This window comes from Mobula hypostoma, chromosome 7 (assembly GCF_963921235.1).
Source record: "Mobula hypostoma chromosome 7, sMobHyp1.1, whole genome shotgun sequence".
NCBI classification, from domain to species: domain Eukaryota; kingdom Metazoa; phylum Chordata; class Chondrichthyes; order Myliobatiformes; family Myliobatidae; genus Mobula; species Mobula hypostoma.
In genome coordinates, this window is record NC_086103.1 from 116,651,530 (window position 1) to 116,773,425 (window position 121,896).

A 121,896-nucleotide genomic window follows, 5' to 3' on the forward strand; every position below is an offset into this window, starting at 1 on the left:
TCCCCAAATAGCTGAAGTTTCGTAGAAACAGTTAAAAAGGTATAAAAAAAGACAAACTACCTACCATTTAACTGATTAATAAAATATATAAGACCATAAGACCAGAAGACCAAGGAGCAGAAGTCAGCCATTCTGCCCATCGAGTCTGCTCCACCATTTTATCATGAGCTGATCCATTCTCCCATTTAGTCCCACTCCCCTGCCTTCTCACCATAACCTTTGATGCCCTGGCTACTCAGATACCTATCAATCTCTGCCTTAAATATACCTAATGACTTGGCCTTCACTGCTGCCCGTGGCAACAAATTCCATAGATTCACCACCCTCTGACTAAAAAGAATTCTTCACATTTCCGTTCTGAATGGGCGCCCTTCAATCCTTAAGTCATTCCCTCTCGTACTAGACTCCCCCATCATGGGAAACAACTTCGCCATATCCACTCTGTCCATGCCTTTCAACATTCGAAATGTTTCTATGAGGTCTCTCCTCATCCTTCTAAACTCCAAGGAATACAGTCCAAGAGCGGACAAACATTCCTCATATGTTAACCCTCTCATTCCCGGAATCATTCTAGTGAATCTTCTCTGTACCCTGTCCAAGGTCAGCACATCCTTTCTTAAATAAGGAGACCAAACCTGCCCACAGTACTCCAAGTGAGGTCTCACCAGCGCCTTATAGAGCCTCAACATCACATCCATGCTCCTCTACTCTATTCCTCTAGAAATGAATGCCAACATTGCATTCACCTTCTTCACTACTGACTCAACCTGGAGGTTAACCTTAAGGGTATCCTGTACGAGGACTCCCAAGTCCCGTTGCATCTCCGAACCTTGAATTCTGTCCCCATTTAAATAATAGTCTGCCCTTTTATTACTTCTGCCAAAGTGCATAACCATACACTTTCCAACATTGTATTTCATTTTCCACTTCTCTGCCCATTCTTCCAATCTATCCAAGTCTCTCTTCAGACTCTCTGTTTCCTCAGCACTACCGACCCCTCCACCTATCTTTGTATCGTCAGCAAACTTAGCCACAAAGCCATCTATTCCATAATCCAAATCGTTGATGTACAATGTAAAAAGAGGTGGCCCCAACATGGACCCCTGTGGAACACCACTGGTAACCAGCAGCCAACCAGAACAGGATCCCTTTATTCCCACTCTCTGTTTCCTGCCAATCAGCCAACGCTCTATCCACGTATGTAACTTTCCTGTAATTCCATGGGCTCTTATCTTGTTAAGTAGCCTCATGTGTGGCACCTTGTCAAATGCCTTCTGAAAATCCAAATGTACAACATCCACTGCAGCTCCCTTGTCTAGCCTACTGGTAATTTCCTCAAACAATTGTAATAGGTTTGTCAGGCAGGATTTTCCTTTAAGGAATCCATGCTGAGTTCTGCCTATCTTGTCATATGCCTCCAGGTACTCTGTAACCTCATCCTTGACAATCGACTCCAACAACTTCCCAACCACCAATGTCAAGCTAACAGGTCTATAATTTCCTTTTTGCTTCCTTGCCCCCTTTTTAAATAGCAGAGTGACATTTGCAATCTTCCAGTCCTCCAGAACCATGCCAGAATCTATCGACCTTTGAAAGATCATCGCTAATGCCTCCGCAATCTCCACAGCTACTTCCTTCACAACACGAGGGTGCATTCCATCTGGTCCAGCAGATTTATCTATCTTTAGACTATTCAGCTTCCTGAGTACCTTCTCTTTCGTAATTGTGACCGCGCACACTTCTCTTCCATGCCACCCTTGAGTGTCCAGTATACTGCTGATGTCTTCCTCAGTGAAGACTGATGCAAAATACTCATTCAGTTCCTCCGCCATCTCCTTATCTCCCATTACAATTTCTCCAGCATCATTTTCTATCGGTCCTATATCTACTCTCACCTGTCTTTTACTCGTTATATACTTGAAAAAGCTTTTAGTATCCTCTTTGATATTATTTGCTAGCTTCCTTTCATAGTTAATCTTTTCCCTCTTAATGACCTCTTGGTTTCCTTTTGTATGGTTTTAAAAACTTCCCAATCCTCTGTCTTCCCACTAATTTTTGCTTCCTTGTATGCCCTCTCCTTTGCTTTAACTTTGGCTTTGACTTCTCTTGTCAACCACGGTTGCATCCTTTTTCCATTCGAAATTTCTTCTTTTTTGGAATATACTTATCTTGCACCTTCCTCACTTCTTGCATAAACTCCAGCCACTGCTGCTCAGCCGTCTTTCCTGCTAGTGTCCCTTTCCAGTCAACTTTCGCCAGTTCCTCTCTCATGTCACTGTAATTTCCTTTACTCCACTGAAATACTGACACATCAGATTTCGGCTTCTCTTTTTCAAATTTCACAGTGAATTCAATCATGTTATGATCACTGCCTCCTAAGGGTTCCTTCACCTCAATCTCTCTAATCACCTCCGGTTCATTACACAACACCCAATCCAGTACAGCCGATCCCCTAGTGGACTCATCAACAAGCTGTTCTAAAAAGCCATCTCGCAGATATTCTACAAATTCTCTCTCTGGAGATCCAGTGCCGACCTGATTTTCCCAATCCACTCGCATGTTAAAATCCCCCACAATTATCATAACACTGCCCTTCTGACAAGCCTTTTCTATTTCCAGTTGTAATTTGTAGTCCACATCCCTGCAGCTGTTTGGAGGCCTATAAATAACTGCCATCAGGGTCCTTTTACTCCTGAGATTTCTTAGCTCAACCCATAAAGATTCTGCACCTTCCGATCCTATATCACCTCTTTCTAATGATTTAATATCATTTCTTACCAATAAGCCTCCCCCTCTGCCTACCTGCCTATCCTTTGGATACACCGTGTATCCTTGGACGTTTAGCTCCCAGAGACAGGCATCCTTTTGCCAGGTCTCAGTGATGGCCACAATATCATACCTGCCAATCTGTAGCTGTACAACAAGATCATCCACCTTATTCTTTATGCTGCATGCATTTAAGTATAACACCTTAAGACCAGTATTTGATACTTTTCGCTTTGATTTCACAGCAACTTTATTGCACTGCAACTCATCAATATATATTTAAATAAAAAACAGAGCAAATTAGAACACTATCAATATTACTACAGTACTATAAATTTGTACTAGTACAGTACTAGTTCCTAATAGTTATTGATGGTAGAATTCATCCAGTGCATGCTGTTCTTTTGAATACTGTAAATGAACAAAATCAGTGCAGGCACCTACTGTAGGTAATGGGTTTCCTTCATACTATGCTCCCGATGATTGCAGTCTTCAAACTTTCCTTTTCATTGCAACATTTGAGATGATTGTTGATACCTTCATATTCTTCATAGTTCCAACCTGCTGAAAAAGTGAAGTTGTTTCATTTTCACACCCAATGTTTCTGGCATCTCCAATCCAGAATGCTTGAAACCGCAATAAACAGTTCTGAGCATATCTTGCTGCTTATATCGCGCCAGCTATCAGTGACAAAAATCACTACTTTCTGAGCACAAGCATGCACAACTGACACTATTTAAAAACTGTTTGCTCCAAGCATGGTGTTAGCTAAAGGCCACACAAGTGCACACAACGGATGTTAATTAGAAATTAATCGGCAACAGTCTCCTGTCCCAATTAAGCCGCATATTGTCCTAAATAAATGAAGGGAACCCCAGTGATTTTCTTGATTAGAGTTTCTTAAAGAGTTGTCCCAAATAAATGGTGCCCCAATTGACTGATGGTCCAATTAACCAGAATCTATTGTAATAATTTCTTCATGATTGCCACACCATTGTGTACATTGTCATGTAAATAATTAATTTCTGAGTTAAAGGAATAGTTTGAAGGAAATTCCAAACAAATTATGTGAAGAGGCTTTGAATTAACTATGTACACAGTACTGTGCAAAAGTCTTAGGCACATAGTGAAGGTACCTAAGACTTTTGCACAGTACTGCATTTGTCACGTGGAGCGGAGAGAGGGTCTGTAAATCTAGCGGGAGCAGAGGATGTTGGGAATGGTGAAGGTGGAGAGTCGCAGGAGGGTTGTGGGACAGGTGGCAGAGGAGATCCAGAGGTGGGGGTCGGGCGGGTGCAGACTCACCCAGCCCTGAGACACCAGGCGAGGCCATTTGGGTCCACATAATTGGTTTATTGATGATTACAGAATATCTCTTTGGCGCTTCACGTTCTCTCCCCTCTCCCTTCCCCTTTTCCCAACCATGATTCCCCAATCCTGCCCCCTTCCCAATCTCAGTCTACAATAGAGATCCAAATCAGAATTAGGTTTATCATCACTCACATATGCCATGACTAGATTTTTTTTGTGGCAGTAGTACAGTGCAATACATAAAATTACTACAGTATAATGCAAGAGTCTTAGGCACCCCAGTTACTGCCTAAGACATTTGCACAGTACTGTACACTGAACTCCTCCTGCATTGAACATTCTGCAATGGACACCATTGGAGATTAAGAAGCCATCGAACACACATACTTTACTTTGAGGCTGATGAATCACAGCCATTATTAAGGATGGCTTTTTTGAAGATGGCTGTGCAGGTGAAGTGAACTCTGAAGCTTATGATAAACCATGACACGTCTAAGGCATGGTCTCCTCCACAAGAAAAAAAAACAGCCCATGCAGAACTGAGGGCAGACAAAAAAGTCAAGCCAAGTAGTCATTGATGTAACAGTCAAGGCAGATGAAATGAATGTGTGGATTGCCTCTAGGGACAGGGAATTATGGCTGAGAGAAGAGTAAGACTAGCTGTTCAGTGTTCTGAGACACCAATGTTTTAGGCATGACAAAAGAACAAATAGGAGTGGAGGCTCTGGCTACAATTAATTAGTATTAAATAGTTATGGAAGAAGATAGAACAAGTTCTGAACTGGTACAGGGCCAACTTTGAGGGCATTAGGCAGGATCTAGTTGGGGCAATTAATGAACTCTAATTAAAGGCAAAAGGACAATTGTCATGTGACAGGTTTTTAAAAGGTCCTATCAAGGATCCAGGACCACATCTTCCTGTTAGGGTGAAAGGTAGACATGCCACGCTCAGGGAACCCTGGTTGACAGGAAATATTAAGGCTCTGGTCAGAAAAAAGAAACAAGCGTACATCACTTTTAGGCAGTTGGGTACAAATGAATCCCTTGTTGAGTATAAACCATTTAAGAACAGGTGTAAAAGGGAAATCAGGAAGTCAAAGAAAGGATATGAGACAAACTTGGCAGGCAGGACTAAAGGAAATCCTAAGAGGTTTTTCACTTATACTAACAGTAAGAGGATAACCAGGGAGGGACTAGGTCCTATTACAAACCGTCAGAGCTGCCTGTATGTGGAGCCACAGGTGATCGCTATGATCTTTAATATCTATTTCTCTTCAGTGTTTACTACGGAGAACGTCATAGATGCTAAAGAAACTAGGGTAGTCATGGATCATATGCATATTATGAGGAAGGAGATATTTGCATCGTTGATGAGCAAATCCCCAGGGCCTGACGAAGTACACACTGGACCTTACGGGAAACCAGGGAACAAATCACAGAGGCCCTTGGTGAGATTTGCTTTGACATTGCCCAGTTTCCTGGAACTTCATTTGCTTTGAAGTTCCAGAAAACTGGAAGGTGACTAATATTGCTTGATCATTCAAGAAAGGTAACAAGGACGGGTTGGGGGACAACAGGGCAGTGAGCTTGACTTCATTTGTAGGAAGTTACTTGAGGGAATTCTGAGCGACAAGTTCTGCCATCAGTTGGATAGTCAAGGCTTAATCAGGAGTAGCCAGAATGGCTTTGTGCATGGGAGTGCAGGTCTGACCAATCTTTTGAGGTTTTTCAGAGAGGTAACTAAGGGGATAAATAAAGGTAGAACAGTGGGCTTTGTTATGGAATTTAGTAAGGCCTTTGACGAGGTCCCATGATCTGGAAGGTTTGGTCACATGGGATTCAGGGGAGCTAGTGAGGTGGATTCAGAATTGGTTCTATGATGGGAAGCAGAGGGTGAGGGTTGTTGGTTGATTTTCCATTGTCAGCATTGAGACCTTTGTTGTTCGTTATTTTTGTAAGTGATTTGGGTATGAATATATATCACACCATTAGCAAGTGTGCTGATGATACTAAATTAGGATATCTTATTGAGAGTGAAGCAGATTACAATGAATTACAATTTGATCAGTTAAGGAGATGGGCTGAGGAATGGCAAACTGTTTTCAGCTTAGATGAGTGTGAGGTGATGCATTTTGGACATTCAAATCAGTGTAGGACTTATACAGCACATAGCAGGGTGCTGACAAGTGTTGTGGAACAGTCACCTGAAAGTAAAAGTGCACAGTTCACTGAATGTGGCCATGCAAGTAGACAGGACAGTGAAGGAGGTGTTTGTCATGAGCTGGCCTTCATCAGTCAGAGAATCACATTTAGGAGTAGGGACATTATGTTGTAGTCATTTAAATCGTTAGTGGAACTGCACTTGGAATATTGTGTACAGCTTCAGTCACTGTGTGAAGAGTCACGAGTCCAGCAGGTCCGGAGGAGGTTCATGAGAATGATCAGGAGAATGAAGTGGTTAACGTATGAGGAGTATTTGATGGCTTGGGACTTTACTCACTGGAGTCTAGAAAATGAAAGGGGATTTCATTGAAACCTATCAAATATTGAAAGGCCTAGATAGAGTGGGTGTGGAGAGGATATTTCCTATAGTCAGGGAGTCTAGGATTAGAGGGAACAACCTCAGAGTAGAAAAGCATCCCATTAGAACAGAGATGAGGAGGAATTTCTTTAGCCAGAGGGTGGTGAATCTGTGGAATTTATTGCTTCAGACAGCTGTGGAGACCAAGTTATTGGACATATTTAAAGAGGAGTTTGATAGGTTCCTGATTAGTAAGAGAGCCAAAGGTCTAGGAGAGAAGTGCTGGAGAATGGAACTGAGAAGGATAATAGATCAGCCATGATTGAAAGGTGGAGACTCGATGGGCCAAATGGTCTAATTCTGTTCCTATGCTTATGGTTTAAGCTGGTGAGGGTGCAGTAGAGAACACTTTGCCTGGAATAGTGGGCCTGAGTTATAGCGTGAGGTTGTCCACGCTGAGTTTTTATTCCTTAGATTGTAGGAGAATGAGGTTCTCCATAGAAGTTTATAAAGTCATCAAGGGGATGAGATTGATAGTCAGAGTTTCTTCCCCAGTGTTGGGGAGTCCAAAACGAGAGGGCACAGACACAAGGTAACAGAGGAGAGATTTAAAAGGGAGCTAAGAGGTAAATGCTTAAAACAGAGGGTGAAGAGTACTTGGAATGAGCTGCCAGATGAAGTGGTCAAAGTGAGTATGGTTGCAACATTTAAGGGGCATTTGGAGGGGACAGACTTGGATGGTTACGGGCCAAACATGGGTACCTGGACTAGCAAGGAAAATGCTGTGTTGGGTATGGACAGTTTGTTTGAAAGGCCTCCTTCTGTGCTGTAACACTCTAGCACTCGCTGACTCTTTGTGGTAGACTATTCAAACTTCAGGCCATTCACAGACCTTGATAGCTCTGATAATGTACGGACACCTTAGCGTGAGTGACAAGGTATGGAAGTATAGGAATGTCTTTATGGGGAAATAACATTATTGAAACTGAGAACAAGAGTGAATTGTGAGAAAGAAGCCATATGTAGCGACACGTACACTCTTGCTTGTAGAAACTGTGTAGGGTATTTAGGTGATGTTACTGTAGAAGTTGCAGTATGTAAGGGTTAAGGACAACATTCAGGCAAGAATAGCCTGGAGCAGTCGTAGTCAAGTGAGTCCTTTGAAGTGAGATTGCCAGAGACACCTCTGCTTACTACAAATGGGATAGATAGGCAGGGGTGACTGCGACAGTATTTGCTCAAGCCAGATGAGTGATGCCTCTGTAGTGAGACTTTTCTAAAAAGGTCTTCCTAACCATAATGTCCCACTACAGAATAGGAGATGGTGGAGAGAGACGAAATAGGAATAACGGAAGAATGTGAAATGCACCCAACAACTGAGGGACAATTGCTTTACTGACTTCAAAATATCATCAGTTGTCAGCTTGAAGTTTGACTTGACTTTTAACACCTCTGTTGTGAATGGCAATTGACCTTGCAAGTATAGTCAATATCTGTAAAACAGCCATTTTTTGGTCAGACTTGAGAACAGCGTGGGTGACAGGGGGCCATGCTGTTCTCCTTGTACACAAGTAAAATAAAAGTATGTTTGAGTTGTAAAAATGTGTGTGTTCTGGGCCCAGTTATTTTCATTATTTTATTTTACTGTTGCTGACAAAATAGCAACTTATTCAATCCTATGGGCTTTAAAGACTATGGAATCTTACTGGTTTGGAACCTGTGACTGTTGTTCTAAAGAGACATTAGTAGTTACATTACTGCAGTGCAAGGCATACACTGCATTGTAGCTTCATTAAGCTTTTCAAAGTTCTAAGTAAAATTTATTATCGGAGTATATACATATCTTTTTCGGCGGGCATACTTAACAAATCTATAGATCAGTAACTGTAAGCATCAGGAACTATAACCTGTAAACAAACTGCAAATGGAGATATAAATAAATAACAATAAACAATGAGCATGAAACAACGTTATAACAGAGTCCTTAAATGAGAGTAGCTGTCCCCTTTTGTTTAAGAGCCTGATGGTTGAGGGGTAGTAACTGTTCTTGAAGCTGGTGGTGCAAGTACTGCCACAGAATTGTGCTTTCCTTATATGAATATCTCACACTGTTCCCTTTACAGAGCCCTGAGCAGCATTTCCTTTGATGTTGGACATGGAAAGCAATTTAGTCAATGAGCTGGATTGCACTGGCAGCTAGCTGCTAGGTCCACTGAGAATGATTAGCTTCTTGCAAAGTTCACATCATTACATTCCAGACTTAAGAGCCTGTGCATGACAATGTGCTGGACCTCATAAGAAGATATGACAAATAATTTCAGTGCCACCTATATATTTCTTGACATCCAAATGAGTCAAGACTTGGGAGTTGCTGGCTTTCATTTGTGAAAGATTTTGTTCTTTTGATCTACACTATTTCCTCCATTCATGTCTCCTATTATTCAGTACTAATTAACCTTAATACAGGTGTTTCCAATTATTAGTTCAAATCTTAGCCGAATAAAATTGGCAATTTGTAAAGATAAAATATTTACACCTGCATGATCTTTGTCCTTTTCCATAATATTAAAAATCTAACTGAATTATGATAAGTGCCTTCAGAATGTCCTCTCACTATCACCATTTCCACTTGTCTAATTTATTCCCTAAACCAAGCACGACTAACCCTTGCTTTACCGGGCTTGTGGTACAATGACAGAAGTACATCATCCATTTCACTGAGTTTGTTATCCAGAATTTACCTCTGTGTATTTATGTTTCCCTCTGTTTTATTGGCAATAAGGAGAGAATGAAAAGATGAAAGGAAAATTAGTATCGCAGCTTGTGCAATTCTGAGTAGTGTACTCTCACAGCCCCTAAATTTATATTTTAAAAGTGTATGCTTGTGGATAATCTGTTTTTTTTAGGTTAACAGCACTGCAAAGTATACAAAATCAGTTACTTCTTGACCTCCAAAGAAGTCTGTTATTAAATTCCTCCTTTATACTCGCAAGGCCTGAGAGGTTCAAAGTAGCTGTCGTTTGCTAAAGGGATTTTTACAGATTATCTCTTGAAGTTTCTGAAAAAACATGTCTGTGACCCAGAGAGGAATCAGTCACACAACAATGTCTTTAATGGGATGGCAGCCTTCAACTGGCAAACAGATTTACATTCTCAGAGCTTTTAAACATTTATCTCATTACCAGCTGGAGCTGGAGAAATCTGTGAAATATCTTGAGGCATTGATCGTGTGGAGAGTCAGAGGCTTTTTCCCGGGGCTGAAATGGCTAGCACGAGAGGACAGTTTTAAGGTGCTTGGAAGTAGGTAAGGAGGAGATGTCAGGGGTAAGTTTTTTATGCAGAGAGTGGTGAGTGCGTGGAATGGGCTGCCAGCGATGGTGGTGGAGGCAGATGCGATAGGGTCTTTTAAAAGACTCCTGGATAGGTTCATTGAGCTTAGAAAAATAGAGGGCTATGTGTAACTCCATGTAATTTTTAAGGTAAGGACATGTTTGGCACAGCTTTGTGGGCCGAAGGGCCTATATTGTGCTGTAGGTTTTCTATGTTTCTATCTCATTCATCTGAAAGGCCGCAGAGGGCCAAATACTTTCCATCTTCCAAAGCAGAAGGGCACCAAGTAAAATGCTTCGGAGCTGTGGGCATCTCAGCAATGTGAAGTGCCATGACAACACTCACACTGTGTTGCAAATGTCAAATATAACTTTAAAGATATGTAACGGGAAGAGATTTCGCTTCTGCACGCCCAATGGTAAATGACCCTATGTTAGGTGTCTTGCTGGCCAGAGCCCAGTGTCCAGACAACAGCCATTCTTTCTTTTATATATTCATTATTTTAGTCATCTCCTACGCCACTGATTTTTCAGCATCCCCTAACATCATGTGTTTCTACCAGAAGCAGTGTGTGCACGTGAGGGTAATGTACTGTAACTCCAGCAAATATAATCTGATGGAGCAGGCTGCATACATGCTGAGGTAATTATCCCTCTGGTTTTACTGCTCTTGTATTCAACAGAGCAGGTCTCATGATTGTGGTCATTGTCACCCGGAAATTAGAACCTGGGTTATTCCTATTCCAATCATTCCAGCTGATCCATGCCTAGATTGCTGCATGCTGCACCATGACTGAAGTTCTGTGCTAAGGGAAACATGCAGTGTGTCCTCTTGCCCAAGCAGAGACCCTTAAGGTGACTAAACACACTGATGTTCAAGGACTGTGGGCTTCACGGAAATTCAGGGAGCGACAAAATTGCATTCCTCTGATGCTTCTGTTTCCTTAACAAAAAATTGATGAATTGCCATTTTTTATTAATTCCTTACTCTCAGTTTGACACCACCAATCCATGTGTCTGGGGGGGGGGGGGGGTACCTATTTCTTTTGAACTAAGGTTATCTATATTGCTTTCCGCTCTGCACAGAAAGCTTGACCAGATGAAATGTGTGGGCTATAGACAAAACACTGAAAGTTAACATGCAGATACAGAAATTAATTTGGAAAACAATAGCATGTTGGTCTTTATTGGAAGAGAATTTGAACACAAGAGTAAAGACATTCAAAGTTCAAAGTAAATTTATTATAAAAGTACATATATGTCAGCATATACAACTCTGAGATTCATTTTCTTGCAGGCATACTCAATAATCCATGTTAGAATAATAGTCATAATAAAATTAATGAAAGGCCACACCAACTTAGCGTTCAACCAGTATGCAAAAGGCATCATACTATGCAAATATCAAAATAAATAAATAAGCAAGAAATATTGAGAACATGAGATGAAGAGCCCTTCAAAGTGATTCAGCTGGTTGTGGGAATATTTCAATGATGGGACAAGTGAGGTTGAGTGAAGTGACCCTTTGGTTCAAGAACCTAATGGTTGAGGAGTAATAACTGTTCCTAAACCTGCTGGTGTGAGTCCAGAGGCTCCTGTACCTTCTTCCTGATGGCAACGTTTTAGACGTCATGCCATATCTTCACAAATGCCTAAGGAAGTTGGGGTGCTGCCATGCTTTCTTTGTAATTGCACTTCAGTGCTGGGCCCAGGACAGGTCCTCTGAAAGAATAACACTGAGGAATTTAAATTAGCTGACCCTCTCCACCTCTGATCCCCAGATGAGCACTGGCTCATGGACCTCTGGTTTCCTTCTCCTGAAGTCAATGATCAGCTCCTTGGTCTTGCTGACATTGAGTAAGAGGTTGTTGTTATGGCACCACTCAGCTAGATTTTCACTCTCCCCCTTATATGTTGATTCATCACCACTTGTAATTTGGCTTATGACAGTGGTGTCATCAACAAGTTTGCATAGGCATAGGAGCTCTGCTTAGCCACACAGTCATAAGTGTAAAGTAAGTAGAGCAGGGGCTAAGCATACAGCCTTGTGGTCCACCTGCACTGATGGAGATTGTGGTGGAGAGGTTGTTGCCAATCCCAACTGACTGGTGTCTGCAAGTGGGGAAACAGAGGATCCAATTGCACGAGGAGGTATTGAGGCCAAGGTTCTGAAACTTAATGATTAGCTTTGAGGGGATTATGGTTTTGAATCTTTCTCTAATAAGTTTTGGCCCTAATGGTATTATATCTGGAAGGTATCTATTTACAATGGAGGGAGAAAATCATATGCTCCCTAGGTTGATTCGTCAATTAATAGGCACTTATTTTAGAAAAAAACACACAAGAGAGATTAACCAAACTTAGTCTTACTCTCAAGTTTAGAAGAATAAATTATTTCATTGAAATGTGCAAAATGTTTTGAGGCAGGCAGGACAGACGTGGGAATGATGTTTTTGCAGGCAAGTTTGCCTGACTTCTCAAAAATGCTGCTCAGAACAGAGATGACAACAAGAATCTTTGGAATTCTCTACCCAAGAGTATTGTAGAAGTCCTGTGAATTGAGTAATAGATCTATAACCGCTTAGATATTAAGAATATCAAGAAATATGGTATTAACAGGTAAATGACTGAAGTGTGAATGGAGAAATGCATAAAAAGGGTTAAGTGGTCTGTTCCTGTGTCGAATGCTTCTGTCACCTGTCCATACTCCAGCTAATGCAACAGAGTGCCATTATAATCATCATCAAATGGACACTCGGAACCTAGTGCAAGTATACCATCACTGTCTCCAAGATGAGGTTTAAGTGTCTATATTGCATGGATACTCTACACCCTATAGTACTCAGCAGAAAACTTTGGAACTTTCACCATCTGGTGCATCCTCTTTAACATCACTAATATGTGTCCATGGCATGAAGGCCATGCTCCTCCTACTGACTTTTTGGAAGCTGCTCAGCAGAAACTGTCACATCAAAACTTTTCCCATAGAGTTCTTTAAAGGCTGGAATCCTCCACATACATCAGTGGGCATATCCCTATGGTGCAGATGCCTGTCATGGAACTTGTTCATCATAAATTGCACATTAGTAAGGAAAACAACCATGTTCAAAGCACATTTAGAAGACCATAAGACCAGAAGACAATGGAGCAGAAGTCGGCCATTCGGCCCATCGAGTCTGCTCCACCATTTTATCATGAGCTGATCCATTCTCCCATTTAGTCCCACTCCCCCGCCTTCTCACCATAACCTTTGATGCCCTGGCTACTCAGATACCTATCAATCTCTGCCTTAAATACACCCAATGACTTGGCCTCCACTGCTGCCCGTGGCAACAAATTCCATAGATTCACCACCCTCTGACTAAAAAAATTTCTTCGTATTTCTGTTCTGAATGGGCGCCCTTCAATCCTTAGGTCATGCCCTCTCGTCCTAGATTCCCCCATCATGGGAAACAACTTTGCCACATCCAATCTGTCCATGCCTTTCAACAATCAAAATGTTTCTACGAGGTCTCCCCTCATTCTTCTAAACTCCAAGGAATACAGTCCAAGAGCGGACAAACGTTCCTCATATGTTAACCCTCTCATTCCCGGAATCATTCTAGTGAACCTTCTCTGTACCCTCTCCAACATCAGCACATTCTTTCTTAAATAAGGAGACCAGAACTGCCCACAGTACTCCAAGTGAGGTCTCACCAGCGCCTTATAGAGCCTCAACATCACATCCCTGCTCCTGTACTCTATTCCTCTAGAAATGAATGCCAACATTGCATTCGCTTTCTTCACCGCTGACTCAACCTGGAGGTTAACCTTAAGGGTATCCTGTACGAGGACTCACAAGTCCCATTGCATCTCCAAACTTTGAGTTCTGTCCCCATTTAAATAATAGGCTGCCTGTTTATTACTTCTCTCGAAATGCATAACCATACACTTTCCAACATTGTACTTCATTTGCCACTTCTCTGCCCATTCTTCCAATCTATCCAAGTCTCTCTACAGACTCTCTGTTTCCTCAGCACTACCGGCCCCTCCACCTACCTTCGTATCGTCAGCAAACTTAGCCACAAAGCCATCTATTCCATAATCCAAATCGTTGATGTACAATGTAAAAAGAAGTAGCCCCAACACGGACCCCTGTGGAACACCACTGGTAACCAGCAGCCAACCAGAATAGGATCCCTTTATTCCCACTCTCTGTTTCCTGCCAATCAGCCAACGCTCTATCCACGTATGTAACTTTCCTGTAATTCCATAGGCTCTTATCTTGTTAAGTAGCCTTGTGTGTGGCACCTTGTCAAAGGCCTTCTGGAAATTCAAATATACAACATCCACTGTATCTCCCTTGTCTAGCCTACTGTTAATTTCCTCAAAAAATTGTAATAGGTTTGTCAGGCAGGATTTTCCTTTAAGGAATCCATGCTGAGTTCTGCCTATCTTGTCATATGCCTCCAGGTACTCTGTAACCTCATCCTTGACAATTGACTCCAACAACTTCCCAACCACCAATGTCAAAGCTAACAGGTCTATAATTTCCTTTTTGCTTCCTTGTCCCCTTCTTAAATAGTGGAGTGACATTTGCAATCTTCCAGTCCTCCAGAACCATGCCAGAATCTATCGACTTTTGAAAGATCATCGCTAATGCCTCCGCAATCTCCACAGCTACTTCCTTCAGAACACGCGGGTGCATTCCATCTGGTCCAGGAGATTTATCTATCTTTAGACTATTCAGCTTCCTGAGTACCTTCTCTGTCGTAATTGTGACCGCACACACTTCTCTTCCATGCCACCCTTGAGTGTCCGGTATACTGCTGATGTCTTCCTCAGTGAAGACTGATGCAAAATACCCGTTCAGTTCCTCCTCCATCTCCTTATCTCCCATTACAATTTCTCCTGCATCATTTTCTATCGGGACTATATCTACTCTCACCTGTCTTTTACTCTTTATATACTTGAAAAAGCTTTCAGTATCCTCTTTGATATTATTTGCTAGCTTCCTTTCATAGTTAATCTTTTCCCTCTTAATGACCTTCTTGGTTTCCTTTTGTAAGGTTTTAAAAACTTCCCAATCCTCTGTCTTCCTACTAATTTTTGTTTCTTTGTATGCCCTCTCCTTTGCTTTAACTTTGGCTTTGACTTCTCTTGTCAACCACGGTTTCATCCTTTTTCCATTCGAAAATTTCTTCTTTTTTGGAATATACCTGTTCTTGCACCTTCCTCACTTCTTGCACAAACTCCAGCCACTGCTGCCCTGCTGTCTTTCCCACCAGTGTCCCTTTCCAGTCAACTTTGGCCAGTTCCTCTCTCATGCCACTGTAATTTCCTTTACTCCACTGAAATACCGACACATCAGATTTCAGCTTCTCTTCCTCAAATTTCACAGTGAACTCAATCATGTTATGATCACTGCCTCCTAAGGGTTCCTTCACCTCAATCTCTCTAATCACCTCCCGTTCATTACACAATACCCAATCCAGTACAGCCGATCCCCTAGTGGGCTCAACAACAAGCTGTTCTAAAAAGCCATCTCGCAGACATTCTACAAATTCTCTCTCTTGAGATCCAGTGCCGACCTGATTTTCCCAATCCACTCGCATGTTAGAATCCCCCACAATTATCATAACACTGCCCTTCTGACAAGCCTTTTCTATTTCCAGTTGTAATTTGTAGTCCACATCCCTGCAGCTGTTTGGAGGCCTATAAATAACTGCCATCAGGGTCCTTTTACCCCTGCAATTTCTTAGCTCAACCCATAAAGATTCTGCACCTTCCAATCCTATATCACCTCTTTCTAATGATTTAATATCATTTCTTACCAATAAGCCTCCCCCTCTGCCTACCTGCCTATCCTTTGGATACACTGTGTATCCTTGGACGTTCAGCTCCCAGAGACATGCACCCTTTAGCCAGGTCTCAGTGATGGCCACAATATCATACCTGCCAATCTGTAGCTGTACGACAAGATCATCCACTTTATTCCTTATGCTGCGTGCATTTAAGTATAACACTTTAAGACCAGTATTTGGTACTTCTCGTTTTGATTTCACTGCAACTCATCCCAATGGCTACAAATTTGCCCCAGCACCTGCCTGTCCTTCCTGACATCTTTACTGCTCACTATCTTAGATTTATTTCTGTTTTCCCCTTCCTCCGCTCTGTCATCGATCTGTCATCGACCCTGGTCCTATATAGAAACCTGCACATCGATCATAATTAACTATCACATCATAAGACCGTAAGATATAGGAGTAGAATTAGGCCATTTGGCCCATCAAGTGTGCTCCACCGTTTCATCATGGCTGATCCAATTTTTCTCTCAGCCCCAATCTCCTGTCTTCTCCCCGTATCCCTTGGTGCCCTGAGCAATCAAGAACCTATCAACCTGAAGATGTGACTAAACACATTGATGAAGGTAGAGTAGAAGATGTAGTGTATATGGATTTCAGCAAGGCATTTGATAAGGTACCCCATGCAAGGCTTATCGAGAAAGTAAGGAGGCATGGGATCCAAGGGGACATTATTTTGTGGATCCAGAACTGGCTTGCCCACAGAAGGCAAAGAGTGGTTGTAGATGGGTCATATTCTGCATGGAGGTCGGTGACCAGTGGTGTGCCTCAGAGATCTGTTCTGGGACCCGTACTCTTCATGATTTTTATAAATGAACTGGATGAGGAAGTGGAGGGATGGATTAGTAAGTTTGCTGATGACACAAAGGTTGGGGGTGTTGTGGACAGTGTGCAGGGCTGTCAGAGATTACAATGGGACAGTGATGGCTGAGAAGTGGCAGATGGGAGTTCAACCCAGATAAGTATGAAGTGGTTCATTTTGGTACGTCAAATATGATGGCAGAATATCGCATTAATGGTAAGACTCTTGGCAGTGTGGAGGATCAGAGGGATCTTGGGGTCCAAGTCCATAGGACGTTCAAAGCAGCTGTGTAGGTTAACTCTGTGGTTAAGAAGGTATACGGTGTATTGACGTTCATCAATAATGGAATTGAATTTAGGAGCCGAGAGGTAATGTTGCAGCTATATAGGACCCTGGTCAGACCCCACTTGGAGTACTGTGCTCAGTTCTGGTCGCCTCACTACAGGAACGATGTGGAATCCATAGAAGGGTTGCAGAGGAGATTTACAAGGATGTTGCCTGGACTGGGGGGAGCATGCCTTATGAAGACAGGTTGAGTGAATTCAGCCTTTTCTCCTTGGAGCGACGGAGTATGAGAGGTGACCTAATAGAGGTGTATAAGATGGTGAGAGGCATTGACTGTGTGGATAGTCAGAGGCTTTTTCCCAGGGCTGAAATGGCTGCCACAAGAGGGCACAGGTTTAAGGTGCTTGGGAGAAGGTACAGAGGAGATGCCAGGAGTAAGCTTTTTCATGCAGAGAGTGGTGAGTGCATGGAATGGGCTGCTGGCTATGGTGGTGGAGGCAGATATAGAACATAGAACATAGAATAGTACAGCACATTACAGGCCCTTCAGCCCACAATGTTGTGCCGACCCTCAAACTCTTCCTCTCATATAACCCCCCGCCTTAAATTCCTCCATTTACCTGTCTAGTGGTCTCTTAAACTTCGCGAGTGTTTCTGCCTTCACCACTGACTCAGGCAGTGCATTCCACGCACCAACCACTCTCTGAGTAAAAAACCTTCCTCTAATATCCCCCTTGAACTTCCCACCCCTTACCTTAAAGCTGTGTCCTCTTGTATTGAGCAATGGTGCCCAGGGGAAGAAGCGCTGTCTAGCCACTCTATCTATTCCTCTTATTATCTTGTACACCTCTATCATGTCTCCTCTCATCCTCCTTCTCTCCAAAGAGTAAAGCCCCAGCTCCCTTAATCTCTGATCATAATGCATACTCTCTAAACCAGGCAGCATCCTGGTAAATCTCCTCTGTACCCTTTCCAATGTTTCCACATCCTTCCTATAGTGAGGCGACCAGAACTGGACACAGTACTCCAAGTGTGGCCTAACCAGAGTTTTATAGAGCTGCATCATTACATCGTGACTCTTAAACTCTATCCCTCAACTTATGAAAGCTAACACCCCATAAGCTTTCTTAACTACCCTATCTACCTGTGAGGCAACTTTCAGGGATCTGTGGACATGTACCCCAAGATCTCTCTGCTCCTCCACACTACCAAGTATCCTGCCATTTACTTTGTACTCTGCCTTGGAGTTTGTCCTTCCAAAGTGTACCACCTCACGCTTCTCTGGGTTGAACTCCATCTGCCACTTCTCAGCCCACTTCTGCATCCTATCAATGTCTCTCTGTAATCTTCAACAATCCTCTACACTATCTACAACACCATCAACCTTTGTGTCATCTGCAAACTTGCCAACTCACCCTTCTACCCCCACATCCAGGTCATTAATAAAAATCACGAAAAGTAGAGGTCCCAGAACAGATCCTTGTGGGACACCACTAGTCACAATCCTCCAATCTGAGTGTACTCCCTCCACCACGACCCTTTGCCTTCTGCAGGCAAGCCAATTCTGAAACCACCTGGCCAAACTTCCCTGGATCCCATGCCTTCTGACTTTCTGAATAAGCCTACCGTATGGAACCTTGTCAAATGCCTTACTAAAATCCATATAGATCACATCCACTGCACTACCCTCATCTATATGCCTGGTCACCTTCTCGAAGAACTCTATCAGGCTTGCTAGACACGATCTGCCCTTCACAAAGCCATGCTAACTGTCCCTGATCAGACCATGATTCTCTAAATGCCCATAGATCCTATCTCTCAGAATCTTTTCCAACAGCTTTCCCACCACAGACATAAGGCTCACTGGTCTATAATTACCTGGACTATCCCTACTACCTTTTTCGAACAAGGGGACAACATTCGCCTCCCTCCAATCCTCCGGTACCATGCCTGTGGACAACAAGGACATAAAGATCCTAGCCAGAGGCTCAGCAATCTCTTCCCTCGCCTCATGGAGCAGTCTGGGGAATATTCCGTCAGACCCTGGGACTTATCCGTCCTAATGTATTTTAACAACTCCAACACCTCCTCTCCCTTAATATCAACGTGCTCCAGAACGTCAACCTCACTCATATTGTCCTCACCATCATCAGTTTCCATCTCTTGTGAATACCGAAGAGAAGTATTCATTGAGGACCTCGCTCACTTACACAGCCTCCAGGCACATCTTCCCACCATTATCTCTAATAGGTCCTACCTTCACTGCTGTTATCCTTTTGTTCTTCACATAATTGAAGAATGCCTTGGGGTTTTCCTTTACCCTACTCGCCAAGACCTTCTCATGCCCCCTTCTTACTCTTCTCAGCCCCTTCTTAAGCTCCTTTCTTGCTTCTCTATATTTCTCAATAGACCCATCTGATCCTTGCTTCCTAAACCTCATGTATGCTGCCTTCTTCCACCTGACTAGATTTTCCACCTCACTTGTCACCCATGGTTCCTTCACCCTACCATTCTTTATCTTCCTCACCAGGACAAATTTATCCCTAACATCCTGCAAGAGATCTCTAAACATCGACCACATGTCCATAGTGCGTTTCCCTGTAAAAACATCATCCCAATTCGCACCCACAAGTTCTAGCCTTATAGCCTCATAATTTGCCCTTCCCCAATTAAAAATTTTCCTGTCCTCTCTGATTCTATCCTTTTCCATGATAAGGCCAGGGAGCGGTGGTCACTGTCCCCCAGATGCTCACCCACTGAGAGATCTGTGACCTGACCTGGTTCATTACCTGATACTCGATCTAGTATGGCATTCCCCCGGTTGGCCTGTTCAAATACTGCGACAGGAATCCATCCTGGACACACTTAACAAACTATGCCCCATCTAAACCCTTGGAACTAATCAGGTGCCAATCAATATTAGGGAAGTTAAAGTCACCCATGAGAACAACCCTGTTATTTTTGCACCTTTCCAAAATCTGCCTCTGAATCTGTTCCTCTGTATCTCTGCTGCTACTAGGGGGCCTACAGAATACCCTCAGTAGAGTAACTGCTCCCTTCCTGTTCCTGACTTCACCCATACTGACTCAAAAGAGGATCCTGCTACATTACCCACCCTTTCTGTAGCTGTAATAGTACTCCTGACCATATCCCTGATCCTATCCCTACTATATGATAGGATCTTTTAAGAGACTTTTGGATGGCTACATGGAGCTTAGAAAAATAGAGGGCTATGGGTAACCCTAGTAATTTCTGAGGTAGGGACATGTTCGACACAACTTTGTGGGCTGAAGGCCCTATATTGTGCTGTAGGTTTTCTATATTTCTAACCTCTGCCTTTAATACACATACAGACTTGGCCTCCATGGCTGCCTGTGGTACAGAATTCCACAGATTCAGCTCTCTTGCTAAAGAGATTCCTCCTCATCTCCATTGTAAAACGATGCACCTGTATTCTGATGCTGTGTCCTCTGGTCCTGGACTCTCCCACCATTGGAAACTTCCTCTCCACACCCACTCTGTCAAGGCCTTTCACCATTCAATGGGTTTCAATTAGGTCACCCCTCATTCTTCTGAATTCTAGTGAATACAGTCCCAGCGCCGTCAAACACTCTTCATATGACAAGCAATTCAATCCGGGAATCATTTTCGTGAACCTCCTTTGAACCTTCTCCAGTTTCAGCACATCCTTTCTAAGAGGAGGGGCTCAAAACACTCACCAGTGCTTTATATTACATCCTTGCTTTTATATTCCAGTACTCTTGAAATGAATGCTAACATAGCATTTTCATTCCTCGAAACAGACTCAACCTGCAAATTAATCTTTAGGGAATCCTGCTCAAGGACACCCAGGTCCCTTTGTGCCTCAGTTATTTTGTATTTTCTGTCCATTTAGAAAATAGTCAACCCTTTCATTTCTTCTACCAATGTGCATAACCATACACTTACTAACACTGTATTTCATCTGCCACTTCCTTACGCATAATTGCAATTGGTTGAAGTCCTTCTGTAGCCTCTCTACTTCCTGAAAACTACCAGCCCCTCCACCTATCTTCATATCATCTGCAAACTTTCCAACAAGACCATCAATTCCATCATTCGAATCATTGACAAATAATGTGAAAAGGATTGGTTCCAACACAGACCCCTGTGGCACATCACTAGTCACTGGCAGCTAGCCGGAAAAAGGTCACTTTATTCTCACTTTTTGCCTCCTGCCAGTTAACCATTGCTTTATCCATGCTACAATCTTTCCTGTCATACTATGGGCTCGTAGCTTGTTAAGCAGCTTCATGTGTGGCTCCTTGTCAAAGGCCTTCTGAAAATTCAAGTACACAACATCAGCCAATTCTCCTTTGTCCATCCTGCTTGTTATTTCATCAAAGAATTCCAACAGATTTGTCAGGCAAGGTTTTCCCTTGAAGAAACCATGCTGACAATGACCTATTTTATCATGTACCTCCAAGGCACTTAATCACACATTGCTCTGCGACGACACTGGTGCCAAGCTGTATGGGTCCCATTGCCCTTCCCTTGGACAACATTGGTGTCGTGGAGAGGGGAGACTTGCAGCATGGGCAACTGCTGGTCTTCCATACAACCTTGCCCAGGTCTGCGCCCTGGACAGTGAAGACTTTCCAGGCGCAGGTCCATGGTCTCGCAAGACCAACGGATGCCAAGTATCTAGAGACCTCATCTTTAATAATCAATTCCAACATCTTCCCAACCATTGAGGTCAGACTAACCGTCCTAGTAAAGTGTAGAGTGATATTTGCGATATCCAGTCTTCTAGAACCATTCCAGAATCTAGTGATTCTTGACTGATGTTTACTAATGCCTCCACAATCTCTTCAGCCACCTCTTTCAGAACCCTAAGGTGTACATCATCTGGTCCATGTAATTTATCTACCTTCAGACCTTTCAGATTCCCAAGAATCTTCACACTAGTCATGGTAACTTCACACATTTCATGACCCCGACACCTTGAACTTCCACCACACTTCTCCGGTCGTCCACATTGAAGGCTGATTCAAAATATTTATTCAGTCCGTCTGCCATTTCCTTGTCCCCAAATTCCTACTTCTCCAGCACCATTTTCTGGCAGTCCGATATCCACTCTCATCTCTATTTTACACTTCATGAATTTGAAGAAACTTTTGGTATCCTCCAATATTATTGGCTATCTTACTTTCATATTCCATCTTTAACTTCTTAATGACTTTTTTAGTTGCCTTCTGTTGGTATTTACAAACATCCCACTCCTCTAACTTCCCACTAATTTTTGCTCCATTATGCGCCCTCTCTTTGGCTTTTATGTTGGCTTTGACTTCTCTTGTTAGTCACGGTTGTGTCAACTTGCCTTTAAAATACTTCTTCCTCTTTGGGATGTATATATCCTATGCCTTCCGAATTGCTTCCAGAGATTCCAGCCATTGCTTCTCTGCTCTCATCCCTGCCAGTGTTCTTTTCCAATCAATTCTGCCCAACTCATCTCTCATGCCTCTGTAATTCCTCTTACTCCACTACAATACTGATATATCTGACTTTAGCTTCTCAAATTTCATGGCAATTTCAATCATATTATGATCAATTCTCCGAAGGGCTCTTTTACCTTAAGCTCTCTAATCAATTCTAGTTCATTGCACAGCACTAATTCCAGAATAGCTGATCCCCTAGTGGGTTCTACCACGAGCCACTCTAAAAATCAATCTCATAGGCATTCATAGAAATTCCCCCCTCCTGTAATCCAGCACCAATCTGATTTTCCCAATCTACCTGCTTATTGAAGTCCCCAATGACTATTGTAACATTGCCTTTCAGCATGCATTTTCTATCTCCCATTGTTTTTTGTAGCCCGCATCCTTACTACTGTTTTGGGAGTCTGTATATAACTCCCATCAGGGTCTTCTTACCCTTGTAGTTCCTTAGCTCTATCCACAATGACTCAACTCCTTCCAACCCTATGTCACCTAGTTTTAATTATTTGATTTCATTTTTTACCAACAGTGCAATGCCACCCCCTCTGCCTTTATGCCTGTCCTTTTGATACAATGTGTATCCTTGGACATTAAACTCCCAGCTATAATCTTCTTTCAGCCATGACTCAGTGATGCCTACAATATCATACCTGCCAATCTGCTACAAGTGCTACAAGTTCAACAACCTTATTCTGTATACTGCGCACATTCAGTTACAACACCTTGTCCTGTATTCACCCTTTTTCGATTTTGTCCACCTTTTACTTTGCAACTCATCCTGTTCACTGCATTTTTGCCCTATTAGATTAGATTAGATTAGATTATGAGGACACGCAGTCCTCTTTTATTGTCATTTAGTAATGCATGCATTAAGAAATGATACAATGTTCCTCCAGTGTGATATCACAGAAACACAAGACAGACCAAGACTGAAAAACTGACAAAGACTACATAATTATAACATATAGTTACAACAATGCAAGCAATATCGTAATTTGATAGAAGAACAGACCATGGGCACGGTAAAAACAAGTCTCAAATTCTCTCAAAAGTCCCAACATCTCACGCAGACAGTAGAAGGAAGAAAAATCTCCCTGCCATGAGCTTCCAGCGCCGCAAACTTGCCAATGCAGCATCCTGGAAGCACCCGACCACAGTCTGACTCTCAGTCCGTCTGAAAACTTCGAGCCTCCGGCCAGCCTTCCAAAACTGAGCACCGAGCACCATCTCTGCCAAGCGCTTCGACCCCAGCCCCGGCCGCCAGCAACAGGCAAAGCCGAGGATTTGGGGCTTTCTCTTCCGGAGATTCTCGATCGCACAGTAGCAGCGGCAGCGAACCGAGCATTTCAGAAGTTTCTCCAGATGTTCCTCCGTGCTTCTCACATCCGTCTCCATCAAATCAGGATTGTGCACGGCCCCTATTTAACAAATACAATATCACTTCACCGGAGAGGCCGCGCGCGCTGGGTCGCTCTGCCACCTTCTCCTCCCTCCCTTTTCAACTGCCTCTCACTACCACACATTGATGTGCATTGACGTGAACAGGTGCATATTTAGAGCTTCAGTTTATGAGCCCTGAAATTTCTAGATAACTACTTGATTTCCCATTTCTTCAGAGCTGCAATAATCTCAAGAGTAAACCCTTCCCCCACGATGATTCAAGAAGGCAGCCCAATAATTTGGGATAGACAATAAATACTGGGTTTGCTACTTAACACTATAATTCTGAAAACCATAGAAAGAAGTGCTAATTGTCACTTGCAGATCTCAACACCCTGCTGTTGTGATAAAGCTACCAACTATGTGATAGCAACTGCTGGATGCCAGAATCATTAAATTAAGCAGACCACATGATTCTTGTAAAGTATTCAATTTAGAACGTAGTCACTGAATTTCTTCCAGTACTGTTCCCATGTGCAGCAAGACATGTTGAAGATACTCATCGAGTCTGGTACAGTCTTTAGAGAGAGAGAAACAGAATAAATGTTTGCTTGGGTTGCGCTAGTATGATACTGGATCATGGACAATCTAGGCGTACGTAACATTTCAATATGAAGGACCAGCACTGCAGAGGAGTAACCCACTTGACTGTGTAAGTAGTGCAGTCAGGTATGTTTCCTTAAATACTAATGAGTCCTAATCAGGATTGGGATTCTGACCATTTTCCTTCTTGTGGCTTCTATGCTAATAGTAAAGCGCAGTTGTGTTTTGCATAAGAACAGCCCACATGCAAATTGGACTGGAGTTTCTATTCATTGTCTGGCTCAGCACCAATCTGAATATGCATTGAGCCATTAGCTGGGATCCAATCATTCTCAACTTGTAAATTAAAAATTAAAAATGAATAGTATTTGTAAAACATTCCTGATGGCTTTTGACGAGCTACTTTTTGAATTATGATTGTATTTTCTTTCAGATATAATTTACATAGCATCCAGTAATCTTATCTGAGCTTTGCATCTGAATTGACCCCTGCTTCATTGTATATGGTTCACCAGTGGGATTAATAAAACATACATCGAGAAATATAGAATCATAAAGAGCTGTAGAAGTTCAAAGGAAAATTTTATTACCTGAGTACATATGTGTCACCACATACAACCCTGAGATTCTTGTTTTCTGTGGGCATACATAGTAAATCTATAGAACAGTAACTGTAACCAGGATCTATAAATGTCAGGAACTGCAAACTGTGCACATGCAGATAATAAATAGCAATAAATAACAAGTACTAAATATAAGATCCCTTAAATGAGTGTAGCTATCCCCTTTTATTAAGAGCCTGGTGGATGAAGGATAGTAACTGCTCTTGAACCTAGTGTTGTAAATCCTGAGGCACCTGTACCTCCTACCTGATGGCGGCAGCGAGAAGAGAGCATGAACTGGGTGGTAAGGATCTTTGATGATGGCCACTGGTTTTCTACAGCAACGTTTCATGTAGATGTGCTCAATGGTTGGGAGGATATTACCCATAACGTACTGGGCCGAATCCACTACATTTTGTAGGATTTTGCAATCAAAGACATTGGTGTTTCCATACCAGGCTGTAATGCACCCAGTCAGCACACTTCCCACCACACATCTATAGAAGTTTGCCAAGGTTTTTGATGACATGCTGAATCTCTGCAGAATCCTGAGGAAATAAAGGCACTGTCGTGCTTTCTTTGCAATTATATTTATATGATGGATCTTCTGAGATTGTGACACCCAGAAATTTTAAGTTACTGATCCTCTCCACCTTTGATCTTCCAATGAGTACTGGCTCATGGATCTCTGGTGTCTTTCTCCTGAAGGCTACAATCAGTTCCTTGGTTTTATTGATATTGAGTGAGAGGTTGTTATGACACCACTCAGCCACTGTGGATGTAAGTGCCACTGGCCGATTGTCATTCAGAACCACACATCAAGAAAACTTGCCTTATTGATGGTACATGCTCATCAATAATTCTATTTGCTGCTGTTTGGCCCATATTCTTCTGACAGTTTTTTTATGCCATGGATTCTCCATGGACCCCAGGTTGGGAAACCCCATCTCTATGTAGTTTCTTTCCAAGTGCCTTTTAAATGCTGTTGATGTACCTGCCTTAATACTTCCTCTGGTAGCTTATTGCATATACTAACTACTCTCTGGGCAAAAATGTTGTCCTTCTGGTTCCTATTAAATCTCTCCCCTCTCACCTTAAACATATGCCCTCTAGAATTAATTCCCCAACCCTGGGAAAAAGACTGTGTATCTTCACCACATCTGTGCCTCTCATAATTATATACTCCTCCATGAGATTGACTGTCATTATCATAATTATATGCACCTCCATAGGTTCAACCCTCTTTATCATAATTATGTCTCCATAAGATCGACCCTTATTATTACAATTACATATGCTTCCAAAAGATCTCTGGGAAAGAGAAATTCTCTGTCTACACTATTTATGCCTCTCACAGTCTTATAAACCTCTATCAGACCTCCCCTCAGCATCCACTGCTCCAGGGCATGCTCAAGGGGATGAATGACCTACTCCTGTACTCAAACAGAATAAGAGAGTTGAAGTGGAATACTAACAGAAACAGGGATAGATGCTAAGACAGTCCGTACCAAAGATAGGAGGAGGGAAGGCCCTCTGTAATTGCCAGTCAGTGTAAGCTGGAATGGCAATTACAGAGGTGTTTTCATTACAGATTTCAGTAATTTGTAGTATTGTGCTTTCAGATAGGAATATAGTCCGCAGTTCAAGAAGGACTGGCTGTAACAGTCTGGTGGCTGTGCAACCCAGAATAGGCCAGAGGCCTGGTTGTAAGGCTTAAAAGTTGAAGTCGGATATGGACATTGAAGAATATGAAGAAAGCAGGAAAGTGCAAACAAAGAATTAGGAGGGTCCAAAGGAGCTATGAAATGTTATTGACAAGTTGGTTTAAGGAGAATTCCAAAGTATTTAATTTGTTTAATAAAAGTAAAAGGGCTTGCCATTCTTTACTACCTGACCTACTCATACTATATTGCTATCTTTAGGGAGATAGGGAGATGCACACAAAGATCCCTCTGTACATCAATGCTTATAGAAGTCCAACCATTTACTGTATACTTTCCTGTTGCATATAATCTCTCAAAATGCATCATTTCACACTCGTCCAGACTGAAGTAGGCATTATGTACACTTCCAGTCATCAGTTCAGGTATTGAATAGAAAAGTTGTGAAGCTGTTGCAGCTGTATAAAACTTTAGTTTGAACAAACTTGCAGCATCATGTGTAGTTCTAGTCACCACATTAGAAGAAGGATGTAAAGGCCTCAGAGAGAGTGAAGAAAAGGTTCACTGGAATGACGAGTATGAGCTCTAAGGAGAGGCTGAACAAACTAGGATAGTTTTCTCTGCAGCCTTGGAGGTTGAAGGCCAATCTGTCAGGAGTAGAGGCCGTAAATTTAGAGAAAAATAGATTGGGTGGAGAGACAGTCTTTTTTCTGAGGAAATGTCAAAAATTAGAAAGCATAGATTTAAAATGAGAGGGGGAAAGTTAAGAGGACATGTGCTAGTCAAGAATTGAAATGCAAGTAGTGATAGGTGCTTGGAACATGCTGTCAGAGGATGTGATAGAAAAGTTTAAGAGGCATTTTGACAGATGTGAACAGGTAGAGAAAGAAAGGATACACACCAATGCTGGCAGGTTATTTCATTTGGCATTATTGTTGGCAAAGGCATGGTGGTAAAGGGCCTGCCCCTGTGCTATACTGTTCTACGTTGTAGTACAAAGAACTTGTCAAATCCATCCAAAACTATTCAGTGATTATAAATTCAGTTTTTTAAAAAATCTGAGAATATAAATAATTATATCAATTTGAGTGAAGCTACTAAATTGCGGTGATAAACCAGCAATTTTGCTGAAATGTAGAAATAAGTCAGAATATTTACAGCTTCAGTAACACTAACTTGGTTAATCTTAACTGCACACTAAAGTGGCGTAGAACCCCTCAATTTTAGTAGGCTGGTTTCCCGGTGACATGTACACACTGAATATACTGTAGATGCTGTTTAAGAGCCAGTGGAAATTGGGTTGAAAACAACAGCTGGAATTAGCCAGCAAATGCAGACAGAGAACCCACAGATGCTGAAGCAGAATTGTTTTTCACTGATTATTGTGAACTCTCTTAACACTTTTGAACGTATCTGCTGAGATTGGGATTCAGGTCAAGCAGGTGTATTGATTGGTGGCCAAGATAGTGATACACTTGCTTTCTTTCCTAACACAGTATGGTCACAATGAAGCTCCATTTCTGTCAGTCTACTGTGCTATAACAATTTGAAAAAATGCATACCTCCATGCTTTGCCTACAGTGGAAGATCTAAATTGTTTGATATAATATCCATGGGAGAACAGTGATCCCGGAGGCGGGGAATGGATGGACTGTTGAGGAATGTAATGGAAGTGGAGTTGAGAATAAAATAAAAAACAAATCACCAGTTTTACTCTCATCCACCCAGTGAGAAAAAAGATGGTTGCGTCTTCCAGCCGACCATCATTTTCATTGACATCTACAACAGGAAAATGGGTAGAGTTTGATGTTGTGTATCAATAATGCTTTAACCACCTCAAATGCAGCCTAATACTACACAACCAATCCTAAGAGGGCTGTTGATGCAGGGCTCACAAAGCAAAATGGAAGTGAACTGTCAACTTTAACTATGGATCACAGCACCTTCTGCTCAGGTGTGAGGATTCCCAGTTTATAGATCACAACCTAAATGTTAGTGCCTCGCATTCCTTTCTTTTTTACAGAACCTTTCTTCATTCTAGCCCAGACAGGAAGACACACCTTTATAAGATGCCTTTCATGGCTCAGGCTATCCCAATGTACTTTACAGACCGTGAAGCTATTTTGAAATGTAAACAGTAATTGCTTTCTCAGAGTTGTGTCTGAAAGTGAGCTTATTTAAATTTGTTTATTATTGTCACATGTACTGAGATGCAATGGAAAACTTTTGTTGTGCCGTCCAATCAGATCAAGCAATAAGTTGTCAAACCTGCACAAGGAGGCACCTCTCAGCTAACAGGAGTCACCTGTGTTTGTTTCCAACTCATAACCTGCTCACATCCACAGTCCTTGTTCACCATCGAACCAGCCAGCCTCAACCAGTTACTCCTAGCCTTCAGTTCTCTTGCTGCCTGTTGGGTTAAGTATCTGTCCTCTGTTGTTTGGTGGCCCCTCATGGCTTGCTACTTTGCAGTTTCTCAACAAAGTATTGTTTACTGCTAAATTGTATCTGCTGCTCTGCCTCCTGTACGTTTCCTGACAGGATGAGTGAAACCGTGATGAGCCAGTAGAGTTTGCTTGACTACAAGAATTCTTTCTTTCTTTTTAAATCTTTTTATTGAATAAGTATACAAAAAGGTAAGCCATATAGGCACTAATACACTGTTAGAATATAATAAAATTACAGAAGATATTAATTCAAAAAAAATACTACAAACAATGTAATTTAAACATAACGTACCAAGGTAACATAATAGTATACTAATTTTTATATATATATCAATAGAGAAAAGGAAAAAAAAAACCCCAAAAAAAACCCACCGTGCAACTAACTAAAAGCAAAGCAAAGCAATGGGCTAACTTGAAACCAAACAGAGTTAAAAAACTTAAAATCACATCCTCAATCCCGACCTCCAATAAAAACAGTAAAAAAAACAAGAAGGGTATATATTACATTAAATGAAAATATTGAATAAAAGATCTCCAGGTCTGTTCAAATTTAAATGAGGAGTCATAAAGATTGCTTCTAATTTTCTCCAAATTCAAGCATAATATCGTCTGAGAAAACCAAAAAAAGGTAGATGGAGCATTGAGCTCTTTCCAATGTTGTAAGATACATCTTTTCGCCATTAAAGTAAGAAATGCAATCATTCTACGGGCTGAAGGGGAAAGATTACTGGAAATTTTAGGTAGTCCAAAGATAGCAGTAATAGGGTGAGCAGAGATATCTATATTCAATACCTTGGAGATAATATTAAAAATGTCTCTCCAAAAAGTTTCCAGAGTAGGACAAGACCAAAACATACGAGTTAAAGAGGCTATCTGCCCCGGACATCTATCACAAAAAGGATTAATATGAGAATAGAAGCGCGCTAATTTATCTTTGGACTTATGTGCTCTATGAACAACTTTAAATTGAATTAGGGAATGTTTAGCACAGATAGAGGAAGTATTGACTAATTGTAAAATCTACAAGAACTCATTGGTTGACAATTGCATATGATCCAGAAGTAGGATGAAACCATTGACTATCTCCCTTCCACTCTCCATCTCGTTACTGCAACCCTGTGCCAGTCAACCTCTTGCCCCGGATTCTGGTGCCTGAATGCTTTGACCGATCTCCAACCCATTGCTGCAACTTCCTGTCCCAATGCATCTTCCATTTGGAGCTCCAGCCATTTCTGCATTCTACAGACCAAGCCAAGATTGCCTCTGTCATCTCTCTCTCTTGAATGGGTGAGCTCTGACCTGGGCATGAGCATCAGTGGAAAAACTTGGGTGCTTACTGGGGAGCAGCTGATCATCCACGTCCAGGAAATGGCATCACAGATAGAGACAAGGGGGCTTCTATTGGGTAAGCCCCCCACCGCCCTGCCCAGCCCTGTTCCAGCACCGTACCCCGACTCACTCTGTCTGTCCTCCTCCACACACTGACAGCTCTACGTGCACAGGAGGTTCTGATGGATTCCAATGCAGCAGACAACTTTCTAGATCAGACTCTGTGTGTGCACTTGGACTCACTACCAAACCTACCTCTCATCCTTTTTGCATCACAGCCATTGATGGATGTCCATTGGGGTCTGGGAAGATCAGAGTGTGCATACCACCTGTACGCATGAGCATCAGGGAGCACTACGGGTCCATCCAATTCTTCCTTATTGACTCACCCCACACTTAGCTCTGTCACTGCATTGACTCATTAAGAACCATTACCCTCTCCCCTTGATGGATAGCACACTGCTCCCATTCGCTGCCATCTGAACCCCTCGTGGTAGAGTTGGACGCATCTGACGTGGGCACTGGGTACCATCCTCTCCCAGCTAGGACTGGATGGGAAAATGCACCTTTGTGCCTTCTTCTCATGCACGTTCATCTCTACATAGTGCTGTTATGGAGTACAGACAAGGATCTACTTGCCATTAAATGGGGCTTGGAGGAATGGAGATCTTGGCTAATGGGAAACTCCTGATCTGGACAGAGTACCAGAGGCTCATGCCATACAACAGACCCGCCAACTCAACCCATGTCAGGTTCTCTGGACCCTCTTTGAGCAACACAACTTCATCTTCAATAAGTTCTTCAGTTTTAAGAACACTAAGGCAGACACCCTGTCTTGACCGTTTGACCCAGCTGAAATGGATATCGACCCTCAACCCATCATCCTAGTCTTGCAGATCCTTGACCTGATTGTCTAGGATCCTGAGAATCAGATATGCCAATCCTATACCATGGGCCTTCTCTGGCTGACAAACCTGAGAACTGTATTTACATGCCAGTGGTCTTGTGCACTGAGGCACTCCACTGGACCCACTTCTCACCCCTCTCTGCTCATCCAGGTGCACAAGGGACTCTAGTTCTGAAGGCCCACCTGATGGCAGATGTATGTCAGTTCATTGCTGTCTGCCATCATTGTACCCAGTCCAGTTCCTCCAGCCAGAGGTCTTGTGGACTCCTACGGCCTCTACCAGTGCCCTGATACATAGCGGCCCACTTTACTGTCCTCCCCTAACTTCCATCAGCCGCTGAGACGGAAGACCTGCTTCTCCAACATGCAGTCCACCTCCACAGTTTCCCTCAGGACATCATGTCAGAGTGGTGCCCAAAATTCATCCCCTGCTTCTGGCAAGCCTTCTGTTCTCTCCTCCGCAGCTCAGTGAGTTTGTACTCTGGCTATCACCCGCAGGCCAACGGTCAGTCGGAAAGAGCCAGTCTGCACGAGGAGAAGAAACTGTGATGCTCCCCACGTGGGCAGGAGAGTCTGCCCTGGTCGGAACTGTCCCGCAGTCTACTCAGCCCCTCTGCCGCAGGTACAGTAGATATCCCTTTGAAGAGCTTCATGGCTACCAACCCCCATTGTTCCCCGTGGAGGAGTCAACAGTTGAGATCCTCTTCACCCGGGCCTTGGTTTGCCACTGAGGGAATGCTTGGAAGCAGGCACAGAGGGCCATCTTTGCTGCCAACCATGCCTACTGCTGCCAGGCCAAATGCCAGTCATAACACTCCAGCCTGGGGTACTCTCTGTTCTCTTCTCTCTTGTTTTGTGGCCCCTTGTGGCTTGTTATTTTGCAGTTTATTGGTAACATATCATTTACTGCTAAATCATCTCTGCTGCTCTGTTTTTGGGTCAAGCCTCCTCTACGTTTTCCCGACAAAAGGAAGTTTTGAGATAGTTTGCAGAATGGACATTCTACAATGCAGGTAGAATGAGAAATGAAGAGTTCCGCTTTAACATATGAGAGATCTGTTCAACAGTCTGGTAAGAGAGACACAGAAACTGTCCTCCAGTCCTCTCACACTTTTGTATCATTTGCACATTGGGAAAGTGGAGAAGAGAGGGAGAAAGATCCTTGATTTAGTTAGTTGCTTTTCTGAGGCTGTGACAAGAATAGACAGCTTGCATGACAGACTGGGCTGCATTCACAATACTCAGAAGGACTCTCTGACAAGTCAGGCCTTTCGGTGCCTTTTATGCCAACTTTGCATCTTCTGTCTGCTATAGTTGTGCATTTCGCCACTTATTCTGTTCCATGCTGAAAATGAGAATAATATAAATAGGAGCTGAAGTGGGCAAAACAGGCGCTAAAAACAATGGATGATTTGATTTGTACTTTCTTGCCTGTACCCTATAATACTTGACTCCGATTGGATCAGGTCCATATCATTTTAAAGGGCTCACTGCAGCCAGGACTCTTGGTACATATTGGCACCAATGACATAAGTAGGAAAAGGGAGGAGGTCCTGAAGAGCAAATTTAGGGAGCTAGGTAGAAAGCTGAGAAACTGGACCTCGAGGGTAATAATCTCTGGATTGCTGCCCGTGCCATGTGCCAGTGAGAGTAAGAATAGGACGATTTGGCAGATGAATGTGTGGCTGAGGAACTGATGCAGGGGACAGGGTTTCAGATTTCTGGATCATTGGGATCTTTTCTGGGGAAAGTATGACCTGTACCAAAGGGACGGGTTACACCTGAACCCAAGGGGGACAAATATTCTTGTAGGCAAGATTGTTAGAGCTGTTGAGGAGGGCTTAAACTAATTCGGCAGGGAAATGGGAACCAGAGTGATAGGGCTAAGGATGGGGCATTTCGTAACTAATAGATGCAGTGTGCAGTGAGATGGTCAGAAAGGACGAGCCGATGACAGGGCAAAAATGGCAGAGGAGGTTGGGGTAGCTCTGTTGTTTTTTTTAAAAAAAGAAATCAAATCCTTAGAAAGACAAGACATAGGACAGGAAAATGTAGAATCCTTGTGAGTAAAGTTAAGAAACTGCAAGGATAAAAAGACCCTGATAGGAGTTATATATAAGCCTCTGAACAGCAGCCAGGGTATAGGCTACAAGTTACAATGGGAGATAGAAAACACATGTCAAAAGGGCAATGTTACAATATCCATGAGGAATTTCAATATGCAGGTAGATTGGAAGAATCAGGTGGGTGCTGGATCCCAAGAGAGAATTTCTAGCATGCTTGTAAGTTGGCTTTCTAGAGCAGGTTGTGGGTGAGCCCATTAGGGGAAAGGCTATTCTGGATTGGGTGTTGCATGATGAACCGGGTTTGATTAAGGAGCTTAAGGCAAAGGAACCTTGAGGAGACAGTGATCATAATATGTTAGACTTCACCTGATAACTTAAGAGGGAGAAGCTAAAGTCAGCTGTATGAGTATATCAGTGGAGTAAAGGGAATTACAGAGGTATGAGAGCGGAATTGGACAAAGTTGACGAGAAGGAAATACTAGCAGGGATGATGGCAGAGCAGCAATGGTTGGAGTTTCTGGGAGGAATTTGGAAGGTGCAGGATAGATGCACCCCAAAGAAGAACTATTCTAAAGGCAGGATGATGCAATTGCGGCTGACAAAAGAAGTCAAAAGCAAAGCAAAAGAGAGGGCATATAACAGAGCAAAAATTAATGGGAAGGTAGCAGATTGGGAAGCTTTTAAAAACCAACAGAAGGCAACCAAACATGAGAAAATTCAAGCAACATGCACAAAATGCTGGTGGAACGCAGCAGGCCAGAGAGCATCCATAGGAAGAAGCACAGTCAACGTTTTGGGCCGAGACCTTTCGTCAGAACTAACTGAAGTAAGAGATAGTAAGAGATTTAAAAGTGGGACAGGGAGGGGGAGATCTGAAATGATAGGAGAAGACAGGAGGGCAACCAAAAATGCCTTTAGGAGGGAAAAGATAAAATATGAATGTAAGCTACCTAATAATATCAAAGAGGATACCAAAAGTTGTTTTTTTCCCAGATATATAAAGAGTAAAAGAGTAAAAGAGATGAGAGTAGATATCAGACCACTGGAAAATAACATTGGAGAGATAGTAATGGGGGGTGTGCAAATAAATGGAAGGCACTAACAGAATGCCGCAAGTTCGAATGTGTCAGGGCGTAGAAGTGAGCGCAGTTGCTATTACTAGGGAGAAGGTGATTTGGTTGTTGAAAGATGTGAAGGTAGATAAGTCACCTAGATTAGATGAACTACACTCCGGTTTCTGAAAGAGGTAGGTGAGAGATAGTGGAGGCATTAGGAATGATTTTTCAATAATCACTACATTCTGACATGGTTCCAGAGGACTGGAAAATTGCAAATGTCACTCTATTCTTCAAGAAGGAAGGAAAGCAGAAGAAAGTAAATTGTAGGCCAGTTAGCCGGACCTCAGTGGTTGGGAAGATATTGGAAACGATTGTTAAGAGTGGTATCAGGGGTACTTGGGGGCTCACAATAAAATAGGCCAAAGTCAGCATTAATTCCTTAATCTTGCTTCAGGAAATAACAAGCAGGATAGACAAAGGAGAATTGGTGGATGTTGTGAATTTTGATTTTCAGAAGATCTTTGACAAGGTGTCACATGTGAAGCTGCTTAACAAGATAAAAACCCATGGTATTACAGGAAAGATACTAGCATGGTTAGAAGATTGGCTGACTGGCAGGAGGCAAGGTGTGAGAATAAAGGGAGCCTTTTCTGATTGGCTGCTGAGGACTAGTGGTATTCCGTAGGTGTTGGGGCCACTTCTTTTTACGTTATATGTCAATGATTTGGATGACGAACTTGATGGCTTTGTAGCCAAGTTTGTGGGTGAGATGAAGATTGGAGGAAAGGGAAGGTAGTGTTGAGGAAGTAGCAAGGCTGCAGAAGGAAGACTCTGAGAATGGGCAAAGAAGTAGCATATGGAACACAGTGCCGGAAAGGGTATGGTCATGTACTTGGGTAGAAGGAACAAAACCGTAGCTTATTTTCTAAATGGGAAGAAAACTCAAAAATATGAGATGCAAAGGGACTTGGGAGTCCTCACGCAGCATTCCTTAAAGGTTAACGTGCAGGTAGATTCAGTGGTGAGGAAGGAAAATGCAATGTTAGCATTCATTTTGCAAGGACTAGAATGTACAAGCAAGGGTGTAATGCTGAGGCTGTATAAGGCATGGTGAGGTCTCAGTTGGATTATTATGAGCAGGTTCGGGCCCCTTATCTAAGAAAGGATGTGCTGACATTGGAGGGGGTTCAGAAGAGGTTCATAAGAATGATTCTGGGAATGAAAGGGTTATCATATGAACATTTGATGGCTCTGGGCCCATACACACTGGAGTTTAGAAGAATGAGGGGTGGGAGGGGGAAGATTCTCATTGACACCTGTCAAATGTTGAAGGGCCAAGATAGAGCAGATCTGGAGACTGTTTCTATAGTGAGGGAGTCAAGGACCAGAGGACACAGCCTCAGAATAGAGGGAAGTCAATTTAGAACAGAGATGAGGAGATATTTCTTTAACCAGAGCATGGTGAGTCTGTGGAATTAACTGCCACAGACAGTTGTTGAAGCCAGCTCATTGGGTGTATTTAAGGCAGAGGTTGATATGATCTTGATTAGTTAGGGTGTGAAACGTTGCAGGGAGAAGATAGGAGATTGGGGTTGAGGGAGAAAATGGATCAGTCATGATGATATAGTGGAACAGACTTGATTGGCCTAATTCTGCTCCTACCTCTTATGGTATAACAGACTCCCCAATTTTCTCAGAATGTCTATTTCTGATCTGGTGCTCCTCCATGTTCTTCAGAATTTTCTCGGACATTCAGTCCATTGTACAACAGAGAGTAGTAGGAGATTCTAGATTTCAGATGGAGCACTGACTTAATCTGCTAGGCTGGTAGCAAAGACACTAAGTTGAATGAAAGTTTATGTGATATTTTCTTTTTTTTAAAAAAATCCTTGGTGGGATTTAGGCCCTGCAAGCAAGCTCACCATTGATTAGTTAGTTCAAATTGCTCTTGAGAGGGTGGCAGTGAGTCACATTCTTCAACCTTGGTGAGGTTCATTTTCAAGATGCGTATCAATGATTTTGACCGAAGTATATAGGGTATGATTTAGAAGACTGGAGCTGATACAAAAAAAATGTGTTTTACATAGAGAAAGAAAGCTGAAGTGTAGGAGTTTGTCAATAAAATGATCAAGTGGGTAGAAGAATTCTATACAGTGGCATGTGAAAATCATTATCTAGCAAAAATATTTACTTAATAAATAAGTACAGAGAAACGAGAAAGAGTGTCTATCAAAATTCCCTGTCGTTTAGTATGGTTGTGAAGCCAACACGCAGATACTCTTCTTTATCAGGTGAACAAAGATTAGACTCATGAGAAATGTGCAGTGTTGGAAAACTTCAGCTCTGGGCAAGAATTGGGTTGATTGATATTGACTGGAGCTGACGAGGGTCATGGGAGACTTAAGTGAAATACATAAAACTTAACAATGCCTAGGTGGGCTGAAGGGAAAAAAACTATTTCCCGAATGACAGAAAAAAAACAAAGTGCATAGCTTTGAGGATTTGGTAGAAGAAATTAAGAAGAGCTGAGAACATTTTCACCCCAGAAGGTGTTGAGATTTGAAATTCACTAGTTAAGGGGGCAGTGGTGGCAGAAGGAAGGCAGAATACATGTTCACAACCAAGAAGTGGAAAACAGCAACAGATTGGATTGCTCTTTGTCCATTATTGGTTTCATGAATTCCCAATAGCAAAGAATTTAAATTTCACATTGATTTTTCTTAAACAAACACTTAACAGAGGAGAGCATTCAGCCCACTACATCCATCAGGACTGCCAGGGTGTCAATCTCATTATCTCCTTTATCCTTGCAAACTCACACATGCTTACCTACGCTCTTTTTACCATTAACTGGTGACAAGGTAATTTACAGCAACCAATTAATCAATCATCACATCTCTGGGATGTGAGAGGGAACAAGGGGAAACCCACATCTCACAGAGACCATGCAAATTTCACGCAGACAACCCTCGAAGTTAGAATCAAACCCAGGTCCCCTGAACTGTGAGGTACATGGCAGCACTTTGCACTGTTCCACCTCGTCCCAATTCCATTCGTCATCAGGAATTTATCAAAATAATTTTGGGAACATGACCATCTCTGACACAGAGTCAGGAGCACAACACAGTGGTGGAAACATTTCTGATGTGTCATTATTGACTCTAATTCCTCAACCTGTTATGAAAATTCATGTAACAAGCACTGCAGTACAAAGAAAAATCAATGATAAAGAAACTAAATGGGACAACTTTCCAGCCAGAAAAGGACTGCATGCAACATGAATTTCATAGCTTTTGTAGAACATGAAGTAACAATGCAGACAATAATTGTTTTTGCACATGATCAGAATCTCAGCTCCAAACCGTCGCTAACGCATACATGAGGGTGGACCTTACAAGTAAAATCCAGAAGACAGAGACCTCTACCAACTTGCCCGTGCTGCACCACACTGCCCACTGACCGTGAAGGTTCATGGTGGGTCACTGTAAAATGTGGACCATTTCCATATCCTGGGGGCCGTTCTCTGGTGAAGGCAAGCATGGATAATGAAATTCAGCACTGGTCAAATGGAATTTAATTCAGAAAAAAAGTGAGGTAATATATTTGGGACAATGCTACAAAGCAAGGGAATAAACAGAAGAACAGCGAGGAAAGGGATGGTTGAAAATGAAGATGTCAGACTCGCAGTCTACTGAGAAGCAATGATTCCTGGCATCCTATATGCTTCTGAAACCTGGGCTATCTACAGCAGACATCTCAAGTCACTTGAAAAATATTACCAATGAACCTCGGCAAATAACATCCGCACCCCCACCCCCTGAGCCTGTTCGCCAGATACTTCCTACTCCACCTACCGACGAGCTTGTAGCTCACATACTGATCCCAGCAGACTGCCCATGAAACTGTACTGTCAGCCTGCTGATGTCTTAATGTTTTTCAAATCATATTAAACTTAGAAGTGCCTGGTGCAATGCAGGTGTTGAAGTCTAGTGCTGGAACACTCAGTTTGTAAGGAACATGATTAACTTCCAGTCTAAATTATCCCAACTCCCTGGAAAGCCTCAGGGCAGGACCTCTATGCTCACAGAAGTGTAGACATGGTGTTAATTTAATTTAGATTTATGACATAATGAAAACATTTGATCCTATTTTCATGAATCAATTATTTCAACTGGCTAATTTATGCAAGGGCAAAACTATTTTCAATGACTCTGTTCTGAGAAACATTAGTCAGTACAACAGCACCACCTTCTGTAGGAACCACTGATTTGCTGCATCCCTCAACAGCAAGCCAACCATTTCCTACTGAGGTGCCATGGAACAGATGGATACATGTGATGTGATCTACAGGAATAATTTTTGATCATGTAGAGAAGTTTAGCATTTCCCCCTCCTTACTGATCAGCCTTCTATTATACAAAATCTATGACATAGTACACCACTCAGCCCATTGTGCCTATGCCAGATGAAGTATTTATTTAAATACTATGTAAACAAGACAAGAGTTTTTGTTTCTACTATCCTATCTAGGTACTCCACTCTTCTTGGTCCTCACTCTTCCAAAGAGAACATTTCATTCAGCTTATCCAACTTTTCCAAATAGCTTTCATTTTCCTGTTGCAACAGCATCATTGACTGCAATCTGTCCACACAAAATTATCTCCTCTGTAACATGACCCAATCTACATGCTGCATTCAAGATGTGTTCTGGGTTTGTACATTTTCCAGCATAATTTATTTCCTTGTGCACTTTGTCTTTACTAATAAAGAATTGTACCTTTTGTGTCATTTTATGTACTTTATTGATTTTCTACCTGTTGTTCTTTCGCACCATCTAACATGGTCTTTATTATTTATTCCCTTGCCTTGGTGCATTGTTTCAGATACATTACCTTACATTTCTCTAGATTAAATTGCATTTGCCATTATTTTTTCTGCCAAGCCATCATGATATCTCCATTATGTTTTGCTGCAGATCAAAATTATGCTTCCTTGCCATTAAACATGGAGCCAATTCTTCTGTTATCCACAAAACTCTTGATTAAGTCTCCTACATTAAATTATTAATATGTACTAGAAAAAGCAAGGGCTCAGAACTCATACCCTGGGGAACTCAACTGGCAACAGCTTCGAAATCACAAAAACACCCATCATCCATTACCCCCTTGCTTCCTGCCACTGAACACATTTTAGATCCAAGATGCTATTCATACTTGAATCCCATGAGTTCCTACTTTTCGACAAAGCTGTCAAAAGCCTTTTCTGAAATCCACACAGACTACATCAAACACACTACCCTCATTCTTGCAGCTTCAAAAATTTCAATCAAAATCCATTCTGCCTCTTACTAATCAGTGCCTTTCTAAATGCAGGCTTATAATATTCCTTAAAATGGATTCCATTGATTTTCCCATCACAGAAGTTAAACTAGCTGGCCTGTAATTACTTGGCATGGCCCTACTTATTTCTTCAGCGAAAGTTCAATGTCAGAGGTCCTTCCATCCTCTGCCAGAGCTCTTGTAGCTAGACTGAACATTTTAATCAGAGGCTATGCAACTTCTTTCCTTTGACAACCTGGGATACATGTTTTCAAGCCTGGAGAATTATCCATCTGCCAAGAGGGCAATAGTGCATTCCTGTCATTCACCTGATATGTTCTGTAGTTCAATTTATATAGCTTCATTTAATGATCCATCAGTTACATCAATTGTTGACATCACTGTAATATTTTACAATATTACCACTTTCTTTATAACCCTCTACAACTCATCTGAAAGCTACCAATCCTGCCCACTAAGCCAAGTTTCAATAGTATATCCATAGATCCATCTGCCTACAAGTACCCTCAACTCAACCACCTCAGTCACTAGATTCCTTACAGTTATGTATTTATCATAAGCACAGCAGACACTTTCGAGGTCAGAGGAGGCAAGGCAGGTGAAGCTAATTACTGCAATTATCAGCTAATATAAGCAAGACTCGCTCTAGGGGAGCGGCCTTGTCGAGGGAAGTGCCTTGTGAGATAAGTGCGAGTCTTTGGCTCAGGAGTCTTCGGCGAGGAGGCTGAGGGAAGAGACTACACCACAGTCGGAGAGGGTGAGAAGTGGAGAAGAGATGACCGCTAGGCTGATTCAGTGTGCTGCGTGCATGATGTGGGAGGTCAGGGACACTGATGGTGCCTCTGGCTCCTACACCTGTGGAAAATATGTCCAGATTCAGTTTCTGAAGGACCGTGTTGCAGCACTGGAGAGGCAACTGGATGACGTTAGGTTAATCCAGGAGAATGAGAGTTTTCTGGACAGGACCTACAGTGATGTCATTACACCCAGGATACAGGAAGAGAGTAGGAGTGCGACGATGAGCAAGGAAAGGATGCTTGAAGTACAGGAGACCCCGGGAGATGTGCCTCTCGTAAACAGGTTCTCCCTCTTGGAAGCTGTCGGGACAGAAGACAGTGCCAGTCTGAGAGGCGGACGGGTCTGCGAGTCAACAATTGGTGCTGAGGCAAAGTCGAGGAGACAGACGTCAGACAGAGCCGTGGTAGTAGGGGACTCCATAGTGAGAGGTACAGAAAGGGGTTTCTGTGGCAACAGGTGAGATTTAAGGATGGTGTGTTGCCTCCCTGGTGCCGGGATCCAGGATGTCACGGACCGATTGCAGGGAATCCTCAAGAGTGAAGGTGAACATCCAGAAGTGGTGGTGCATGTCGGCACAAATGACGTGGGGAGGAAGAGGAAAGACATTCTACAGCGTGACTTCAGAGAACTCGGAAGAAGGCTGAAAAGCAGGACTTCCAGGGTGGTTATCTCCGGTTTGCTTCCAGTTCCCCGTGCTGGAGTGGTCAAGAACAGGGAGATAATGGATCTGAATGTGTGGCTGAGGAACTGGTGCAGGGAGCAAGGATTTACATTCTTGGACCACTGGGGTATGTTTCGGGGTCAGGATGAATTGTACAAAAGGGACGGGTTGCACCTTAATGAGCGGGGCACCAGCATTCTGGCAGGCAGGTTTGCCTCTGCAACACGGGTGTGTTTAAACTAAGTTGTGGGGGGTAGGGGACGAACTGGAAACATAAGGATGGAGATAAAGGGAAAGTGAGAATAAGAAAAGTTAAGAATGACAGCAGAATCAACAGAGCAGGAAGCTCAAGAAGGGATCATACAGTATGGCCAAGTGAAATAGGAATTGATATGAAAGGTGAGGGGAGTAATGAATTAAATTATATATGAATGCACGAAGTATAAGAAATAAAGTGGATGAGCTTGAGGCACAGTTGGAAATTGGTAAGTATGATGTTGTGGGAATAACAGAGACATGGCTTCAAGTGGACAGGGCCTGGGAAATGAATATTCAAGGTATACATCCTATCGAAAGGACAGACTGATGGGCAGAGGGGGTGGGGTGGCTCTGTTGGTGAGGAATGATATTCAGTCCCTTGCGAGGGGGGACATAGAATCAGGAGACGTGGAGTCAGTATGGATAGAACTGAGAAATTCTAAGGGTAGAACGACCCTAATGGGAGTTATCTACAGGCCCCCAATCAGTAGTCTGGATGTAGGGTGTAAGTTGAATCAAGAGTTAAAATTTGCATGTCGCAAAGGTAATGCTACAGTTGTTATGGGGGACTTCAACATGCAGGTAGACTGGAGGAATCAGGTTGGCGCTGGACCCCAAGAAAGGGAGTTTGTGGAGTCCCTCCGAGATGGATTCTTGGAACAGGTACTGGAGCCTATCAGAGAGAACGCGATTCTAGATTTAGTGTTGTGCAATGAACCGGATTTGATCAGGGACCTCGAGGTAAAGGAGCCATTAGGAGGTAGTGACCATAATGTGATAAGTTTTAATCTACAATTTGAGGGGGAGAAGGGAAACTCAGAAGTGTCAGTATTACAGTTGAACAAAGGGAACTATGGTGCTATGAGGGAGGAGCTGGCCAAAGTTCAATGGAACAATACCCTAACAGGGATGACAGTGGAACAGCAATGGCAAGCGTTTCTGGGAATAATGTGGAAGGTGCAGGATCAGATCATTCCAAAGAGGAAGAAAGATCCTAAGGGGAGTAAGGGGAGGCCGTGGCTGACAAGGGAAGTAATGGACAGCATAAAAATAAAAGAGAAGTATAACATAGCAAAGACGAGTGGGAAGCCGGAGGATTGGGAATCTTTTAAAGAGCAACAGAAGGTAACTAAAAAGGCAATACACGGAGAAAAAATGAGGTATGAAGGTAAACCAGCCAAGAATATAAAGGAGGATAGTAAAAGTTTCTTTAGGTATGTGAAAAGGAAAAAAATTGTTAAGACCAAAATTGGGCCTTTGAAGACAGAAGCGGGTGAATTTATTATGGGGAACAAGGAAATGGCAGACGAGTTGAACAGGTACTTTGGATCTGTCTTCACTAGGGAAGACACAAACAATCTCCCAGATGTAATAGTGGCCAAAAGACCTAGGGTAATGGATGAATTGAAGGAAACTTATTAGGCAGGAAATGGTGTTGGATAGGCTGTTGGGTCTGAAGGCTGATAAGTCCCCGGGACCTGATGGTTTGCATCCCAGGGTTCTTAAGGAGGTGGCTTTTGAAATCGTAGACACATTGGTAATCATTTTCCAATGCTCTATAGATTCAGGATCAGTTCCTGTGGATTGGAGGGTGGCTAACGTTATCCCTCTCTTCAAGAAGGGAGGAAGAGAGAAACAGGGAATTATAGACCGGTTAGCCTGACGTCGGTGGTGGGAAAGATGCTGGCGTCAATTATAAAAGATGAAATTATGACACATCTGGATAGTAGTAACAGGATTGGTCCGAGTCAGCATGGGTTTACGAAGGGGAAATCGTGCTTGACTAATCTTCTGGAATTTTTTGAGGATGTAACTATGAAAATGGACAAGGGAGAGCCAGTGGATGTAGTGTACCTGGACTTTCAGAAAGCCTTTGATAAAGTCCCACAGAGGAGATTAGTGGGCAAAATTAGGGCACATGGTATTGGGGGCAGAGTACTGACATGGACTGAAAATTGGCTGGCTGACGGAAAACAAAGAGTAGCGATTAACGGGTCCCTTTCGGAATGGCAGGAGGTGACCAGTGGGGTACCACAGGGTTCAGTACTGGGACCGCAGCTGTTTACAATATATATTAATGATTTAGATGAGGGAATTAAAAGTAACATTAGGAAATTTGCCAATGACACAAAGCTGGGAGGCAGTGTGAAATGTGAGGAGGATGTTATGAGAATGCAGGGTGAATTGGACAGGTTGGGTGAGTGGGCAGATGCATGGCAGATGCAGTTTAATGTGGATAAATGTGAGGTTATCCACTTTGATTGTAAGAACGGGAAGGCAGATTATTACCTAAATGGAGTCAAGTTCGGAAAAGGGGAAGCTCAACAAGATCTAGGTGTTCTTGTACATCAGTCATTGAAAGCAAGCATGCAAGTAGAGCAGGCAGTGAAGAAAGCTAATGGCATGCTGGCCTTCATAACAAGGGGAATTGAGAATAAGAGCAAAGAGGTCCTTCTGCAACTGTACAGAGCCCTGGTGAGACCAGACCTGGAGTACTGTGTGCAGTTTTGGTCTCCAAATTTGAGGAAGGACATTCTTGCTATTGAGGGAGTGCAGCGTAGGTTCACAAGATTAATTCCCGGGATGGCGGGACTGTCATATGTCGAAAGATTGGAGCGACTGGGCTTGTATACTCTGGAATTTAGAAGGCTGAGAGGGGATCTTATTGAAACATATAAGATTATTAAGGGATTGGACACGCTGCAGGCAGGAAGCAGGTTCCCGCTGATGGGTGAGTGCAGAACCAGAGGCCACAGTTTAAGAATTAGGGGTAGGCCATTTAGAACGGAGTTGAGGAAAAACTTTTTCACCCAGAGAGTGGCGGATATATGGAATGCTCTGCCCCAGAAGGCTGTGGAGGCCAAGTCTCTGGATGCTTTCAAGAAAGATGGATAGAGTTCTTAAAGATAGCGGAATCAAAGGTTATGGGGATAAGGCAGGAACTGGATACTGATAGTGGATGATCAGCCATGATCACAGTGAATAGTGGTGCTGGCTCAAAGGGCCGAATGGCCTACTCCTGCACCTATTGTCTATTGACACCTTTAACCATAACGTCCCTGCCTTTGAAACTATCATCATTGTCTCATCTTCTAATTCCACTTCGGAATTTCCTTCCTTTTGGATAGTTGCTCAGCTTCCCATTCCTTGGCCACGTTGGTTCAAATCCCCAACGCTATGAGTATCACCAAGAACAATGCTTCCAGACCTATTGAGGTGACCAGTTTGTCTCATCTTCTCCAGAAGATATCTCAGTAATACGCGTGCACCATCTCCCAAGCTGCATATTCTAGAAACATAGAAAATCTACAGCACAATATAGGCCCTTCGGCCCACAATGCTGTGCCGAACATGTACTTTAGAAATTACCTAGGGTTACCCATAGCCCTCTATTTTTCTAAGCTCCATGTACCTATCCAAGAGTCTCTTAAGCGATTCTATTGCACTGTAATTCTCTATATACTGTATACTTCCATAATTAGTGATTTTCCCCATTACTTCAATGCATTTCGGCTTGTTAGGAACAGCAGTTTGGAAATGTGTGGCCTGTTTTTAAAAAAAGAAGACAAAAAAAAGTATAAACCCCATTTTTACCATGTGTCTCTGGAAATGCGGCTGGTTAGACCCTTGCTAACAGCCACTGGACTCAGCAGCGTGGAACCCACCTTCCTCAGGGTTCCTCATACATCTAGGATGCACAGTATACAACTCTGGCCCCGCCAAATCTGTGAGGTTGGGATGTCTCGCCCACCCAAACCTTGGTTTGTGTGAATGCCGTGTGATTTACTTCCCCCGGCAAGAAATAACAGCAGTTATAAAGAAAGTAGATTTAAGAATGTTAACTTAACCAAACAATTATTGAAGAAGAGAAAGGGGGGAAAAAACACGAGGGACACTCATAACTGAACAGTCAAATGTGCACATATGTTGGTGGTCATCTTGCAGTTTTCGTTAATTTACACGCTGGACCCTTGGTCTGCGTGAAAGCACACATCAGCTTCTGAACAACGCTCGAAATCCATCTCGAACAAACAGGTTCTCCCAAGGGCGTATTGGTCCTTCCTCCCAGAAGCCATTCATCTGCACAAAGCATTTTGTGCAACAGGGACGGCATCCTCAGCCATCTTTCCTCCTGTCTCCTCCCCACTCCCACCAAAAAGACCTCAACCCACACCAGTGTCCATCACAAAGAAAACCTCTCCGCCCAGCATTCTCTAGGACCTTCTCCCAATTCCACCATCCTGATTGGCTGACACTACTTTCTTAAATTGAATAACAAAGCCTCTTATCTTTAGCTCAAACCCACACAGGCTGAAAGCAGAACCCACTGCTCTGGTCGAACTGCTAAGATGAAATACCTGTAGACCAGCAGTAAAAATCTTAATCAGGGTGTTACATGTACAGTGGCATGCAAAAGTTTGGGCACCCCGGTCAAAATTTCTGTTACTGTGAACAGCAAAGTGGGTAAAAGATGACCTGATTTCCAAAGGGCATAAAGTTAAAGATGACACATTTCTTTAATATTTTAAGCAAGATTACATTTTTATTTCCATCTTTTACAGTTTCAAAATAATAAAAAAAGAAAAGGGCCCGAAGCAAAAGTTTGGGCACCCTGCATGGTCAGTACTTAGTAACATCCCCTTTGGCAAGTATCACAGCTTGTAAACGCTTTCTGTAGCCAGCTAAGAGTCTTAATTCTTGTTTGGGGGATTTTCACCCATTCTTCCTTGCAAAAGCCTTCTAGTTCTGCGAGATTCTTGGGCCATCTTGCATGCACTGCTCTTTTGAGGTCTATCTACAGATTTTCGATGATGTTTAGGTTGGGGGACTGTGAGGGCCATGGCAAAACCTTCAGCTTGTGCCTCTTGAGGTAGTCTATTGTGGATATTGAGGTGTGTTTAGGATCAATATCCTGTTGTAGAAGCCATCCCCCTTTCACCTTCAGCTTTTTGACAGACGGTGTGATGTTGCTTCCAGAATTTGCTGGTATTTAATTGAATTCATTCTTCCCTCTACCAGTGAAATGTTCCCTGTGCCACTGGCTGCAACACAAGCCCAAAGCAAGATCGATCCACCCACATGCTTAACAGTTGGAGAGGTGTTTTTTTCATGAAATTCTGCACCCTTTTTTTCTCCAAATATACCTTTGCTCATTGCGGCCAAAAAGTTCTATCTTAACTTCATCAGTCCACAGGACTCGCTTCCAAAATGTATCAGGTTTGTTTATCATAAATTACCTTCAAAGTCAAACTCTAAAGATGGCTTGTTTAGAAACATAGAAAATAGGAGCAGGAGTAGGTCATTCGGCCCTATGAGCCTGCACTGCCATTCAGTATGATCATGGCTGATCATCCAACTCAGAACCCTGTACCTGTCTTCTCTCCATACCCCCTGATCCCTTTAGCCACAAGGGCCATATCTAACTCCCTCTTAAGTATAGCCAATGAACTGGCCTCAACTGTTTCCTGTGGCAGAGAATTCCACAGATTCACCACTCTCTGTGTGAAGAAGTCTTTCCTCATCTCGGTCCTAAAAGGCTTCCCCTTTATCCTCAAACTGTGACCCCTTGTTCTGGACTTCCCCAACATCGAGAACAATTTTCCTACATCTAGCCTGTCCAATCACTTTAGAATTTTATACGTTTCATAGAAACATAGAAAATAGGTGCAGGAGTAGGCCATTCGGCCCTTTGAGCCTGCACCGCCATTTATTATGATCATGGCTGATCATCCAACTCAGAACCCCGCCCCAGCCTTCCCTCCATACCCCCTGACCCCTGTAGCCACAAGGGCCATATCTAACTCCCTCTTAAACATAGCCAATGAACTGGCCTCAACAGTTTGCTGTGGCAGAGAATTCCACAGATTCACCACTCTCTGTGTGAAGAAGTTTTTCCTAATCTCGGTCCTAAAAGGCTTCCCCTCTATCCTCAAACTGTGACCCCTCGTTCTGGACTTCCCCAACATTGGGAACAATCTTCCTGCATCTAGCCTGTCCAATCCTTTTAGGATTTTATACGTTTCAAAAAGATCCCCCCTCAATCTTCTAAATTCCGGAGAGTATAAGCCTAGTCGATCCAGTCTTTCATCATATGAAAGTCCTGCCATCCCAGGAATCAATCTGGTGAACCTTCTTTGTACTCCCTCTATGGCAAGAATGTCTTTCCTCAGATTAGGGGACCAAAGCTGCACACAATACTCCAGGTGTGGTCTCACCAAGGCCTTGTACAACTGCAGTAGTACCTCCCTGCGCCTGTACTCGAATCCTCTTGCAATGAATGCCAGCATACCACTCGCCTTTTTCACCGCCTGCTGTACCTGCATGCCAACTTTCAATGACTGGTGTACAACGACACCCAGGTCTCGTTGCACCTCCCCTTTTCCTAATCGGCTACGATTCAGATAATAAACTGTTTTCCTGTTCTTGCCACCAAAGTGGATAACCTCACATTGATCCACATTAAATTGCATCTGCCATGAACTTGCCCACTCACCTAACCTATCCAAGTCACCCTGCATCCTCTTAGCATCCTCCTCACAGCTAACACTGCGCCCAGCTTCGTGTCATCTGCAAACTTGGGAGATGCTGCATTGAATTCCCTCGTCTAAGTCATTAATATATATTGTAAACAACTGGGGTTCCAACACTGAGCCTTGCGGTACCCCACTAGTCACCGCCTGTCATTCTGAAAAGGTCCCATTTATTCCCACTCTTTGCTTCCTGTCTGCTAACCAATTCTCTATCCACAGCGATACCATACCCCCAATACCGTGTGCTTTAAGTTTACACACTAATCTCCTGTGTGGGACCTTGTCAAAAGCCTTTTGAAAATCCAAATATACCACATCCACTGGTTCTCCACTATCCACTCTACTAGTTACATCCTCAAAAAATTCTATGAGATTCGTCAAGTATGATTTTCCTTTCACAAATCCATGCTGACTTTGTCCGATGATTTCACTGCTTTCCAAATGTGTTGTTATCACATCTTTGATAACTGACTCTAGCATTTTCCCCACCACTGCTGTCAGGCTTACTGGCCTATAATTCCCTGGTTTCTCTCTCCCTCCTTTTTTTAAAAAGCGGGGTTACATTAGCTATCCTCCAATCCTCAGGAACTAATCCAGAATCTAAAGAGTTTTGAAAAATTACCACTAATGCATCCACTATTTCTTGAGATACTTCCTTAAGCACTCGGGGATGCAGACCATCTGGCCCTGGAGATTTATCTGCCTTTAATCCCTTCAATTTACCTAACACTACTTCCCTATCAACATGTATTTCCCTCAGTTCCTCCATCTCACTAGACCCTCGGTCCCCTACTATTTCCAGAAGATTATTTATGTCCTCCTTAGTGAAGACAGAACCAAAGTAGTTATTCAATTGGTCTACCATGTCCTTGTTCCCCATGATCAATTCACCTGTTTCTGACTGTAAGGGACCTACATTTTAACCAATCTTTTTCTTTTCACATATCTATAAAAACTTCTAGTTGGTTTTTATGTTCCCTGCCAGCTTTCTCTCATAATCTTTTTTCCCTTTCCTAATTAAGCCCTTTGTACTCCTCTGCTGGACTCTGAATTTCTCCCAGTCCTCAGGTGTGCCGCTTTTTCTGGCTAGTTTCTTCTTTGGAATTGATACTATCCCTAATTCTCTTGTCAGCCACGGGTCCACTACCTTCCCTGGTTTATTCTTTTGCCAAACTGGGATGAACAATTGTTGTAGTTCATCCATGTGATCTTTAAATGCTTGCCATTGCATATCCACCGTCAATCCTTTAAGTATCATTCACCAGTCTATCTTAGCTAATTCACGTCTCATACCTTGAAAGTTACCCTTCTTTAAGTTCAGAACCTTTGTTACTGAATTAACTATATCACTCTCCAACTTAATGAAGAATTCCACCATATTATGGTCACTCTTACCCAAGGGGCCTCGCACGACAAGATTGCTAACTAACCCTTCCTCATTGCTCAATACCCAGTCTAGAATGGCCTGCTTTCTAGTTGGTTCCTCGACATGCTGGTTCAGAAAACTATCCCGCACACATTCCAGGAAATCCTCTTCCTCAGCACCCTTACCAATTTGGTTCACCCAATCTATATGCAGATTGAAGTCACCCATTATAACTGCTGTTCCTTTATTGCATGCATTTCTAATTTCCTGTTGAATGCTATCCCCAGCCTCACTACTACTGTTAGGTGGCCTGTACACAACTCCCACTAGCGTTTTCTGCCCCTTAGTGTTATGCAGCTCTACCCATATCGATTCTACATCCTCCCGGTTACCGTCCTTCCTTTCTATTGTGTTAATCTCCTCTCTAACCAGCAATGCCACCCCACCTCTTTTTTCATGTCTATCCCTCCTGAATATTGAATATCCCTGAATGTTGAGCTCCCATCCTTGGTCATCCTGGAGCCATGTCTCTGTGATCCCAACTATATCATATTCATTAATAATTATCTGCACATTCAAATCATCCACCTTGTTAGGAATGCTCCTTGCATGACACACAAAGCCTTCAGGCTTGCTTTTACAACACTCTTAGCCCTTATACAATTAGGTTGAAGAGTGACCCTTTTTGATTTTTGCCTTAGGTTTGCCGGTCTGCCACTTTCACTTTTCACCTTACTACTTTTTGCTTCTACCCTCATTTTACACCCCTCTGTCCCTCTGCAATTGTTCCCATCCCCCGCCACATTAGTTTAAATCCTCCTGAACAACAGTAGAAAATGCTCACCCTAGGACATTGGTTCCAGTCCAGCCCAGACCGTCCTGTTTGTACTGGTCCCACCTCCTCCAGAACTGGTTCCAATGCCCCAGAAATTTGAATCCTTCCCCCTTGCACCATTTTTCAAGCCACATATTCATCTGAAATATCATCCTATTTCTACTCTAACTAGCACGTGGCACTAGATGTCCCTTTGCAGACTTCTGACGCTGAATTTTGTGGTGAGGACGCAGGAAAGGTTTTCTTCTGATGACTCTTCCATGAAGGTCATATTTGTGCAGGTGTCACTGCACAGTGGAACAGTGCACCACCACTCCAGAGTCTGCTAAATCATTCTGAAGGTCTTTTGCAGTCAAACAGGGGTTTTGATTTGCCTTTCTCGCAATCCTACGAGCAGTTCTCTCCAAAAGTTTCTTGGTCTTCCAGACCTCAACTTGGCCTCCAGCATTCCTGTTAACTGCTATTTCTTAATTATATTACGAACTGAGGAAACGGCTACCTGAAAATGCTTTGCTATCTTCTTAACGCCTTCTGCTCCTTTGTGGGCATCATTTATTTTAATTTTCAGAGTGCTAGGCAGCTGCTTCGAAGAGCCCATTGCTGCTGATTGTTGGGACAAGGTTTGAGGAGTCAGGGTATTTATAAAGCTTTGAAATATGCATCACCTGGCCTTTCCTAACAATGACTGTGAACAAGCCATAGCTCTAACAAGCTATTTAAGGTCTGAGACCTTGGTAAAAGTTATCTGAGAGCTCAAATCTCTTGGAGTGCCCAAACCTTTGCATGGTGCTCTTTTCCTTTTTTCACTCTAAAATTGTACAAAACAAAAATAATACACTAATCTTGCTTAAAATGTTGAAAAGAATGTTTCATCTTTAACTTTATGATGTTTGGAGATCAGTTCATCTTCTACTCACTTAACTATTCACAATAACAGAAAATATGTCCAGAGGTACCCAAACTTTTGCATGCCATTGTATGAAATTCTCCTGCCCAGATTTACATCAGAAGGCAATGATGAATGTGAAAATCCCACTTACCACAAAAAGTAAAACACCAAATGAATGACAATTTTAATAATTAACACTGTTATACAATGCAAGTTTTCAAGATTCATTGTTGTGTTAGCAGTTCCACTGTAAAAAATTTACTGTGATTCAATCACCTGAAGTTTAAAATCATTCACTTTGTACTTTAGTATACAGATGGCCAACACATTGCCCTTGTAGTGCTGGTTGTAATGGACATATATTTTCAAAAAAGGTTATAACACCTACTGGAAATAAAAGGTTTTAAATGTAATCATTTTACTTAATAATTCAAAGTCCAGCAATATTTTTAAAAACCTGATTTCAGTTGAGATGGTCTATAAAAATTACAAAATACTTGTGATGTGATTCTACCCATCATTTGAAAGGCTGAGTGTGCATAATGGGCCAGTTGCCCTAAAACCCCACAAGCTTGATCATTATCGGAAACAACTATGATTACGCATGCTAATTACTGGCAGAGGTATAGATGAATCTAATGAGATCATCACACAAATGCACAGCCCCAGGGATATTACCAGACAGTCACAAATTCACTGCCAGAGGTCTACATTAACCAACACAGATAATTGTATTTAATTTGTGTCATGGTACAACAGACAAATCCATAAAAAAGCATCAGTGGTGCATTTTTTGAGAATGTTAAAAAAAAATTGTACTGACCTCCTGTAGGACATATACAATGAACAAAAAATGTAAAATTCATATTCATCAAAATTATTTGCATAAACAGAGTTCTTGTGCCGATTATTAGAATATGTTCAAAAATGTGCGTTTGTGATGCTGGCACGTAAATTACTACATCTTACTTGTAGCAGCAGACTTCAGCCAAGCAGGATGAAATGTACACTGAAAAAACAAAAAGGCCTGGGAAAACTAAATGATCCCACACTGCAATATGAGCAATATTCTTCCAAAATATCATCACATGTTGTAAAAGTCTGACACAAGAACATTACAATAATTTTATCAATTTTGATTGCAAAACAGAATTAACTATTACAGCAGAAGTGCTCCACAGCAAACTACATTCACTATTTATTCAATTGAAATTAATTACAACGTACAAATGTTTATCGCAGCAGCACACACAAAATGCTGGAGGAACTCGGCAGGTCAGGCAGCGTCTATGGAAACGAATAAGCAGTCGACATTTTGGGCCGACACCCTTCTTCAGGACTGAGAAGGGGGAAGATGCCAGAATAAAGGGGGGGGGGGCAGGGGAAGTGGATAGCTGTAAGGTGATAGGTGAAGCCAGGGGTGGGAAAAGTCAAGGGCTGCAGAAGGAGGAATCTGATAGGAAAGGAGAGTGGACAATAGGTGAAAGGGAAGGGGGGGGTTAGGGGGATGCAATAGATAGGTGAGAAGAGGTAAAAGATCAGAGTGGGGAATAAAGGAAGGGGAGGGGAAATGTTTTACCAAAAGGAGAAATCGATATTCATGCCATCAGGTTGGAAAACAACCAACATTTTCTGGCATGGGGGAGTGAAGAGTTGGGTTAAATAATGAGGGAAGAGGAGGGTTAAAGGTCATTACTATTCTAATGTAAGAAATGATCCAGGCATGATTTGTAAGATTCAGGAGTCTCTTCACTGAAATCCCTCAACCAAGCACCATTAGGAATTCACCTTGGTCTCCCATGAAGGATGCATATTGTGGACCAGGCATGCTTGCACCTTTCCATGGGCAGAAGCCACCAGTGTTCCCTTCACTGCCTTTGCAAGACAAATTAAATGAATAAACTGTTTTCTCATCACATTAGCTCTTCACACTCCAGGCTTTCTCTCCCAAGAAAATGGACCACCAAATCTCATCTAGTGCTGCAAAATCTGTAATTCACCTATTGATCAAACGGAATATGATAACTCCCAAAAAAAAAAGTCCCTGAATTGCTAGCTCCTCAAATGCTGATGGTCCGACGAGTTAGAGTAACAGATTATCTTTATTATTGTAGTCCCACATCCACGGTACCAGGAATGCAGTAGCAGAGCCAGACATTTCTACAGAACACTTTGGGTATAGGACCCAACTGCACCACAAATTTTAGTTGCAAGTGAAATCAGGAACTAATTTTCAATAAGTGAAAGGGAAGTGGGGAATTTCTACCTTTCACCCACCTCAAAAATTTGGCCCATGTGTAGGAATAAAAATATATGCAATAAAGGCAGGGAAGTGAAAAGTGGTACAGCCAAGCCGTGGTTTATTTGTACAAGAAAACAGAAATGACAGGCTGAATAGAACACTAATGTTGTTGCAAAATAAGAATTTGGGTATATTTGCTTTAAGCAGATTGGTGCATTTTTAAATAGTTAAAATGCCTATATTTGCTTCGGAATTAAACAATAAATTAGAGAAACTGTGCGTGTTTTGTCATGTGAGGCGTTGTTACAATTGGAAGTCACAATCTTATGGAAATGAATAAATACAAAGCTAGAAAATATGCTGGCAGAATTTGAAATGATTTTAATAGAAAACCACTGGCACATTTTTCCTCAATTCTGCAGTAAGTATCATGAAAATTCACTATAATAATCCCTAATGTTTGAAAAATAAAGGAAAAAACTGCAAATCTGTATTTATAAAAGACAGGAACACTGGTGAAACAGATCTGTGGTGTATAATGGCCCTAAAATTTCAGAACAACCTTTCTTCAAATGCTGATTTCCTAAATTAATTGAGCATTTTTAAAAAGTTTTTTATTATCTCAATCTGTGCAAGTCTGTCAGTGGGAAAGGCCCTATTTAGCCAGCTACTTTGTAAATTATTCAATTGGCTCCAAACACTGATTATAAACCTTATCCACAAAAAAAAAGACATTATATGAAATAGAAATTTCATGGAAAAAATATCCATGGGGAAATTCCAATCCAACCAGAATTTACTGACAAGACGGTGTTTCATTCTGTAGTAACCGTCAGATATTTTCCTGTTATTCACAATAATCAATAAATGAATCATAGTCGAGCAAACATTAGAGTGGGAATAAAATTCTGGGGAATGTGCGCATGTGAAATTTCAAAAATAACAATTATTTGTTCAGGAAAAGTGGCAAATGAACTGTATGAATTTGTATAGATCTTGCAGTGTTACAATAAAGTTTTACTTCATGTCTAGACATGTAAGTTTTCAAATATCCCTGTAACTGAGAGATATGTTGTCAAAATTCTCCCAGTATGCAAGTTATATTTGGCTTATAAAGTTTGTTTTTCTACATTATTAACAATGTAGTTCCTTTATTGTTGCCTTTCCTAGGAAGATCACAACTTAAATGTTTTATGGGAGAGATCCTTTAGCCATTTACAACAAAAGAGTTCAAATTCCATATGGTTTCATCTTCTAGTAATATTCAATTGTTCTCCTTTACTTGTGGTAAGTGCTCTACTTCTAAACCAAAAGCTCACCATCTATCAAGTATTCTCAGAAATTAGAGATGACATAATTTCATTCATGTCAGTAAACTTTTAAAAAATCAAAACGTTTTTAAATGTTACATTGCGTGAATTAAGTTCTCGATTTCCTGGCAAACTTGAACCAGTTTGTGGCAATGTGCTTTCTCTTTTCAGCTTCCTCAATATTCTTACTGTAACACTGACATTACATACTTATAAAAATGTCAGAAATACAAAAACAACAAAACATCTATTTTGAGAATGAACACACTCCCAGGTAAACAATTAAATTAAGAAATAATAGAATGAAATTACAGCATATTAACCCTCCAATAAATACTCAGTTTGCTAATACTGTCACAAACAAATGAGGTGAGTATGTTTTTTTGCAAAAGAATAAACACAGTCAAATCCCATACATCTTAACAATTTGAACTGTAGGTCTGAGATTCCAGAAGTCTTTGCCTTACAGCCGAGAGCTCATCCCTTTCTTCATCAGCAGATCTGGTGCCATCATCCATAGAATCCGGCTTGGTAATAACTGGAAATATGTGGGGAAAAAAGTTCTTTTTAGCTGTCTGTATAACAATTTTTTTAAAAACTCCTCAAAAGATAAACATGGTTCAATTTTAGACACTTCATTGGCACTTTTCACTTTCAACGTTAATAGTTTCTGCTCCTCCAGCAACCCTTGGATGTATCACTTAAGTCCCCATTCATCAGACAGTTTTTACTTGACATGACACCTGGGTCAATTAATATGCATCCAGGAAACTAGGAGTTTAGTCTATTTTAGACTTAAATAATTGTTTGCAATTCTTTAAATCCATAATTCAAAGTAAAATTGTAAGTAATTAAAAATGTGTGTTAATTAAGGAAAGATGCCTTGTAATTACTTAAGACAAGGTGTGCTACACAAATTTAGGAGTCCTTTGAAAAAGCTACTGGCCACTATAAGATTAGATCCATTGCACATAAAATCTAAACACATTATAAAAAGGCATAAGCATTTAGAAAAAAAATCAAACAAATTTGGCTAGAAATGAATGAATTTGTTGGATGGTTAGGAAGCAAATAGTTAGAAAAGTAAAGAAAATGAAGTCTTTTGATAATCTAAAATTAAAAGAAAACAACTAAAAAACATTCAAGTCAGGAAACCTCCGTGGAGAGAGAAAGAAAAAAAAACTTCATGTCCAGTCTTTCATCAGAACAAGGTGAAGGACAAAGAGAGATCTATGATTCTATCTTGGGGGCAGAAGCTGTGCTTCAATATGGGCACCCCTGGAACATGAGCTGTTTCTCCCTCCACCACAATGTACATTGTACAATTCCTGCAGTTTCTGATTTTATTTCAGATTTTCATCATTGGCAGTTTTTTTTTACTTTGTACAATCAAATTTGTTGACATTTCTCTTCTTGGAAATTCACTCTTGGAAAACTTCCACTCCTTTCTCTTGAGGATGTTGACTGCCTCTTAGCTCAAGTTCTGATGTAGCATTATCGATGCGAAATATCAACTGTTTCTCATCACGGTTGAGCCTGACCCTACAGAGAATTCGCAGCAAAACACGGATATGTTGTGAAATGAATAATATACTCCAGATCAGTGTGTGGCAGAGTACAGCCAAGGATGAGGGAAAAGCAACTGGTGTTTGTATCTGGGAGAGTGGGAGAGGGCAGTGGAATAGATTCCATCAGAACCATTAGAACAGTAAATAGGTTAGTGGCACAAGTAAAGACTTAATGGCATGTTCCCAAATTGTCTCTCAGACAAAAACACCTAAAATTAACAGCACTTCCAATGAAAGAAGTTGATAATCCACAATGGAGAGAAAAAAAAAATTCTACTCTGGTATGCTGGACTGTGCCTGGCCTATCAAATACTTCTCAGCAGTACCTTTAGTGAGATTGGAAGATCCTGTCCAGACTCTGCCAAAATTTCATTCATTAAATCGGCAAATCCTGGCAAAGTAAAATGTTGCTGCAGGGCCATCAAGTGGCTAATGTGTAGACTTCAGGTCAATTTATAAAAATATATATGTAAATATATATTTACATATATATGAAGTAGGTACAGAGGAGATGTCAGGGGTAAGTTGTGTTTTTGTTTTTACGCAGAGAGTGGTGAGTGTGTGGAATGGGCTGCCAGCGACGGTGGTGGAGGTGGATACAATAGGGTCTTTTAAGAGACTCCAGGATAGGTACATGGAGCTCAGAAAAATAGAGGGCTACGGGTAACCCTAGGTAGTTTCTCAGGTAAGGGCATGTTCGACACAGCCCTGTGGGCCGAAGGGCCTGTATTGTGCTGTAGGTTTTCTATGTTTTTATGTAATTGAAAACCTATTCCTATTAATGACGTGATCATTTAAAATGCCAAATACATAAAGGCATAAATGATCCTGCAATACACATTTATATTTTTATAATGTTATCTGGCATAGATTTTAATACATTTTAAACTGAATTGTGAAACAGTTATGTTTCAATAGCCCTCATCAACATTTTCTGCTACAAAGGATCTTTTCCTTTAATTCAGAGTATATTAATTAATATTACCCAGCAATAAACTCTTAATATTGCATCACTTGTCACAACTTAACTGTAATGCAAAATGTCTAAGTTATTTGGGATAGTCCCTGGTGATGATAGGACAGTGTTAGAATGAAGCAGGTGGCCTACTTTTACCATGTCCCATGACCACAATTTCCCTCTCTGAATCATTCACAGGAAAACAGAGAAGAAGAAAGGTTCTGGAAATGACTTCATGCTCCAGCCCTACCAGGAAGGCTCTGGCTTGCCCCAGACTGAGTTGCAGATCTCAAAAGCACTGCAAGTCTACCAAAAGCCATGGTGCCTTCTATTTCTGGGACCTCTGTCCTACTATTCCTATTAAGTAGATAACAGAGAAATGAGGTGAGGAGCCCAGATCACCCCTCCTATCTCATTAAATTGTCTCAAAGTGGCCTGCCGTCATTGGAAACATCAGCTGAGCTCCACCCACCTCTGTAAGAAATCCAATAGCATATAAGACCAAAAGATAAAGGAGCAGAAGTAGGCCATTTGACCCGTCCCATCTTCTCTGCCATTCAATCATGGACTAATCCAATTCTTCCAGTCATCCCCACTCCCCTGCTTTCACCCCATACCCTTTGATGCCCTGGCTAATCAAGAACCTATCTACGTTTGTATCTCTGCCTTAAATACACCCAATAACTTGGTCTCCACAGCGGCTCGTGGCAACAAATTCCACAGATTTACCACCCTCTGACTAAAGTAATTGCTCCACATCTCAGTTCTAAAAGGACGTCCTTCAATCCTGAAGTCCTGCCCTCTTGTCCTAGAATCCCCTACCATGGGAATTAAGTTTGCCATATCTAATCTGTTCAGACCTTTTAACATTCGTAATGTTTCTACGAGATCCCCTAACTTTAAGTATCTGAGGGGCAAACATCTGTCAGTCCAGAGTCTGCCTGTACCCCTGATCTGAGGCTACAGATTGGCCTCTGGGGTTAATACTCCAAAAGAAAACCTTCATGTCCATAGAGGACAGTTTAAATGTTATCCTAGATAGTCTTCTCCTTTGTACATACTAATATAAACTCTTACAGAGTGATTTTATTTCTATGCAATTACTTCTACAGGCATCTTTGTCAGCATCTGAAAGCCTGCTTCTGTGCTCTATAACTCTAAGTACTGGACATAGTTGGCACGTGGCCAAGTGGTTAAGGCATTGGTCTAGTGGTCGCTAGTTCAAGCCTCAGCTGAGGCAGCGTGTTGTGTCCTTGAACAAGGCACTTAACCACACATTGCTCTGCGACAACACTGGTGCCAAGCTGTATCGGCCCTAGTGTTCTTCCCTTGGACAACATCGGTAGCGTGGAGAGGGGAGACTTGCAACATGGGCAACTGCCAGTCTTCCATACAACCTTGCCCAGGCCTGTGCTCTGGAAAACTTACAAGGCGCAAATCCATGGTCTTATGAGACTAACGGATGCCTATTATTAGACAGAGATAGCCTATTCAATGTTATACCTTTCACTGTAGGTCTCTAATCAACAACAACCAACTCCCAACTCATTCATGTACAGTTCTTGTTTAGATTTACGACCCTGCTTTAGCATTGAATTACAACATTTTCAATCTAATTTTTTCCCCATATTGTGGTCACAAAAATGGTCACTCTATTTCTATTACCATCAGTGTTACAGAAGGAGCTGGCACATGGGAACACAAGTCACACACTTTCCCAAGTTAGAAATATACTGTCATCCCTACACCATCACTAAAACAAAACGCAGGAACTCCCTATTCACCTGCTGGTACGGTAGGAGTTCTTCACCACACAGACTGCAATGGTTCCAAGTTGTGGCTCATTGGCAACTTCTTTTGGGCAATTAGATTTGGCAATAAAAGCACATCCCACATACGAATAATGAAGGAACTTGAGATGCTCCTCAACAAATAAAAATCCAAAGCAACACACACAAATTACTGGAGGAACTCTGCAGGTCAGGCAGCATCTATGGAAATTAACAGATAGTCGACGTTTCAGGCCAAAACTCTTCTTCAGGACTGAGCTGGAAGGGGAAGAATGCCAGAATAAAAATTTTGGGGTGGAAGGGGGAGGGAAGAAAGCTGGCTGGAAGGTGATGAGTGAAGTCAGGAGGATGGGAAAGGTCAAGGGCTGGAGAAGAAAGAATCTGTTAGGAGGGAAAAATGGAGAAAGGGGAAGAATGGAGAAAGGGAAAGAGGAGGGGACCCGGGGGGGGGGGGGGGAAGGAATGTCAGGTAAGAAGAGGTAAAAGATCAGAGTGGAAAATAAAAACATATTCCTGCATGAATGATTAATGTATTGTTATTAGATTACTCTATCATTTTAATCCAGACAATCTATGAGGGAGAATAAAGAGAACATAAACTTACCTTTCAGTTGTGTTGCATTCAGATCTGCATCAGACTCCGATTTCCGCTCAGCTTTCTTGGTTTTGATCAAGCCATCTATCATATCTGACTTGACTTGTCCCAGGGCTATTAAACGCAACATTGCATCCATCACTGATGGAGTCTCCAGCAATTCCTTCGTTTTTATGAGTTCCAATACTTTAAGACACTTATGAGATTTCACTTCACTAATGTTTTCTTCCAAAAATAGAAGGTAGAGGTTTAAGTCATTCCAACAACTTTTAGTAACCATGATCACCTCAAACTGTGGTAGAAGTTCGTAGACCTTAAGAAAAGTGAGGTTGTTTCTTAGAGGAAAAGACATACTGTACATTGTAACTGGAATGAGAATGATATACACAGCAATGTTAACAATACTCAGAAGTTGAAATATTCCAACTGAAATAAGCTTACACTGAAAAAATTCTGGTACACTTGTTTCATTTCCCAAAATGCCTGTTTTGATTGAACATTTGAATTCATCCGTAAGGAAGGTCAGAGAGATGTAATATCCCAAGTAGATACAAGTAAAGACAAGAAAAGTGAGAGCGAGGCCTTTGCGTATAAGGTACATCATCAACATGCTGCAGGAATCTTCTTTCGATTTCAAATAACGCTCCACAACTGGAAACTGAAAAAAGTTCTCTCTCTTCTCCTTGGAACTATTTAAAAAAAAAAATCACTTAAAATAAAGTACAGTGCTCTTCACATTTGCAAGATACTAGACTTTTACTATTTCCTTTGGCAAGCAATGTACCAATACAGGATAAGGTATTACTCAGGTGCGACGGTATAAACATTATTTCCATCAAGATAAATAATGCCCTGCAAACGTCAAGAACTCCCCCCATTGAAATGAGATAGAAAACTGCAAACACAAGGCACCAATGACCACCTTGGAAAAAATGTGCCATGCAGGCTCCCTATCCTACAGGTGGTTTGGGGATTTGTTAGCCACAGGAATGAGCAGAACTATTCTGAAGGGGAGTTATGCCAAAGGGTAGGTTTGTACCCAGGCTGCATGCTGCAGAAGTGGGGGTTAATGATGACCATCAGAGTGCTATGGGAGAGGTCACCAGTGCATTAGAGAAGTCAGGACAACGACCGGTGGTGATGAGAAATATTCAACTCCCATTTAGTATTGGTGAAAGACCATTGTTGTGCCAGGGCCACTGGGTATACAGTACACACATCAGAACAATGTGGTCCAGGATCCACAGGAAATGATGTCATCCTGCTCGAAATTTCAAAGTGATGTAAAGGGATCTGAAATGGTCATTATTGGGTTTCATGGTAGAAGAAAATAGCAATTTCCAAAAGACTCGTGCTGAAAAATATTACTACCCAATTAAGAGCTGTTAAGGCAGCACTTACCCAGACAAGCGGAGAGCATTCCAACACAGAACTGAACTGTACCTTAGTCGGAATGTTTTGGTCAACTGTAGTCAAACATAGAATACAGAACAGGAATAGACCCTTTGGCACACAATATTGTGCCGAACTAATTAAATGCCTAACTAAACTAATTCCTGACGCAAACAACAGGAATTCTGCAGATGCTGGAAATTCAAGCAACACACATCAAAGTTGCTGGTGAACGCAGCAGGCCAGACAGCATCTCTAGGAAGAGGTACAGTCGACGTTTCAGGACGAGACCCTTCGTCAGGACTAACCGAAGGAAGAGTTAGAAAGAGATTTGAAAGTGGAAGGGGGAGGGGGAGATCCAAAATGATAGGAGAAGACAGGAGGGGGGAGGGATGGAGCCAAGAGCTGGACAGGTGATTGGCAAAGGGGATATGAGAGGATCATGGGACAGGAGGTCCGGGGAGAAAGACGGTGGGGGGGTGGGGGAGAACCAGAGGATGGGCAAGGGGTATAGTCAGAGGGACAGAGGGAGAAAAAGGAGAGTGAGAGAAAGAATGTGTGTATAAAAATAAATAACGGATGGGGTACGAGGGGGAGGTGGGGCCTTAGCGGAAGTTAGAGAAGTCGATGTTCATGCCATCAGGTTGGAGGCTACCCAGACAGAATAAAAGGTGTTGTTCCTCCAACTTGAGTGTGGCTTCATCTTTATAGTAGAGGAGGCCGTGGATAGACATGTCAGAATGGGAATGGGACGTGGAATTAAAATGTGTGGCCACTGGGAGATCCTGCTTTCTCTGGCGGACAGAGCGTAGGTGATCAGCAAAGCGGTCTCCCAGTCTGCGTCGGGTCTCGCCAATATATAGAAGGCCACATCGGGAGCACCGGACGCAATATATCACCCCAGCTGACTCACAGGTAAAGTGTCGCCTCACCTGGAAGGACCGTTTGGGGCCCTGAATGGTGGTGAGGGAGGAAGTGTAAGGGCATGTGTAGCACTTGTTCCGCTTACAAGGATAAGTGCCAGGAGGGAGATCGGTGGAGAGGGATGGGGGGATGAATGGACAAGGGAGTCACATAGGGAGCAATCCCTGTGGAAAGCAGGGGGGGGAGGGAAAGATGTGCTTAGTGGTGGGATCCCATTGGAGGTGGCGGAAGTTACAGAGAATTATATGTTGGACCCGGAGGCTGGTGGGGTCGTAGGTGAGGACAAGGGGAACCCTATTCCTAGTGGGATGGAGGGAGGATGGAGTGAGAGCAGATGTGTGTGAAATGGGAGAGATGCGTTTGAGAGCAGAGTTGATGGTGGAGGAAGGGAAGCCCCTTTCTTTAAAAAAGGACATCTCCCTTGTTCTGGAATGAAAAGCCTCATCCTGAGAGCAGATGTGGCGGAGACAGAGGAATTGCGAGAAGGGGATGGCATTTTTGCAAGAGACAGGGTGAGAAGAGGAATAGTCCAGATAGCTGTGAGAGTCCGTAGGCTTATAGTAGACATCAGTGGATAAGCTGTCTCCAGAGATAGAGACAGAAAGATCTAGAAAGGGGAGGGAGATGTCGGAAATGGACCAGGTAAACTTGAGGGGAGGGTGAAAGTTGGAGGCAGATGAAGTGTATTGAAACCTTTTAATCAAAACACAGCATCGTAGGTGGATACTGAAAGCCTGCCGTTTGTTGTGGTTTATCAGCTGATTCAGGTATTCCCCCGATTCCTTTCTGCCGCTTTTGTTACCCTGCACACATTATATTTTCATTACCTTAATGGTATGTAATAACTTTTACCGTAGGGTATATATGTGTGATGAACAAGTGTAAGACAAAAACTGTTCACTGGTACCACAGAAATTCAGAGTCTGAAATGAGATCCCAAGCCATCTCATTATATATTCCAAAATCCAAAACACTTCCAGCCCCAAGGATTTCGGACAAAGGTGCTCAGCCTGTACTTGCCCTGCATATCTCCTTTAGACTTCCCCTTCTCGCTTTAAACGCATGCCTGTGAAAAAGATACCGACTCTCTATTCTATCCAAGCCTCTTACAATCAGATCTCCTCTCAGTCTCTGCCTCTCTAGCTTATCCAAACTCTCCTTATAGTTCAAGAGGTGGCCCAACCAGTCTTATAACGCCGCAACATAACCTCCCGACTCCTAAACTCATTGCCTCCAATAATAAAGGCAAGCATGCCATACACCTTCTTTACCATCTTATCAACCTATGCAATCACTTTCAGGGAGCTATGGACTGGCATCCCAAGATTCCGCTCCACATCTACACTGTTAAGGGTCTTTCCAATTTGTCCCTTCAAAGTGATCTTCCAAAGCGTAACACTTCACATTTTGCCAAGTTAAATGGCATCACCCATTTCTCCACTCACATGTGCAACTGATCTATATCCTACTGTGTCCTTTTACGATCTCCTACACCATCCACACCACCACCTATCTTTGTATTATCCATGAACCTACTAACCCACCTATCTAGAGTTTTGTCCAGGTCATTCATATTGATCACAAACAGAATACCCAGACGCATCACTGCAAAACACCGCTAGACATGGACCTCCAGTTAGAATAAGCTCCATCCACCTCTACCCTGAGCAGGATATAGAGTCATCAAGTGATTATGGTCCCATACAATCACCAAAAAACTGTATTAAACAAATCACTGATTGGCTGTGCCAAAATTTCTCCAGTTAAACAAAGAGAAAACTGAAATAATTGTTTTTGTTGCCAAAAAGAACAATTAATAGTCAGTGCTCACTTAGAATCCCTGTTGTCACCAACCACAATCATGCCAGAAAACTTGGTGTTATGATGGACTCCAACTCAAATTTTAACTGCCCCGTTAAGACAATTACAAAGTCAGCCTACAACCATCTAAAAAATATAACATGAGTTAAAGGGTCTATGTCTCAGTAAGATCTAGAAGAACTCATCCATGCATTTATTTTTAGTAGGCTTGATTACTGTAATGGTGTTTTCACAGGTCTCTGTAAAATATCCCTCAGACCGCGACAGCTCATTCAGAACGCTGCTGCTAGAGTCCTCACTAAGACCAAGAAAGTAGAGCACATCACTCCAGTTCTCAGGTCACTACACTGGCTTCCTGTCCATCAGAGGATTGGCTTTAAAATATTACTTCTGGTTCATAAAGTCCTGAATGATCAAGGGCCAAAATACATCTCCGATCTCTTGCTGCACTGTGAACCTTCCCGAGCTCTCAGGTTGTCTGGGGCAGGTCTGCTTACTGTCTCCACGGTCAAAACTAAACATGGTGAAGCAGCTTTAGTTACTATGCTTCACATACCTGGAATAACCTTCCAGAGGATCTGGTCTGCCCCAACTTCAAGCTCTTTTAAATCAAAGCTTAAAACTTTCCTTTTTGCTGTAGCTTTTAATTAGAATTTCCTGCACTGTAACTTTTATTTCTTTGTTTTTATGTGCGATTTCATTCTCTTCATGTTGTTTGAAATGTAATGTTTGATTTGTATATCTTGTTCTATGTAAAGCACTTTGAATTGCCTTGTGTCTGAAAAATGCTATACAAATAAACTTGCCTTGCCTCAGTCATCGATGGGCAAGCTAATTCTGCATCCAAATGGCTACGTCACCATGGATGGTAGTCTTCTGGATGAGCCTACCTTCAGGTACCTTGTCACACTCCTTATAGCAATCCATGTGAACAACATCCACAACTCTACCTTCTATCCTACCTTCACCAATCAGCGTCTTGGTGTTTTTGTGAAACCAACAGGGACTGGAGTTCTGTTAGTAAGTTTGAGACCACCTCAGCATCAGTGACTTGATGGAAATAATTCTTCGTTAAACAATTCACCAAATTACAATAGAAAACCAGATCGATTCTCTAATGGGCTAATGATCCGGTTGGCACTAATGCAGTGAAGAACAAGATTTATAATATCATTTCAATAGCTTCAGAGCTCTTATCGCCAAGTTACATATTTGACAACTTGAATCACCTCATGCTTTCTTTTTTAATTAAAAATATTTCGAGCAAACAGATTACATGTGACCTGTAATGTGATTTATAAATTCAAATGTCTATTATTGGGGTAGAGGAAGCTTTAAATGGAATAATTTGAACTTCTAATATATTTTCTGCATGTGAAAGTCAAGGCTGTCAACCAAGAGACATTCTGAAATGTTTCAATACCTTCACCCCCACTGCAATTGTAAAAAAAATTGTTACCACTGCGTGGGGGGGGGGGGGAAGAAAAACCGGGTGAGGCCACCTACACTTCACTAACCTTAATTTGCCTCCAGAAACTTCAGCCAGGTTTTCAAGGTTCTGGACTACTTTAACTCTGGCTGCCTCTTCTAACAAAACATGTTATTTACTTCTTTGGTGATGCGAGGCTCCAGATTAGTGTTGGGAACAAAGGCTACCATGCTTCCCAAAAGCCTGACCCAGGGCTACACCACCATCCCACCTATCAAGCCTGCTGACATTGGGCTTGATTTTTATTTTTAAAAAAAACGTGGTGCTCTTCAACCAAATTATTTGCTGCTGCTCACATTTATTCTTGTTAAAGGTTGCATTAAGGGTATCAGCTGATCATTATTAAGATTGTATCAGTTGGTTACTTCTTTTCTGTCCCTGACAATAAAATTACGTGTTTCAAGACTTCTACAAATCTGCAGCGAGATGTGAGCAAGTATTAACAGGACAGAGCCACAGGGGGAAAAATAAATGTTGGGATTTATTTTGTCTCTTGCATGCAATTCAATATGAAATAGGTATAATTAATGTAATTATTCATAAAATATATACTACAGAAAAAGCTTCTGGTAGACAATCCACAGGCATTGGATAACTGTAACATTTACAACCATATAAACGTTGGTATACTTACCCACTTTGTTCTCCAAAGGATTCAAAGTAGCTGAGGGTGTCTGATCCACTGGTGTGGACAATGTGCTGTGCTAACCTGATTCCACGGTTGTAGGCCTTGTCAAGCTCCTCTATGATAAAGGTCAAGTCACCATACAGCTGAGGTGCCGCAGTAAACCTCCAGAACAAGGCTGGAACATACATGAGAATAGCCACCAGCAGGAGTATATATGGAAAAACCTACAACCAGAGCAAGAAAAAACTTCGTGAGTATGAGGACAATTCAAAAGCAAACTACAAATGGTGGAAGTTTGCAAATAAAAGCAGATAATGATGGAAATACTCAGGAGGTTAGGGAGCACAACAGGAGTGAACACCAGATTAATGGTGGTCTGCTAGTAGTAGTCCAATCTGCATTCGTCAGCTGCCTCACACTTACTAAAAATTCTCCAGTTTTGTAAGAACAAAGTAGTGAAAATGAGGGGGGAAAAAGCACTTCAGAGGCTCTGAAAACCTTCTCCATCGGGAATTCTAATTCACCAAGTTTACAATTTATAAAATGAAAGTAAATACTGAGTTAAAGGATTGAGCAGAAAAAGAAATCAAAACTTTGACAGGATCACAGAGAGATTACCACCTGGATAGTCACCATTCAGCAGACTGAATCTGTGCTAGCTCTATACCAAGGACAATCCTACTAGTCATGCTCTAGTCACATGCACTCTTCACAGTTACTTTCCTTACCAAACTCTCCTTTGAATTCAATGATTAAACGATTGAATCCGCCTCTGTCTCTTGCCATGTCATGCATTCTGGACCCTAACCATTTGCTTTGTGAAAAAAATTATTTTCTTGTCACTTTCTTTTGCCATTCAACTTCATCCTGTGGACTCTAGTTTTTGACCCTGCCACCAATTAGAACAGTTCTTTGCTGTAACACACATCAAAGTTGCTGGTGAACGCAGCAGGCCAAGCAGCATCTATAGGAAGAGGCGCAGTCGACGTTTCAGGCCGAGACCCTTCGTCAGGACTAACTGAAGGAAGAGTGAGTAAGGGATTTGAAAGCTGGAGGGGGAGGGGGAGATGCAAAATGATAGGAGAAGACAGGAGGGGGAGGGATAGAGCCGAGAGCTGGACAGATGATAGGCAAAAGGGGATACGAGAGGATCATGGGACAGGAGGTCCGGGAAGAAAGACAGGGGGGGGTGACCCAGAGGATGGGCAAGAGGTATATTCAGAGGGACAGAGGGAGAAAAAGGAGAGTGAGAGAAAGAATGTGTGCATAAAAATGAGTAACAGATGGGGTACGAGGGGGAGGTGGGGCCTAGCGGAAGTTAGAGAAGTCAATGTTCATGCCATCAGGTTGGAGGCTACCCAGACAGAATATAAGGCGTTGTTCCTCCAACCTGAGTGTGGCTTCATCTTTACAGTAGAGGAGGCCGTGGATAGACATGTCAGAATGGGAATGGGATGTGGAATTAAAATGTGTGGCTCTGTCCGCCAGAGAAAGCAGGATCTCCCAGTGGCCACACATTTTAATTCCACATCCCATTCCCATTCTGACATGTCTATCCACAGCCTCCTCTACTATAAAGATGAAGCCACACTCAGGTTGGAGGAACAACACCTTATATTCCGTCTGGGTAGCCTCCAACCTGATGGCATGAACATTGACTTCTCTAACTTCCGCTAGGCCCCACCTCCCCCTCGTACCCCATCTGTTACTCATTTTTATGCACACATTCTTTCTCTCACTCTCCTTTTTCTCCCTCTGTCCCTCTGAATATACCTCTTGCCCATCCTCTGGGTCACCCCCCCCCCGTCTTTCTTCCCGGACCTCCTGTCCCATGATCCTCTCGTATCCCCTTTTGCCTATCACCTGTCCAGCTCTCAGCTCTATCCCTCCCCCTCCTGTCTTCTCCTATCATTTTGCATCTCCCCCTCCCCCTCCAGCTTTCAAATCCCTTACTCACTCTTCCTTCAGTTAGTCCTGACGAAGGGTCTCGGCCTGAAACGTCGACTGCGCCTCTTCCTATAGATGCTGCTTGGCCTGCTGCGTTCACCAGCAACTTTGATGTGTGTTGCTTGAATTTCCAGCATCTGCAGAATTCCTGTTGTTTGAGTTCTTTGCTGTAAATGCTTCACAACTGTAATTGTATCGATCAGATTCGCCTTTTGCCTCTCTTGGTCCAACAGCAACAACCAGTTTCTTCAGTCTATCAACCTAACACAACTCCTTCATTCCTGCAAACCAGTAAAACTTTTCTGCACTTCATATCTTTTTCAAAAGGATAGTTCCCAGAAATGGGCGTGATACCCCAGTTCTTGCCTTCCATACTTTATTTTGTAAAGACCAGAATCCCATGTTTTTTAATCATTTCTTAAACTGCTCCACCAATTTCAATGCACTATATAAATTTACCCACTCTCTCTGTTCTTGTGCTCCCTTTAGAATTGTGTCCTGTTCTTTACATGGGAGATAAAGCATACAACAGTACAGTACAGGAACAGCCCTTTGGTCATGATGTTGTCCAGGTCAAACTAATTAAATCAGGATTAAATGTCTAATTAATCTAATTCCTTCTACCTACACAATGTTCAAATGCCCCCATTTTCTACACATTCATGACTGTAAGAAACTCTTAAACACCTCCATCATGTTTATGGACAGGAATAAACAGTTGATATTTCAGGCCAAGACCCTCCATCAAGACTGGAAAGGAAGGAGGCAGAAACCAGAAGGTGGTGGTGAGGGGGAAGGGGAAACTAGTACAAGCTACCTTAGAGAATCGGTGTTATCGCTTTCTAGGTGATCCTTTCTCATTCTTCTGTTCTCGGGGTAATATAAATCCAATTTCTCCTCACGTCAGTCCTACCATCCCAAGAACTGATCTTATAAACCTTGGTTGCACGAGAACATCCTTCTTCAACTAATGAGATGAAAAATACAAAGAAACCTCCAGATGGAATTTCACAAAGGCCCTGGGGAGCTGCAGCAAAGACCTGTAATGAAGGCTAACATGCAATTTGCATTCCTAACGAGCTGCTGCACCTGAATGTGTGCGTCTTTCTGAATTCAGAACCAAACTGGATAACTGCACGTTTATACACATTATAGTAAATCCACTCTATAACTATATTAAAAAAATCTCTTTTCAGATTCTTTCCCTACTTTAAATTTAGTCCTTTACTGTGGATTCTAGGTCCTTTTACCTGGCCTGAATTAAACAGCATATCAACTCACTATTTAGGATAATCATCAAAATGGGACTTGTAACCAGGAAAGATACAGTACTTCATCAGTGAAAGCAGAAATAAGTATTATTTTATCATATGCTCAGTCAATTAAATTGTGACTTTACTAGTGAATCCATGAAGTACAGTGTTCAGACTCATCCCAAACCACAGAAATTCTTTGATGGAAATTGAGTACTAGTAGAAAAGGATAAACTTTGCTGGATGTAGATTTATTTATAAAAATGTGTGGTTTGCGTGGTCGATGGTTGGTTTGGATTGTTCTCCCATCTTGGCAATTTACTTGCAAAAGTTTTGTCACCATACAAAGAAACATCATCAGTGCTCATGGTGTGTCCTCCAAATGCTCGGCCATTATATACTTATCAATCAGCCGACTGGTCATCATTGCTGAATCATAATTGTGCTGTAGGGAGGAGATTTCATTGCTGATTGGTTGTGTGGTGAACTTTGAGCGTTGTGCTCAGGAATTTTGCCCGCATTGGCTCATAAATAGGATAGCGGTTTACATGTCTGTTTACAGATTTGTTCACGGAAAACCATACTTCTAAGAATTCTGTTGCATGCCACGTATTTGCTTGCCCATGACCTTCACTGATGCCCAGTTGAACTTGTGCCCCTCTCGATCTCCACGGGTAGAGACTAGGGAGAGTTGTTCATGCCACTTGACAGCCAGTTGATGTTCATGGGTCCTTGTGGGTAGTTTTCTCCCAGTTTGGCCAATGTAATATTTGTTGCAGTCCCCGCAATGGATGTTGTAGACCACACTTGTCCAATGGCTAGGTTCATCTTTTGGTCTGCAAAGTACTCTCCTCAAAGTTGCTGTTGGCTTACGCATAACCGAAATTCTATGTCCTTGGATCAATCGGGCCATCATCTCCAAGATATTTCGAATGTATGGAAGGCCAACTCATTTGGTTACTGCATTGTCAACTTTGCAGGCCTCTTCGTATGAGGGACTGCGGGTATCCATTTTGTGCAAATATTACAAAGAGATGTTTCTCCTCTTTATCCTTTAGCTCTGCCGTGCTGCAGTGTGTCTCTGCTCTTCCTGTGTTCATTTGGGTGGCTGCTGTGATAGTTTAGGATCTGATCTGTCTGTGTTCCTTTGCAAAGTGCCGTCTGTGTTCCTACTGACAAGCACATCCAAGAATGCTCGCTGGATGCTCTGTGCTCGGTAGGATGTATTAATAGGAACAAGTCTCCAATCCAAAGGCAGCAATGGGAATTCTACTAAACAGGTGCTCAGCTGGCTTTAAAAGTATTACCCGTACACATTTCTGGGAGAAGTAGAATGGCAGTGCTGAACGAGGAACCCATAGTAATTAATATCTCAGCATTTTTCTACCACACCCACACAAGTGACAGAACGAGATAGATCTTCAACCATTCCAGGAGAAGAGAGAATGTCTGGGGTGGGTAGGGACTTTGATTATGCTGGCTGCTTTACTGTGGCAGTGAGAAGTGTAGAGGGAGGGCTTATTCTATGATGGGCTAAGCTGCATCCACAACTTTCTGCAATTTCCTGTGATCTTGGACAGAGCAATTGCCATACCCAGCTGTGATGTAGTCAGACAGGATGCTTTCTATAAAAATTGGTGAGGGTCAATGGAAATAGGCCAAATTTCCTTAGCCTTCTGAGAAGTAGAAACCCTGGTGCAGTTCCTCGACCATGGCATTTACATGGTTGGAGCAGGAAAAGTTATCGGTGATGCTTACACCTTGGATCCTGAAACTTCTATCGATCTCCACCTCAGCACCACTGATATAAACAGGGTTGTGTGGTCCAGCCAGCTTCCTGAAGTGAGGAAGGAATTGAGTAAGGACTTTCACTTGCTTCCTGCGAGTATTCTGCTCATCTGCTCAGGAGGATAAATAACATCAAGGTATAGTGGTCGAAGAATCAGAGCAGATGAAGAGCCTTCCCTCACTTGAGAAATCAAGTATTATAATGTGAAGCACGGTAGAGGTAAAATTGCCCATATGTACAGCAAGAGTTCAAATAAGACCACAGCAGTCCGGTCATAGAGCAAAAAAAAGTTACCAAGCAAGAGTAATATTACTTGATATTTTGCCGTATGAATATACATTTGCTTCATTTAACAAAATTAAATAGATTTGGAATGGTAGTGCAACTGAACAAAGATTTTCTGAATCCTACATGGACAACAATGCCACAAGACAAAACATTTAATTAAGGCTTTTTCTTCCTCAATATAGAGGTTGTATCCAGGTTTACTCATATCTTATAGTGAGAGCCTCCATCGGTCAGAGTTGACCATGGGTATTGCGCCCGAGCTTTCTAGATACACAAACCTGGGCAGTACAATATGGAGAGCAAGCTGCTGCCCATGTAGCAAGCTTCCCCTCTCCACGCATCTGATGAACCCAAAGGAACGGCAGAGACCGATACTGTTTAGTACCAGCAGCGTCGCAGGAGTTGCCAGTCAGCGTTGAACCCAATGTAGGACTGCCCTGGGACTCCAGCTCTGGATTTTTCCCTTGGGGTTTACTCTCGAAGCCTTCCCCATGAGTGGGTATAGCCACAAGGCAGCGGAGGTTTGAGATCAGAGTTTTCCTTCTCCTAGCTGAGCTGCCAGCCACAGCTGATGAGCCCCATCTGCCTGAAGTGACCGGTTTTAAGGCCAGTAACCCACCTTTGCTCCTTCTCCTGTCAGCAGGAATGGTTCCGCCGGGCTCAGGAGCTAAGCCACACGTGAAGGCCAGGAGCTGGACTTGGGTGTCAGAGGCTATTTGAGGTGCACGCCATTGGGAGTATTTGATAGGTAGTGGGACCTTGTCCCCATTACTACCCCCGACTATATCTTATAGTAGAAGATCTTATAATCTTACAGTAAAAGATCTCGTATCTTATAGTAGAAGCTAAGGCATAAAATTGGATTTTAGCAGTGATACACATCACTGATCCATTACGCAAGCTTCCAAATGATTACATTCTACTAAGTCAAAAATGAAGGTGTTGCAGCACGTAAAACTGATGCATACTGTAGACAAGCAGCAAGATTCCAAACATTCCCAAAACTATCACTGCCGCATTTAAAGATCATGCAAACTCGAATCATCTAGGAAATGTGGAGTCCATTTGACATATCTGACAAAAAGAAAATGATTCATCCATGCTTAAAACATTGTTTACCTGGGCAACAATTGCTAGCAATTTTATGCTTTTCTTAGTCATATTACAAGAAGTGACAGCAGCTGGTTGCTAATCCAGATATGAATTAAGAAAACAACTCTGGGCAAGTTTGTTTTTTTCGACAGTCAAGTCCACAGTTCCATAATTAAAGGGCAAAGAACAGAAAGAAAAAGTGGGACAGTCTACATCTGAGATTCCAAGCTTAATAAGACCATTAGATATAGGAGCAGAATTAGAGTCACCATGGCTGTTCCTCTCAGCCCTAATCTCCTGCTTTCCCTCCATATCCTTCCATGCCCTGACTATTCAAGAATCTATCAACCTCTGCCTTAAATATACATAAAGATTTGGCCTCCACAGCTGCCTGTGGCCATGAATTCCACAGATTCACCACCCTCTGGCTAAAAAAATTCCTCTTCATCGCTGTTTTAAAAGAACGCCCCTCTATCCTGAGAGTATGTCCTCTGGTCTTAGACTCCCCCACTACAGGAAACATCTCTCCACATCCACTCTACCAAGGCTTTCCAACGTTCGATAGGGTTCAATCAGGTCACCCCTCATTCTTCTGACCCAGAGCCTTCAAATGACAAACCGTTTAATCCTGGAATCATTTTTGTGAATCCTCTCCAGTTTCAGCACATCCCTTCTAAAATATAGGACCCACAACTGCTCACAATACTCAAAGTGAGGCCTCACCAGTGCTTTTTAAAATCCCAACATTACATCCTTGCTTTTAATCAGCATCACTCAGACATCATCAAAATGTTATTCCAAATACTGCAGCGTTTTATAGTGGAATTGGTTCATGTTGACCCCATTATGCGAGGAGCTTGCTCGCATTATTCCTCAGTTACAGCACACAAAAAATGCCAGTATGAAATAATTATCAACCTGATAATCAAATTAGTGGAAGATGCAATGCAGGTGAATGGAGATCAAGAGGGAAATGATCCACACATTTAAAATAAACTCTGGAACATTTATGGTGCATGGAATTAACCTTTGAGATAGGGAAAGTCCTTTGATTCCAATCGTACTATGAAAGACACCGTTAAAAAATTAGCACAACAGCAATACACCAGAAGGTACAAGCAGAGTGTGCAGTTTCTGCAAACACTGCTGGGTTAAAATTCTCTAGGATATAAACCATAGTGTGCTCTCAATAACAAATTGCACAGCTCAACCTTCCTGGTGTAAGAACCCAATGTTACTCACAGTTATATTAATTGTGATACCAACCTATGGAGTTTAAACAAGTCATTGCCTTGGTTAACGGCAAAGTGGGAGGAATTTAAAACAATTGCATAGACTGTTTTTCCATGCAGAATAGTGTAACTGCAAAACCTTGGCTCTGAAACGACACAGGCACACTGTATAATCTCACAAACACTGCATTCAATGCATTGCTGCTGCAGTGAGTAATTGGGAAATGTCGATGGCAAGAGTGATCATTCAGATTTAAGGCTTAAGGCACAAGATGATCTGTCAGAAGGCAAGTAAGGAATTAATTAATCAGAAGTGTATAGAATGGCCTAGCATGAATTGAAAATGGTTAAGATCAAAACTGTACTGCTAGTAAAGCAGAATAATGATTGCACTTCCATTAGAAAGGTCAGATTAGAATGTTTAGTTTGCTCCAAAGTCCAGAGAAGTTTTCTTTCGCTCAAGAAGAGACAGATTGACTCTGTTCAAAAAAAAATATTGTTTACCTGGGCAACAGTTGCCAGCAATTTTGTGTTTATCTTAGTCATACTAAAAGAAGTGACAGCAGCTGGTTGCTAATCCAGATATGAATTTTTTAAAAAAACTCTGGGGTGGCTTGTTCTTCAGCTGTCAAGTCCACAGTTCGACAATTAAAATGCAAGGAAAAGAGGGACAGTCTACATCTAAAATTCCAATTTAAAAAGAAACAAGTACATCATCTTAACACAAGGAAATCTGCAGATGCTGGAATTTCAAGCAGCACACATAAAAGTTGCTGGCGAACGCAGCAGGCCAGGCAGCATCTCTAGGAAGAGGTACAGTCGACGTTTCGGGCCAAGACCCTTCATCAGGACTAACTGAAGAAGAGCTAGTAAGAGATTTGAAAGTGGGAGGCGGAGGGGGAGATCCGAAATGATAGGAGAAGACAGGACGGGGAGGGATGGAGCCAAGAGCTGGACAGGTGATTGGCAAAAGGGATATGAGAGGATCCTGGGACAGGAGGCCTAGGGAGAAAGAAAGGGGGAGGGGTGAAGCCTAGAGAATGGGCAAGCAGTATAGTGAAAGGGACGGAGGGAGAAAAAGGAGAGAGAAAAAGTATATATATATATACAAACACACACATACATATACACACACACACACATATATATATATATATAAAATAAATAACGGATGGGGTAAGAAGGGAAGGAGGGGTATTAATGGAAGTTAGAGAAGTCAATGTTCATGCCATCAGGTTGGAGGCTACCCAGACGGAATACAAGGTGTTGTTCCTCCAACCTGAGTGTGGCTTCATCTTTACAGTAGAGGAGGCCGTGGATGGACATGTCAGAATGGGAATGGGATGTGGAATTAAAATGTGTGGCCACTGGGAGATCCTGCTTTAAGGCTGTCCTGCTACCAAATGATACAACGGCCCTTATCTGACAAATCCATGCCCATCTCTTTCTCTAACTAAGGCAGATAGAAGCCAAGTATAACGAGTAAGACTGGCTAGTCAAATAATATTTGGACTTCTCATCAAGAGAACTTATACATTGAGTAAAGTCTGTCCCCCAAAGCCATTCCAAAAAAACTGCAGTTTTATGAAAAGACAAAGCTTTGAAATAAACGTTGTACCTTATGAAGCCACAGTGGTAAATGCTCCGAATCATTCTTATGGGAAGGCCGATGCAGTGAGGCCCAGCAATAAGCATCAACATAAGCTGCTTGTCGCCAAGAGAATGAACTTGGAGAGAAGCAACTGATTTGGGTACCTATCACAAAAGAAGAAAAATATGTGAACATATATTCATTTGATACAGAAAATGAAACCATAGGCAGATTACTTGTGGCAGATCCACTCTGTCACGTTACCCTCCCCTCTCTTCTGGTTTACCCAAGTCGGGAGTGATAGTCCACAGTGACATTCAAGCTGCCCGCTGTGTGACGAGTGTAAAGTAGGAGGGCTGCAGGGCTAGATACCATAAGGTAATGCAAACATTTTTATCCTTCATGGTCGGGATCCAGGTCAAGGCGTGGTGGTCTGTCTCCAAAATGAACTCCTGGCCAATAATGTATTGTCTAGGGCCCAGTTGATAGCCAGTGCCTCTTCCTCAACAGTCGAATACCAAGTTTCCCAGGGTAGCAGCTTCCTACTCAGGTATAAGACAGGCCTCTTGTTACCCTCGTCTCTTGGGGCCAAGACAGGTCCCTGTTCCAGAAGTGTCCACTTGCACCAGGAAGGACTTATTCAAATCAGGACTAACGTGTACCGGTTCTTCACAGAGTGCCCCCTTTAAAGTTGCAAAAGCTCGTTCACACTCCTCTGTCCAATGTAGAGGATTCTTTGCGGACTTTAAGGTGAAATTGGTCAGAGGAGTTGCCACTCTAGTAAACTGTGGTCTGAAACACCAAAACCATCCAACCAGTCCAAGGCCTGACTTGGTTCTCTGTGCAAGGGCGGGTGCTGTCTCGAATTGCGCGTACGTTTACTCACAGCTGCTGTCCTCTGCTGCCATGGCTGGGTCGAAACTGGCCAGAACCCACCCTCGCATTCAGGTAATGACGAGCCAGCTAGGTCGCAGCTAAGCAACCCAGTCAGATGTCCGTACATGGGTACAGGAACATGAACCTGCAGAGGGCTCAGATGTAGCCCAGCTGGCTCCAGAGTACCCGAATGCCCGGCGAGGGGTGGTCTGGCTGGAATGTCACTGCTGGTTATTACTCCCGTTTACCCTCCTTGGGTAAACCAGAAGAGAGAGGAGGGTAACGTGACAGAGTGGGTCTGCCACAAGCAATTCCTTCTCTCTGACCGCCCCCACCCCCCCTCCAGTGGCCCCTTAATTCTCATTCTCCCTGTCTGGCAGTGCTGACGTTATTCTTATCAGGTGTCGTGTGGGCACTTGTGTTTGCACAATCCAGGACAGTGTATACTTTGGCACGCCCTGTATGCTGTTGCTTCCAGTTTCAGGGAGAGGAACCTGAGTGATGGGTGGGGTGTCTTAAAAAGTCCCTGTCTGTGGCGGCACACACACGGCACTGGCTCGGTGGAGGAGTTTATTTTGTGGGATGAGGAGAGTGCCGGCTCCTGGGAAATGGTCAGTTGTTGATTGCTTTTGTTGCACAATGTCACTGTGACGAATGTATCTGTGGACAACTGTGGCGTGGCCTGTTTCTTCAGACTGACATTTGGAGCTATAGTCCTAAAGATTTGATGGTGTATCTCCGTATTTTCTTTCTTGTCATTTTGCCATTTGTTTTCACTGTAAATGCTTCACTTTTGTCTAATTTTTTTCCTTTTACCTCTGGCACACAATAAACACCTTTGCACTGAATGAACACTTGTGGCCTGCCATCTAATCTTTAAAATCCATACCTTCATAGGGGCGTGTCACCCTCACCAAAACCCACAGTGTGACAATGACATATGTGAACGATGATAAACCTGATTCTGATATGGGTCTCTATTGTGGACTGAGAGTGGGAAGGGAGCAGGGAGAGGGGAATCATTATTGGGGAAAGGGGAAGGGAGAGGGGAGAGAGCAGGAAGCACCAGAGAATCAAATGACCTTGCTTGGTGTGTCAGCACCCACGCCACCCCTTGCCCCTGGCACTCCTTCTCTGCCACACCCCTCCCATGGCGTTCCACCCTCACCATCCCCAACATCCTTTGTTCCCGCCAGACTTACAAACTCGCTCTCTGTTCCACATTGGCAAGCACTGTGCAAAGGTCTTAAGAACCCCAGCTACATCTGTGCCTTGAGACTTTTGCACAGTAGTGTAGGAGATGAGGTTGCACTTGCAGTACTGTGTACAGTATGTTAGAGAAAAGATGTGGTTAAACTGGAGTGCAGAGAAGATTTACAATGATGGTTTGAAGCCCAGGGGCTGAGTTATAGGGAGTGATTGGCCAGGCAAGGTCTTCGTTCCTTGGAATGTGGAAGAATGAGAAGAATAGGCCGATGGTAATAGTCCTTTGCCCAGTATCGGAGACTCCAAAACTAGGGAGCATTGGTTTAGGTAAGAGCAATAGAAAAGGAACATGACAGGCAACTCTTTTCATGCAGAAAGTAGTGAGTATAGGGAACGAGCTGCCAGAGGAAGTGGTTGAGGCGGGCACAGTGGTATCATTGATGAAACACGTGGATAGCTACCATGGTTGGCAGGGCAGGGCTTAGATGGTTAATCAGCCAAATACAGGAAACTGGGACTAGCTGTGGGCACCGGGGTACGGTCGATGGCTCTGTCTCCATGGTGTGCTGCTCAATGTCTATACTTAATCCCATTTAACTGCTATTCAATCTCTCCGCACATTTCTCTCTGTCAAATATTTAATTCCCTTTAAAGCTACTATTAGATCAATATTACATTCTGATCAGAATACAATCCAAACCCTTTTTTTGGTTTAAAAAAAAGCATTCCTTGCAAACTGCCTTAAATTTCTAACCTCTAATTATCAACCCTTCAGACATCTTTTCTAACTCTGTCTAAATTACTTGTGATTTTAAACACCACTCCTTATAGCCTTCTTTACTAGAAAGAAAATTGTTCACTTCTTCAGTCTTTCCACAAAACTTACTCCCTCTGCCATCTCCAAATCCTCATGTCATGTGATTCAGAAACAGACAAAATGCTCCATGGGTAGGAGGGGGACAGGGTGAGCAGTTTATGCATTCATAGTGTAATATTTTAGCTTTTCTTACAGCGCAGTAACAGGCTCTCCTGGTCTAACGAGTCCAATTACACTCATGTGACTGATCAACCTACTAACCTGCACATCTTTGGAACTGTTGCCAAAAATCAGCTGGGGTACTATAGTACTTAGAACTACTACGTTCTAAGGAGATATGCTATATACCAGAGACACAACTGAGAGCATCCTGATTGGCTGCATCACTGCCTGGTATGGGAACTGTACTTCGCTCAATCGCAGGGCTCTGCAGAGAGTGGTGCGGACAGCCCAGCACATCTGTAGATGGGAACTTCCCATGATTCAAGACATTTACAGAAACAGATGTGTGAAAAGGGCCCGAAAGATCATTGGGGACGTGAGTCACCCCAACCACAGACTGTTCCAGCTGCTGCCATCTGGGAAATGGTACCGCAGTATAAAAGCCAGGACCCACAGGCTCCAGGACAGCTTCTTCCATGAGGCCATCAGACTGATTAATTCATGCTGATACAATTGTATTTTTATGTTATATTGACTGTCCTGTGCACATACTATTTATTATAAATTACTATGAATTGCACATTTAGACGGAGACGTACCGTACATGGAGGATGTAAGTAATGAAGTCAAATCAATTCAATACTATACCACGGTAGTGTAGTGGTTAGTGTGATGCTATTACAGCTCGGGGCATTCCGGAGTTCTGAGTTCAGTTCTGGTGCAGTCTGTGGGATGCATGGGTTTTTCCCAGGTGCTCTGGTCTCCTCCCACGGTCCAAAAACTGGGTAAGTTAATTGGTCATTGTAAATTAATCCGTGATTAGGTTAGAATTAATCGTGTTTGTCGAAGTTTGCTGAGGCAGTGTGGCTTGAAGGGCCAGAAGGGTCTACTCCGTGCTACATTGCTAAATTTTAAACAAAACGGATATACCTTCAGGAATCGCATTCTATATCTTGCACCACATGCCAAGTGGTTAAGGCGTTGGTCTAGTGATTTGAAGGTCGCTAGTTCGAGCCTTGGCTGAGGCAGTGTGTGTGTCCTTGAGCAAGGCACTTAACCACACATTGCTTTGCAACAATACTGGTGCCAAGCTGTATGGGTCCTAATGCCCTTCCCTTGGACAACATCGGTGGCGTGGAGAGGGGAGACTTGCAGCATGGGCAACTGCTGGTGTTCCATACAACCTTGCCCTGGAAACCTTCCAATGCACAAATCCATGGTCTCATGAGACTAACAGATGCCTATATAAATCTTGCTCCAGTCTAGAAAACAACCATTCACCACTGGTCTCTGGCTGTCAGATTTTTTTAAAAAAATACAGTTTTTATCCATAAATGTACTACCTCTTCATAAGACCAAGGTATTTTATTAAACACTAGTTCATATCCATAATATCAACAGCACTCGCCATGTCCATACCAAATGTTTGAGGAGCATTGCTGTAAGAAAGCTGAGCTGAATCTCCTTCATTAGCCCACGCTGGCTTAACTGAATGCTAATATTCTTTCATAAGTTGTTCTTGAACCTTTCCCACTATCAACATTGAATTCTACCTTTCTTGCTTTTTTCAACAAGGGTGTAACATACTTTGGCATAAACCTTGCCTCCATGGAGAAGGAACTGAAGATTGTGGTCAGAATTGTGGTCAGGATCGAAACAATTTCTAATCTTAGTTCCCCAAGTAACTTTAGAAAATGTGACTTGGCTACTCAATGAATTACTGGGTTTTCAGACATCTCTTGCCCATCCAATATCTCAACTACAGGTGCCCCCCGCTTTTCGAACGTTCGCTTTATGAAACCTCACTGTTACGAAAGACCTACATTAGTACCCTGCTTTTGCTTTCAGAAGATGTTTTCACTGTTACGAAAAAAAGCAGCGCGCGATAAAAGGCAGCGCGCGCCCCAAGCAGCCGCTCTTCCCCGGATTCGAAACTGCATTCTCGCCGGCATTGCTTAAACACGTGCCTGTGAGCAGCTGTTAGCAAGATGAGTTCTATGGTATTGGAAAAGCCTAAAAGAGCTCGTAAGGGTATTATGCTTAGCATAAAACTAGACATAATTAAGCGTTTCGATCGTGGTGAACAAAGTAAGGACAACGTGAGTTTGGCTTGTGGAAGCTGACGAACATGATGTTGAAGAGGTTTTGGCATCCCATGACCAAGATCTGATAGATGAAGAGCTGATGCAATTAGAAGAAAAGCAGGATAACAATCGAAACTGAATTCATTAGTGAAATGAACGTGAAGCAACCGCGTGAGATTTTCGCTGCAATGATAAAGTACGACTTTAATTTTGAAAGGGTACGTAGGTTTAGGGGATATTTGCAAGATGGTTTGAGTCCTTACAAAGAACTGTGTGATAGAAAAATGCGCGAGGCTCAGCAATCAAGCAAGCCTTCCACATCAGCCACAGCAGACGATGAACCTTGACCTTTGACATCGAGGCGGGCAGTTATAGGAGAAGATGAGCTGCCTGCTCTAATGGAAATAGACGACAAGATGACACCTCAGTGTCCCACCACCCCAACCCCCAGGCCAAGGACAGATACCGATTTGCGGAGAATGCAGCAGTAGCCGGGAGACACACAGCACATCTTTAAGAAAAAAGCCGAAATAAACATGCTAATTAATTAGGTGCCGCCCGACACATAATTGTCGGCCCAGATCAGAGATGACGCAATCAGAAATCGGCACTGATCCGGGCGGCACCTAATTAATTAGTACGTTTGTTTCGGCTTTTTTCTTAAAGATGTGCTGTGTGCCTCCCAGCTACCGCTGGACCCCTGCATGCTTCGCGGATCGGTATCAGTTGGTGGCTCGGAGGGTAGGGGCCACTGCACCACCCCAACCTGCGACAACTCAGCCTAACACACCATCATCAGTGTGCTCGGTGCTGTCCCGATTCTGGTAAGTGATACTACACTGTAAATACATTATTTCTACTTTATATAGGCTGTGTATTTATCATATCATTCCTGCTTTTACTATATGTTACTGTTATTTTAGGTTTTATGTGTTATTTGGCACGATTTGGTAGGTTATTTTTGGGTCTGTGAACGCTCACAAAATTTTCCCATATAAATAAATGGTAATTGCTTCTTCATTTTACGACATTTCGGCTTACGAACCGTTTCGTAGGAACGCTCTACCTTAGGATGGCGGGGGAAACCTGTACTTCATTATTTTCCATAGCTTTGGAATAGTCTTCGTCCTTGGGAAATTATAATGCAAAATATTCATTTAGTTCTATCAGTCCTTTTCTAGTTGATTTTTCATTTGGCTCCTGAACAATCTCCTCAGAATCAGAATCAGGTTTATTATCACCGGCATGTGTCCTGAAATTTGTTAACTTAGCAGCAGCAGTTCAATGCAATACATGATAATATAGAAAGAATAACTTAATAAATTACAGAAAGTATATATATATTTATTGTAAACAACAGGAATTCTGCAGATGCTGGAAATTCAAGCAACATACATCAAAGTTGCTGGTGAACGCAGCAGGCCAAGCAGCATCTATAGGAAGAGGTGCAGTAGACGTTTCAGGCCGAGACCCTTCGTCAGGACTAACTGGTTAGTCCTGACGAAGGGTCTCGGCCTGAAACGTCGACTGCACCTCTTCCTATAGATGCTGCTTGGCCTGCTGCATTCACCAGCAACTTTGATGTATGTTGCTATATATTTATTGACTAGATTAAAAATAGTGCAAAAACAGAAATAATATGTTAAAAAAAAGTGAGGTACTGTTCATGGGTTCAATGTTCATTTAGGAATTGGATGGCAGAGGGGAAGAAGCTGTTCCTGAGTCACTGAGTGTGTGCCTTCAGGCTTCTGTACCTCCAAGCTGATGATAACAGTGAGAAGAGGGCATGCCCTGGGTGCTGGAGGTCCTTAATAATGGACGTCGCTTTTCTGAGGCACCGCTCCTTTTTGATGCAGCCTGTCAGAATACTCTCCACGGTACATCTATAGAATTTTTTTTGAGTGTTTTAGTTGACAAACCAAATCTCTTCAAACTCCTAATGAAATATAACTGCTGTCTTGTCTTCTTTATAGCAGAACCAATATGTTGAGACCAGGTTAGATCCTCAGAGATCTTGACACCCAGGAACTTGAAACTGCTCACTCTCTTTTCTTCTGATCCCTCTAGGAGTATTGGTTCATGTTCCCTCGTCCTACCCTTCCTGAAGTCCACAATCAGCTCTTTGACCTTACTGACGTTGAGTGCAAGGTTGTTGCTAGCTGGTATATCTCACTCCTGTACACACTCTCATCTCCATCCGAGATTCTACCAACAATATCACCAGTAAATTTATAGATGGTATTTGAGCTATACTTAGCTACGCAGTCATGGGTATAGAGAGTAGAGCAGTGGACTAAGCACACACCCCTAAGGTGCACCAGTGTTGATCGTCAGTGAGGAGGAGATATTATCACCAATCTGCACAGATTGTGATCTTCCAGTTAGGAAGTTAAGGATCCAATTGCAGAGGGAGGTACAGAGGCCCACGTTCTGTTTCTCAATTCCTCATTAAAATTAACATGGCTATGGCATAGGTAAAGTTTGAAAAACAATAAACTGCAAGATTCATATCAATGAATGTGGATGGATTACAAAACTCCAGTATAAATTCGTTAAAAGTCAAAGTGTGTCCAATTGATCTGAAATAACAGACAGGTAAACGAACAGAATTAAGTTATCTGACATGTACTTCAAGAATGTGGTTGATAAAGAGCCACAAAGGTCCTTGTGATAAAAACATATGAATCTGGTGAACAAGTCCCTGTAGTCAGCTCTGACAATTTATAAAATGACGGCTGGTCAGTAACCTGACATCAAGACTGAAGCTCCCAGAATAAAAGGAGCTATAACATGATTATAAAATTAATTAGGAAATAATAAAAGGCTCTTTTACCCCAAACTGGAAGGACTGCAGTACACAGGGAGTTGGTACTAAGACTACCATATTTCTAATTCTAAAATTCAAAAATGGGTACAAGGGTGAATGTAGGTAGTTCATTACAGTTAAGGCATCCGTTAGTCTTGCGAGACCATAGATTTGTGCCTGGAAAGTCTTCACTCTCCAGGGCACAGGCCTGGGCAGGGTTGTATGGAAGACCAGCAGTTGCCCTCCCCTCTCCACGACATCGATGTTGTCCAAGGGAAGGGAAGGGCCGATACAGCTTGGCACCAGTGTCGTCGCAGAGCAATGTGAGGTTAAATGCCTTGCTCAAGGACACAACATGCGCCTCGGCTGGGCCTCGAACTCATGACCTTCAGATCACTAGTCCAATGCCTTAACCACTTGGCCACGTGCCCAACAGTTCATTACAAGTAACAAGAAAAAGACATAAATAAAGGCAGACTATAAGGGTGAGGAAATTATAAAATACTGGTTTGGCCACATGAGGAATATTATGTCCAGTTCAAAAATCAGACTTTCAGAATGATGCAAAGGGTGCAAAAAGCATATGCTTTGAATAATTTCAGTGATGAGGTACTTTGGTCATATGGAATAGATAGGAGAGAGTTTTTTTAAATTTCTCAACAGGTAGATTGCAACTAAATCTAAGTGTTTAAAATCAAGGGTAGAGAGAAAATACAATGAAAGATACTGTTCCGGTTGAAAGAAGGGTCAAGATTGAGTGGGAAACAGAACATTCCCAATTGCTGTAATAATCTGGATTGGCACAAGGAACCCTTCTCTTCAAACAGAACATCAGGAAATGAGTCCTGAAGGGTCTCAGCCCATAACATCACCAGTTTACTCCTCTCCACAGATGCTGCCTGGCCTGCTGGGTTCCTCCAGCATTTTGAGAGCGTTAACCAGGAAACACACGAAGAGGAAAACTCAAATGTGCAGCAGAATTTATTCGGCTGCTTACTTTGAAAGGAACACAAGCTTATCCAAAACAATTCCCACCACAAGAACACACAACAAAAATGACAGGATTCACTCTACAATGATTGTTCCCCAAGCAACTTTGCATAGGGAATCAGGGTCTTAATGAAACAAGGTTGCTGGGACCAACTCATTAATCACAGACAAGTCACTTTAAATGTGAAAACAAGCTGACACCATAAGATTAATGACTAAACACTTTTTGAATGTTGAAAGTTTGTGAATCATTGAAACATTCAAGAACAACTTCAGTCTGTTTTAGACCTATATATATATAAAAAAAATTGAAATTATGCTTATCCAAGTCTCCTGCATGCCTCATCTCCTTACACCTACTCCAATCTGGCAGAGGATCATTGGTCAAATTCCCCAGAACATAAGAAACTACCTCAACTTCCAGCTCTCTTGCTATGCAAAGGGGAATGAATCATTGTTATTAGGACTTCCACATTTGTAAATTGGTGTCAGTTACATGGACTGACATCTATATCTCACAAAATCTGGAACAGGTTTTCAATGGAAATTAAATAAATATTTAAAGCGATCAACTATTTGCAAAGCCACTTCAGACATGATTTGAGTGGCACTTTCCATTTCTTGAACACTGTTTCTTCCTGACCAGTTGAATGTGTTCAGCGCGAGCATTATTTGCCATTAAGCAGAATGGCCTTTCTGAATGCTATATCAGTCCAGGGTTCTTTGATTTCATGACCTACTTTAGAACAAATTAGTCAACAAGAACATGAACATTGAGCCAGACTGAGGTTGACTGAGCATGGAGATACAGGAGAAAATCAGAATCAAGTTTATTATCACAGAAATGTCGTGAGATTTGTTTTGCAGCAGCAGTGCAGCGCAAGACAAAAGTAAGTTACAATAAAAAAAAGTGCAAAAAATAAATAGCAAGGTAGTGTTCATGGACTACTCAGAAATTTGATGGCAGAGGGGTAGAAGCTGTTCTTAAAACATTGAGTGTGCATCTTCAGGCTCCTGTTCCTCCTCCCTGATGACAGCAATGAGAAGAGGGCATGTCCCAGATGGTGGAGGTCCTGAATGATGGACGTCACCTTCTTCAGACACCACCTTTTGAAGATGTCTTTGATGGTGGGGGCATTTGAGCCTATAATTGAGCTAGCAGAGTCGACAACCCTCTGCAGCTTCTTTCAATCCTGCGCACTGGAGCCTCTATACCAGACACTGATGCTACCAGCATTTACAGTACATCTGCAAAAGTTGGCTAGATTTTGGTTATATCAGATCTCCTCAACTCCTAATCAAGTACACTATTGCATCAATATGTTGGTCACAGGACAGATCATTTGAAAGGTTGATGTCCAGGAACTGGAAGCTGCTCACCCTTTCCACTGCTGATCCCTTAACGAACACTGATGAGTTGTCCAAACATCCCCTCCTGAAGCCCACAGGCAATTCCCTGATCTCGCCGACACTGAGCGCAAGGTTGTTGCAACATCACTCGACCAACTGATCCATCTTACTCCATATGAGATTCTGCCAACAGTGGTGTCGTCAGCAACTTTATGGGTGGAGCCTGGGCTGTGCCTAGCCACACAGTCATAAGTGTAGGGGGTAGAGTAGGGCGTTAGGCATGCACCCTTAAGGTGAACGGTGATGATCGCCAGCAAGATGTTCAGTTCTACAGATCCTGGAATATGGAACAAAAATCCTGCTGCAGGAGGTCAAGCAGGTCAATCAGCAACCATGAGACAAAGGGGTGGTACACATTACAGAATCACAATCTGAAACATTGACCATCCCTTGGTTTCCACAGATGTATTGAGTGTGATGTCCAGATCTGTTGTCCACCTGTAGCCACACTTACCGTGGTTGTAGAGAGGGCTGGGAGTCAAACACTAAGATTTAAGACCATGGTGTCCACCCTTCTGAACAGGTCTTCACAGCAGGCAAAGCTGAGGGCACAGTCTTACCTCATGCCAAAGCTTGAAGAATTTTGCATTAGATTTTATATTTCTCTGATATATTTAAAACAGAGTATGATAAAAAATAAACTTTAAATTGCTGTTAGCAATGCTATTTGCACTTCAAATAATACAAATAAGAAAGCCATTCAAATACTACAAAATGAATAAAATAAGGTAGAAGACTGACTTTATTGCCTCCTATTGAAAGTTCTGAGATGGAAATCTCAGAATTTTCAGGCCCCGCTGTTGGATTCTACCCAAGTTCATTACCAGTTTGTGATGGTGCTACATGTCTAGGACTTGTTACTTAGGGGTGATTGACCGCCACACAAATCCACCATGTTATACTTGAACTGTTAACTTACCAAAGAAAAGCCCAAAGCTAACTCCTTACTCCCAGATCTGAGGGTAACTAGAGTCAAAATCATATTTCCATTTTCTTTGGCTGATCTCCACTATCAGGAAACACACATAAAAGTTGCTGGTGAACGCAGCAGGCCAGACAGCATCTCTAGGAAGAGGTGCAGTCGACGTTTCAGGCCGAGACCCTTCGGCCTGAAACGTCAACTGAACCTCTTCCTAGAGATGCTGCCTGGCCTGCTGCGTTCACCAGCAACTTTTATGTGTGTTGCTTGAATTTCCAGCATCTGCAGAATTCCTGTTGTTTCCACTATCAGGATATGGTTTGTTTGAAAGCAAAATACTTAACACATTGAAAACTGTAAAAATGCTGTAAAATTCTCAACATTTTCAAGTCAATAACTTTTCATTAGAACCTCAATCATCCAAAAGTCATTGACCTAAATTATAGTCTGCTTTCCTCTCTCTAGATGCTACAGTACTTATCCACTGGCACATTCAGATTTATTATTACTCTCTCTTGCTATCCTTCATGCCATTCCGCAACCTCCCAATCTGAGGTATTCCCTAAATAGTTCAGATATGCAGAATTTAGTTTGTTCTCTTTTCATCATATTGGAGTAGTACATCTGCTTGCATTAAACAGTTCACACCACCGAACGTCACATTATTATTTACAGGCAATGCAAGAAATGAGGAATTATTCCCAAATGATATGAAACCATCAGAAAATAATTTTGACAGACCACAAATTAGTGTCAGTGTTGCATAATTTACTGTGGAATAGTTTTAATATGTCAAAGCTCTTAGAAAAACAAATACAAATACAGGGTACAGAATTTTAAAACAACGTCACCTATGATGTGTAGTTCAGGCAGTAAAACATCACTATAAACTCAAGAAAATCTGCAGATGTTGGAAATCCATAGCAACACACACCAAATGCTGGAGGAACTCAGCAGGTCAGGCAGCATCTAAGGAAATGAACAAACAGTTGATGTTTTGGGCCAAGACCCTTCTTCAGGACTCTACAACAATATTTTAACTGTTGCTTGTGCATCATGTCTGGAAACAAGGCAAGTTATTATAGACATAGAACATAGAAATCTACAGCACATTACAGGTCCTTCGGCCCACAATGTCCTAACCTGCTCTAGAAACTGCCTAGAATTTCCCTAGCGCATAGCCCTCTATTTTTCTAAGCTCAATGTACCTATCCAAGAGACTCTTAAAAGACCCCATTGTATCCGCTTCCACCACTGTTGCCGGCAGCCCATTCCACTCACTCACCACTCTCTGTGTGAAAAACTTACCCCTGACATCTCCTCTGTACCTACTTCCAAGCACCTTAAAACTATAGCCCCTCATGATAGCCATTTCAGCCCCGGGAAAAAGCCTCTGGCTATCCACACGATCAATGCCCCTCATTATCTTATACACCTCTATCAGATCACCTCTCGTCCTCCGTCGCTCCAAGGAGAAAAGGACAAGTTCACTCAACCCATTCTCATAAGGTACACCCTCCAATTGAGGCCACGTCCTTGTAAATATCCTCTTCACTCTCTCTCTCTCTCTATAGTATCCACATCCTTCCTGTAGTGAGGTGACCATAACTGAACACAGTACTCCAAGTGGGGTCCAACCAAAGTCTTATACAGCTGTAACATTACCTCACAGCTTTTGAACTCAATCCCATGGTTGATGAACGCCATCTTAACAACACTGTCAATCTGCGCAGCAACTTTGAGAGTCCTATGGACACAGACCCCAAGATCACACTGCCAAGAGTCTTACCGTTATTATTTGAAGACAGTATTATATTCTGTCTTCAAATTGGACCTAACAAAATGAACCACTTCACAATTACTTGGGTTGAACTCCATCTGCTACTTCTCAGCCCAGTTCTGCATCCTATTGATGTCTCGCTGTAACCTCTAACAACCCTCCAGAATGTTCACAACAGCCCCAAACTTACTAACCCACCCTTCTACTTCTTCATCCAGGTCATTTCTAAAAATCACAAAGAGGAGGGGTCTGTTCCCAGAACAGATCCCTGTGGACGACCACTGGTCACCAACCTCCATGCAGAATACAAACCATCTACAACCACTCTTTGCCTTCTGTGTGCAAGCCAATTCTGGATCCACAAAGCAAGGTCTCCTTGGATCCCTTGTGTCCTTACTCTCTGAATGAGCCTTGCATGGGGAACCTTATCAAATGCCTTACTAAAATCCATATACACTACATCCACTGCTCTACCTTCATCAGTCTGCTTTGTTACATCCTCAAAGAATTCAATGCGACTTCTAAGGCACAACTTTTCCTTGACAAAGCCATACCGACTATCCCTAATCTGATTATGTCTCTCCAAATGCTCATAAATCCTGCTCTCAGGATCTTCTCCAACAACTTGTCCACCACTGAAGTCAGGCTCACTGGTCTATAATTCCCTCGGTTACCTCTACTCCCTTTCTTGAACAAGGGAACAACATTTGCACCCTCCAATCCTCTGGTACTTCTCCCGTCCCTATTGATGACGCAAAGGTCATCGCAAGAGGCTCAGCAATCTCCTCCTTCACTTCCCACAGTAGCCTGGGGTATATCTCATCCAGTCCTAGTGACTTATCTAACTTAATGCTTTTCAAAAGCTCCAGCACATCCTCTTCCTTAATGTCTATATGCTCAAGTGTCTCAGTCCGCTGTAAGTCATCACTACAACGCCAAGATCTTTGTTTGTAGTGAATACTGAAGCAAGGTATTCATTAAGTACCTCTGCTACTTCCTCCGACTCCATGTACACGTTATTGGCCAAACACTTGCTTCAGAAACATTTATGCAATATCAATGTAGTGAAATCTTTGGAAGTAAAAAAGAATGCAAATTTCCAAGAAATAATTTGTATGTAAGTTATTACAGTAAAACAATCATTTGGAAATTGAAACTCCTAAAATGATGTTGATATGCAAATTATCTTGCAACTGCAGGAAACGAAAGCCGATCACCTCAGCTCAGATGACAAATGACAGGCTTTCGCTAATGCTTTCCTCAAGTCATGCAGGAAATCTGCATCATAGTCATAGCAAGTACATTTAACCCTTGATACTTACCAAAATTCTTCCCTCACTGAGATGTATTTCTGTACTCTGTAGTGTCTAACGGCCACACAAGTGCACACGACTGACACTAGCTAGAAACTGTTCTGCAATAGTCTCCTGCCCAATTAAGTGGCATAGTGTGTCAAATTGATGAAAGGCGATTTTCTCGATTAGTTTTTGTCCTTTAAGAACTGTTGCAAATGAATGGCTGCCCCATTTAACCAATGGCCCAATTAACTGGAATCCACTATACATGAATGGTAGTAATTAGTACTGCCTGATACATTTTTCTAAATTACAGGCCTTCTGTATTCTGCTGAGAAGAATGATTAATTTTGCTACTTAAGAAAGGGCCAGATCACACTGAACAGAACACAGTCACAGTCCCTGACATTTTGTAGCCCTATGACCTGCAGAACCCAAGATGTGAATAGACCTCAAGCAAACCAAATTAGAGTCCCACGTGGTCCCTCTATTTGCAATGTCTACAACCAGAGACATACAGAAATAGTTGGAAGATCACTAAAATTCAAAAAGCAATGTTCGAAGAACATTAAAACCTTTATTAATCATTCATCAAATCAAAATTTTGTAATAGTTTCCCATTCTCAGTTAAGGTCCGTGACTTAATTCAGGGAATGCTAGATGTGCTAAGCAAGTTTAGAGTTGAGGGGCTGGATACAAAATATACTTGGGTGTTGCAGGTCAGGTCCACCCCGCAGACTCATGTGCAAGGTGAAGGTCAAAGTTGAAAGCTAAATACACCCACGACTAATCTCCAGCATAGCTGACCAGCGGTGTAGTGAGACCAGTGGTCCCAGGTTCACATCCAGACAGTTGCTTACACACTTTCAATCCGTGCTGAGCGTCGAGTCTCATTAAAATAAAAACAGACAAGTGCTAAAGAAATGGCAAGACTGCTGCCCCGATGCGCCACAAGACGCGGAGACACAAAGCTCCAGCATGCTCTGTACTGTACTTCAACGCTCAGTACAGGGGCAAGCAAATCTGAACTAGATGACCTATGTAAAGTAGCTAATTCTAACTAGCCCCAATCCAGTGCTGTAACTGTGGAAAACGTAACCACAGTGGGTACTTCTCCGTACGGTGAATGAACAGCACTGGAGAACACTATGGTTCTCCGAAATCCATGCAGAGTAACGCAAGGTGATGATTAATGCATTTTCTAGTTAACTGCTCTCCACATTTCCACTTTTATTGAAAAAAAAGTTACAATGGTTTCAGATAAATTATTTTTCTAATGCTCTTTTAGACTCTTGGGTAGTATCACTTTAGTTGCTATATAATGGACAATTCACCAGGAGCACAACCCTATGCCTCGCCCTGCGTCAAAATCAGTGTTATCAATAGATACTCAAATTCAAACTGGGAAGAAATCTGTCAAGCTAATTAGGTGGCAGCTAACAAAAGGAGAAAGAAGAACTCCCATGAATAATATAGCAATTAACAGCATGAGCTCATAGCCTGAAGGACAACAGGAAATTAAATGAAATAAATCAGAATTACAGCACTATGCAAAAGTCTTAGCCACACCCATATAACATATATATAGCTAGGGTGCCTAAGATTTTTGCGCAGTACTGTATTTGCCAATCTGGAGCAGATAGCAAATTTGTAAATCTGGCAGGAACAAGGAATGTTGGAAATTGGAAGGGTGGTGCATTGTGGGAAGGGTGTGGACCAGGTGGCAGAGAAGAAGTGCCAGGGCAGGGGGTGACACAGGTGCACACGCACCCAGCCCTGAGACAAAAGGCAGGGTCATTTGATTCCAAACAATTGGTTTGCTGATCATTACAGAATAACTCTCTGGTGTTTCCCACTCCCTTCCCCTGTTCCCAATCATGATTCCCCTCTCCCTACTGTCAGTCTACAATAAAGACCTATATCAGTATCAGGTTTATCATCACTCACGTGTCATGAAATTAGTTTTTTCTTTGTTGCAGCAGTATAGCACAATACATAAAATTACTACAGTACTGTGCAAAAAATATCTTAGACACCCTAGATTTATATATGTGCCAAAGACTGTTGCAGGGTACTGTGCTCGTCTGAAAGGTGCTTTGGAATGGAATAAGATCGTGAAAGCTATCATATAAATACTTCACTTTCTTGGAAATCTTCTGTAGAGATATAGAACGTCAATCTATAGTTGTAGCCATATAAAACTCTCTGCTTAGGCCACATCTAGAATACTGCATTCCATTTTTGGTCGCCCCCAATGTTGGAAGCACATGAAGGCTTTGTGAGGGTGCAAGGCAGGTGCTATTAGAAGGCAGGTGTTAAGGGGAGGTGAACAAACTGAAACATCAACTGCTTATTCCCCTTCATATATGCCGCCTGACTTGCTGAGTTCCTCCAGCATTTTGTTTGCATTGAATAAACTAGGGTTATTTTATCTGGAGCAGAGGAAGCTGAGAGGAGACCCAAGAAAAGTTTATAAATTTATCAGAGGCATAGATTGACAACGGGTATATTTTTCTCTGGGCCAAAATGTCTAACACTGAAGGGAATATATTTAAGTTGAGGGGGCAAATTCAAAGGGCAATATTTTTTTAACAGGATGGTGAGTACCTGTAATTCACTGCTGGGAAGGTGCTGATGGAGGCAGATACAATAGAGGCATTTAAAAAGCTCTCAAATAGGCACATGAGAATGCAGAGACTGGAGGGGTATGGATCACGTGCAGGCAGAAGGACTAGTTTAGGTAGGTGTCATTATTTAATTAGTTCAGCATATCATGACCCAAGGATGCATTCCTATGCTGTATAATAAAGTACTAATGATTACAACCCAACTACAGAGTGGCTGGCATACAATACCCAAATTGATCTAACTTTGCTACATCCAGCACAAGGTGACAGAAAATCTGTCAAAGATGGGAAATTACAGCAAGGAATTGGCTTTTCTATAATCTATTTAAGATGCTGAAGCACACTGTTTAGAAAGGATGGTTAGGGTTGAGGGCACTCTCTCTATTGAGGACCTTCTGGTTCACATAATTTGCAATTGACAGATCACCTCCTAGCTAAGCCTCAGCGGCCAGTGAAAGTTCAATTTCTCACCAGCGCACATGTCAACACCACAAATGAAGCAAGCACTGGCCATTAAATTGATAATTTACCATTTAACCTGAGGCGTGCCCGAAATAAATCTAGCCTCAGTGATGGCACAGCAATTAAAACAGTAATCCAGGGGGATGGACGAACCATCTGGAGGACCAGAGTTCAAATTCTACCATAACACCTGTGGAATTTGGAGCTTGGGTCTTAACTAATAAAATAATACATTTCTATGGTAGCTACAAAATCCCAAATTTCAGTTTAGGGAGATATAAAAGCCGTTCAAAAGCCCATGCTCAATTATTCCATTTGATTTACCTCAGTGACATAACAAAACTAATAGTGAACCCTCAACTGTCGGAGGTGAGAGTAATGAAATAAACGGCAAGTACAATACTTCAATATCTCAAACTCATATATGCTAGGAAAACTACTTCAATGAAATTAGTTAGCGGCTGCCTGGCTGTATTATCTAAATGGCCATGGCCAACTGGCACATGTAGATTCGCTGTTTAATGAGCACTGACGGTAGTGTGACAAGTGTGTTTAAAATCGATATGGTATCTACAAAATGCAGATCGCCTGCATCGTCCTCCGACGCAAATGACGATTATAGCACAGACAAAATGCTGGAGAAACGCAGCAGGTCAGGTGAAATCTATGGAAAGGGATAAACAGTCGACGTTTCAGGCCGAGACCTGTCGACCGTGTGCGTTGCTCTGGATTTCCAGCATCTGTAGAATCCCTTGTGTTAATGACGGTGTGTATTGAAAGACCAGCGCCAGCCGCGAATAAACCGCAAGCCCACATGTGCTAGTCATGCATGGCTGTTTGGGTAATATAGTAAGGCAGCGGCGAAATGCACACTGACCAGTGTTCCTGCCCTGGACTTGGCTGAATTCTAACGGCATTGATGATGGATGGAGAGGCGCCCTCTGACCCGCATTCCCAGCGCCCAATCCCGGCGATCGCCCTCGCTTAACAAAAGCAGAGTCAAACTAAACTCGACTACTCTCGAGTTCATTTAACCATTAGTTGGGGGGAACTAATTCGCACCGATTTGTTTTCTACCAGTAATAATCTCCCTTGAAAATATTCAGGCCTGCAAGGCAGACGCCCATGGGGGCTGGGCTTGTGCTTTTTGTCCGCCTGAAGGTCTGGATCGATTCCGGGCGGAGGGCGCCGCTCCCGTCCCGGTGGAGAGGGAGAGACCCCAGTCCTCCGGTCTGTCGTTCGCCTTCCTGCGATTCCGTCCTCAAAGCAAAAGGCAACACGAACGGCTGCACTGCGAGCCGGGATAACGAGCCGACTCCCAGCCGCGGCAGCAGAAGCCCCCGGGCACCGCCGTCACCAGCTGTGGGCGCGGTGGAAGCCTTACCTATGGAGATCTCTTGCGCGAAGGCCAGGGAGATCAGCAGCAGAGGCAGGCCGGCCGAGACCAGCGTCACCAGCTTGTCCACGGCCAGCTCCAGCCTCACCGCTTTCAGTCTGGAGTCGGCCGGCTCCTTGAGGAGAAAGTCCGAGAAGACGTACTCCACCGCAGCGTGTGTGATGGCCATCACCTCGCGTCACGGGGGAAAAACAGGGAGCTGTCTTCGGCTAAAGAACCGAGCTCATTGTCGTGTCCCTGTTCAGCGCGGAGCGTCAGGACTGCGAGGGCTCCTGCTTCCCTGCTCTGGGCATGGTCCGGATACGATGCGGCTCCTTGTCGCTGCCCGTACTCAGCAGCACCTCGGCCTCTCACTTTCACGTGTGCCGGCTCGGACTTTCTTTCCATGAGCCGCACTTCCGGATCTCCCCGGCTCTTGTCAACTGCCACGCCAGGAGGAGGGACCGATCTCACACAGAGCATGCCAAGGGAACTCCACGCGGAGCGAAAGCACCAGTCAGTCCGTCACCGCACCGCAGTGATATTTTCATTAGTACGCGTTCGCAGTATTAACATCGGGCTGCATAATTCAATTTGCCCAAGGCAAAAGCAGTTGTTTTAGGTCGAAGGCTTTTCAGGGCTTGGAAAACTGTGTATCAAAGATAAGTTTAAGAGGTAGAGATCCGGGCGGGTCCTGAGAACAAAGAGTAATATTGAAAGACACAATATGACAGTTTTAGATAACCAGCTTTTCCAGTTTGTATCAAAACTAATTCTCAAGGTGATTCATTTTTTCGTTCACGGTAGATGTTGCCTGACCTGGTGGGTATTACCAGCATACTCGTGTTTCAGATTTCCTGCAACCACCTTTTTACACAAAAAAAACCTTACAGTCCCAGCGCAACACACACACACAAAATGCTGGAGGAGCTCAGCAGATCAGTCAGCATGTGTGGAGATGAATAAACAGTCGACGTTTCGGGCCAAGACCCTTCTCCGGGGCTGGAAGAATGCAAGGTGGAGGAGGGGAAGACGGACCAGCAGGAAGGTGATAGGTGAAGAGAGTCTGGGCGAGTACGTGGTCGAAGAGTCGGAGGGCAGCAGAGATTAGTACAGATTTTCTGTTGCTTTCTGTTCCGCCTCGGAGATCAACAGTCATTAACAAGTTTCCACTACCCTCACTCAGATGGCACTACAGTCTTCTGTGCCATTCGGTCTCCATGGGTTTGCAAACATTTGGAGTCATAAAACTGCTCCTTTGCCCCATATCCATACCAACCTGGTATTCTGCCTAAAGCCACCTCCCTGCACCTAGACCATAGCCCTCTTGCCCATATACCTATCCAAACTTCTCTTGAAAGTTACAACTAAACCTGCATTTACCATTCTGCTGGCAGCTCATTCCACGCTTGCACCATCTTCCCAGTGATGAAGTTCACTCCTCAGATTCCCCTTAAATATTTCAACTTCCACGGTAAACTAATGACCTCTAGTTCTAATGTCATGTAACTTGAGGGGAAAGCCTGGTTACATTCACCCTATCTATACTCCTCAATTTTGTATACCTCCACAAGATCTCTGCTCATTCTCCTGTCCTCCAGGGAATGCAGTCCTTACCTATTCCTATAACATCAAGTCCCAGCAACGTCCTTGTAAATTCTCTCTGCACTCTTTAGTACAATTCCTGTAGGTAGATAACCAGAACGACACATGATGCTCCAAATCCAGCCTCACCAATGTCTAAGGCAACTTCAATGTAACATTCCAACTCCTGTAGTCAAAGCTTTGATTTATGAAGGCCAATGTGCTGAAAGCTTTCTTTATCTACCTGTGACACTGCTTTCAAGGAATTATGGGTCTATATTCTCATATCCCCCTGTTCTATCACACTCCTCAGTGCCCTAACGATCCCTGTGTAAGATCCACCCTGGTTGTCCACCCAAAGTGTAACACCTCACACTTGTCTGCATTAAATTCCATCTGCCATTTTTCAGCCCATTTCTCCAGCTGGTCTAAATCCCACTGCAAGCTTTGATAGCCTTCCTCACTGTCCATTATGCCCCTCGGTCTTGGTGTCATCTGCAAATTTTCAGATCCAGTCCTAAGTAGGGGCAGCAAGAATGGTACATGATCGGCCGTGTCTAATGAATTTTATAGTGTTTTTTGTAGAGGTTACCAGGAAGGTTGATGAAGGAAGGCGATTGATATTGTCCACGTAGACTTTAGCAAGGCACCTGACAAAGTCACACATGGGAGGCTGGTCCAGAAGGTTAAGTTGTTTGGCATTCAGGATGAAGTTTTCAATTGGAATCAACATTGACTTCGTGGGAAAAGACAAAGTTGCAGTAGATGGTTGTGTGCCTGACTGGAAGCCAGTAACTAGTGGTGTGCCACAGGGATCGGTGCCAGATCTGTTATTGTTTTTCATTTATATCAATGATTGAGATGATGTGAAAATACTGTAAAAATACTAAAGAAATACTTACACTGTATATAAAAGATGCCTTAAAATACCTTCCAATAATTTACCCACAGCTGAAAGGTTGAGGTACATATATTATTTAGAAAAATTATGGATTACATTCATTAACACAGTTAATTGCAGGATATTTCACAATTATATTAACATAGATATTAGTAAAAGTTTTACATTATATTAATATTATGTTAATGGAGCTACATTACAGACATCCAACAATCTGAGTGATTTAGAGGATCAAATTTATAGAGAGATTGCAGCTGTTGCAAGAAACACAAGGTTATTATAGTTGGAGATTTTAACTTTCCACATATTGACTGGATTTCCATACTGTAAAAGGACTAGATGGGATAGAGTTTGTCAAATGGTTCAGGGAAATTTTCTTAATACATGAAAGTCCCAACGAGAGAGTATGTGATACTTGATCTGCTATTAGGGACTGAGACAGGGCAGGTGACAGAAGTTTGTGTAGAAGTACACTTTGCATCCAGTGAACACAATGCCATTAGTTTCAAAGTAAATATGCAAAAAGATAGGTCTGGTCCACGGGTTGAGATTCTAAATTGGAGAAAGGCCAATTTTGATGGTATCAGAAAGGATCTGATAAGTGGGGATTGGGGCAGGCTGTTATCTGGTGAAAGTGCACCTGGTAAGTGGGAGGCCTTCGAAAGTGAAATTTTGAGAGTACAAAGCTTGTATGTGCCTGTCAGAATAAAGGGTAAAGATAACAAGTGTAGGAACATTGATTTTTAAGAGATATTGAGGTCCTGGTTAGGGAAAAAAGGAGTTGCACAGCAGATATAGGCAGGTAGGAACAAATAAGGTGATTTTGGAGTATAAGAAACACAAGAGAACACAAGAAAGAAATCAGGAGGGCTAATGGACTGTAATTTTCTATGACCCTATCAAAGAAAATTCCAGCTGAGTGACAACGAAGGCTCTCTGCATGGGAGCATTTCAATTACTGCATGGCCACACACCTGCACAGCTCAGAGTGAACAGTGTTCCTGACGTGGTCTTCTTACCCAGCCTGTCACTTGCTCTGTTGCAGCACTTTTCTTTTCAACTAGAGGAAGTGTGTCACCTGTCCGTCAACCTCCTCTCTTCCCACCATCCAGAGATCCATTCGCGATTCACTTGCATTTCCTTCAGTCTGGTGTACAGCATTCAGTGTACAGGTGTAAAGGCTGGATATTCACTGTACAATGAAATCTGCAGTGACTCCATCTGATTACCAGTCAGTTTAAATCTCTATCCCACTCTCCCTCTGACTCTCGTATCTTTGGTCTCCTGCACTGTTACAATGAAGCCTATTGCAAGCTTGAAGAGCAATATCTAATGTTCACTACAACATTCAAGGCTCAATATTGACTTTTTCTTTTTGTCTGGATTGGAGTTGGCCACTTTTGTGAGACATCATTTTGGCTCAGTTTTACTATAGATATACAGTATCTGGACACACCAGCAGCCCTATCATTAGCAGCTCCGATATCACGATTGAGTGCACATCATCATTAGGCAGTAAACCAGACACCAATGAACACATAAACACTTGGAAATTTCATGCAGTTATTTTGATGTTCAACACACTGCACCATTACAATTTCTTGCTGTTAGATTCAGCATCATAATGACTTTGATTCCAATCTTGTGCAGTGTTATGCATCTTAACATACAGCAAAAATTGGTGATTTTTTAAAAGTCGATCTGCTGCTTAATATGTCCACTTGGAAGACAGGCATTTATTATTGTGTAGCTTTTGCAATGTAAGTTGATGAAAATGTTTTCAAAATTGTTTTTTCAGGAGGATGCCCTCCATTTGTTGTTAAGGTTCAGTCATCCACGTAAGAACAGTTGTTGCTTTTTTTATAAATACATTTGCAGCAGAACAGTAGTGGGAAGTTGTCTTTGATTTTGGTTGTGACTGGTTATTTAAAAGCATTCAGAGAATTAGCAGATTGTGTTAATATACTCAAAACTTGCTGTAAATTAATCAGGTTCTGACGCGACTTTTAGGTTTATAAATTCACTTATACATTCACTTTTAGTTTTAAAAATCCTCAGATTTCTGCGGTTCAGTTATATTTTTCTGTTCATTTTTGGGTAATTTCATTCAGGCTTCTGTCAGTTTTTCTTCTCTTTGCCTCTCTTCCATTGTAAACTTTTTTACCCGCCAATCCAATAGCCAATTTAATTTAGATGTTTCCACTCTCCTTTTTTACCAAGTCCTCAGTTGAAACCCTTCACTTCTATTGACGAGATCAGACAAGATAAAATTTTCCTGTTCTTTTGAACTGGATCCATTCTTGGTCTCATCCATATTCACTCTTTGATTAATTTATCCCCATTATATATAGCTTTTTAATATCAGAATAAATTTCCTCAAATTACTGCTGAAGATCAACAGACCCTTGATGCTCCAATTGTTGAGCATGAAATTTAGAAAGCTATATGGTCAATGCAATCAGGTAAAGCTCCTGGACTCGATGGTTATTCGGTAGGATTTTACAAAAAATTTGAAAAATTACTTTCTCCATACCTTTTGGAAATATTTCATGAATCTTTTGAGAAAGCTAATTTACCCTCTTCTTTTTAAGAAGCTTCCGTTTCCTTAATCCTTAAGAAAGATAAAGAACCTACTGAATGCTCATCTTATAGACCTATTTTGCTATTAAATGTGGATGCTAAAATTCTTTCCAAGATAATAGCTAACCGTTTGGAAAACATTTTATCTAAAATTAACTCTATGGATCAAACAGGCTTTATTAGAGGCCGTTACTCTTTTTCTATTGTTCGGAGATTGATGAACATTATATATTCACCATTATCCAAAACACCCCGATGTGTTATTTCTCTGGATGCAGAAAAGGCATTTGATAGAGTTGAATGGACTTATTTGTTTAATGTACTAGAGAAATTTGGCTTTGGTAATAATTTTAATAAGTGGATTCAAATGATCTATAAGAACCCTATCGCTACCGTTATTGCTAATAATCTTAGGTCTCCCATTTTTTCACTTTCACGAGGTACTCGACAAGGGTGTCCATTAAGTCCTTTATTATTTAATCTCACATTGGAGCCTTTGGCTATAACAATTCGCGAAGCTAAAAATATTCATGGTATTTCTATAAATGGGACCATACATAAGATTTCTCTTTATGCAGATGATCTTTTGGTTTATATCTCGAATCCCGAAGAACCTATTCCTAATCTTTTGGAATTATTAAATGATTTTGGAAAATTTTCAGGATATAAACGTAATTTAAATAAAAGTGAATTGTTCCCTTTAAATGTTCCTGTTTTTATATATAAGGATATTCCATTTAGAATTGTGAATTCTTTTAAATATTTGGGTATTATCATTACAAAAAAAATAAGGATCTTTATAAAGCTAATGTAGTTCCTTTATTGGACACTATGAAACAATTATTTTCTAGATGGAATCCTCTCACACTTTCTTTAATAGGTCATATTCATGCCGTGAAAATGATGATTTTAGCTAGATTTTTATATATTTTTCAAAATATACCTATCTTTCTAACCAAAAATTTTTTTGATCAAATTGATTCTATTTTGTTCTTTATTTGGAATAATAAAAAACCAAGAGTTAATAAGTTTCATTTACAAAAATCTAAAAAAGATGGTGGACTCACGCTACCTAATTTAAGATTGTATTATTGGGCTGTTAATATTCGACAATTATGTTTTTGGTTATATTGGCTGGATAAGAACCAAAAACCAGCTTGGATTGATTTGGAATTTAAAGCTATTAATCTATTTTATTTAACTTCACTATTAGGAGAGCAACACTGAGTGTCATAGGAAGTCATTCCTGCCTGTGGCCATCAAACTTTACAACTCCTCTCTTGGAGGGTCAGACACCCTGAGCCAATAGGCTGGTCCTGGACTTATTTCCAGGCATAATTTACATATTACTATTTAATTATTTATGGTTTTATATTGCCATATTTATACTCTATTCTTGGTTGGGGCAACGGTAACGAAAATCAATTTCCCTCAGGATCAATAAAGTATGGCTATGACTATGACTATTTATAACTTGCTAAATTTTCCAATTTAAATTTCTACCCTGTTATTAAACAGTCCTTACGGATTTGGTTTCAGTTTCGTAACTCTTTTAATTTTAAACAATTTAAATGTCTAGTCCTGTATTTCGAAATTTGCTATTTAAACCTTCAATTACTGATCCCATCTTTTGTTTATGGAGAAATAAGGGGATTTGTTCTTTTGCAGATTTATTTAGTGATGGTCGATTGATGTCTTTTGAAGAGTTAATTAGCAAATATTCTCTCTCTCATACACATTTCTTGCAATATTTACAGGTTAGACACTTTTTATAAAAATATGTTTCCATATATGCAAGAATCTGATTTGTTGGATACTATTTTGAATATGAATCCCTTAGTGAGAGGCTCCATTGGTAGAATTGATAATTTAGTTTTACTACAAAAAAGATAACCTCTCACTAAAGATTAAACAAAATTGGGAGAGAGAACTTAATATGACTTCTGTTAATGAAGATTGGTTGCAAGTTCTGAAAATGGTTAATTCTTCTTCGATATGTGCCAATCATTGTTTAATTCAGTTTTAAATTGTTCACCGTTATTATTTAAGAAAGGAAAGGCTATCCAAAATATTTCCTAATGTAGATAATTATTGTGATAGGTGCAAAACTGAAGTAGCTACTTTGTCACGTATGTTCTGGCCATGTCCCTCATTGAAACCTTTTTGGAAATCTTTATTTTCTACAACTTCTAGAGCTTTGAAAATTAATTTACAACCTAATACATTGACTGTTCTATTTGGAATATTTCCGCATCATATTCAGGGTATTTCATTTTCAAACCAACATGTAATTGCATTCATTACATTGTTGGCAAAAAGAGCAATTTTATTGAAGTGGAAAGATACCTCTGCTCCTACACTAATTCAATGGTTTTCCCAAGTAATGTTATGTCTTAGTTTGGAAAAAATTAGAAGTAGAACTTTTGATCCCCGATTTGATTTTGAGAGAAGGTGGGGCTCTTTTGCTAAATATTATCATTTAATTTGAATTAATTTACATGGTTTCCTTCCAATTTTATGTTATATAAATGTGAATTGGCGGTTGTTTTCTTTTTCTTCTTTTATATATATAAATGACTGTAAGACGTATTGCTCCAGGAGTTGGTTCCTAATAGTTTTTTTTTCTCTTTTTTTTTTGTTTTGTGGTTAGTGGGTTTTTTTTAGTTAGTTGGGGTTCTCTTTTTTCCTTCTTTTTCTTTAAAAAAATTTTTTTTCATAAGCATATATGTTTTTCTTCAGCTTTATTAATTATATATATACTAATTTGTTGAATTTCTGTATTTTATAGCTGTAGAAGATTATATATCAATAAATGGATTTAAAAATGAAATGAAATGATACTGACGGCACCAATGTAATCTTTCTTTTCAGTTTATTGTGACTCAGGACTTGCATCAATTTGCATTACTTCCTCCTTTTGTTCTGCTTTTTCTTCCTCTTACTCTTCTTCTTCTCAAAAGATTTGCCCGCGATTATGTGATTTTCTGGCAGATCCTTAGAAGCTTGAGAGGAACAGTGTTTCTCAGAAGTTTCGGATTCTGTTTTCACTCCAGAGGGACTCTCATTTTCATTCAGTCCTGATTCATCTATCAGCAGACCTTCCTTTGCCTATCTATAAATAATAATAGTATTTCCTGCTAGCCGAGGTTCAGAACAATGGGTATAAGCTTTGTCAATCTACATCTAACCGCAATATCCTCTCACACAATATTCTTCCCCTTTCGTTTCGGCACCTGATGTTTGATAGGGATGTAATATTTCGCCCAGGTAGCTTGTTGCATAACTTCCTCTTCCTCCTACTTTTACTCATGCTTTTTTGAGGTTTCATTCCTTTTTTTCTCTTTCAACAGATGTCAACCATTGCAATCTGGTATGTACTAAAGAGTCTCGCCAGACTGGAAGCACAACAACAGGGTTTTGATTGCACATTGAAGGATAGCAAGAGCTAATGCAAATTCTCTTAGTTTATTGCATATCTGGATTGTTTTTATCCAACTAGATCTATGTGAAGCCCAGTTTGGATGCAGAAAATGAAGATGGGATATTATTCTCCAGTTGGATAATGGTCAACCTTAAAGTAGATATTGTAAGTGATTTTGATCCATGCACGACACCACTCCATTTGAACTCGCCTGCAGGGGTCATGCAGAATTGTGAAAAAGCTGGCTCCACTTATCATGGTCATCTTGATGCTGTTGCTTGTTGAGTGCCAATATGCTAGTGCTAAATTGATTTTGGTAGACATGGTATTTCCCTTCTTGACCTAACTTTAAAAAGTTATTCACAATTTCCTTCATCACTAAATCTTTCCTTGTGTTCAAGTGAGAAACTTCCCATTGAGTAATTACCACCAGGAGCTCCTTGCCTCCCTTGAATAATTTATTTGCCTCAAGCACAGCAGCAGTAGCAGCAGCCTGTGTGCGCTCTTCAGCTGATTCAGCTTGCTGGCGGCATTCCGTAACCTAGTGACCATCCCGGTCAGGGTAGATGAGCCTTTCCGTTTCAGAGAAATCACTATTTCAAAGGTTCAAAGGTCCAATTTAATGTCAGAGAAACGTATACAACATACAGCCTGAAATGCTTTTTCTTCACAAACATCCACAAAAAGAGAGAAGTGCCCCAATGAATGAACGACAGATAAACTTAAGAACTCCAAAGTCCCCCCAGCTCCCCCCACATGGAAGTGGCAGCGAGCAACAATCCCCCTTCCCCTCACTGGCAAAAAAAAAGCATCGACACTGCCAGGGAGCGCTCAAGCGTGAGCAAAGCAATAGCAAAGACACAGATTTGCAGTTACCCCAAAGACTTCGCATTTCACCCAGCATTCGACATCCCACAGGTTCTCCCTCTCTCCATTTTCCCAGCAAGCAGGGAGACATAACAACTCGCTGGTTTACAATGTTAAGAAGTCCATTATGTCGCTTTTTTCAAGCTCTGTGCCTGAAGATCGCAAAGATCCCGGGTCTTCGGGCCCATAGCAGATACCCTGACTTCCCCGATGACACACAGGACTCCTGTCGTGACACTGACCCTCGAACCGTTCGCCTCCAGAGCCCCGAGATCTTAGGCTTCTGAATTCGAGCCGGACTCTCAGGCCGAACCCTTGGCGTGCCGAACAACAGCCAGTCCTGAAACCCCAAGAATGGGTCCCATTCCCACAAAGAACTGAAGTCCGCACGTAACTCCAGGTCAGGGTCTTTAAAAGAACCCTGAAAGGGAAAAATAAAGATATCAATGCTGGAAATAGTGCTGTTTCTGAAGATGCAGGCAAAGGAGTCGCTGTTTAACTTTGCTTCGCCTCCATTTTCGCTTTTTGTTTTACCACTTCCTAGCTCCATTAATTCAGGGTCTTCCTGACCATTGCCTGGAGACTGGGACGACACCTCCATATTCTCCGAATCCTCAGATATCTTGTTAATGGCCCCTTGAGTAGAATTTTCAATGGACATATCCACATTACTGTTACTGTCATCAGCAGACAGCAAAGGTGGAAGAGTTTTCATGGCTGTGACAGCAGAGTCAGTAGAATTTTCACCATTGTCTTCTGTTCTCTCCATGAGGAGCTATACTGGTTCCAATTTCTTCTCCTCTGTTAGTTACTCAGTTTCAGTGTTTGCCAGCTCATTCTCTGCCTTCCCCTTTGACAGGGAAGCTGTATTTTCCTTTGCGATTGGAACTTGGCTTTTGCCATCATTCTTCAATGCTTCAGAACTTCCCAAGCTGTGAGTATCTTCACTAGATGTGGGGTCTTCCATGCCTTTTTCCTGAACATTTTCTTCAGTCTCTTTCCTAGCTTTGTCCTTCTCTTCAGCTTGCTCTTCTGATGTTTCTTTGCTTTTCTCTGGGTGTTATTCTCACTCTCTTGCCTGTCTTTCTCTGCTTGATCTGCTGCTTTTCGCTTAACTTCCTCCAAATCTGCTTCTTTTGCTTTCTGCCGCTCCAAAATGTCTTCATTAGCTGTGGTAGGACAACATTTATTATTGCCACAAACTTTATTGGTCAGGTCTTCTGTAATTTCCCTATGCCGATGAATTTCGTCACGCATTTCTGCCAGTATTTTGCAGAGGTCATACTCCCAGTACTCTTTGACCAGGAAGTCAGTAAGTTGAGCCAGCTCTACCTTTGAGCTTTAATACCACAATGTTATAGCCTTTCCATCTTCTTTATCTTCCTCAATAATAATCCTTCTTGTCAGGAACCAGTAATTCCCTCGGTGCCCCTCATATCCTATAGGCTCATGGCGAACATATGGTTTATTTTTCTGGATTTCAGCCACGCAGTCAAAAACACCAACCACTTTATGTGCCACATTTATCTCACACTGCCATTCATCCTCTGGCACCTCTTCAACTGGTGGTTTCACACATTCCAGATGGTATACTACTGAGCATGTTTCACAGCAGAGTACATCGCCCAGCTTGTGACAAACCCTTCAGTGGCCATCATTCTGGATTACACCGTCAGACATTAACTCCTCATGGGCAATGTTCGCTGTCAGGAACTGATCCACTAAAAACTGAAGAATTTTGATTTTATTTTCTATTGGTCCGTATGGGTAGTCATCCTTTTCCAGATAAGACAGCAGACGTGATGGTATTCTGGGTCACTCTCAAAGTAAGCCCGTACCAGTCTTGGCCATGACATTCCATCTATAAGATACAATGTAGAAATTATGCTACCTTTTAAGTCAGCAGGACCAAAGGTGGTACTAGAGGAATCGCCTTCTCATAAAGTAGCTTTCAATAAAGCAATGTGCATTTCTGCAATTAACGTGCACTGCTCTTGACCAACCACAGCAGCACAAAAGTCTTCAAATCGGAAAAGTGAAAGTCGCCGGACTGTTTGAAAATTATTCAACACCACATATATAGTAATAATGTTCATCAGCTGTTCAGTGGGCACCAATGAATCCTCAGGACATTCTGGAATATCAAGAGGAATAATGTCATCCCCTTCAAATTGTGGCGATCATGGCTGATGGACCCTCGTCTGCCGCCTTCTTCCTGGAGTACTGCTGTAAGTGTTGAAGCTGCTGTCCATTCAATAACTCTCATCTTTGTTGTCTTCCTCCATTGCTTCATCATCACTGGCCCGGTGATAATCCGAATCCTGCTTGTCCTCAACCTCCTTCCTTCACTCGTCCTCGTCCTCATCCGCCGCCAAGCTCTCCTCCTCCTCCTCCTCCTCCTCCTCACTCTCGTGGTCACTGTAGGTCACTTTGTTGACGGTCAACGCGTGGGACCTGCTCTCCTGCTGCAGCTTTCTTTCTTTCCTTCAAGCCTGTAATTCGATGATAACCCAACCTAAAACTATCTGAAGGGCAAAACTTGTTAAGAAATATCCCCTTAGAATAACATTATTCGTTGTACTTAATCATTCTTTTCCTTGTGTGTTTATAAATAAAATGGTATCTTTTTCAGAACCATAAACTCAATGCAGCAAGTAATTACTGCCTGAGGCAACAGGAGAAGGTGATTTCTAAGATAAATGTCTCACAGTTTATTAACTAAATCACAACCTTTATTCATTACTCCTACATATGATCAGTTGTAGTTCTTTGTTTATTGAGCAGCTAAACCTAAGAGTATTGTTTTGAAGAATTTTAGATTTGTATGGCATTATCAAGCAGAAAGAAGTTTTGAAACTACTGGTTAGGAAGTGGAAGGAGGATGCAGGAAAGAATCTGTAACTCCAGAAGAACCCGATACGCCAAGTGGAGTGGGACTGTCATAGAATCAGATTCAGAATCAGGTTTACTATCACCAGCATGTGTCGTGAAATTTGTTAACTTAGTGGCAGCAGTTCAATGCAATACATAATAATATAGAAAATAAAAGTTAATCAATTGCAGTAAGTATATATGTATATTAAATAATTAAATTAAAAATAGTGTAAAAACAGAAATAATATTTTTAAAAGGTGAGGTAGTGTTCATGGGTTCAATGTCAAATCAGAAATCGGATGGCAGAGGGGAAGAAGCTGTTCCTGAATTGTTGAGTGTGTGCCTTCAGGCTTCTGTATCCCCGACCTGATGATAACAGTGAGAAGAGAGCATGTCCTGGGTGCTGGCAGTACATCATGATGGATGCCACCCTCTGAGGTACCGCTCCTTGAAGATGTCTTGGATACTACAGAGGCTAGTATCCAAGATGGTGCTGACTAATTTTACAATTTCCTGTAGCTTCTTTCGATCCTGTGCAGCAGGCCCCCTCCCCACCCCCACTATATACCAGACTGGAATGTAGCCTGTCAGAATGCTCTCCACAGTACATCTGTGTGTTTTAGGTAGCAAACCAAATCTCCTCCGACTCCTAATGAATATAGACCATGTCTTGCCTTCTTTATAGCTGCATTAATATGTTGGCACCAGGTTAGATCCCCAGAGATCTTGAGACCCAGGAGCTTAAAATTGCTCACTCTCTCCACTTCTGATCCCTCTATGAGGATTGGTTCGTGTTCTCTCATCTTGCCCTTCCTGAAGTCCATAATCAGCTCTTTGGTCCTACTGACGTTGAGTGTAAGGTTGTTGCTGCGACACCACTCAACTAGCTGGTATATCCCACTTCTGTACTCCCTCTTAGTTAACAGTTAACAGTTTTCATAAACTATGTTTCCATCAGACAGCCAGAAAAATTTACAGTCTCTTCCAAGTGTAGCTTGCTATTACGGGTCTTCTTCCTTTCTTCCCTAATCTCAATTTTTATTCCTCTTGGCAGGGTGAAATTTTGCAGAGACACCATCCTGGAACAACCATAGTTAAAGCTGTGGTAGTTTTTAAACTTGTTTCTAATATTCAGAAACATTTAAATATTATTAAACTAGAAGTAAATAACTTTATTTAGAATAATTTTATTTTTAGAATAATTAAAACCATCAACTAAACAAAATAATTTTATAAATTCTAATATACTTTCCCCTTTGCCTCTCAGTTCTGATTAATATTTTAATATTACCCAGGACCAGATCCTGTATTCATATTTTCTCCAATTTCCCCTGGCTGCCCTCAACAAGTCCCTCTTCTCCATGAGAAAGAATGACTTCAAGGAATTGTGCTGCTGCCCAGGACATTTCAGAGGCACTGAAGTACATTGTGTCGTCACTGATGTAATGCATAATATGCAGCAGACAATTCGGGCATGTGAGCTTCAGAAAAAGAATGAAATAATGACCCAATAATCTGCTTTAGTTAGATAAGTTGAGACACAAAAAGTGACTAAGGCACTATTTGCTAATTTTCCAACTCTTCCTGAAAATAGTGGCATGGTTTTCAGCAATTTCACCTGTGAGAAGATGGACTTTTTAATTTTCCTTCTCAAAGGCAGTACCTCCAACATAGAGCTCTTTTCTTAGTTTTAGAAACATAGAAACATAGAAAATAGGTGCAGGAGTAGGCCATTCGGCCCTTCGAGCCTGCACCGCCATTTATTATGATCATGGCTGATCATCCAACTCAGAACCCAGCCTTCCCTCCATACCCCCTGACCCCTGTAGCCACAAGGGCCATATCTAACTCCCTCTTAAACATAGCCAATGAACTGGCCTCAACAGTTTGCTGTGGCAGAGAATTCCACAGATTCACCACTCTCTGTGTGAAGAAGTTTTTCCTAATCTCGGTCCTAAAAGGCTTCCCCTCTATCCTCAAACTGTGACCCCTCGTTCTGGACCTCCCCAACATCGGGAACAATCTTCCCGCATCTAGCCTGTCCAATCCCTTTAGGATCTTATACGTTTCAATCAGATCCCCCCTCAATCTTCTAAATTCCAACGAGTACAAGCCCAGTTCATCCAGTCTTTCTTCATATGAAAGACCTGCCATCCCAGGAATCAATCTGGTGAACCTTCTTTGTACTCCCTCTATGGCAAAGATGTCTTTCCTCAGATTAGGAGACCAAAACTGCACACAATACTCCAGGTGTGGTCTCACCAAGGCCTTGTACAACTGCAGTAGTACCTCCCTGCTCCTGTACTCGAATCCTCTCACTATAAATGCCAGCATACCGTTCGCCTTTTTCACCGCCTGCTGTGCCTGCATGCCCACTTTCAATGACTGGTGTATAATGACACCCAGGTCTCGTTGCACCTCCCCTTTTCCTAATCGGCCACCATTCAGATAATAATCTGTTTTCCTATTTTTGCCACCAAAGTGGATAACTTCACATTTATCCATATTAAATTGCATCTGCCATGAGTTTGCCCACTCACCCAACCTATCCAAGTCACCCTGCATCCTCTTAGCATCCTCCTCACTGCTAAAACTGCCACCCAGCTTCGTGTCATCCGCAAACTTGGAGATGCTGCATTTAATTCCCTCATCCAAGTCATTAATATATATTGTAAACAACTGGGGTCCCAGCACTGAGCCTTGCGGTACCCCACTAGTCACCGCCTGCCATTCTGAAAAGGTCCCGTTTATTCCCACTCTTTGCTTCCTGTCTGCTAACCAATTCTCCACCCACACCAATACCTTACCCCCAATACTGTGTGCTTTAAGTTTGCACACTAATCTCCTGTGTGGGACCTTGTCAAAAGCCTTTTGAAAATCCAAATATACCACATCCACTGGTTCTCCCCTATCCACTCTACTAGTTACATCCTCAAAAAATTCTATGAGATTCGTCAGACATGATTTTCCTTTCACAAATCCATGCTGACTTTGTCCGATCATTTCACCGCTTTCCAAATGTGCTGTTATCACATCCTTGATAACTGACTCCAGCAGTTTTATAACAGGAAGTCAGAGCAAATAGTTGTATTTAGTTCTCTGGAGTGGATCCTAAATCCCTAAACTTAGTGGTGAGAGAATGCTAGTTCTGCAATTGCTGATCTTAGGCACACCGCCTGCTTCCCAACCTTATTCCACGAAACCCCTTGCACCAAACCTTTCTAGCTCTGACGTTTGCTGCTACCGGATGGGGTTCACAATGTGCACAGTCTTACCATGGGATCACACTTAGTTCTTCTCACAGAATTTCTCCTGGAAAAGTTGTATTTTTGACTAGTGTTTGCAGCAACCTGCTGCTTTGTTAATGTTGTCTCTCCTGATACGATATCCTCTTCTTCAATTTTCTATCATTACACTTTTTCTATAAACAGGACTTGACCCTACCATCCGTGCAAACTACCAGCTGAACACCAACCTCTATTCCCCTCAAAGTTGCTGATCAAAATGTGGCCTCCCAAACTATGCTCACGTTTTCCACAAAGGCACCTCTGAATCAGTCCACATCTCCATTCAGTGGTCACTTCTTCTTAGGTACACCTGTGTACCTGCTCGTCAATGCAAATATCTACTCAGCCAATCATTTGACAGCAATTCAATGCATAAAAGCACGCAGACATGGTCAAGAGGTTCAGGTGTTTTTCAGACCAAACATCAGAATGGGGAAGAAAGGTGATCTAAGTGACTTTGACCATGGAATGATTGTTAGTGCCAGATGGGGTGGTTTCAGTATCTCAGAAACTACTGATTTCCTGAGATTTTCATGCACAACAGCCTCTAGTGTTTACAATAAAAGGTGTGAGAAACAAATATCATCCAGTGAGCAGCAATTCTGTGGGTGAAAATGCCTTGTTGATGATAGAGGGCAGAGATGAATGTTAACAACAGTGGTGTGCGGAAGAGCATCTCTGAACACACATGTTGACCCTTGCAATAGATGGAGATGGAAGAATAGTCCAAAGTGTTTTTCAACATAAGCATTCACAAAAGACTTTATTGCTATAATAGGCTTATTTTTTGAGTAGCATCTGTACCTGCACTCTGGCAGAAAGCTATGGACCGGGAGCTGCAAGGCCACCAGGCACTCAGTCCTACCTGGATGACATCATCATTACTGGTAAGGATGACAAGGAACATCTCCAAAATCTCAAGGCAGTGTTTTAAAGATTAGAAGATTATGAGCTCAAGGCACAATGCAACGTGTGAATTCTTTAGACCAAGCATTACTTACTGTGGTCACACTTCTGATGCGCAAGGGTTACACAAGTGTGCTGAGAAAATTCAAGCAGTAGTGGATGGCCAAAGGACATGTCATGGTTGTGGTCCTTTTTAGAATTTGTCAATTACTATAATAGGTTCCTGCCAAATCTGGCTACTGTGCTCCTCCCCTTGAACTCATTACGACAGATCGGGAAGAAATGGCAATGAACAAAGCAGTGTGAGGTGGCTTTCCAAAAGGCAAAGGAAATGGTAACATAGCACACTATACTCATACATTATGATCATCTGTACATTATACTCACACATTACATCATCCTCGTAAAGGTGCAGTCATGTCACATTAAGAGTGATAGAAGTGAACGCCCCTTAGCCTTTGCATCACATTCCTTTATTGCTACAGAGAAAAGTTATACACAGATTGACAAGAGAGTCCTTCAGTTTGGTTTAGGATGTAAAATATTTCAACCTGTACTTGTATGGGAGAGAGTTCACCCTCATTACTGACCATTAACCACTAGTGTCCATTTTCAGTCCACAGAAGGGTGCTCCACTAGCAGCAACAACATAGATAGAAATTACAGTGTCACAGTAGCATTACAAATGCACAGATTACAACAGTCTAAGAGGAGGGGGTTATAACTTCCCTGGCTACAGGTTGACTCATTATAGAACCTAATGGCTGAGGGTAACGATGACCTCATATAGCACTCTTTGCAACAGCACAGTTGTCTTAGTCTGTTACTAAGGTGCTCCTCTGTTCAGCCAAGATGGTATGTAGAGGGTGAGAAATTTTATCCAGAATTCTCAGAAATTTCCATAGAGTCCTTTGTTCTACCACAGCCTGCAGTGTGTCCAGCTTGAGTCCTATAACAGAGCCAGCCTTTCTAATCAGTTTATTGAGTCTGTTGGTATCACCCCATGTTGATGCCATTGTCCCAGAACACCACCGCACAGAAGATTGTAATGGTGATAACAGACTGGCAGAACATGTGAAGGAGAGACCTGCATACTCTAAAGGACCTCAGTCTCCTCAGGAAGTAGAAGCGACTCTGGCCCTTCTTGTACACAGCCTCTGTGTTGGTACTCCACTCAGGTCTGTCATCCAGGTGCACCCCCAGGTACTTGTAGGTCTTCACCACATCCACATCGTCATCATAAGACCATAAGACATAGGAGCAGAATTAGGCCATTCAGTCTACTGAGTCAACTCCACCATTCTGTCATGGCTGATCCCAGATTCCATTCAACCCCATACACCTGCCTTCTCAGCATATTCTTTAATGTCCTGACCGATCAGAAAATTATCAACTTCCGTCTTAAACATATGCATAGACTTAGCCTTCACTGCAGTCTGTGGCAGAGTATTCCACAGATTTACTACTCTCTGGCTAAAAATATTCCTCCTTACCTCTGTTATAAAGGGTCCCTCTTCAATTCTGAGGCTGTGCCATCTAGTTCTGGATACACCCACCATGGGAAACATCCTCTCCACATCCACCCCTTCTAGTCATTTCAACATTCGGTAGGTTTCAATGAGATCCCCTCGCATTCCAGTGAGTACAGGCCCAAAGCTGCTGAACACTCATTTGTTAACCCCTTCATTCCCAGAATCATACTCATGACCCTTCTCTAGACTCTCTTGAATGACAACACATCCTTTCTGAGACATGGGGCCCAAAACTGTTGACATTACTCCAAGTGTGGCCTGACTAGTGTCTTATAAAGCCAAATCTCCTTGCTTCTCTATTCTATTTCCCTTCAAATAAATGCCAATATTGCATTTGCCTTCTTTACCACAGGCTCAACCTGTAAATTAACCTTCTGGGAGTCTTGTGTAACGGCCTTTGCCCCCACTGACCCCCGTTGCCTAGGGTGAATAGCGTCGACCCTGCCAAACAGTGCAAATGCTTTGGTGCGGATAAGGTGTGAGTCACCCAATGATCAGCCACGACACAAATATGAAACAATATACAAAGTGCGAGTGAAGAATTATACTTTATAGCAAATTTTGGTGATGGGTTAGTAGCAACAACTAAAAGGAAAGGTGCCACATAAGTAACTTATCAGTCTTGTGCACATAATATTTTAATACGTTGGACCTCACGCTCCGATTCCAACCACAACGTCCTTCCGAGACTCCAGCCACCATCCGAACCCCCCGAGGTCCAGTATCCACCGCCCTGGAACCGCTGTTCGTTCCTCGCACGTCCATCCTCTCTGCTCGCCTCCCGAAAAAGCCCGCGCTCCTCAACTCAGCACACATATACAAGATAACAGAACATAACTTCCATTGGCTAACAAATAAATACAGTTTCCATTATCACATTGTATAACCCAAACATTACTGTTACAGAGAACCCCTTGCTCAGCAGTTAACAGTACGAGAAGCCATTTTAATATAACACCTCAGGGAAGCCATTTTGGTAATAAGCAATTAACAGTTAACAGTCCGTCTAGTATTACTGAGAGCCCTACACTTGCACACGGACTCCTAAGTCCCTCTGCACCTCCGATGTTTGAAACTTCTCCCCATTTAGATAATAGTCCGCACTATTGTTCCCTTCACCAAAATGCATTATCATACATTTCCTAACACTGTATTCCATCTGCCCATTCTTCCAATTTGTCTAAGTCCTGCTGCAATCGCATTGCTTCCTCAGCACTACCTAGTCCTCCACCTATCTTCATATCATCCACAAACTTTGTCACAAAGCTGTCAATTCCATTATCTAAATCATTGACAAACAACGTGAAAAGTAGCAGTCCCAATACTTACCCCTACCTATGGCAGACAGAATTAAGGATAACCCCAAGGAATTCTGCAAGCATGTGAAAAGCAAGAGGATAAGACATGAGAGAATAGGACCAATCAAGTGTGACAGTGGAAAAGTGTGTATGGAACCAGAGGAGATAGCAGAGGTACTTAATGAATACTTCGCCTCAGTATTCACTATGGAAAAGAATCTTGGCAATTGTAGGGATGACTTGCAGTGGACTGAAAAGCTTGAGCATGTAGATATTAAGGAAGAGGATGTGCTGGAGCTTTTGGAAAGCATCAAGTTGGATAAGTCACCGGGACTGGACGGGATGTACCCCAGGCTACTGTGGGAAGTGAGGGAGGAGATTGCTGAGCCTCTGGCGATGATCCTTGCATCATCAATGAGGACAGGAGAGGTTCCGGAGGATTGGAGGGTTGCAGATGTGTTCCCTTATTCAAGAAAGGGAGTAGGGATAGCCCAGGAAATTATAGACCAGTGAGTCTTACTTCAGTGGTTGGCAAGTTTTTGGAGAAGATCCTGAGAGGCAGGATTTATCAACATTTGGAGAGGCATAATATGATAAGGAATAGTCAGCATGGCTTTGTCAAAGGCAGGTCGTGCCTTATGAGCCTGATTGAATTTTTTGAGGATGTGACTAAACACATTGATGAAGGTAGAGACATAGATGTAGTGTATATGGATTTTAGCAAGGCATTTGGTAAGGTACCCCATGCAAAGCTTATTGAGAAAGTAAGGAGGCATGGGATCCAAGGGGATATTGCTTTGTGGATCCAGAACTGGCTTGCACACAGAAGGCAAAGAGTGGTTGTAGATGGGTCATATTCTGCATGGAGGCTGGTGACCAGAGGTGTGCCTCAGGGATCTGTTCTGGGACCCCTACTCTTTGTGATTTTTATAAATAACCTTGATGAGGAAGTGGAGGGATTGGTTAGTAAATTTGCCGATGACGCAATGGTTGGGGGTGTTGTGGGCAGTGTGGAGGGCTGTCAGAGGTTACAGCGGGACATTGATAGGATGCAAAACTGGGCTGAGAAGTGGTAGATGGAGTTCGACCCAGATAAGTGTGAGGTGGTTCATTTTGGTAGGTCAAATATGATGGCAGAATATAGCATTAATGGCAAGACTCTTGGCAGTATGGAGGATCAGAGGGATCTTGGGGTCTAAGTCCATAGGACACTCAAAGCTGCTACTCAGATTGACTCTCTGGTTGAGAAGGCATATGGTGCATTGGCCTTCATCAACTGTGGGATTGAGTTTAAGAGCTGAGAGGTAATGTTGCAGCTATATAGGACCCTGTTCAGACGCTACTGTGCTCAATTCTGGTCACCTCACTACAGACAATAGACAATAGGTGCAGGAGTAGGCCATTCGGCCCTTCGAGCCAGCACCACCATTCACTGTGATCATGGCTGATCATCCACAATCAGTATCCAGTTCCTGCCTTATCCCCATAACCTTTGATTCCACTATCTTTAAGAGCTCTATCCATCTCTTTTTTGAAAGCATCCAGAGACTTGGCCTCCACAGCCTTCTGCGCAGAGCATTCCATATATCCACTACTCTCTGGGTGAAAAAGTTTTTCCTCAACTCTGTTCTAAATGGCCTACCCTTAATTCTTAAACTGTGGCCTCTGGTTCTGGACTCACCCATCAGCGGGAACCTGCTTCCTGCCTGCAGCGTGTCCAATCCCTTAATAATCTTATATGTTTCAATAAGATCCCCTCTCAGCCTTCTAAATTCCAGAGTATACAAGCCCAGACACTCCAATCTTTCGACATATGACAGTCCCACCATCCCGGGAATTAACCTTGTGAACCTACGCTGCACTCCCTCAATAGCAAGAATGTCCTTCCTCAAATTTGGAGACCAAAACCGCACACAGTACTCCAGGTCTGGTCTCACCAGGGCTCTGTACAGTTGCAGAAGGACCTCTTTGCTCTTATTCTCAATTCCCCTTGTTATGAAGGCCAGCATGCCATTAGCTTTCTTCACTGCCTGCTGTACTTGCATGCTTGCTTTCAGTGACTGATGTACAAGAACACCTAGATCTCGTTGTGCTTCCCCTTTTCCTAACTTGACTCCATTTATATAATAATCTGCCTTCCCATTCTTACCACCAAAGTGGATAACCTCACATTTATCCACATTAAACTGCATCTGCCATGCATCTGCCCACTCACCCAACCTGTCCAATTCACCCTGCATTCTCATAATATCCTCCTCACATTTCACACTGCCACCCAGCTTTGTGTTATTGGTAAATTTCCTAATGTTACTTTTAATTCCCTCATCTAAATCATTAATATATATTGTAAACAGCTGCGGTCCCAGCACTGAACCCTGCGGTACCCCAATGGTCACTGCCTGCCGTTCCGAAAGGGACCCGTTAATTGCTACTCTTTGTTTTCCGTCAGCCAGCCAATTTTCAGTCCATGTCAGTACTCTGCCCCCAATACCATGTGTCCTTATTCTGCCCACTAATCTCCTATGTGGGCCTTTATCAAAGGCTTTCTGAAAGTCCAGGTACACTACATCCACTGGCTCTCCCTTGTCCATTTTCATAGTTACATGCTCAAAAAATTCCAGAAGATTAGCCAAGCATGATTCCCCCTTCGTAATTCCATGCTGACTCGGACCAATCCTGTTACTACTATCCAGCTGCGTCGTAATTTCATCTTTTATAATTGACTCCAGCATCTTTCCCACCACCGACGTCAGGCTAACTGGTCTATAATTCCCTGTTTTCTCTCTTCCTCCCTTCTTGAAGAGAGGGACAACATTAGCCACCCTCCAATCCACAGGAACTGATCCTGAATCTATAGAACATTGGAAAATGATTACCAATGCGTCCACGCTTTCTAAAGCCACCTCCTTAAGTACCCTGGGATGCAGACCATCAGGTCCCGGGGACATATCAGCCTTCAGACCCAACAGTCTATCCAACACCATTTCCTGCCTAATATAAATTTCCTTCAGTTCATCCATTACCCCAGGTCCTTTGGCCATTATTACATCTGGGAGATTGTTTGTGTCTTCCCTAGTGAAGACAGATCCAAAGTACCTGTTTAACTCGTCTGCCATTTCTTTGTTCCCCATAATAAATTCACTCGCTTCTGTCTTCAAGGGCCCAATTTTGGTCTTAACTATTTTTTTCCTTTTCACATACCTGAAGAAGCTTTTACTATCCTCCTTTATATTCTTGGCTAGTTTACCTTTGTACCTCATTTTTTCTCCGCGTATTGCCTTTTTAGTTACCTTCTGTTGCTCTTTAAAAATCTTCCAATCCTCCGGCTTCCCACTCATCTTTGCTATGTTATACTTTTTCTCTTTTATTTTTATACTGTCCATTACTTCCCTTGTCAGCCACGGCCTCCCCTTACTCCCCTTAGGATCTTTCTTCCTCTTTGGAATGATCTGATCCTGCACCTTCCACATTATTCCCAGAAACACTTGCCATTGCTGTTCCACTGTCATTCCTGCTAGAGTATTGTTCCATTGAACTTTGGCCAGCTCCTCTCTCATAGCACCATAGTTCCCTTTGTTCAACTGTAATACTGACACTTCCGAGTTTCCCTTCTCCCTCTCAAATTGTAGATTAAAACTTATCATATTATGGTCACTACTTCCTAATGGCTCCTTTACCTCGAGGTCCCTGATCAAATCCGGTTCATTGCACAACACTAAATCTAGAATCGATTTCTCTCTGGTAGGCTCCAGTATAAGCTGTTCTAAGAATCCATCTCAGAGGGTCTCCACAAACTCCCTTTCTTGGGGTCCAGCACCAATCTGATTCCTCCAGTCTACCTGCATGTTGAAGTCCCCCATAACAACTGTAGCATTACCTTTGCGACATGCCAATTTTAACTCTTGGTTCAACTTACACCCTACATCCAGACTACTGTTTGGGGGCCTGTAGATAACTCCCGTTAGGGTCTTTCTACCCTTAGAATTTCTCAGTTCTATCTATACTGACTCTACGTCTCCTGATTCTATGTCCTGTCCCCCCTCGCAAGGGACTGAATATCATTCCTCACCAACAGAGCCACAGAAAGGACATGGAAACCATAGAAAGGGTGCAGAGGAGATTTACAAGGATGTTGCCTGGATTGGGGATTGGGGAGCATGCCTTATGAGAATAGGTTGAGTGAACTCAGCCTTTTCTCCTTGGAGCGACGGAGGACGAAAGATGACCTGATAGAGGTGTACAAGATTATGAGAGGCAGTGATCGTGTGGATAGTCAGAGGCTTTTTCCCAGGGCTGAAATGGCTAGCATGAGAGGGTGCAGTTTCAAGGTGCTTGGAAGTAGGTACAGAGGAGATGTCAGGGGTAAGTGTTTTATGCAGAGAGTGGTGATTGCATGGAATGGGCTGCCAGTAGCAATAGTGGAGGCAAAAATGATAGGATCTTTTAAGAGACTCCTGGATGGGTACATGGAGCTTAGAAAAATAGAGGGCTATGGGTAAGCCTAGGTAGTTGTAAGGTAAGGACATGTTCAGCACAGCTTTGTGGGCCGAAGGGCCTGTATTGTGCTGTAGGTTTTCTATGTTTCTAATGAATACCACTAGTCACTGGCAGCCAAGAAAAAAAGGCCCCTTTTATTTGCACTCGGTGCCCCCTGCCTGTCAGCCATTCCATTATCCATGCCAGTATCTTTCCTGTAACAGCATAGAATTTTATCTTGTTAAGCAGCCTCATGTGTGGCACCTTATCAAACAACTTCTGAAAATCCAAGTAAATGACATCCACAGCTTCTCATTTATCCACCCTGGTATCCACCAACAATGGTAACAGGGAGCAGTCCAGGCTTAGTCTTTCTCAAGTCCAACACCATCTCCTTTGTCTTACTGATGTTGAGCTACAGATGATTCAGCTTGCACCATTTGACAAAGTCCTCCACCAAGGCCCTGTCTTGATCCTCTTGTCCTTCCTTTATACACCCAATTATTGCTGAGTCATCAGAGAATTTCTGCGGGTGACATGACTCAGTGTTGTATCTAAAGTCTGAGGTACACAGGGTAAACAAGACAGGAGTTAATACAGTCCCCTGTGTGGCCACTGTGCTGCTTATAGCCATGTTTGACACACAGCTCTGAAGCTGCACGGGCTGTGGTCTGCCAGTCAGGTAGTCCTTTAGCCAGGAGACAATGGAAGTGCCGATCTACATTGAATGGAGCTTTTCCCCCAGCAATGAGTGCTGTCTGGTATTGAAGGCACTTGAGAAGTCAAAAACATGATCCTCACAGTGCTGCCCTGTTTATCCAAATGGGAGTAGGCTCTGTTCAGCAGATTGATGACAGCATCGTCAACTCTAATGTGCTCCAAATAGGCAAACTGCTGGAGATTGAGGGCTGATCTGACCAGGGATTGGAGGTGAGACAAGACCAGCCTCTCTAAGGTCATAATGTAATATGACATAATGCAAATTGTGCAGCCTTCAGCTCTGGCTCCAGCCTGGACCTTGACTACCTGCAACTCCCAGCCAGGACTGCTGCTGGGCTCTCGGTCTCTCCTTCCCTGTCATGTTCTGGTCCGTGAAGTCCGCATCCTGGTTCACGGTCCGGTCCATCGACCCTTGCTCCAGGTTTTCCTGTCTACCGTTTCTGTTCCTGTTGAGCACTAATTGAGGCAGCTGATTCTCGTTGGGGCTGGCTGCATAATTACCTCCAGAGACCAGGGCATGGCTGCTGGATCGTTCTTGTCCTTACTCCTTGTATCCCTTCCCCACCTTCTGTTTCCTCGCCTGAAGCCTTGCCTTGTCTTGCTGGTAACTCTCACCTCGTCTCACCTGAAGTCTTGTCCTGGAGCCACCTTGTAACTAGCTCCCTTCCTGTCCCTTGCCTCCGTCGGGTAAGTCAGGCCATCTTGCCGTTACCCTGCAGTTGGTTCTGTCCCTTCCTGTCCCTTGCCTCTGTCGGGTAAGCCAGGCCAGATTACCATTACCCTGTGGTTGGTTCTGTCCCTTCCTGTCCCTTGCCTCCGTCGGGTCGAGATCCGCACCCTGCCCAGGTGATCTGCGCCCTGCCCAGGAGGAGCTTCAAGACCTCAAGTCTCTAGCTGAGCCGAGCCGAGCCTCAAGTCTCTAGCCTCGCCTTGCCTCAAGCCAAGCTTCAAGGCCCCAAGCATCAAGCCTCTAGTCTCGAGCCTTGCCTCAAGTCTCTAGTCTCAAGTCTCTGGTCTCAAGCCTCCCCTTGGGTCTCTGGTCCCCAGCCTGGCCTCGGGTCTCCGGTCCCCAGCCTGGCCTCGGGCCTCTAGCCAAGCCAGGCCTCAAGTCTGAAGACTCCAGCTTCGTCCTGCTTGCCAGCCAAGTCATGTCCTTGCCTAGTTCTGGGGTCCGAGCCAAAGGCAGGACCCAGGTTCTGGGTCCTTGTCCAGTCTCTGGCCCGGAGTCCAAGCCTGGCTCCTAGCTCTTTTGTCCAGTCCTGTTCCGGGTTCCTGGTTTTTCTTGTCCATGTCCTAGCCGTCACCCTGTATCCTATCCTGTCCCTAGTACTTCAGTGTCTGTGTCCTGCACTTGGGTCCATTCCCAGCCACCTCCTTATGACATTCCCTCAACACCGTTCTCCAACCCCATATCTCTCAAGCCTCACCATCCCCTTTTGGGTCCTTGGAGCCTCCGTTTTCTTCCCTGAAAACAAACACCCCAACCCTCCTCTCTCCTCTGGCACCACCAACTCCCTTCTCCCCCCTGATCCCAGCTCTAGTCCTTGCTGTTTCTTCACCATTCCCTCTGACCTTCCCCTCTCTGAGGCAGAATGTTCTGTCCTCGACAAGGTCTTCACCTTTGCCCATAAATCAGTGAGTTCCACATCACCAAGACATCAAACTCTTCTTCCATTGCCTCCGTCTCCGAGCCCATTTCTTTGGCAAGGATTCCACATCCTGCACTGATGACTCCCTTCTCCCATCTTCAGCCCTCCTCCTCTTTTTGGACACCCTGCTCGGGTTCTCTACCTGTTCTGAATCTTTTCATCTCGAATTGCCAATGAGACATCAATCATATTGTCTTCAGCATCTCTCTGTCCTCAGACCTCTAACCGCACTGCCCTCCGCTCTCTCCGCACCAATCCCAACCCTACCATCAAACCTGCAGACAAAGGGGTGCTGTTGTAGTGTGGCACACTGACTTCTACCTTATTGAGACCGGGTGGCAACTCTCAAGACACCTCCTCATACCTACCTCTTAAAGAGGACCCCTCCAGTCTATCAGAAAATCGTCTCTGACACCATCACTAACCTCATCAACTCTGGAGAATTCCCATCCGCTGCCACCAAACTTATAGTTCCCTTACCCCGCACTGCTCTCTTATACCTCCTGCCCAAGATCCATAAACTGGGCTGTCCGGGTAGACCTATTGTCTCTGCCTGCTCCTTCCCCACTGAGCTCGTGTTCTCATACCTCGATTCCATTCTGTCCCTCTGGTCCATCTTTCCCACCTACATCCACCACACTTCTTATGTCTTTGATCTCCTCAGTAACTTTCAACTCCTTAATCCTGGGCGGCTCATTTTCACCATGGATGTTCAGTCCCTATACATTTCTATCTCCCATCAAAAAGGCATCAAAGGTCTCTGCTTCCTTCTTGTCAGAAGAACCAATATCCTTCCATCACCACCCTCCAAGCCTTTCCCAGTAATACTCCCCAACTCTTCCTCTGCTACATTGACAACTGCATTGGTGCTGCCTCATGCACCCATGCTGAGTTTGTCAGTTTCATCAACTTTGCCTCCAACTTGAACCCTGTCCTTAAATTCAGTTGGTCCATTTCTGACACCTCCCTCCTCATTCTTAATCTCTCTGTCTCTGTTTCTGGAAACAAACTGTCAACTGACATCTTTTATAAATTTACTAATTCCCATGGTTATCTCGACCATACCTCTTCCCACACCATCTCCTGTAAAAATGCTGTTCCCGTTTCTCAGTTTCTTCGCCTCCGTTGCATCTGTTCCCAGGACGCTGCTTTTTGTTCCAGGACATCTGAGATGTCCTCCTCCTTGACAGAACGGGATTTCCCTCCCTTCACTATTGATGCTGCCCTCAACTGTATCTCCTTCATTTCCCGAACAGCTGCGCTCACCCCATCTTCCTGCCGCCTTAACAGTGATAGAATTCCTCTTGTCCTTACCTACCACCAAATCAGCCTCTGCATCCAACACATAATCCTCCGCAACTTCTGCCATCTCCAAAGAGATCCCACCACTAAACATACCCTTACCTCCCCACCCCTCTCCGCTTCCCACAGGGTTCACTCCCTTCGCAATTCCCTCATCCAGTCATCCCTCCTCACTTATCTCCCTCTCAGCACTTATCCCTGCAAGCAGCCAAGGTGCTGCACGTGCCCATTCACCTCCTCCCTCACCTCCATTCAGAGCCCCAAACAGTCCTTCCAGCTGAGGCAACACTTCACCTGCAAATCTCTTGGCGTTGTCTATTGGGTCCAGTACTTACAATATGGCCTCCCCCATCATAAACTGGGGAGCTGCTTCATCGAGCATCTCCGCTCCATCTGTCATACTTCCCGGTAGCCAAACATTTTAATTGTAAATTTCTGACATGTCAGTCCATGATCTCCTCTTGTACCAAGATGAAGCCAGCCTCAGGGTGGAAAGCAACACTTTCTATTCCATCTGGGTAGCCTCCAACCTAATGGCATGCATATAGATTTTTCCTTCCAATAAAAACATTCCCTCCTTTCTCCTTTCCCTCTATTCCCCACTCTGCCCTTGTTCCTCTTCTCACCAGCTATCACTTCCCCTTGCGTTCCCTTCCCTTTCACCAATGGTCCACTGTGCTCTCCTATCAGATTCCTTCTTCTCCAGTCCTTGACCTTT

The 121,896-nt window shown here is 42.6% G+C and overlaps 1 protein-coding gene and 1 pseudogene across 1 annotated transcript; both read right to left on the bottom strand.

The window, feature by feature from the left end:
- Positions 1–51,116: 51,116 nt before the first annotated feature.
- On the bottom strand, positions 51,117–94,605 carry panx1a (pannexin 1a). The gene is made up of 5 exons (XM_063053848.1): positions 93,791–94,605; positions 75,000–75,136; positions 65,787–66,004; positions 59,536–60,215; positions 51,117–55,153 (listed from the first exon to the last, which is right to left on the bottom strand). The coding sequence occupies exons 1-5, from the start codon at positions 93,969–93,971 to the stop codon at positions 55,035–55,037; spliced, it is 1,335 nt and encodes a 444-aa protein (XP_062909918.1). The 5' UTR covers positions 93,972–94,605; the 3' UTR covers positions 51,117–55,034.
- A 3,705-nt stretch (positions 94,606–98,310) lies between these two features.
- On the bottom strand, positions 98,311–121,578 carry LOC134349938 (nucleosome-remodeling factor subunit BPTF-like; annotated as a pseudogene).
- Between the last annotated feature and the right edge of the window lie 318 nt (positions 121,579–121,896).

Excerpts from the sequence above, each read along its gene's own strand:
- panx1a (XM_063053848.1), bottom strand. The coding sequence starts at position 93,971 with ATGGCCATCACACACGCTGCGGTGGAGTACGTCTTCTCGGACTTTCTC. Across the intron at positions 75,137-93,790 it reads CGCGCAAGAGATCTCCATAG|GTACCCAAATCAGTTGCTTC; the intron begins GTAAGGCTTCCA and ends CTTTTGTGATAG. Across the intron at positions 66,005-74,999 it reads TACCACTGTGGCTTCATAAG|GTTTTTCCATATATACTCCT; the intron begins GTACAACGTTTA and ends CTCTGGTTGTAG.